The sequence below is a fragment of the Molothrus ater genome, chromosome 1 (assembly GCF_012460135.2).
Source record: "Molothrus ater isolate BHLD 08-10-18 breed brown headed cowbird chromosome 1, BPBGC_Mater_1.1, whole genome shotgun sequence".
NCBI lineage: Eukaryota > Metazoa > Chordata > Aves > Passeriformes > Icteridae > Molothrus > Molothrus ater.
The window spans coordinates 24,913,394-25,057,572 of NC_050478.2; the positions used below are offsets into that span (position 1 = coordinate 24,913,394).

The 144,179-nt window shown below is 39.0% G+C and overlaps 3 protein-coding genes and 1 non-coding gene across 9 annotated transcripts; 2 read left to right on the forward strand and 2 right to left on the reverse strand.

The window, feature by feature from the left end:
• Positions 1-939: 939 nt before the first annotated feature.
• COL1A2 (collagen type I alpha 2 chain) lies at positions 940-38,405 on the forward strand. Its single transcript, XM_036406384.2, has 52 exons — positions 940-1,112; positions 3,499-3,509; positions 4,138-4,155; positions 4,825-4,860; positions 6,485-6,568; positions 7,916-7,972; positions 10,064-10,108; positions 10,205-10,258; positions 10,552-10,605; positions 10,980-11,033; positions 11,565-11,618; positions 11,895-11,948; positions 13,829-13,873; positions 14,073-14,126; positions 14,232-14,276; positions 16,319-16,372; positions 16,774-16,872; positions 16,955-16,999; positions 17,107-17,205; positions 17,755-17,808; positions 17,908-18,015; positions 18,838-18,891; positions 18,995-19,093; positions 19,940-19,993; positions 20,372-20,470; positions 21,215-21,268; positions 21,910-21,963; positions 22,083-22,136; positions 22,236-22,289; positions 23,036-23,080; positions 24,795-24,893; positions 25,560-25,667; positions 26,119-26,172; positions 26,741-26,794; positions 27,352-27,405; positions 27,514-27,567; positions 27,669-27,776; positions 28,744-28,797; positions 28,891-28,944; positions 29,858-30,019; positions 30,716-30,823; positions 31,292-31,399; positions 32,327-32,380; positions 32,485-32,592; positions 32,795-32,848; positions 33,183-33,290; positions 33,954-34,007; positions 34,139-34,246; positions 34,643-34,889; positions 35,306-35,499; positions 37,157-37,399; positions 37,986-38,405. The coding sequence occupies exons 1-52, from the start codon at positions 1,043-1,045 to the stop codon at positions 38,130-38,132; spliced, it is 4,095 nt and encodes a 1,364-aa protein (XP_036262277.1). The 5' UTR covers positions 940-1,042; the 3' UTR covers positions 38,133-38,405.
• A 7,981-nt stretch (positions 38,406-46,386) lies between these two features.
• TRNAN-GUU (transfer RNA asparagine (anticodon GUU)) lies at positions 46,387-46,460 on the reverse strand. The gene has a single exon. It is a non-coding gene; the product is annotated as a tRNA-Asn (tRNA).
• Positions 46,461-51,772: 5,312 nt separating this feature from the next.
• Positions 51,773-80,319, forward strand: CASD1 (CAS1 domain containing 1). The gene is made up of 18 exons (XM_036406791.2): positions 51,773-52,085; positions 57,092-57,188; positions 57,860-57,980; positions 59,552-59,596; positions 61,720-61,782; positions 62,970-63,014; positions 65,580-65,703; positions 67,390-67,604; positions 68,568-68,993; positions 69,498-69,587; positions 70,132-70,251; positions 71,162-71,318; positions 72,835-72,914; positions 73,770-73,871; positions 75,130-75,270; positions 75,801-75,878; positions 76,877-76,969; positions 77,983-80,319. Exons 1-18 carry the CDS (start codon positions 51,953-51,955, stop codon positions 78,247-78,249), a joined length of 2,397 nt encoding a protein of 798 aa, XP_036262684.1. The 5' UTR covers positions 51,773-51,952; the 3' UTR covers positions 78,250-80,319.
• A 954-nt stretch (positions 80,320-81,273) lies between these two features.
• Positions 81,274-114,238, reverse strand: SGCE (sarcoglycan epsilon). Of its 6 annotated transcripts, none has more exons than XM_036406793.2 (13): positions 114,057-114,238; positions 105,785-105,889; positions 101,784-101,906; positions 99,022-99,179; positions 96,182-96,254; positions 95,161-95,359; positions 93,355-93,517; positions 89,973-90,184; positions 89,194-89,220; positions 88,295-88,483; positions 86,659-86,702; positions 85,795-85,829; positions 81,274-82,787 (listed from the first exon to the last, which is right to left on the reverse strand). In XM_036406793.2, the coding sequence occupies exons 1-13, from the start codon at positions 114,163-114,165 to the stop codon at positions 82,755-82,757; spliced, it is 1,470 nt and encodes a 489-aa protein (XP_036262686.1). In that variant the 5' UTR covers positions 114,166-114,238; the 3' UTR covers positions 81,274-82,754. The 6 variants fall into 6 exon arrangements, with proteins under 6 accessions (XP_036262686.1, XP_036262685.1, XP_036262690.1 ...); XM_036406792.2 differs by having other exon boundaries at positions 81,274-84,129; XM_036406797.2 differs by lacking the exon at positions 105,785-105,889 and having other exon boundaries at positions 81,274-84,129.
• Between the last annotated feature and the right edge of the window lie 29,941 nt (positions 114,239-144,179).

Genomic DNA, 144,179 nt, shown 5'->3' on the forward strand with positions numbered 1-144,179 from the left:
GGCCCCCTCCCCCGCGAAAGGAGAAGCGGTCTGCCGAGCAGACGTGGCAAACAAGCCCGCCAGCTTTCCCTCAGCTGGGTGGGTGGGTGGCCGTCGCGAAGGAGAGCTGTCGGGAGTGCCCATCCTCCTCCCTGCGCCCGGAGAGTCCCTCTCAGCCGGCCGGGAGGCTGCGGGCTCCCCTCGCACACACACACTGCCCGAGCGGCCGCGCAGCCGGGAGGGGAGACGGGCAGGGCTCTGCCCGCGCCCGGGACGGAGATGCTTCCCCGGGGGGAACAAACAGCCGGGACGCGAACGGGCTCCCCCGCGGCTGCGGGCGGGCTGAGGGGCTGCCGGTGTCCCCGGCACCCGCTGTCCGCGGGGAAACGCCAGGGGCGCGGGACCGGAGTGACCGTGCTAGAGGGGTCGTGCTAGAGGGTCTGGGGATGGGGACAGCGTCGCCTTTTGCCTTTGGTTGAAGTGGGACTGCGGAGAGGGGTTGGTTGAGCTGGGATCCAGCCTCCTCCCGGCTCCCCGGCCGCTTCCCTGCGGGGCGGGAGGCGCCGCAGGCCCTGGACAGCTCCCGCTTTGAACGCCGTCGGGGCGCTGCCAGCCGGCTGCCCGGCGAGGCTCCGGCCGCACTCCCAGAAAAGCGGGGCGAGAGGGGCGTGGGACGGCTGAGGGGAATTAAAAAAAAAAAAAAAAAAAAAAAAGAAAGAAAAGGGGAAAAAAAAAAAAAGAGACGACGAGTCAGATTTTCCTTCCGAAAGCCTCAGTGTCCACGTCCTCAAAGCATGGAACCAATTTAGCGTCGCCGCCCCCCCGGCGCTGCCAAGGCTGCTGTGGAGGGCTGGAGACACGGGGCACGTGATGGCCTGGGCGGCGCCGGGACCCTCCTGCGGTATAAGTAGGGCGGACCGGGGCTGGGTTAATTTAGCGTCCCTGGCAGCAGGTTTCTGCTAAGGTTGGAGTTACTCCTCGAGACTGTATGCCTGCGTCCCACAGGCGATAGCTAACCAACCGACTCGGGACCACAAGGAGTCTGCATGTCTTGCAACTAGACATGCTCAGCTTTGTGGATACACGGATTTGGTTGCTGCTCGCAGTAACTTCATACCTAGCAACAGGCCAACGTAAGTGCTTTCCGCTTGTTTGTGGCAGGGGTGGTGGCAGGGGTGGCTGTCCGGCTCTGCGCTCTGTGCTTTGTCCCGACGCCCACCCCACGCACGGCAGTCTGCGGGGAGTTGCTGCTTCCCAAACGATAGAGACCAGCTCAAAACTGCCACCTCCGTCCCAGATCAGACTCTAGATTCTTTCTTTCCCCCAGAAAAAGATGGCAAATGGCCAACGAGATCCCCCTCTACGGGGGAAAAAAAGGGAAAAAAAAAAAAAGACAATAAAAGGGACCACCTCCTCCCCAGACGGGCTTGTACCTAGAGGAGGACACAAAGCCTCACCTCCGGCGCAGATGCTGCGAGGAGATACAGATGCAGGCTGGGAGGAGAGTGCTTGCGGCGAGCGGAAGCACCCAGGCTGCACTTTAGTGAGACTTGAGGCGCGCTTTCCGAAGCGGGGAGCGGGGGAGCGGCTGCTCATACCTCCGTCCCTCCGTCCCTCCATCCATCCGTCGCTCCCCTCCCTCCGCGCGCGGGGCGCCCCCTGCGGGCCGCTCGGGGCAGCTGCCGCGGCCCCGGGGGCTCCGGGGAGGGAGCGCCGTGAGGGGCAGGGGGAGGGCGGCAGGGAAGGAACAGGGCTCCGCTCCAGAAGGGAGCGCGGCTCCCCGGGGGCGCAGGGCAGCTCTCCACCTCTGGGTGGATGAGGATGTGGTGCCCCCTCACACACACACACACACACAAACGCGCACGCACACATTCCCCGCACACTGAGATGGGAGGGAAACGCACCCCACCACTCGCGCGGGAGCGAAGCGGAGCCTTCCGGCAGGGCAGCGCCCTGTGAAGGGCCCCCCGAGCCCCTGGCCCCCTGGCTTTGACCCGGGGTTTGGCCGCATTCCAGGGCGGAGGAGGGAGAGAGCAGCCGTGCGCTGCCCGCTCCTGGCGCTGGGAGCCCCCGGGATGATGCCTCCCCGGGATGATGCCTCCCCGGGATGATGCCTCCCCGGGATGATGTGTCCCCCCGGGATGATGTGTCCCCCCGGGATGGTGTTCCCCGGGATGATGCCTCCCCGGGATGATGCCTCCCCGGGATGGTGTTTCCCGGGATGATGTGTCCCCCCGGGATGATGTGTCCCCCGGGATGGTGTCCCCCGAGATGATGCCTCCCCGGGATGATGCCTCCCCGGGATGGTGTCCCCCGGAATGGTGTGTCCCCCGGAATGGTGTCCCCGGGATGATGCCCCCCGGCTCGCCCTCGCCGGGGCAAGGGGCAGCGGCGGGGCCGTTCTGGACGGGCATTCTGAGGACATTCCCCCAACCCCGGTGACGGGAGGCAGCTGCGCCTTCGCAAAGGAGACGGAGCGCTTCTTGTGGGGGGTTCTTGTGGGGGTCCCCGAACCGATCACCCCCCGCTTCTCGCAGGGAGTTTGGGCAGGCACCGTTGTCGCCGTCACCTGCGGGCAGTACTGGCTTTAGTTCTGTGTTGAGTTAGCACAGGCTGGCTGTGTGTACTGCCGCGGAATTCCAGTGCTTTCAGCATTTCAGCACTGTTACCTTTTTCTGGAGTGCACGAATCATCCGAATTTGGTGTGGTCACGCACTGCCAAAGTGACACGTTGTGGAAAAACATCCAACAACCTGTTAGTTAGTGGTGATGTTAAATTGCAGGCATTCAAGTGTGATGTGAGACTCTTTTAGTATGGTGAGTTTAGGTCAAAATAGATTTTTAATTCCTTGAAATTAAGAAACTCAGAAAATTTGTTTCTCCAACTAATGAAAAAAGTGCATATTCACACTTAGCAGTGCATAACATACAGAGATAGTTATTTGCAATTTGGAGTTTAATAGCTTCAAACTGTTCCCTGTTACACAGTTTTACAGGAAAATGTGGAAATGGATGTTTGGCTAGAACCTTTCCCCATAAAAAGTGGGATTGAGCCATTTATCTGAAAATTTCAGATTACTCCTACAATTTAGTATCTTCACATGTTCCAGTCTGCCTGGGTTTATTAATCTCTTGCATGAACACATATGTGGAAATACACAGGTGTGGGGGGCTTCCAATGGAGGTATGTTGAAACATATTTAGAGCAGGTTTATTGTTGATAAATGCCTTTTTTCTGTATCAGCCATATTAGTTGTTTTGATTTAATTAGCAAGTCCATTTTGAATTTGGAATACATGGCAATTTCACCCTTGAGTTATTCCAGTATAAGATAATCATCTTAATAGGAAGAAATTACATTAGGAAAATGTTTATTGCATTAAGGAAATCAATAAAATTGCATTTCAAAATAAAAGCAGCAAATTTAATTTTGAATTGAAAGCAAGTTTAAAATTTAAAACTTGTAAAATATTTGAATCCCTGCTCTAATTATTTTTTTTCTTTCCCTTCTCTTTGCAGATGTGAATCAGGTCAGTATAATTTTTTTATCTAATATATAACACTCCAATTAACAGGCTAGGTGGCTAGGCTTCTCTTCTTGTGGCAGTATTATTTTCTTACATTCATTCCCAAGATGGTAATGGAAAAGTGGTGATTAAATCCTGAAGGCGCTGCCTGGAAAGGTACCCACCCCAATTTCACAAGTGGGACGGGCTTTTTAAGAGACTGCCTTCATAGGTGTGGAGACCATGAGGAGAAAGTAACGGAGCAGTGCTCTTTGGACACTGTACCTGGCAGTTTGGATTGGAGATTACTCTACTTTAAAGCCAGTTTTACAGTCTAAATTTCATTGCACAGTAGGATTATGAAAGAACTCAGGTGTGACTCTTTTTTTTAAATTCTAATAATTTAGGCTGTAATAGCTATAAGATTGTCAGTCTTCAACACAACAATTTAATATAGTTACATGCATCTTTGCTGTACATAACCTCCTAGCCTTCAAAGTAATTTTAAATTACAGGGCATAGTTAAATATACTGGATTGAGAAAAAGTATAATTATGTAAGAAAATGAGTCTAAGTTTATGCATTATTTTTGTTCAAATACTGGCAGAAATTGTAACTTCTTTTTTTAATTCTCTTCCTTATTTTTTTCCAGGCACCTGCAGGGCGCAAGGTAAGCATTTTTCTTTTTCTTGTGTGGAAATAAAGTTGATATCAGGTAGTCTTCAGCAATATTTTGTTGAATATTGGATGAAAGGAAAATTGGCTACTCTGCTTATTTGCAGTGTTCTCTGAAAATAGCAGTAGTGCTGAGATGAATAGGTAGGAAAAAAGGGGGAAATTATCAATGCAGCATTTTAACACCAGGGTAAATTCAAGTATCGAATCAAAGGTGCTTCACTTGTGAGCAGAACTAAGCCTACCATGACCTAAATGACATCAAAGTGTCAGTAGAGTTCCTTTGTAAAGATTTAGGTGGCTTGAATGGTATAGCAATATCCATATTGGTATAAAAAGCTAAATTGATTTGATATTATTTCTAAAAGTCACTACTGTTCAATTAGAACTAGTTATTCAGTAGAAACAAACCCCAATTTTGCAAGCACTTCTGCGGTCTGTGCAGTGACACTTCTAATTCACACAGCAGTGGCAGTGGCTAATCTATTTCCAGTAGATTATTGTGGACAAAAATACACTGTCTGTGGAAAATAGCTGTTGGACCTGAATTTACAGCCCTCTTTTCCTTTTTAATGTACAATAATTTTTCTTAATGTATCTGTTTCCCTTTATTGTCCTGGAAAATTTCCACAGTAACTCATTGAGTGTTATTTTCTTCCGGCAGGGCCCTAGAGGAGACAAAGGGCCACAGGGAGAAAGGGTAAGGAATTAGATTGACATTTACTTGTGATCTTTGAATGCTAGTTGTTGGAAGACCAGTAGAAAAAAGCTAAATTTAAGCATTCTGTGAGATCAAATCATTGTACCTGTAGAAGCTTGCACGTGCAATTTAATTTAAAAAAGAAACCAAGTTACATAGGTACCAAATCCAGCCTAATTATGGTCATTGTGCCTGAGCAGATATGGTTGAGATCATAGGGCAGCCTAGCTCTTCAAGTGATGATTTGAAAAATGTTTTTCCAGCTGTTCACAGTGGAAATAGCACATAGAAATGCAGAGGGAAAAGTTGACATGTAATCTTTGAATAATATGGCATATGGGTAAGCTCTCTACATAAAACCTGAATAGATTAAGCCAGTTTTGAAGATAATCCATTATCTGTGCCTCCAATGATGTTTTGGAAAAGCTCTTTTCTTGGCAGCTAAGCAGTTGTTATCTACCTTCTGCTAGTAAAAGAGGACGTTAGACCGTAAAAGTAACCATTAATAAGGACACTTGAATAATTAAATTGTAATGTTCATTCATATTGCTCATATCTGCTTTTCTGGTTTGCTTCTGCATCATTGCTGCTTTTTGTAAAGTGGTGTTCTGAACTTCACATACTTATCTGGTTTGTGTGTAGTTATATGTATTTTTTTTCTATCATCTGAAAATGAAAATGCCATAGTACTGATGAGGGAGCTCTTGAAGATTTCTGAGATCATAGTGTGTTGACAAATGTAATGGAAACTATTAGGAAGACTATATCAGTGTGATCAGCTGGATATTTGCTTTAGGCTGCCACTAACTAAATTTGTTTAATGAAAGGAGATGTTTTCTTTGTTCTGAAGGCAACAAGCCTTATTCTGCTCCTTTAGAAATCTATTTATTATTGATTTTATTAAGTACTGAACTGGGTTCAAAAAACTCAGCAAATTAAATACCTCACATCAATTGCCATGATGCCAAAACTTCACCAGCTTTGTGTACTGAGGATGAAAGAATGTAAGGACAAATGTTACTGGACTGAACACTGGTAATTTTAACCTGTTGTAAAAGAAGTTCTGACAGTGGTAGCAGATGGATGGTATAAAAAATCTGTAGAAGAGTACTGCTAAACTTTAATTTGATTTGCAATCATACCAGTAAATTGTCTATACTGATTAAAAAAATGGCTTCGGACGTACTCTGGATCCGTGTTAACTCATATCAGTAGAGCTGACCTTTCTAATCCTCAGCTGGTCAAACTTTAGGCTCTCACTGACAGTGTCTGCCAGGCTGTGTGGGTCCACATGGGTCACTTGGGGTTCTAGGTCCAAAGTTTGTCACCTAAGATGAAACTTCCCAATTTGGATGTTATGCTTTGGTAGTGTAAATCCAATATTGCCACTGTAAATCTTTCAAATACAAAGCTCTGGTACGTATCCGATACAAGGTGTAGCAAGGTAACACAAAATCAGACTATATATATTTTCTCAAGTTAAGCATTTATTTAAACTATTTATTGAAATGTATAGCACTGCTGTAGGTGTGTTGTGAGTGCCTGGTTGTTAGGGAAGTTACCACATCAGAGATTTCTTCAGCCACTTCCAATTTTCACCGTATAATTCTCTTTTTAACTCTAGGGTCCACCAGGTCCACCAGGCAGGGATGGTGAAGATGGTCTGCCAGGTCCTCCAGGGCCCCCTGGTCCTCCAGGTCTTGGCGGAGTAAGGCATCCAGACTTTCTATTACCAGAACTCCTAAGCTGTGCTTTGTAACCAAGATGGAATTTATATCTGCTGGAAAGCACTGTTGTTGAATTAAAGAGTGGAAGAAACATTCTCTTGCGAGCCATAAGAAATTGATGGCCCAGTTCCAATGAAACCCTCCTTGGAGTGTATATATTCTATGGAAAATTTGGATTCTGTATTCAACAGGGACTTAGGAAGAAGAGCAAATCAACCCTGTTATTTAGCATTAAACTTACACAGCAATAATGTCTATAGGTTAAGCATCAACTAAATGACACCAGTGCTGTTAAGTAGAGGGGGAAAAGAAGCCTTTGGGGTTGGATTCAAGAGACAGCAAAGACAACTCCTTAAGCTAAAAATCAATTAAAAGTGCTATAGAATTTTAGAGTATTTCCCTTTAGAAAGTTTTCTTTTTATCTGTATTCATACTGCAGACCTGTAAATGGGCTGTGCATACACACTTTGTGCCCTGGTGTCCATCATGTACTCTCTGCAGAATGCTGAATTTAACTCTTTGCTTGACATTAGCTACATAGGGAGCATGAAGACATAGGCAGTGTTGTACTGATCAAGTTTAGTAAGTCCTTTTGCATGGAAGAATACTCTTTTTTATTTCAATACTTTATTTTGCTAGTTGCAAATATCAAACTGCTTTCATTGTTTTGTTTTGTTTTTTTTTAATTTAATATGTTTAAGAAACAAGCAAGAAAAGGGGATTTGATTGTGTTGTGGAGAATCTTTTTCTATTTTGATAAAATACCAAAAATCCATTGCAGTGTTTCTGAGGCTTCATGCTCCTCAGATATTTCTGAAACTCAAGGGCCCACCTCATGCAATAGCTACTCAGGGGTGGTACATTAATTTTACTTATGCATATTTTTTCACTGCTTTGCTTAACTTCCCTCATTGGAAATTAGGCAAAATAATTTGAGAGTTTCAAGAAAGTTTTCAATTTTAAATGAACACTGAATTTATATTCCTAATTTGCAGTTCACACTGTTGAATGCCTCTCTATCACTGCTGCAGAGATAATTAGTTTTGAAAGGGCCTTCCCAGTAAAATTGAGTCTTTTTGGAAACAAGTGAATGAAAATGTATTTATATATATATATATTTTTTTTTAATATATATAGATATATATATATAAATATATATATATAAATAAATATATATATATTTATATATTTATAATAAGGCTATATTTACTGAGTTATATGTATGCTGCTTTAACAAACCTCATCGCAAATACAACAAATCAGATCATATTTAGATATAGAATGTTGATTATAAATAGTTTTTAAAGTAAAATTTTTATTATCTACAGAACTTCGCTGCCCAGTATGATCCATCTAAAGCAGCAGATTTTGGCCCAGGACCTATGGTAGGTATATGACATAGCACTTGATAACTCACACGAATAATGTGTTTGGGACTTCCCTTTAATTCAGCTGCATTAATGAAAAACATAGTGTTAAAATTAGTGGTTTTATCATAGATTGACTCAGACTGGAAACTGATCCTTTAATATAGGATGATGATAAGTGTTTTAAATACTCTGAGGACTTGAAATATGATCTTAGATCTGTATATTTAGCTTGAATATAGAACTTCTGGGTCTTGTGCTTTAACTCTGTTGACTACACTTTTATGAGTCAATGAATCTCATAATCTGATGTTAGATAACACATGTCCTTTGAGGTAGTACTACTTTACCCATACTGAGACAGAAGATTGTGTTTTAACTGTAAAGCTGCTCTCTAAAGCAGGCACAGGCCTAAAAAGTAACTCAGCATCTTGGCTCCAGTTGGTGATGATTTTTCCTCCATGGCTGTAAACTCTTTTGATACCCTTGGATTGCACAGGTTTTTTAGGAAATTGGTCACCATATTTGGTTCTCAACATCTGAATGTTAGTACTTTGTACTGTAAGGCTGCTCTGAGGAGGATTCTTTATAGCTCACTGTATACTATATACAAATGGAATTTAAGGGGTCTATTGCCACTCCATATGAATTTCTAACCCTTCCTTCTGTTAGCAAATATTTTCAGTATACATAGGTAGCAGAATATGGGTTAAATTCACCACACACTCAGATGTCACAGACAGTGTATCTGATGGATGAGCAGCAGGATGAAGGATGACCAGGATTATTCTGGGTCAAGTGCTTGCTTCTACTTCCAAAAACACTCTAATAATAAATGGACTTTGGAAAATATTTTGACATCCATTTAGTTAAGAAACAAAGAAAATAGGAGTACCTTTAATCAAGTTCTGCCCTCAGTGTCTGACGATTAATCAGAAAACATAGATGAGGATTTATCTGAGGTGTCACCATTTCTATATTCCAATTTTTGAGTCAGTTAGGTTCATTTGATAGAAATAGCAGTAGAGTCTACCTATCGTGAGGAAGTTCTAAGTTTCACATATTTATTTCATAAACAATATGTAAAATTCAGGAAGGAAAAGTAGTTACAGAATCTAATTTGAGAAGAAATTCACAGGGTTCATGCAGCACATATGACTCAGACTGTCTAAGAACCATTATTTTTCCTAGAATTACTGCATATTTTTGTATCCACAACATTGCTTTAACTTCCATGAGTAAATGCCTGTAATTAATGTGCATTTATTCCTCTTAATAAAAGGTTTTCAGTCTTATGGAAAAACTATATAAACCACTGAAAAGTTGGCATATAATTTTAATGTTGTAATGAGAAAATCTAAAATATTTTCCGAGAAAGATTTAAAACCAATTTAAAACATAATTATTTCTGTTGCAATGTCTCCAAAATAATTTGTTTGGACTATAGAAGTCCAAGTTAAAATTTCAATTTGCAAATTCTTTCTTGCTTAATAAATCTTAAGATAGCTGTTAAGAGAGTGCACCAATCTATGGAAATTTCCTTTTTAGAAGTGATTTGTCTCACCCTGTGTTTTCAAGATGTATGTAGATTGTAAATAATGTCAAGGAGAGTGTATTAGTGACTTCTTTTGCAAGTGATATGAAAAGAATTTAATCAACACCAGAAAACAATGAAATACTTAAATAGATAATTATTGGAAATAAATGTATACACAATATGTATAAAGGCCTTTCATGATGTGTTATGACCCTCATCTTTAAACGTTTCTGCACAGGAAGGGTAGAGGGAAGAATTCAAAAAAGAACGAACCAGTTCACTTTCTAACAAGCCAGAATAGATTAAAAAGAAGAATCATGACATTCACAGCCATAATGGTACATTTCTAATCATCCCACTGGATTCTGTGCTGGTTTGTTGCCATTAGATGTTTGCACTTGGACTGCCTGTGCGAATTCATGCAGACCTCTTAACTTCCTCTAATTTCATCTGAACATTGCACAATGGAAACTATGATGCTAACCACGTTTTAGGAATGCTGGGAATTTGTATTATAGATGAGTTTATATAATTGATGTTTTTAAGAAGATCTTGTGTTTTTCCTTCCCTAGGGTTTAATGGGACCCAGAGGCCCACCTGGAGCATCTGGACCCCCTGTGAGTACAGTCTTCTCTCTCCTACTGACATTGACATACCTGTAAAATTAAAAATTATCTTGTTTGGAAACCAATAATATCTCCCTCATTTTCTAGGGCCCTCCTGGTTTCCAAGGTCTTCCTGGTGAGCCTGGTGAACCTGGTCAAACAGTAAGTACAGATCACACACAGACACTCCTAGCATTAGGAATTGCACCCCAAAGTAGGCTTGTAATCCTTAGGCCCATTTCTCCTACCCATATGCACTTCTCTGGATGTTTGGATACTCCTACTTGATCCTGTTATAGAAACAGAGCTGAACTCAGATTCAGGTTCTCTCCACTTTAAGTCATAAAGTGCAAAGTCAATTAGGCTCCAACTATGGCCCAAAAGAAGTCAGAAAACAATGGGAAGATGTATATGAAGACTTATGCTTCAAGTAATTCTCAATCTGTTTTTGACAGGGTCCCCAGGGTCCTCGTGGTCCCCCTGGTCCTCCAGGAAAGGCTGGTGAAGACGTAAGTGGTTATTAAATGTTTCTCATCTCTTTTGTGGTGGTGATTCAACCCTAACAACCAGATAATTGTTAAGCTAAGCATTCTATTGGCCATATTTTTTACATTGTTACATAAATAAACCCCTGAAATAATTATTTTATGGTACAAGAGATGCAGTATGCTGGAAATGTACAGAAAATTGGATAACTTCCAAACCACTCCAAATACATTATTTAACTTCCTGAATACAGGGAGAAGAAAACTTAAAAGTTAATAATCTCATTGTATTTATGGAAAAAGAGAAGCCTTGCCAATGTACTTTCTTCTTCCTTAGTGGTTTGTGTTGCTGTTTTATAAGAGCTTTCCTTCTTAGTGCATCTTTATTGCATTTTTAGGGTCACCCTGGCAAACCTGGAAGACCTGGTGAGAGGGGTGTTGCTGGCCCTCAGGTGTGTAATGATCCACTGGATAAAATACAAACCAGTTTACTAATCCCTGAAACCTAACAACCTCTCTGAATTTAACCACATTAACAGTCTAGTAATATTCCTTCTATGGATTAATCCAATTTCAGCTCTTACCTGCAGGGGTATCATACAGTTATGTTTTCATTTTGTTCCCCTACTCCATTCCCACTAAAGCTAGTAATGAGTAACAGAAGTGGCATAACAGTAACAGAAGTGTGAGGAATTACACAGGAACAGGTAAACAGGCACCTTGGCATAGAAAGTTAAAAAAGCTGTGTTGCCACATGGTAATGCATGAAATTTCTGAGATTGAGAATGGGAAAAATCAGGTTGATTATTGTTAGTCTTGAAACAAGTCTGGTCCTGAGAGGTTAGGATCTGGATTCTATTCCTTACCTGAATGATAATGACCAAATCTACTTGTTAATTTTATTGGAAAACTTAGTCATCATTTTCCTTTTAACTGCACTGTATAATATGAGAGACAATCATTCATGCACTGTGTGTTTTTAGGGTGCTCGTGGATTCCCTGGAACTCCTGGTCTGCCTGGCTTTAAGGGAATTAGGGTAAGTACATATATAATTTTCCTGAATATTTAGGACTAACATCACTGCAGCATACTGAAAACCCCTGGAAATCCTCTGAAAGTGAAGAGTGCATGAACCTCTTCAAAGCTGTTATTATCACCTGATATAAAAGACTAATTATTTCTGAAAAATCAGAAGATCATATTAGGAAATAATTTTGTGTGGGAGGAAGGTTTTGTGTTATAAGACTAAGAATTTGCATAAAGCCATTTGAGAGAAAACATGTATCAATATTTATTTTTCTATTCAATATAGGGACACAATGGTCTGGATGGTCAAAAGGGACAACCTGGTACTCCTGGCACTAAGGTAAAGACAAAATCTAAAAATATAGGATGCATTTGTAGCTCTTCCTAGCATCCATCCAGTCAGTCTTCCATGTTGCTATTAAACATTGCCCAGCTGAAGTAATCTAGTAGTCAGTGGATCCATGTAGAACAAATACATGCACCTTGTCATGAGAAAACATTCCTGGGGCCTTAGCCTTGAGCCCTCAATCAAGTTCTAAGCAAGTTAGTGCTTTCAGTGAATAAAGGCTGTAGAATTGGGCTCTTAATGATTGGCTATTCAGCAGCACTTCAGACTGATTTTGCTATCTCTGCCCTTCTCTGGATTGTATTCTACATTTGGGTAGGTTTTTTTAAAGCATGCTAAAATGAACATCTAATTTTTCAAAAAAACTCTACTCTGTGAGACACGTGATCAGTGTAAGCCTTCCTGCTAAAAATTTGGATATATGCAATGCTTTTCTGAATTAAGGCTATTTGATCCTCGGTCTTTTTTCTTTTTATCATCCTCATATTAGAGCACATTTGAACACTAGCCTTAAAAAAACTTAATAATATATTCTGAAATAAAGTCTAGAAACATCTATGGTAAACTTTTTGTCTTTGAGTTTTTTCTTCTCCCATTCCACCTCAGTGCCTAATATCAGTGTTCTTGAAAAATTCTCTGTTGCATCATTGTGTTATAGGAAATTCTGACTGATTCACAGGGAATTTGTATTCACAGACTTCTAATATAACAGTGAAAAACTCAAATACTAATTCTCCATCTTGCTTGTTTCTAAGAGCTTAGCACTACTTGGTTAAAGGGTTTTTAGTTGTAACATAACAATCTTCAATATCACTGCAAGTTGTTAACCTTCAGAAAAAGTTTAGGTGACAAAGTCTGTCCAGTCATTGGAGATTTAAAGCAGATAAAGCACATAAGTAAAGGATAGAGCAGTTACTAGTAAGAGTGCTAGAAAACACCAGCATGTTAAATCAAGGTTGTTCGTTATATAACCGTGCTGAAAGCAGCAATGAAGGTAAAAACTTGCTCTCTTGGCAGCATTTAAGACTACGTGCATTAAGGTATATTCAGGATACAAGCACATGTATCCTGAATATACCTTAATGCACATAATCTTAAATGCTGAATTAAGGCTATTTGATCCTCAGTCTTTTTTCTTTTTATCATCTTCATATTAGATGATATAGCAGGATAGCTATATATATAGCTATATATATATATATATATATATATATATATATATAAAAACATATAGCAGGATACAAGCACATGTATCCTGAATATACCTCAGTGACAAATCTTGTCACTGTAGACCAGCCTGGACCTGTTGAGAAGGCTGTTGAGAATACAGTACTGAAGGGAGAGAAGCCAGGTATTAATGTCTATTACTCAAATACTCAGTATTATTGGTCTTCAGTTAAAAATACCTGAGAAAGATCCTTATTTTAAGCCATTTGTGAGGATTTTGTCAACTTACACTAAGGCAAGAGAAAGTATAATTCTGCTTCTGCTCTAGCTAAAAAACAGCTGCTGATTTATCTGGATTTGTAGTTGACTATCCAGATCCAATCTCTTAAATGTGTACTACAGAGTAAATGTCAGCATAAAAAAAGGGTCTGAAGAAAGCTGAGCAAGTGGCACAGTTTTCTCTGGCCCTTCTCTTCTAAAAGGATTCCATCTGGCTGTGTTCCAGTATATGCAGAGACAATTGCAGTCTCTGCACCCTCAGGACTTGATGTGCTATTATTGTATAGTGTGATGCAGAATGTGTTATAAAATGCTATAGAAGACACAGAAAGTGGGATCCAGTAGATGGAAGTCTCTCTGATATTGTTAGACTCTCTGTCCAAAGCATCCTTTAAGTAACTCATGTCTCCAAACTTTCTTTTTCATAGGGAGAGCCTGGTGCCCCTGGTGAAAATGGTACCCCAGGACAACCTGTAAGTATTCACTGCTTCTGTGGGAAAGTATAATCTGATATATTCAGTTCAACCAGCATTTTCTTCAATATTTGTCATTACTGACACTCCAGATACCCAGATACTCTAATGTAATAGTAATATGACTTAGCAGAGGGAAAAATCTCTATATATCTATGTTCAGTGAAAAGATATGAGTTAATTTAATTTTTCTTTCAAGGGTGCTCGTGGTCTCCCTGGTGAGAGAGGAAGAGTAGGTGCCCCTGGACCAGCTGTAAGTGGCTTCCCATCTGTCTGTCATCATGAACGAGCCACTTACTGTGGCTTCTTCTGATATTCAATTCTCTTTTTAAACTGTTTATCATGTTCTTCCTCACAGGGTGCTCGTGGAAGTGATGGCAGCGCTGGCCCCACTGGACCTGCTGTAAGTTTCAGTCTTGCTTTTTGACAGCCTGGTTCCATCAGGCTTTGTGCTTCTTTTCCTGTTTCTAGAGCATTTCTTGGGCTTTTGAGAATTTGATTGTGTTGATGCTTTTAACATAGTTCTTTGTTGCTTATCAGAACATCACAAAGAGAATTAGTGATAAACCCTTTGCAGACAAAATCATGAGAGCCTCAGGATTTATATTAAACACATCCTTACCAAAGGAACCAAATATTCTCTTGTTTGCACTGGTGATTTTATGAGAAGGTTTTCCAGCACATCTCACTGGGAAATACTCAGTGCACAGAATTGTCATTTCCAAGAGTCTAACAGAATAATTCTCATCCAAAAGCTAAAGAGACTTTCTACTTTTTAAGAGATACATACCATGCATGTGTTACAGATGGCTATAATTATATACATCTGTAACATATAAATGCACAACAGGACATAGCTTTACACCTGCAGGCGCTAACCTTTTTCGTTCACCACTAATACCTGAGTTGTGAGCTATTGTGAAAGGCCAGCAAGATCCAACTCTCCTAATCTGACTGTAACTATTCTAGTAAGAGCTAATCCAATGCAGGTTTGTCTATTTAAAAGGAGCTAGTGTTTCCATAATTTACCCCTGACTTCAGTAAACCTCATTTATCTCAGCCACATAAATATGAGTACAAGGATATAGTTTTGAAACTGTAAAATAAATCTGGAATACATCAGAACAATAGTAATAACAGTTGATAATTTTTTTCTTCCTACCTTCAAAAATTGAGTCTATGATGAAGCTGTTCTTGGTTCTGTTTTGCCAAAGTTTATTTTAATACCCTTTGTCACTTCAAACACCTGTTGTGCTTTAACAGAGTGGAATGTGAGCATGGCTGTGAATATCTCTTATGTTCTCCCATGTGGAGTATTTAAAAAATATGTTATTGGGCAGTTAAATTGCAGGCAAATAAAAATATTACAGATGAGATCTGATGTAGTAGTACCAAAACATTTCAGCTGAAGACATTTTGAATTAAGGCAGTTGAGTTGCTATAGGAAAAGTGTTCTGAAGCTGTCGATTGCATAGATTGTTATTCACAATGGGCACAGTGTTGCATTATGTCCCAGTGTCTGTCCCAGGCTGAAGTTATTTGTCACATACTTAGGTTATGATACCTTAAATATTCTGCACAGCAGTTGCTAACACTCATTTTTTAAAACTAAAACAGAAATAATGTTCTATCCTTCTGTCCACTTGAAATTTAAAAGGCAGAGAAGTCATTGCAATGTAAATTCTGGAAGTTTATGCTTTCAAACATATCCTAAAGGGAATTTGGTCTTTTTTTTTTTTTTTGCTTATGCAAAACTAGTGACAATTCCAGGTACCCCCTTTATAACAGAGTAGATTATAGAATGTCTGAAGCCAATTCCTCTTTGTCATAGCAGCTGACATGTTTTATTACCTTGGATTTGTGAGGCAGTGTTATTATAAATATTTCTAATTGAAAGATATTAGCTCGCAAAAGATAGATATCAATTCTCAATATGAGTTGGATTTTTTAATTAATAATTGAAGAGAAACTATCCCTTTTTATTTGTATGAATTTAGAAATTAAGGCTATGAATCCATCAGTGTATCTTCTCTTGTAATGTCTGGTATGTTGGAAATTTGTCCCAATGAAATTATAAATTATAAATTATTATATTATAAATCTCACAGCAGTAGGTAAACATGGTAGAATCAGTCATCTTGCCTTGCAGATGCCTGCCTCTGCTCATCTTCTGTTTGTTCTTTCTCAGGTGTTTGGCCTCAAGGCAAGGTTTTACCAATTCTTGCTTAATTTGCATTTTGAATGTTGTTTAAGCATTCACCTGGCTCTTAACTGTTTAGTGAACCAAATCTGTCAGTTTGGAACTGCAAAAGGCAACCAGTGTGCTGAGGGGGTAATGTGTGGAAAAAGTAAATGTGCATTTTTTTAATGTGGTTACTTCAACAAGCAAGGTGTTTCTGTTGTCACTGAATACCTTTACACAACTGCTTCCCTTTCACTTCCCAGGGCCCTATTGGTGCTGCTGGTCCTCCAGGCTTCCCAGGTGCTCCTGGTGCTAAGGTATGAACATCTGCTTCTACTGGTACTTTTGATAGTGAAGATGAAATGTGCTAACCAGAGTTCCTAGGCAGCAGAAAAACCCCATCCTCTATGAACTAAGAGTTCTTTCTCATTAGTTACTCTAGGGATTCATTCTCATCCTGATCTGTCTTTGGAGAACATCAGATATGAATGCTAATTTAAAGTCAGCACTTACTTCACATCTGAAGATTGAAGCTGGACAGGTTCAGGAAAACAGAACCCTTTTACTGCATCCTAATTGGTGCACTTATATACACTTTCCAAGGGAGACATGAATCATAATAAATAAGTGAGGCAGCAGTTAAATCACTTTACAGAAATAGCAGAGGACTCATAAGACTGTGTACACTCATAGAGGGTTCTGTCCTTCTCTCCAACAGGGTGAAATCGGACCTGCTGGTAATGTTGGTCCTACTGGTCCTGCTGGCCCAAGAGGAGAGATTGGACTTCCTGGTTCTAGTGGTCCTGTTGGCCCTCCAGTGAGTAACTTGCCAGGCTCTATCTGTTAGATGTGTGCACTTTTGATTCTGAATTAACCAGTATTGTTACCTTTCTTAACAGGGCAACCCCGGTGCTAATGGTCTTCCAGGGGCTAAGGGTGCAGCTGTAAGTACAACTACACTCATGCATGTTTTCTCTAAAAAACCCCAATTCAGTTAATGCAGCAGAATAGACAACGGGTTCACAATACTTTTTTCCCCTCTGTTGGACAGGGTCTTCCTGGTGTTGCTGGTGCTCCTGGTCTGCCTGGTCCCCGTGGTATTCTTGGTCCTCCTGGCCCTGCTGGTCCTAGTGGTGCTAGAGGACTTGTTGTAAGTGACCTCCTCCATGTATTTGAAAACCAGACACAGTGTCCACAGTTGTAAAAGATCTCTGGATACATTTTTGTTATAGTGCAGACATCTTTTCTTGATGCACTATAATTAACATTGTAGTTAATTTCTGTGTCTCATTACTTGCTTTAGATGCTGAGACTGAAAAGGTTCACTTTGCACTCCCTATGAGTGCAAGGAGTAGTTGGACTCAGTGATCCTTATGGGTCCCTTCCAATGCAGAATATTGTGTGAGAGAGATGTGGCAGCAATCTCCCAACTAGGCCCTCGGTGGGTATCCTCAGTAGAGGAACCAGCCCTAAATGTGTCATTGTTCAATAATGTCATTTCTAAGCACCTTTAATATGTTTGGTTTTGTGCCTTTTAAGTCAAAAATACAGTCGTGCTCATTGGCCATTTTCACAATAGAAGGAGGCATGCCATTAGGTGATAAAAGAATTTTTTGATTCATGAGTAAGCTCTCCAGGTAGAAGAGAGATTTTTGGAATGATGCTTAATTCTGTCATCTCTTTTTGTTTTGGACTCTAGGGTGAACCAGGCCCCGCTGGTGCCAAGGGAGAAAGTGGTATGAAGGGTGAGCCTGTAAGTATGGCAAAATGTGAAGGCTTTTTCAATCAAAAGCCTAATAATATCTGCAACATGGTGTCTGATATCTTCTTTTTCCCTGTTTGTTCAAAATAGGGTGCTGCTGGACCTGCTGGCCCTCCTGGCCCCAGTGGTGAGGAAGGCAAGAGAGGTAGCCCTGGTGAACCTGGCTCTGCTGGTCCCCCAGGCCCTGCTGGTCTGAGAGTAGGTTTTCTTTTCATGTTCCAGACTTAGAAGCAAAAAGGAAAGTGGAAATCAATCTAGAGTCCCACAGGCAAATTAAATAATGAGTAATTAAATTGACATTAATGTTGCTAAGCAGCAATAATTTTCAATTCTGAACCTTTTGATTAGTTGGAACCAAACCCATTTTTGCTTTGCATTAATGCTTGTTTACTCTCTTATCCCTGAAGTATTTAGAGATGGCTTTGATTTATCCACTGTGTAATATTTAGTGAATTATCTTTTGATTATTCTTAAAAGTTTGTGATAGGATTTAACTGCTTAAAACTGGTAATGGGCTCACACGTACTGGGGGGCAAAAGCTTTCAATTCAGTGTCTTCAAGGATGCCTAGTAAACTTTTCACGGGGTGAGGAAGCCACTCCACCTCAGGAAGCATGTAGCTTTGTGAAGGAAGAGAATTCACAGGAAAATAATAAGAAAAATGGCAGCTCTTGCCCCTGTTTTTTTTTTCAGAGATAAATAATTCGGAGTCAGTAACTCTCTACAGGGAATGTGGAACTTTGTGGGGCAGGTTGTGGGATCCTAGCTGCTGGCTAGAGCCACTATAAGTTACAACAAACTATAATTAGTTGAAAATTATACAGATTAGAATTTAAAGAAATCTACAGAAGCGAGAGGGATTTCTTTCACCATACCTATTTACACTGAGGTGTGTGTGCTTAAAGCTGCACTTACCTCAAATTCAGCAGACCTGCTTGGAAGGCTGAAATCTAGTAATCTGAAATCACAGGAACAGATTTATTTCTTTCCCTTTCTTGATTTATTTTGTGCTGACTTGCAGGGTGTACCTGGATCTCGTGGGCTCCCTGGAGCTGATGGCAGAGCTGGTGTCATGGTAAGACTTTTGTCTGGGTCACTATTTTTGAACCACCTTTTATATACAGATCTGCAATGCTTTTTTGCTACCTCTGCCTAATTTTATTTCTTTCTTTTGGTAGGGACCTGCTGGTAACCGTGGTGCTAGTGGTCCTGTTGGTGCTAAAGGTCCTAATGGTGATGCTGGCCGTCCTGGTGAGCCTGGTCTTATGGGTCCAAGAGTAAGTTTGAACTCTGTGGATTAAGTTTGAACTACATAGGAAGAAAATTGCTTACAATTAATGGACAAAACTATTCAGAAATCCTACTGCAAAAATTCAGCATGTGTTAACCACAGTTAGGGCACTTCCACCACTCAAAAAACCCTATTAAGAAGCATCAAAATATTTATTGAAATTAGTTAGTTTTGCTAACATAGCATTTGATGACCTTGGGATGGAGCAGTTTTCTTGTACTGGATACTGCATTGACTTGTGTAAGGGGCTTCCACTTGTGATTATTTACAGAATGTGATCATTATGATCACAATTAAGATGTGTGTTCTCTTTAATGAACTCAAAGGAAGGCAGACCTTACTAAAATAATGTGAAATGGCTGATCTCAATTATCTCTTTTTTATTTTTTAAATTATTTCACTGAAAACAGCTATTTAATTTTGGTGGTGTGGGCTACAGCCAGATTATGATCATCTCATTACATTTATACTCCTTATTCTTTCTCTTCCTACCCTACCCTGTGAAGGGAAAGTTTGCAATGTGCATATGAGTATTAGGCGTCTGCAAACATTGAAACACGCTATCCTCCAAAGCAGAGCCTAAATCAGTTCCTCTGAGTAAAACAGGTACTTCCCTGTACTGATATTCAACTGGCATGGGAGCACACACCACCAAGTTAACAGTCAGTGTGCTTCAGGTGAAAATGTGATAGCACCTACAGTCCTGTTTAAACGGTGTACATTGATATCTTGGCACCTCTGTGTGTGTGCATGCATGTGTGTAGAAAAGATGGTGGCTATGTGTTGAGTGAGTAGGTTTCCTTCTAAAATCATGAAACTTTTCCTTTCTCAGGGTCTCCCAGGTCAGCCTGGAAGCCCAGGCCCTGCTGGCAAGGAAGGTCCTGTTGTAAGTACCTTGCTTTTTATTCTGTTACACCGTTGCATGGGAAAGAATGAAGTACAATAGTATAAAGCAGACATCTCGGCGCTGAGCTCTAACACAACTGTGTAAAACCAGCAAGATTTTCTATTGTATTACTCAGAAGATCAGTGTGAGATTTCCATTCATTTCTGTGGGTCTCAGATTAGGCCTGTGTCCTGGAAGGGCAAGAAGAAATACAGAGTTCTGCAAAAAGGAGGAAAAGGGAGGGACGCATGAGCATGAGATGTATCAACAATGATGAAAAGTTAAATGACATTTGCTTCCTGTCAGTACATATTTCTCCTAAAGCTGAACTCTAATTAAATTACCTCAGCCATTTAATAGTATGATTTCTTTTTCTAGGGTTTCCCTGGAGCAGATGGTAGAGTTGGGCCAATTGGTCCGGCTGGTAATAGAGGTGAGCCTGGCAACATTGGATTCCCTGGACCAAAAGGTCCCACTGTAAGTACAGGACAGAAACTTTCTATTACTATGAAAGTATTTCCAGACTAATTTGTAGGGTCCCAACTCTATCATTAACACATCTCCCTGTATCCTCCTCATCAGATGGCATCCTCTTACATTCGAGTTCTGTTTCAAATTATTTTTAATTTATCTAAAATATTGTTAAAGAAATGAAAAATCAGTTTAATTAGCTTAGGGATATTTTGAAATTGAAGTGATTAGAAAAATATATGTCTATTTTATTATTTCATCATGTCCATTTTTAATTTCTGTATATTCACTTCTGTAAAAGTTCTGTCAAGTTTGGCCATTAAACCAGTTCCAGAGTACTGTTATTTATGGAACACTATCCAAAGCTCAATGAATTTAGACGACCAGCTACCAGTGACTTCAGTGGAATTCTTAACATGTCCCACAGAGGCCACAGATAACAATCATGTCCTGGACTGGGTGTTGCTGTACATACACACAGAGGCAAATATATAGTGTATTGCATAGGATACTACATGGACTGCCATAAATTACAATCTCAAAACACAAAGGCATCAAGTTTTGAAAAGACATATATTTTTGAGCTAATCTAAGTGATCCAAAAAGACAGATGGAGCTTGTGTGTCTTGGGGTTAAAGAAATATTACAGTAAATCTCTGGCAGTGAGAGTGTAAATGTCTGCTTAATAGTTTAAACTGAATCTAATATGAAGTGCTGGTTAACTTTTCTATCTTTTTCTTTCAACTTCAGGGTGAACCTGGCAAACCTGGTGAAAAAGGCAATGTTGGTCTTGCTGGCCCACGGGTACGTGGTTATATTTTCTTTATCACCTTCCAGAGAGAAAAAAAGTAGATTTTCCAAACCTCTGTAATAAGATAGCATTGGCTTATGCAAGTATGACTAGATGGTGAAATTAGAAAAGCCCTTAGGAATGCATTATTTTTTGCCTCATGTCAGTGGGGGCTATTACTTAATGGATAAATGAAAACTCTCCTTCTTGGGTATTAGTAGGGTAATTAATTATGGGGTATTATCCTATGAAGAAGAAAAAATAGCACTCCCTGTCCTTAAATCTTATAGCACAGTGTATGGTTTCTAATTCATCCTGTAAATTTCCAACTTCTTACTCATAGTTGAAACTTAGTAATTCTTCATTTAAGGGACCCAAAACAGTCTTGTCTGGGAAAAATGCTATCAGCAAGATTTCTATATGCCATAATTCCAAAAGAAGTTTTCTTAAGTATGAATGTGCTGCAATAACTAAAATGATGAGAATTTAAAATTTTAAGTGTCTTTAGTACCTCTGGCTGTGAAGTTCTTGCAAGTAAATGGTTAAGTTCAAAATACACAGTCAGAGATGTTTGTTTTCAGCACATATTAATTTAGAGATATTACTCATATCAAATTCAAACTTTGATGATAGCTTTCTACCTGAACATATACAGGGTGCTCCTGGTCCAGAGGGAAACAACGGTGCTCAAGGTCCTCCTGGAGTCACTGTAAGTAACAGCTTCCACACAAATCCAATTTGTGAATTACTTTTCATTAATGGGACTTCCCATTTTAAAATCCATTTCCCTGTTTTTCAAGTTAATCACTCGTTTTTCATTCCACATAGGGCAACCAAGGTGGAAAGGGTGAAACAGGTCCTGCTGGCCCTCCTGGCTTCCAGGCAAGTAACTGTGTGCTCTGTCCAATCTTATCCATGGTTCTCAAAGCATGAAGAGCTTCTGCCTTAACTGTGTTTGTATTCTTCTTTCTTTACACTCAGGGTCTGCCAGGTCCCTCGGGTCCTGCTGGAGAGGCTGGTAAACCAGGCGAGAGGGTGAGTGACAGACACAGCATTCCATGCATGGGGCAGGCATTGCATGAGGGCTGGGTTTGCAATGGCACACGTGCTGGAGCAAGAGCCTGTTGGATCTGTTTGCCAAAACAAAGCAATCAGGGTAACTTTAGTAGTCCCTTTTAGTTCCCTCATTGGAACTTGCATCATAGTTTTTAAAAGTTTTGTGTGAAACAGAGCAAAGATAGCCCTTTGCTTTTGGGGCCTTAAGTAGCAATAAACTATTTTTCTTCCCGCAGAAGAGACTGTACATGAAAAATACTTTACTTCACATTTCTTTCAAAATCTTCAAGGTTCAGTCTAACCTGCACTACTCCATTTATGTTTTGCACTTCAGCTGATTTCAGGGAATGTACAATGGCATCCAGCTGAGATGGTTCAGTTCTAATTCATGCTCTAGCTGCTGCACAGTTATGTACTCTGCAAATTGTGCATCCTTTGTGTCATAATCAGCTTTAACATTTATAGTTATATATGTGTCCCTGTAAAATAGTTTACATTGCATATACCTAAAGAAGAGCTTGGAATTTAATAACTAACTCTTCAGATGAAAAAGTGTTATCTTGAGGTACTGTGCAGCTGGAGGAAAAGGGCTTATTTCCATGCATGTAATAGATTGAAACTTTCCAATATGCTGCTGCAATTTGAGAATTTCCATTTGTTGCTAAGAAACAAAGTACAATGTAAGCAAGTAAAATAAACTTTACCTCTTATCTACTCTCTTCTAGGGTCTTCATGGTGAATTTGGTGTCCCTGGTCCTGCTGGCCCAAGAGTGAGTAACTCATTTGAAATCTGGTACAGACTGTCTTATTAATGTGATCAGTAATAATAGTAACTATGTACATTTCTGAATTCAGAAACCAGAATAGTCATTAGAAGGTATTGCCTCCCACTTCCCTTTAATTCTGAACTGTCAATTAACATCCTCAAAGAGCTTTGTATGGATGCCTTCCTGCATGGCAGAAGGATCCCATTTATATAGAGCAAGGAGTAGTTTATAAAGGGCTCAATTAAGTATTTGCTTTCCAAATCTGCCTCTAAAGAGATTGATATTTAACCTACTTCTGTTGCTTCTTCTTTTCTTCTGACTTGTAGATTAAATGTATCCAGTGACAAATATTCCCATTCACTCTTAAAAGTTACTCCAATCAGTTTAAACAGCACTTTTGCTCCCTATGTTTTAGTGCCCTGAGTCTGTATCAAAAACCTCATGTGCTCTAAACTCTAATTTTTCCATTTCATCCAAGCCAGGTTCCCTTTGTCATAGCAGTAGCAGTTATTTTCCTCTGCTCTAGCTTGCCCTAAGCATCTCATATCGAGCCCTCAGTGTATTTCATCCAGTATTCCAAATTAGGCCTTACTGATGCTTTATACACGAAACTAACACTTCCTAAAAGTACCCCACTGCTTGTTCCATATCACATTTTCCTTTTACATGTGTGTGTCATATTGCTGGCTATTACCTTTCCCTTTCAGTTATTTTCACCAATGAAACCTCCACTTACAGCAGAATTTGCAGTTTTGGTGCCTAAATAAATGGCCTGATACTTGCACTCTTGAATTTCATCTTTTTTCTGTGACAGCCATCTAGCAGGTTATTCACTTCTTCCAGTGTAGTCTGCCAATCCTTCTTCCTGTTGACAGATGCTTTCACCTATGTGTTATCTGCATATTTCTTCTTTTTCTACTTCTCTGTAATTAACAAAATGTATGAAAAAAATTAATTTAGGAACATCTCTACAATATAAATTAATCTGTTGCATCATTGGTGCTTTCTACTGGTGAGCTAACTCCCCTTAAGTCAGTTCTTTGACAACCTTATAGTTCTTATACAAATTCCAAGTTCTCCAGCATAACTAAAAACTCCATAATACCTTATCAGATTATTCACTGATGTCCAGCTTGATCACACTGAAATAATTTGAGATATCTTTAGTAAAACTAGTGTTTCTATCTGTGATAGATCTATTGTACACTTAAATTGAGTTTCTGGCTACTTCTGTGTCTCCAGATCTATGATTCAAATTTATCCTTATACCTGTTATAATGTACAGGTCACATTAGTAGGCTTTAGGCGTTACCTTTATTATTCTCCTGTCACCAGACACTTGCCACTGTAAAAATAATTGTTTGCCAATTACTATTCCTTTAATTTCACTAGAATCCATTATTTCTCCTAAAACAGAATCTCCATTTGCTAGTAGGATGTCTGTTAACACAACAAGCACAGTAGCCAAAATCCATGTTCAAGAAGTATTGATACTTTTGTTGTCAGCTGTTGTCATGATGCAAGAATTCATTGCTTCATTTTAATACTTCTGTGTCAAAAGCTAGAGCCAGTTCTTATGACCAATTTATTTAATAGCTGCACAATTCTAATTAAAGGTTTGTTCAGATAAAAATGTGCAATGCTGTCATTGCTCCCAGCCAGTGCTTTCAGCTAGAGAACAATTCAAGGAAGCCCTCAGATCAGACTGTCTCCTTAGGGTGAGCGTGGTCCTCCTGGCGAGAGCGGCGCTGTTGGTCCTGCTGGTCCCATTGGCAGCCGTGGTCCCTCTGGCCCACCAGGCCCTGATGGTAACAAGGTATGACTTTTCCAGCTACTATTGCCTTACTGTTGAATTCCTGATGAATGCAGTCCAAAACCTCTCTCCAAGTGGTGAAGTTCCATCCCAGCTAGTCCACACTAATATTAAATGGGTTTACGTTTAGTAATATGGATGATGGAGGGGGAAGTCAGTTTGAGTACAGGTTGTCAGCTGGGGATGCTATTATTATGTTATTCTGTTTTTATTATGTTATTCTGAGATTCTGACCAAAATTCATGCTGACTTCTGTTTATACCCACACCTACTTGTACACAGGAAGCTCCTGTCTCTAGTTAAAAATATTGTCCCCCCAAATATTAGGGCAATAATACGTGATCATCTAGCAAATGATGATGTTGGCTTGATGCTAAGTGAATCTGGGTCTTAGTTTTCCAGATTTCCGTGGTTAGTCTTTCTACAGAAATTAAGTTTGGAAAATGGACCTAAAACCTCAGGAGCCCACAGAATCAGAAAGTGTTCACTGCTAGCATCTTCACTAGCTGGAAAAGTAAAACATAAAACGTAAAACAATAGCTCAAGACAAAAATGTTACTACTCACACTGTTTACAGCCAAGTAGCATGGTGGGCAGAATAGTAATGATGATTTTGTTCCACATTGTGTGAGTGACTTGACCCTCTACATGATATGCTGTTGCTGCTAGGGTGAGCCTGGCAATGTTGGTGCTGCTGGTGCTCCTGGTCCTGCTGGCCCTGGTGGAATCCCAGGAGAGAGAGGTGTTGCTGGTGTTCCAGGAGGCAAGGGTGAAAAGGTAAGATGGACAACTGGCTTGTTATTGCATGGTTTGAGATGCCTAAATTTCATTAACTTGGAAAAACCTGCAGGTTACTCCAATGTGACTTTTTATTTGCTCTGAAACTGTATTACTCAACAGTCAGCAAGTAGAGGTTTTGTTGGTCTAACGGACTGACTGTCTTTTCCAAGGTGCTATCCTAAAACTTTTTAAAAAACACTTTGTATTGACATGCAGATTAATGGAGAACACTAGGCTGTATTAAGAAAAAAAAGAGAGAGAACAGACTGCTGATCTGGTTTCAGCAATAAGAACAAAATAATCATTGCTCATTTCTCCAGAAAACCTAGCATGAGGTTTTTGTATGATGTTTAAGTAATGCACAGATACTCAGCAAACAGCTCAAGACTTCTTTCATACAAACTGTTGTGTTCACTACCAATACAATTTTTGCCACTGTGTGTTCCAGGGTGCCCCAGGTCTGAGAGGTGATACGGGTGCAACAGGAAGAGATGGTGCTCGTGTAAGTGTCTTCTAGTTCTACTTGACTTTACCTTGCTACACCTCAGAAATTAAATAACAGAAGAATGCTCTGAATTTGCATTTCCCACTGTATTGCATTACTGCTTCTATCTGCTCATTTTTGATACAAACAAATGTAATTTTGTTGCCTCTTGTCCAAGTGTGATTGAATTTAGGAGCAGAGAGAGAGAAAAGTGATCACTTCTTATGCATACAAGCAGAGAAATTACATGAGCATAGTATTTCACAGACATTACACAGCTGTTCAAGTAACAGTGAACTTTAATTTCGTGGGCTCAGCCCAGGCAGCTAATTTTAAAGGCAGCCTGCAAAGTTACACAAAACGATCCTTAATCTGAGATTTCAGGTGTCTTTCTGAGGATTCATACTTTGGGAAGGAAAATAACAGAAGAGGTTTTGTTTTATAAAATCATGTATCCTTTATATTGAGAACATCTGAAAGAAAGTTAGTTACACGCCTTTCTCCAGGGGGAAGGAGAAAGTGTATTTAAAGTAGTTGGTCCTACTTACATTTTGCTTGAATCAATATCCTGTCTCTTGGCTTTTAGGGCCTGCCTGGTGCTATTGGTGCTCCTGGCCCTGCTGGTGGTGCTGGTGATCGGGTAAGTCTACTCTTTGAATGAAAACATGCCTTGTTGCTACAGTTTACTCACACATTAATATTAAAGATGAGTTCCACAAAAACCAATTCCATCTTTCTAGTTTGCACCAGTTTAAGTTTTTCAGATTCAGGAAGCAAGGGCTTTTGGGACTATTCAATAAAGCTTGCAATAGGACCCCAAACATTTTTCTAAAAGGGCAGGGAAGGGGATGCACATCTACATGGCAGTGAGTTATATCTGGAGAGGATTCTGATTCAGCCTTGGGCTGAATTTTTCCCAGCTGACATTAAACTCCACAATCCTACTCGCACTGTGAGAGGAGATTTTGATACAATGATAAATAACCACACATTAGCTCAGAATGGTACTTCATGCTCTCTGAGAATCATTAGATATTATTAATATAGGGTGGGTCAAAACCAGAAGCATTTTCAGTAACATCCTCTGTACTGGAGATCCAAGGAAACTCACTATATGTATCCATACCACAGGAGTATTCCTGTTCTGGCTGCAGTTAGGCCATTTCCCAGTGTCAAAGTGTTTTGTCTATCTTTTAGGGAGAAGGAGGTCCTGCTGGTCCTGCTGGTCCTGCTGGTGCCCGTGGTATCCCTGTAAGTTGTAATTTCTATAATTATTCCTGTGTCAAAGACATGATGTTCAGAAAACTGCTCTTTTAAAGATCATTCTAACCAGTTGTCTCTTCTTTGTCCTCTCCCTAGGGTGAACGTGGTGAGCCTGGTCCTGTAGGTCCCAGTGGATTTGCTGGACCTCCTGTAAGTTTTGGTTGCACTTTCCTCATATTTATACCATAATCTTCCTCTATTTCCTCTGCAAGGTTTTCAGTTCCTCATTTTGTCTGTTTTTCTGCCCACAGGGTGCAGCTGGTCAGCCTGGTGCTAAAGGCGAGCGTGGGCCCAAAGGACCTAAGGGTGAAACTGGACCAACTGGTGCCATTGGCCCAATCGGTGCTTCTGGACCACCAGTAAGTGAATTGTGTCTTTGTGAAATGCATCGTTCTCAACTGTGCCATGCAAGCAATACATTAGCCTGAAAGCCTTGAATTCTGAAAAGGTAATGAAAGAAAGAAACAAAACTTCAAGCTAGGCTGTGAGAAAAGTTATCCTGCTGATTTTCACACGTTATGTAAATTTTATCAATCTATTTATGTGGGCTCAGATCGTGAGTCTGGAACTGAAATGAAGAGAAAGTAATAACTAATTTTCAACTTGCTCTGAAGATCAGCAAAATCACTCTATCTTGGACCATTCAGGGGGTGATTGTGGGTAAGTTCTGAGCTGAGGACCTTGACACTTTTCTCTCAAAGATGGGATGAGCTGTCACAGTCTGATTTTCAGACTCAGTCATCCAGAAGCATGTGTGCAAATTTGTCTGTGCACCCATTTGCACACAGGCTTTTTATGTGCTGGCACCTTTATAGCCCAAAGTTGTATACTGCCTCACATGCATTTTACTGGGGAGCTGGTTGAAATGATGCAGAAAGTCAGACCCACATACTTCAAATACCACAAAGTATTGCAGGATAGTGTGGCTTGGTTACTTATTGTATGATTTTAATACCAATACCAGGGTCTTGCACTAAGTGACTGTATCACTCACACAGTGCAAACAGAGGATTTTGATGGATTTGCCCTGCTGTCACATTTTGACTTCCAGATTTGTTTAGATGCATGTAACATTTGAAAGGAAATTAATCTAAATCATAAATGCCTTATGCAACTTTTCTCAGGCCTTATGATACCAATGTAAAATGTGTGTGAGAATTTAATACCCTGTTGTCAGGATAGGCAGCATGGTTTTGGGCCCAGTCCTCCTGCTGGTGTAAAAATCACCCTTAGCTTTCACAATAGTGAGACTGAGCCCTTATTCTAAACAGGGAGCATTAATTGTCTTTGCTTGATCCATCTCTCTTTTTAATCCTTCCTACTTAGGGTCCCGCTGGTGCTGCTGGTCCTGCCGGCCCTCGTGGTGATGCTGGTCCTCCTGTAAGTCTTCAGGCTTTTAGAACTGACATTGTTGCTTTTCATGAAGTTATTGTTTCCTTTAAACCAAATCTTCATTTTCAAATTTGTTTTTAGGGCATGACTGGTTTCCCTGGTGCTGCTGGAAGAGTTGGTCCTCCTGGCCCTGCTGTAAGTAACTAATGAAGAAATGTAATGGGAGATAAGTCAGAAGCTGCTTTGCTTAGGGATAATCCTATCTTTTGTTACATTGATGTGAATCATAATTGCACTGGAATGACCTCAGATCCATATAGAACTGGATGAGAAAAATCTAATTGTTCAAACTCCCAGAGTACATTGCATGTACTATGCATTTAATTTGTGAGTTTTTATAAGACATCAAGCATCCCTATGCCTCTTGAAGTACCCAACCATTTCCAAGAATCAGTGTTTATTTTCTTTTATTCAAATCAATGGCTATGCAATTAGTCATGATGGAGTGGAATAAGAAGGTCATGTTCAATCTACAGAAGAATGTTAAGCTTATTGTATGTCAACATTTTCTAAAGTACCTACAGTTGTAGTCTCATTCTTGAGCAGAGCAAACTTACTCTGTTTTGGAATGTGAATCTTTTTTATTTTTCAGCAAGAAATTCTCATTCCAGATTGAAATTTGTAGTCTTTTCTTTTTAAAGGTGTTTCCAACCTTTACCAAAAGGCACTTCTTTTCTTAGATACTCTAGATTTAAATAAATTTTAAATCCCGTTTTCCAAAGGAAATCATCCTCTTGAATTGGGAGATACTGTTTTGTTTTTTTTTTTCTCATTGCAATTAATGTAAAAAGAGACAGATCTATATTTTCCCACCAAATTTTTGCCGCTTTCACCTGCCCAGAGTTTAAAAAAAAAACCAAAACAAAAAAACAGTCAAATAATTCTACTGCTTCCAGCTCTCCACTGTTAACCAAGCAATAGAAGTTTCTGCTTTGGAGCAGCTGATGACCTGTTTATTGCAAGAGACTATTTTTTTCACCTGGGCTTAAAATGAAATTTTATCCCCAGGTCTATATTGTAATGGTATCATATTCATACTCAATCCTAGGGCATCACTGGTCCCCCTGGTCCTCCTGGCCCAGCTGGCAAAGATGGTCCTCGAGGTCTGCGTGGTGATGTTGGACCAGTTGGCCGCACTGGTGAACAAGGTATTGCTGGCCCACCCGGTTTTGCTGGTGAGAAAGGTCCATCTGGAGAGGCTGGTGCTGCTGTAAGTTACTGAGTATCACATCTCATTAAAAATGTTTCTCTTCATGTGAATGTTATGGATTCTGAGATACTTTTGGTGCTTGTGAAGGGCTTTTCTACTTTGTCCACAAATTTAGCAAAGCCTTTAGGTAGAAGTTCCATTGAGACACAAGAAATTGTTCATAGGCATGCTTGACAAATATGCCATAAAAAGTGAGCCTGATCCCTGGGTCAGGGTTTTCTTTCTCTTTTTCTCTTGTGCTGAGTTGTATCTTTCTCTAACTACAGAAGAAATAGATATTTAGTCTGAGAAAAGGAAGTACATCTTCTGCTCTGAAATTGATCCTCATGGATAGAAAAAAAGAACCTGTGAACATCCATTTAGAATAATCTCAATTCATAGCTGCACCATAAACTCTGATTTGTGAGGATCAAAGGTTAAAGTTGTCTGCCCATGCAAATAAATTAATTACTTTTGAGTATCTTTAAGATTTCACATCCAGAATTACTGTCTTTTTTAAAAAGTCATACATTTCTGTCTTATTGAATTAATGACTTGTGTGAAATACCACAATTTACTCCACAAAACATTATAGAAATTTCTTCTGTGATCTGCAAAAATTTTAACCAAGAATGCAATTTTCAGTATCATTTTCTGATCTGTATGTTACATTTATTTTTGTCTATTAATATAAATATTATTCTCTTCATGTCATAGGGTCCTCCTGGTACCCCAGGTCCTCAGGGTATTCTTGGTGCTCCTGGTATCCTTGGTCTGCCTGGCTCTCGGGGAGAACGTGGTCTTCCAGGCATCTCTGGAGCAACAGTGAGTATATGATTAATTAACTGCTTTAAACAGATAACATGTAAAAAAAATTAAAAATCCACACACACTTGAGGTCCTGTCTTATGGGAAGTCAGGGAAATGCAGATTATGCTGTTTCCTTTGCTGTTGGAAACAGAGGATATGGACCTACCAGACCTAGATCAGTGGAAGAAATTATGGCTTGTTGCCATAATTTCTTCCACTGATCTAGGTCTGGTAGGTCAAAACAGAACTATCTGCAATGTGCAAATTTCTGAATGTTAGAAATGTTAAGAGGTTTCTAGTAATAACATTTAGAATGAAGATAACATTTTACATAGATAGGTATGTTTCTTGTGTCCTGATTCTTTTTTCCTTCCCAAACTCATTGCAGAAAAATGTTGCTCTTAGACAAAGTCTAAAAGTTCTGTAAGACTGGTTTGTGTTGTATTATAATGTCACATTTTGTTACAACTGTTCCTGTATTAGGGTGAACCTGGTCCCCTGGGTGTTTCTGGTCCTCCTGGTGCCCGTGGTCCCTCTGGTCCTGTGGGTTCTCCTGGTCCAAATGGTGCTCCTGGTGAAGCTGGACGTGATGTAAGCTGTCTTTTATCCTCTTCAGGTTTATTTTTCTTTATTCTGTTCCAAATACAAATACTCAGAAAAAGTGGATGGAACTGGAGGCTGTTCTGCTAGCAAACTTGTACAATGTCTTTAGAGAAAATTATATCAGGATCTTTATAGACATGGATTCCTATGCCCAACTAGGTGACAGAATTTTTAAAGCAAAAGTTGTGTCTGAAGTACGTCCTGAAGTCACTCAGAATATTTTCACTTTTTACTTCAATACCAAGAAAGATGGAATGGGGAACATATGTATCTTTCATGAAAGTATAAAAACTGCAGCCTTATCAGGGAAGCTTATTTGATAACCTGAAACATAGTTAATACATTATAAATAAAAATCTTGCAGAGACTTTGCAGAATTTCACAGAGAACAGAGAATAGTAATTTAAAAATCCCAAACTTTGTTTCGTTAGAATTTTCTGAATGAAAATGGGTTTTTTTGGACACAGCCTAAGTGCTGAAGTGAAATTAATATTCACAAAGGAAACCATTTAACCTTGTGAAATACCACAGCAAAGTGATTTAGTTGTGGCTATTGTTTAGGTCCTTTTCCCTCCACTGGCATTTTTCATCTAAAAAGAAAGTCTCAGTTTTAAAAGAATGCAAGCTAGTGAAGACCACTATTGTCTTAGCCTTTTCATTTAGAGAAATGTCGCAAAGCCCAGTAATTTTTTCCTTTACTGTACCTAAAATATTTGAAGATCATTTTAGTTTTCTGAGAACATTTAAGGCATTTGAGAATGACATGTAAAAGGAAGAGGTTTTTTCTCTTTAAGATTTATAGAATCCTATCTCAGTATCTTCTTAGTCTCACTGTAAGCAATTAGACTGAGAGAGAGCTCTGTGTGAGATGAAAGGTGATGGAATTTAGTAATTTTTTTCATGGTATTTTAATAGGGTAATCCTGGTAATGATGGTCCTCCAGGCCGTGATGGTGCTCCTGGCTTCAAGGTAACTTGTTTCTTCTTTTATTTCATTGTCATGGAAGAAATATTCCAATATATGTAAGTCAGTAATAACACAGTGTGTGTCCTGTTGCATTCCTTTGTTCCCAGGGTGAGCGTGGTGCTCCTGGTAATCCTGGTCCCAGTGGTGCTCTGGGTGCCCCTGGTCCTCATGGCCAAGTTGGTCCTTCTGGAAAGCCTGGAAACCGTGGTGAACCTGTAAGTCAATGAGATTATGCTATATTTTAACCTTCTATATTAAGGTCTAAGAGGACTAAGACTTGTCTATCATATATACAAAGTACAACCCACCTCTACTATGCATAGATAAATACTTCACTTTCTCCAGAGATGTGTTGACCATGGAATCTTCATTAGAACAATATACAGCAGTGACATTTATTCTCTATTCTTGTTTCAGGGTCCTGCTGGTGCTGTCGGTCCTGCTGGTGCTTTTGGTCCAAGAGGTCTTGCTGTAAGTCTGATTTTTAAATACATTACTACATTGATGCAAGAAGAGAAACATGCTTTATCAATAAGGATTCATAATTTTGATCAAGGGGCCCAAACATAATGCTTAAGGACCTGAAAATATTTAGGAACTTAGAATCTTAGTTAGCATTCTCTTTTGTGGGATCAATCCTGAAGCTTTTAGGATTTGCACTCTTCCTGGGTGTGTTAAGGGGATGTCCATTATATACCCTAGGATATGACTCAATGTAAAATATTTACACTTAATTCTCGCTTTGACAGAGGATGTTGTTTGAAGCCTTCTAATTTTTTTCTTTGACACTTATATCCCTTCCTAGGGCCCACAAGGTCCACGTGGTGAGAAAGGTCTACCTGGTGATAAGGGGCCTAGAGGTCTGCCTGGCTTGAAGGGACACAATGGATTGCAGGGTCTTCCTGGTCTTGCTGTAAGTAAATGATTTTCAGGGTTTTGAATATAATGAACAAAAAAACCCAAAAAAAGGTCACACTAGCAAGGAATTACATACGCACAATACAGTATATTAATACCACTTACTCTACTCTGCAGCAACTTTCAAATGAAGAGTCATAAATAGTCTCTTTAACATTCAATGGTTTTTGTACAAAATTGAAGATTCTGGTATTGGCATAAGACTGTGACTACCATTAGTTCCTTTGAAGCTCAATTGAATTTGGCTAACGAAGAATTAAAAAATCTTCTGCCTTCATTTTAGTATTATTTCTTATTTTGGCCAGAAATTGTAAAACTTTTCTCTCAGAAAAGCTGAGGTAATTTGTGGATTTTCTTCCCTCTAAATTAGGCTATCAACTTTAGGAATTCTGACTTTTCTTTTAAAACCCTCTCTGAATATCAGAAGAAACACTATAAAGAATTTTGTAGGTTATCCTCTTAAATATATCTTGACTGCCTCTCTCCTCTCTTCCCAAAACAAGCATTTTATACCCTAACTCCACTAATAAATGTCATAAGCCCTAGATTCCCATTCTCTGAGCCCAAATACACATTACATACATTTCCCTCTTGAATCAAGCAAACACAAACATGTTCCACTGCTCATTTTTTCATGACTGTGTATCTTTCCCAATAGGGCCAACATGGTGATCAAGGTCCTCCTGGTAACATTGGCCCTGCTGGCCCAAGGGTAAGTGAATTACAGAATATATTCAAATAGTTTTCATTCTCTTTGTGCAATATATATCTATGCTCCCATCCATATGAATCCCTATTTGTAGCATTTTTACTGTCATTTAAACTGTTCAAATTTCCTTTTAGGGTCCACCTGGTCCTTCTGGTCCTCCTGGTAAAGATGGTCGCAATGGTCTCCCTGGACCTATTGGCCCTGCTGGTGTGCGTGGCTCTCATGGTAGCCAAGGTCCTGCTGTGAGTATAAACTTTTTGTTGTTGTTGATTGAAGGCATTTATGTTACACTATAAGCCTAGTAATTACATCACTTCAGAAGCCTAGCAGTTTAATAATGCACATGGTTTTATTTCTTAAAAAAGATATTTAAAATTAGGAAAATGTTTAATAGACCTGAACTAAAAGGTTTTCTTTGCTCCTTATGGCCAGAGTGCAAATGCACAAAGGAGATGTGGTAGTCCTGCACTGTGCATCTTCCACTGCTTCAACCCATAGCAACCACCATGTGTGCTGCCTCCAGTTAGAGCTGAGAGTGCCAGGAGTTAACTAGGAGTATGCATGTGTGGAAGCATTTCACTAAAAGCACCATATCTCTAACAGAATGCTTTTTGTCTTCTGCTTTTGAAAAACTTCAGGGTCCTCCTGGCCCTCCTGGTCCCCCTGGCCCCCCTGGTCCCAATGGTGGTGGATATGAAGTTGGCTTTGATGCAGAATACTACCGGGCTGATCAGCCTTCTCTCAGACCCAAGGATTATGAAGTTGATGCCACTCTGAAAACACTGAACAACCAAATTGAGACCCTGCTGACCCCAGAAGGCTCCAAGAAGAACCCAGCTCGCACCTGCCGTGACCTCAGACTTAGCCACCCAGAATGGAGCAGCGGTATGTTAGTGCCAGATGTTTGCCCTTTCTGGCTCAGGGAGCACTTCCAGGGCATTAGCCTTCTTCAGTGAAAGGTATCCTTGGCCACATGGCAAAAATACTAAATGATCAGTGAAGAAGTTCTTTTCTGCCTCCAGTGAAAATAGATACAGTTACATCCTGAAAAGCTCTTTGTAGATATTGTTGCACATTATTGCAATAATTTTCCAAAATAACACAAAAATATTTAACTCTTGCTTTTAAATAGTTTCTTATACATTAACAATCCAAAATACCTGTATCCCACTTATCACCTTAATATTTCCCCTAGCTGTGATATTTATGGCCTGAATTCCTATATCAGACAAGTGAATATGAACTGCATGTAGAGTTTATGCTGAGTGAACCATGATTTACATTTCTTCCCTCAACGGCAGGCTTCTACTGGATTGACCCCAACCAAGGCTGCACCGCAGATGCCATTAGAGCATACTGTGATTTTTCCACTGGTGAGACTTGCATCTATGCCAATCCCGACAATATTCCTGCTAAGAACTGGTATATCAACAAGAATCCCAAGGACAAGAAGCAGCACATATGGTTTGGTGAAACTATCAATGGTGGCAGCCAGGTAAGTGATGTATGGCAGGGTGATTGTTTCCTACAGCACTATCTGAAGAGTTCTCAATTCACTGACTCCCAGAAGCAAGCAGATAAATTAAGTTCTTAGGGGAGAAATATGAAAAAGCCAGCTACCTTTTATCTGAAGGGCATAGAGCTCTGATTCTGATTTAGATCAGTTTTTTAAAAGTACTTCTCAGTATTGTTCTAACTTTTCTTGATGTCTGCAAATGATCAATTCAGCTTGACTAATGGTTATTGTTAAGGGAAGCCTGGACTGTAATATGGTGCATATAAAGACAGTCCAGAAAATGTCTGAACAATTAAGAAAAACATCAATCTTTTTAATCTATATTTTTTGTACAACACTATTCCTGGAAAGATATCTATATTACACATCACAGATTCAGAGTGCATGCCATCATAGCATTCAGAATTTTTGGTGTAAGTGAAAACAAGAGCTACTACTTGCATGTTAGACACTTTCCCAGCAAATTGCAAATACATCACTTTTGTACAGCTAAGGAGATTTAATTACCTAATTCTTAAATGAAATGGAGTTATATTGTGGTGAAGTGTCTAAGATGAGATTTAATCACATTGGATGAGAACAGTCTAGGGTCCTGTTTCTTAGAGTGGGTAAAAGTAGATGCTGTAGAAAGAATAGAAGAGTGAAAAAAACATTGGTACTATCCACAGACACTAGTGTATTAAAAAAAGTTTCAAAACTCTATCAAAAAGGTTTCACGGTTTTATTGAGACAGACATTGTTTGTGGGTAGCTGTGGGAACAGTAGATTTTCTTCCTTGAACTTACCAGATCTTGTCTCTGAATCCATATAAACTGTTAACACCATACCTTGGAACAGAACTCGACAGTTCAACTACATCCACTCGTGTCTGGTTGTCAGTCTAGCTCCTACTACTTTTATTTTGTGCTCTTTAGCTCTGGAGAGGCAACAGAAAAGTGATTGCAGACTTGTGATTAGTTTGTTTTTTTTTTTAAAGCTCCTAGCTGTCATGTTTTAAGCTCAGATAGAAATTAGGTACCATTGCCACTTGCTCAACTCCCTCTCTCTTCCCCCCAATACACCCTAGTAGAAGGGGGAGGAGAATCAAAGTAAAACTGGCATCTTTAGATAAAAACAGTTTAATATTTGGAAATAAAATATAGTAACAATGGTAAATAATAATGATAATAAAAAGGAAAACAATAGGTGATGCAAAATGTCATTGCTAACCACCTGCTGACTGGTGCCAGACTGCCCTGCTTCCTGAACCGAGACTGGCTGCCTTTTTGGGTTTCTTCATCCCAGTTTATATACTGAGCATTATTTTTTATGGTGTTGAATATCCCTTTGGTCAGCCCAGGTCACTTGTCCCAGCTATGCTCCCTGCGAGTTTCTTTTGCACACTTCCTTGCTGGCAGAGCATGAGACACAAAAAAAAAGATAAGTATCCTTGACTTAGCAAAAATCTGAAACATCAGTGAGTTTTCAATACCATTCTCATTCCAAATCCAGAACACAGCACTGTATCAGCAACTGAGAAGAAATTAACTCTACCCTAGCTAAAATCAGGACACTAGAGCAGCTATCACACATTTTCATTACGAGCATCCTCCTTTCCCCCACAATACAACTGACTGGGTTCCTCTCTGTTTTTCAGTTTGAATACAATAGTGAAGGAGTGACCTCCAAGGATATGGCCACCCAACTCGCCTTCATGCGCCTGCTGGCCAACCATGCCTCCCAGAACATCACCTACCACTGCAAGAACAGCATTGCCTACATGGATGCAGAAACTGGCAACCTTAAGAAGGCTGTTGTGCTGCAGGGATCCAACGACGTTGAGCTACGAGCTGAAGGCAACAGCAGATTCACTTTCAGTGTTCTTGAGGATGGCTGCTCTGTAAGTAACACAGAAACCATGGGCATGGTGTCTGCCCAGGCCTAAGCATGTGATTAGGGATAGTTGTGCTTTAATTCAGAATTAGATTATTGGTCAAACCAGCAAAATTTAGCCTGGTGAAGATACATAGTCTACAAACCCAACCATGGCAGATACATAACAAGTGGGAAGGAAGAGGTAGCAAAAAAAATCCTACCTTGTACTGTACATGTGGCCAAAAAAAGAGTTTTCAGAGGGACCAGATCCAAATTCTGTGTAAACAGAAGATTGATAAGAAAACAATGTACATGCTATAGAAGGGGGAGGATCTTTAAGTCCTGAAACAATCAGGCAGAGTTCTCTTAGGATCTAACACCATTTTGAATAATATGTTAGCTTGCATACAGCATCACATCGGACTACAGAAGATTCAAGTAAATATTTTCTCTGTATTGGAGATCTAAAAATAGCTGGCTGTGGGTATCTAATTTGCAAACAATACAAGCAAAATTAATATTAAATTACTTCGGGAATTATCCATTCAGGTGAAACAATTCTTAATACTGTGAATAGTGCAATAACAACTGCAATGAATCTTCTCTTACAGAGAAAGAACAACGAATGGGGCAAAACAATCATTGAATACAGAACAAATAAGCCATCCCGCTTGCCCATCCTTGACATTGCACCTTTGGATATTGGCGGCGCTGACCAAGAATTCGGTTTGGACATTGGCCCAGTCTGTTTTAAATGAATGAACTAAAATTAACTTAAAGCCTCTCCCAAATTATTCTCTTGTCATTTCTTTTATAATGAAAGCTGACTCCTTCCATTTCTTCTGTTCATCTACTTGCTTAAACTCTGGGCGAAAGAGAAGGAGAAGAATTGATTGGAGCATTGTGCAATGAAATTTAATACAGCCCCAAATGGACTTGGAAGTCTTTCAAGATTTAACACCTTGTTTTGGGAAATGTCAACCTTTGTAAAGAAAAAAAAACAAAATAAAAAGTCATGAAAGTTTGCACCATTTGTGGCCTTTGAATATCTTCCACAGAGGAAGTTTAAATCCATGACTTCCAAAGGTTTAAACTACCTCATACACTAAATCAAGAGTGATCTACATCTTTTGTAGGAACTTCTCCATATGATCTGAGGTACTTTCAATTCCACTCAAAATACAGTGGTGCTAATTGCATAATTACAGAGTATCTTTCCAATACTTGAACTTTGATGGTGCTAGTAGCATTTAAAGTATTGCTTCTCTGTTTCTTTGAAGTCTGTCTTAAAACCTAGAAGGTCCTGTCTCACCCACAGCTTAAGCATGTGGATAGTTTTTCTTCCTCTTTGTCTTCTTCCTCCAAAATCAGGTGTTCCCGCTTTCAAATTTCGTTTCAATCTTCTACTATGGGTAAAAAAAAAGTCATCATTTCTCAAAAAAAGAAAGAAAATGTATTTTGTATATGTGAGATGTTTAAATAAATTGTGAAAAAAATTAAATAAAGCATGTCCAGTGTTCCAAAAGAAACTATTTAATGAATTACTTGCTTAGATGCATTGGAGGTTCTCAGACCAAGATTTTAGCACATTGCTATAAAATATTTTGTTAAATCCTCAAAAGGTTGCCTACAGCTCTCTTAAGGGTGTGATTTTTCTACTTGACTCTTCATTTCAACACTAACTTTTGAGAAGTTCTCAAGAAACTCAGTAACTCTGTGCCTTATAGTATGAGAAGTTCAGGAGCAGAAATAATTCCATCCTTTTTTCCAACTTCTAAGTAGGATTAATGGGTGCAGAAGGATCACCATCTCATTTAAAGGTAGAAGGAAAATGAAGCTTCTCTCTTTCACTTGAGGACAGAAAGCTCCTGGCTGTTGATAGAGCTGCGCTGGCTGATGCTGGGCTGTAACCAGCAGAACCGTGCCTGTGCACATTAGAAAGGATGTGCAGACATCTTGCCAAGAATTTCAAATTGAGTTGTTTTGTCAGGACGGTCAGTGTTAGGCCCTTACAGTTTGTTCAGTTGTGTATGGGACGTAGAGCCATATGCTTTTGCTAACCTTAGTAATTTACTGTCACAAAAACCACCACGAGAAGCAAAGACTTCTTCTCTCAGACCATTTAGAAGACTGCTGAAATCCTTAAATGAACTGCAATTCCAACAGCCATGTTTTTGCATTTGGGAAGGTGCTTGAGAGAACCCACAGAGAACCATGAAGACAACAGCAAAACCATGTAAGGCAAGAGGTGAGATGGCCAGACAGAACCCCCAAAGAGTGGCATGAAGAAAATATCCAGAATAAAGTCCCTGTAACCTGCAGAAAGCAACACTCCAAAGATTAGCAGCTGAGACTCTGAAGGCAGCTCCAAATGGTGCAAGGGGGAATAAGCACTAAGACCTGTTTCTAAAGATTCTTTTTTTGTTCCTGCTTGCAATGAACTGATTAAGGAAAATAGGGCAAATAGCAAAACATGATCTTGGGTGCAGCTGCTATGTGCCTGCAGCTATGTGCTGAATTAGTAAAAATGGGAATTTCCATTATGAAATATAACCTATTTTTTCTTCACTGAGTAAAACATACTGTAGGTAAATACCTGCATTTACTCACTGGACCATGATGATTCTTAAAATATTATTATTATAAGCAATTTTTTTTACCATTTCAAAATAAGTTTGTTGTTGTAAAACCAGTAATTCAATATTTGAAAACAGTAAGGACTTTCTTTCTTTGTATAGATTAACTACAAGACAGGAAGTTCCTACAAGGACTGAAAAGCTAAAATTTCATCCCTCAGGTTATGCAATTCACTAGAAGGTATGAAAAGGTTATTGCTAGGATAGGGAGACAGGCAACAAAGGATTCTCTCCTTTGTTGCCTGGAGAGAAAAATAACCGCAAAGCACAGCTAAAGGAACACTTGAGCTTAGAAAGGAAACTACACCTAGCAAACACTGTCTCCTTTTGTTGTCTTCTGATTCTTCCTTTGCTCTCTGTGATCTATTCCATGGCATGTCCTTCTAGGAAGAGCACACCTTCTTTCTATCAGCTCACTGATTACATCCAAATTACTTGTTTTCAGATCTTTGCTCCCAAAACAGCCTCATTTGGAAATTAAACCTGAAAAAATACATAGTGTTTACCTCACAAATTCCAGCCTCATTAGCACTGGACAGATACTCAGTCTGCTTTGCAGGCTTTCAGCTTATCAGAACTTATTGCATGATCAACTATTTTGCTTATGCTACGTGCAATATTAAAGAAACTATCTTTCAAAGATCATAGCTGTAAATAAGAGATAAAGGTCAGACAGGGCAGAGAGCCTTATTATTGTCTAGTTTTGGGAATATAAGATGTTGAATAAACTTCTGGTAAAGTGATCTTAATTATTTTTCTGAATAATCTGCCTTCCTATAAGCATTATCTTTTGAGAATTTAATTATCAGCAGCAATACTTCTAGAGCATTAGCATAAATTAGCTGAAATAATAGATTAATGTTTACATTTGTAACAAGAAAGAATCTTGGAAGGAAAGGAAAACAGCTGGAGTAAGTAAGTGAAAGGCAAAGTTTGCAGCAAGCCCTGGCTGTACTGTGCCACAACAGAATTGCTGGGGAAGCTCTGTAGAGCGTGGTGGAGAAACCGCTGATCTGTGGTGCTCAGTTGTGACCCAACTGTGCAAACCAAAGTACTGCAGCATTCAGACCATTTTCCTCCCTGGAATCTGCAGGACTGATGACCCTCACCTGTGTGATCAATAAATATGTTCTGTCTATCAGCTTCTCTTACACCATCCCCCCAGGAGATGGACAGAGATTAAAAGGCTCCTGTTAGTATGTGTTTCAAATTGTATCTAAGCTGACTTCTGATGTCTCCAGTGCAAATATTCCTTTTTGTATCCATGCAGTTTCCTGTTACAGCAGGCTCAGCTGGAAGCACATTGGGGTCTCTGTAGCGTGTCCTTTGCATTAATATGGCCTAAGTAAAAACTAGAGGAAAGGGGAACACCATCAAAGGGACCAACACTGAGCAAAAAGAAACTCAAAGCCTGTAGCATGGTTCTAGAAGGGGCAGTTGTAACAGCACAGCCCCGTAGGGAGAAAGACAAGCCACTGCGAATTATCTTCAGTATCTGAGTTTATGTGAGATGCTCTAAGCAACTGAGCTAATCTCAGGGCTGTTGCTGTCAAAATCTTTTGTGCCTAGACTATCCTACAGGCTATTTCTTCAAAACATCAGCATCAGAACTCACCCTAAATATGCACTAACATATGAGAAGAACACTCATCCAAACAGTCTAAAATATGAATACTGTGCTACAGACAAATATCCTTTAATACAGGTGAGTGACAAAACAACATTAACAGACAACTTATCTACACTTCCACCACTCAGGTTTAAGTTGAAGCTTTTGATGTGACTTTTGATTCATTTTCTTGTAGTGGTTTCAGAGAGGATCTCCTAGAATCTGCCTTCCTACCACCCTCTTGATGCAATGCTTTACAGTAATCATGTATCCAATTCCAATGAGATATTAGCAAGCTTAAATAAACCTCAGGTTATGCAATTCACTAGAAGGCATGCAAAGGTTATTGCATAAAAATAGCAAAGCAAGCTTAAATAAAGCTATTAGACGTGTAAACAGAAGTAACCCCTACTTCATAGCTTTACTCGTGCCTCATTCTGAGCTCATTGGAAATCCACCATTTTACTATAGGGCTCCCCCATGAATCTCAGATGTGCAATGAATGCCATCTACAATGCATAAACAAAGAAATTACTGCATGTCTATATTCTAAGGCTGGAATACATTTGTCCTTTCCTGGAAAACGTGGTTGGATATTACATGAGCAAAATTTCCTACACACGAATCCATGCTTATGTATACACTCCAACTACTCAGGAAATGATGATTCTCATTAAGGCAAATATAACTATCAAAACAAACAGATCATTTGAATATTATTTTGAACACAAGCCTTTGAAATATGTAAAATAAATTCCAATAATTATTATCAATATCTTACTACGTTCAAGCTACAGAAATTGGACCTTCAGGTGAAATTAAACTTTTTGCAAATGCCAATTCTGAAGACACAGTCAAACAGCACAGCAGTTCTCCAGTATTTTCCCAGGCGTTGTGCACCACCTACTGCCTCACATAATATTTACCAGCCCCTGAAGACTGTTTTTCTAGGGCTTTTATTCCCAAATTCACTTTCATTCACAGGATCACAAAATATTCTGAGTTGGAAGGGATCTACAAAGATCACCTAGTCCAACTCTTACATAAATGGCCCATAGAGGTATCAAACCCACAACCATGGTGTTATTGGTGCCATGCTCTAAGTAACTGAGCTAATCTCAGGGCTGTTGCTGTCAAAATCTTCTGTGCCAAGACTATCCTACAGGCTATTTCTTCAAAACATCAGCATCAGAACTCACCCTAAATATGTACTAATATATGAGAAGAACATTCATCCAAACAGGAAAGTTCTTGGAGCAAACTGCAGGCTCACTCAGGGCACAAAAAAAGACAATAATTAAATATACTCTTTTAGTTGTTAGGTTCTGTCAATCTGAAATTATCTTCTCTATATAGCAGTATGAAGGACAGGGTTTTTTCTTCATGAAATCTTTCCTCCATAATGACTGTCAGTTTTTCTGTTTTTCAATTTTATCCAAAGGGATTTACCACTACTTTTTGGTTAAGGTATTTAACATCTCAAGGTGTAAGTCTCTGCTCCCAATATATCCCACTCTACAACAGTGTGACAAGAGGAGTTACCCAAACATAGTCTGAGTTAATTTGGAGAAAATGCTTTTCATTACTCTTTCTAGTTAATAATGAGCGACCATCTCATTTATTTTCATTTTCCAGCATTTAACAGGGAATAAGATTAATTCCTCAGTTTGAAAGAACATCCATTGCTATTATGGCTTTCTGTACCTGCCTCTATACCACATTTGCTTTACCACAGTCACCTAAAATCTCAATTCCTACAGAAGCTGCCCATAGCCAAAATTATTTGTTTGCCAGATTCTGTAATGAGATCCAAAGGACCTCTGCTTATTCTTCTCAGGAACAGCAGAGAGCAAACCACACCCATGAAGAGCACCTGCCTCACAGTAGACAAGAAGTAGAATTACAGTTTTACTGCATTTCTCTAATCTACTTTAATTCTCAAATGGATACAAGAGATGCATTAGGTACAATAGATACAGACAGATACAAGAGGTCCTCTGAACTTTTTTCAGTTCCATATGTGATTCTGGAGTACAGTTTCAAATACTTTATTTCACATAGTTCCTGTAACTCCAAGACTTAGTAGTCTCCAATTTTCTGGAGAGATTAAGAGCTAAGGTTAAGAATTAACCCTGTGCAGGACGAGCTGGTGGTTTGTGCCTACAGATGACAGTGTCCTTGTCTGGGTCCAGGTGAGAGGAACAAGCATTTCATCCCCTCCTCCAGTGCTGGGATGCCCTCAGCTGCTTTGGAGGTATGAGCACTTTGATTCTCCTGGAGATTCAGGAACTACATTCCTACCCCCGACTCACCTCCCTCATACAAGTTAACTATTAATATATATTTTGACAAGCACATCCAAGAGTAAACAATACTGATTCTAACACCTTGCTCATGTTTAAGGCAGTGTTTCTCTGGCCCTATATACAATGATATTACCATCTGCATAGCTTTTACTGTTGTCTGTACATCAGGATCTTATAGATCTCTTTGTTGTAATAAGACTTGGGTATCCATTCCAGGTGTGATACCCTGCTAATAAAATTACGGGCCAAGGACTGACCTATGGATTAACTGAGTTTCTCTCACACCTTCTTTCTTGGTCCATAGCAATGTTCTTACATTCTACTTATTCTCTGCTGCAGAAGCTTAGTCTAAAAATCCATTCTCTATGTTAACTCTACATAAATACTGTGGAAATTTCATATGCAGCAACTCAGTAGCTGTTTTCTGGGCTTTGTGTGAAAACTCCTTTACCTCTTTTTCTATCACATGAAGATGCACTGTCCAGACACACTATGGAGACTACTTGAATTGATTTCTACTGACTCCTTCATCTGTTTCTTAGCATGCTTACAAAGTTTAATAGATTTTTTTTTTGTTAAACTCACAGCCTTTTACAACCTGAAACTCTGAAATATAGGACAGCATGGCTCCTAAAAAAATATAAATTTTAAATTCAGTATTTGATATGATCTGGATCTAGTGTGTTAAAAACCAACTGGGATTTGTATTCCATTTCAAATTGCTTTGCATGTACCAGGAAAACAGGTCTGTGGAAAGAGAGCTCTGTGAGAGAAGGGTAGGCTCATAAAATAGAATAATAGAATTTTAAAGGGTGGGAGTGGACCTGAAAGTTCCTCTACTGTGGAGACCCAGGGCACCAGGAATATTTCTCTGTCTGCTCTGGGGTGCCCTGACTCCCAGGGGAGCACTGACTTTGACCCTCATTCATGGAGAAAGTTTCCTAAACTTCAAGATAGACTAGAATCCACTAAAGTGTGAAACAGATTATAGAGAGTAGTGTAGGTGTATCACTGAGGTGAGAAATTTGGGTTTTGGGATTTTTAGTATGTTGTGAATGGAAGAAAGGTGGAGGGCACAGGGTGTCATCCTGGGTATCTTCTTCATTCTTCTTCTTCCTTCTTCTTCATGGGTTTGGTGGCATTTTGTATTTGGGCATAAAAATCTGCATTGCGGGCTCTGTGGGATCAGTTATTGGGTTAAAAGGGAAATAGTCTAGGTGTCAGTTCTTAATTGGATAGTTTAGCTTTAAAAGACCTTGTAACAAGAGATTGTTGGCCATTTTTGCAGTGCTTTTCCAGTGCACTGAGCCTTGTGTGGACAGCGTGCAAAACTCTAGAGAAGATAATAATAAACAAGAACCTGAAGACCGAAAAAATCCAGAATGTCTCTCTTTCCTGACACAAGACTGCTCCAGGAGGGTCTCCCCTGACAGGGGAGCCCCCCAGGGAGGGCCCAGCCAGAGTCCCAGAAGTCAGGGAATCAGCAACAGGTACCCCGGCAATCTAGTCATGACCACACCTGGCAGGGGCACCTCCCACTACACCAGATTGCTCAAGGCCTTATCCAACTTGGCTTTGAACATGGCCAGAGATGGGATACCCACAAGCTTCCTAAGCAATGTGTTCCAGTGTCTAACTACACTCACAGTAGAAAATTTCTTCCTAATATCTAAACTAAATTATCCCTCTTTCAATTTATACCCATTATTCCTTGTCCTATCACTACAGCTCCTGAAAAGAGTCCACAAGAAAGCTGCTGAAGGAAAATGGGCTCCAGTGCAGTCACTGCATATGGATTTGTTCTGGTTTTGGGCTTTAGAGAAAACCATACACTGTTAGTTAAACCTTTCAGTTCAAATATTTTTAAAGCATAAGAAAAAACAACACAACAAAGAATTAGATCTACCCGCCAGTCATCTAGCAATTATTAAAGTGTGCTATGTACAGGAGGTTTACAGCTAGGGGAAAAAAACAATAGCTCTCCTGTAGATTCCAACTCACCAGTTACACAAAATTGCTGGAAATAGCACAACTATTCAGTTACCTGTTAATTCCTAAATGACAAATCTTTGCTAAGCCTGAGGTGCACAGTAGTCCATGTTGATATTTTGTATATGTGTGTTTATATTTCAACATCATAAAATAACACAGATCCTTTACAGCTCACAGACAACACAAGAGAGCTCCATATAGACAAACAAATTTGACAGAATAGGCAACATTGCAATGTTCGACTAAAATGAAACTATTTCTATGCAATTTCATTTTTAAATAATGATGCATGGAAATATTTTAGTCTGTTAATCCATTGCTTCATACTCAACAAACAAGGGTTTCAGTGAAGCTGAGGCTTAAGAGAGAATTCCAAATTTCCAGAGTTTCACTGAATGGCTAGGGTTGGAAGGGACCTTGAGGTCATCTGGTTCCAACCCCCTGCCATGGCAGAAGAAAAGCAGAAACACGTCCCTGGGTGGGCTCGAACCACCAGCCTTTCGGTTAACAGCCGAACGCGCTTACCGATTGCGCCACAGAGACTCCCTGGGTGGCTCAAATCTTCATAAGAAAAAATAATTTTCCTACCAAAAATAAATTTATGTTCCTAAAAACATCAATTTCAAGTAGCAGGGATTTAGTGCAGAGATGCTAAAAGAGAACATGGTCATCACATGGCATCTATATTGCTGGCAGCCTGAAGGAAAGGCTTATAATGCTGCACAAACACAGCAGAGCTTGCACTGTGCCTGTGTAGGCTTCCAAAGGCTGCCCTATAAATATAAAGAATTCTGAATTTTAAGAAGGCACAACTGGGAGTACAAGGGAGAACCATGAAAAAGGAAACAATATGAAACAAAGCCTTCATGAAAAGAGAATAACTCAATTTGAAAGCAACTAACAGTGACTGCTATTTTTCCTCAACCAGGAGTCAAGAAAAGAGAGGGGAGGAATAGAAAAAACTACACCTGCATACCAAAAAACTCATCAAAACCAAACATTCTTAACACATTGTTTTGATGGATACAAAGCTTTAAAGATAAAAATGCAAGCAGCTGAAAGAAAATTAATTTGTATTAGTGAGCTGAGCTGGGTCCCAGCCCTTTTCTCAGAACTGTGTAGCTGCACAGCAATGACACACCCCATGAGGCAGAAAGGTGTGGCCCCCTGACTGTCCTTAATTAAAGGGGACAGATGACTAAAATATTTGCTTTCTGCCTATTTCCCTTCCCTGTCTTCATCTGATCCATCGTTGTTTCAGACCCACAGAAGCCTGAAAGGAAAACACTATTAAGCCTCATGTTATAGAACAGCAGATGCATTTATCTCTTAGTGATAAAGCTAAATATGGCCTTTGTACATGTGATTTCATAATTACTTCACTTAATATCAGTCTGATTTTTGTACAGACTATTGAGAAACCATTTTTATAACTGTTACAAAATTAGAAATCTGTAAAAGCAGTAATTGCTGATAGAATTTCCAGGAACCACAGGTTTGAAGGCACACTTGTTTCAGTGTTTGGCTACAAATTCTGTACTCAGACTACACTCGTTGATTGAACAAGTTCACTGAGAAAAAGACTTCTTACACTTTGTACTCCCTCTTCATTCATGCAATCAAATATTTGCAATAGGTGGCTACCATGCATACACATGACACATGGAAACTTGATTCTTAGGGAAAAATTGATTATCATAATGAGGCTGAAAACCCAGAAATTAAAATCTCTGATGCCATCATCTGGCAGGTACCCAAAAGCTGTCCTAGCAAAAGCTGTATAACTGAAAACACTACACCGCCCAGGAATCCATTGGAAACACAGCTTTGTTTCTGGAATTACAATTTGACCAGATCAATCTGGCAATGCTGCACCATTTAAATTCAGAAGTTATATGGTTTGGGGTATGGCAGATCCTATTAATTAATTAGTCAAGACTTAACATGTAAGTTAATGTAGGGAATATTCTACTTATTAAATAACAAACAGAATGTTCCATATGAAGATGTGATCATTTCCCTTATGAAACTTGAAGATTAGAAGTAAGTGATAATTTTTTTTCTAGCTCTGGTGCTTATATTCCTTGCTACATAAACTTGTGAAAAAATTATTATGCTCCTATACACAAACTCAGAGGGAAAAATGTCGCATGAAAATGGCCTACTATTCCTCTGAGAATGCTTAAATGTCAGCTCTCTGTTACATCTGACTTTATACTACCATAGCCACTTCATCTTCTTACATGCTCCCAGTCCTTGTGATTACATTGTGCCTTTGCCTGAGGACAGTAGCTGCAACTCAAGAAGCTACACATGGCTGTAATACTGAAAACAGGAAAAAAGGACATCTCCTGCCAGCTCAGTTTATCAGCAAACACATATGTGCATGCCAGGTTTGACCCATGACACAAGTTCTCCTTCCATTTATGCTGAGCCTGCCAAGAAGGGTCAGGAAGCATTAAAAGAAGAATTACCTCATCTAAATTATATCTGTGTAAATGACATCTGTCCAATTTAAATTTGTTTTCTAAATTGAACAGAAAGTCACCATTCTTCATGGTAAGTCATTCACCTTATTCTAACTTACAAGTAAATTACCACCTTACTTGCTCTCTCAATTCTGCAGAGGGAGGGGATTAGTTTAAAATAGATTGGTTCTCTGTGAGTGAGTGGAATTAGGTGGGATGAACCCCTTCATTCCTGACTGTTATTAGATCGATTCATAGAGGAAATAGAGCAGCCAAAAACCTCAGTAATGACAGCATCAGTCATTACTGACCATAGGAAACACCACAGCCTCTTATGGAAATAATTAAAACAGTTAACCCAAGGCTATCCCTGTAGAAAAAACATATTTGAAATTCTTCCAGAGGCATTTCACGTTTAATATTTATACACATTATCCCACGTGCACAGCAGTGTCATATCTCCTCTGCCTCTCAAAGGAAACACTTTTCTCTTCTCTGGGTCCTCTCTCTGTGGCTGCTCTAAGTGTTCCCCTCCCACTGATGGCCGTTGATGCTTCCAGCAGAGCAAGCAGAAAGCCAATAGGAAGCTGTAGCATTTGCAAACCAAAAGCTGAGGTTTGACTGATCAGAAGGGCTAGCAGCTTTCTGGGTTACTTTCAGCCCACTAAGTTGATCAGCAGACAGGAAAATAAAGAAGGTACACAATTTACAAAGCTGTTTCTAACTAATAATAGTTCATGTCTGGAGTTGGGTTTATAGGGTACTTTACAATCCCTAATTAGCCTTTTCTATCAGGCCTTTTATATATAGTGGTTTTGGTGTGAATTACTTAGGTATATGTCATGAGGCCAAATTCAATTGGCTTATGAAAAACAAGGAGGAACGTGTTAGAAGAGACCACATGCATGCAAACCACTTCCTAACTCACAGCACTTCAGCCAAAAGCTTCTGAATGAATGAAGGGGATCTCAATTATCAAACTCCTAAGCAATGTCTCCAAAGAAGTAAAAGCAGATGTCTTGCTCACACCTATATAAATATTTAATATACATAGGGGGATTATCGTAATTAAGATACTCAACCTGCAACAGTATCAGCATGTATTGGTACAGTCCTAAAATAATACAGTTGAAATCCACACATGGAGTTTTCAGGAATTGCTAAAGATCAGTGTTAGGTCTTCATGGCAAGTGAGGAATGCCCAGGGACTCCCAGCAGCAGGCAGCAGATCTGAAAGAGCCCTCCAAAGGCTGCAGGACAGAATTACTATTTCTAAGGGCTGTAATTTCTGAGATGTATATAAACAGAACTATGGTTGTTTTGATAGCATTTTAGTTCCTGCTGCTCTTTTAGAGAAAGATGATTTAGTTGAAAACCCAGAAATTCTCTGGAGACAACCTTGTTGTGGAGACTTGAATTAATTTTTTGCTTCTGAGAATAAAATAATAAATTCAATTTCCCTGCTTAAGAATTGTACCCATTCTAACTGAGAAGCTGAGTCAACATCCCAGGAGCTGTGGCAGAACCCCAGATGCTTTCTGCATCTACACTGCCTATAGTAACAGCAGCAATTTGGGTAAGTTTTGAGGAGCTGCACTCTTGGTCATAAATGGACCTTGTCCCATAGCCCTCAAACTTAACATATTGACATTGCAGAATGAGACAGGCTGAAGTAAATATGTTTTGGTTGGATGAAGTCTCATTTGTTTGTGAACAAACATTATAAAAACAGATGAAGAAGAAGAGTATCTGTGGTCCTCAATGACTGCAGGAAAGATATATTTCATAAGACTGTAAAGAATCATTAATGAGCAACAATGCAAAAAGCTACAAAATGTTCTAGCTAGAGAATACGTTTAAAAGTGTTTAAGTTGTTTTCTAAAGTGTAAAATGCATATGAAATTAAGACAAAGAAACTGAAGCACTAACAGGAATATTTTAACAATTTAAACAAACAATAAAGTTTGTTCACAGTAAGAAGGCTTTGAAAATTCCTGGCTTTTTGATTGAGGTATGAGAAAAAAATAATGCATCAATGAGATTTTTTCATTTATGGAGTAAAAGAATCCCTATGACAACCAGAACTAGGGGGTTGGTTTGTCTGGATTTTTGTTGTTGTCATTGTTTTAGTTTGGTTTTGTTGGGGTTTTTCTGGAAAAACATAACCAAGTAACTACCCATCTGTATGCTTGGCACCATTTTTCTCTCTCTTTCCCTAAAAGAATAAACCTGAGAGATTTAAAAGAGTGAAGTGCTTTTATTATTTAAAAAAGGTACTGAAAAGGTGAATGACTCAACAGACGGACTTGAATAGGAAAGAAGTATAGACTATATGTTGGCAGATAGTAAAGACATTGGTTGGATAGAAATGGGACATATATTGAATATATAGTAACAGCACACATCAGAATACTACTTAGAACTCAAATTTTGTACGTACACAACATTATGTGACTACATACTGCACACATTTTCTAAGTTTTAAATTTGTTTATATGGTTTATATATGGTTACTTTGTTTTGTGGAAATATCTTTCCTGTGACAGCCTGCCCTGCTCTGGGCCTGCAGGGTTTGGTGGCAGCTCCATCACTGATGAGGGACTGGATTTGGAGCCCAGATTTCCTGCCCAACTCAGGTAGCTGCTTGTGGAGGAGCAGAATTTCCCTTTTGTAAATCTTAGCAAGGTTTGATTTCAGCAGTCATTTCATGCGTCCCCCAAACCCAGGTAAATGTGTGGGGGTCGGCCTCTTCTCCCAAGCAAATAGCCATAGGATGAGAGGACACAGTCTTAAGATCCACCACAGCAGATTTATGTTGAACATTGGGAAGAATTTCTTCAGAGAAAAGGTGATTATGGGCTGCCCGGGAGGTAGGTGGTGGAGTCACCATCCCTGGAGGTGTTTAAGGAAAAACTGCGTGTCTTTCCTTAAACTCAGTGACATGGTCCAGTTTGCAAGGTGGTGTTCGGTCACAGATTGGACTCGATGATCCCAGAGGTCTTTTCCAACTTAACTGATTCTGGGATTCTGTGTGTCAGCTTGCTTGTACAGTTACCCGCGTTCAGAGGGAGTGAGCGTCTCCCAGCCTGGAATGGCCATTTCGTTGTCAACAGAAGAGTGACAAGTGTTTAAAAAGCGCATTATTTGGAACGAAGCCCTCACTGTCCAGGGACTGTGTGGGGCACAGACCCTCGCCCAGCTCCTCGTTCACGGAGCACAGTCGCCAGGGGGTCTCCGCCTCGCCGCCGCCCCCTCAGCTGCGGGGCTCGGGCCGAGCGCGGTGCGATCCCGTGGAATCCACCGGGAGCCACCGCATCCTCACGGCGCCGCGGGGCGGGGAGGCGAACGCTGGGGCCGCCCGCTGGCGGCCGAGGGGAAGCGGCGGCGCCTCGAGCGGGGCGCCGGCTCCGCCCCGTGGGCTGGGGGGCGTGGGGCTGCTCTCGGCCGCGGCGGCGGGGACGGCGGCAGCGGCAGCGGCAGGGTCCGCGTTGGCCGCCGGCGGGGACCCAGTGCTGCCCCGCCGCGCCCGCCCGCCCCATCGCACGCTGTTGTCATGGAGGAGCCAAGATGGCGGCGCTGGCCTACACCGGGGGCAAGCGGGAGATCAACTACTACTTCAGCGTGAGGAGCGCCAAGGCGCTGGCGCTGGGCGCCGTCCTGCTCCTCACCGCCTGCCACGCCGCCTCCCGCCGCTACCGAGGTGAGGGGGCGGCCGCGGGCGCTCCGTGGGGGGCCGCGGCTGCCGGGCAGGGGAGGCGGAGCCCCGGCGGAGCTCGGGAACCGCGGCCGTGTAGGGAGGGCGGAGGGTCCCTCCGCCCGGGGCAGCCGCGGCGGGCCGGGGCGGTCGGGCAGCGTGGCGCGGCGGGTCGCTGGCTGCCGAGGGACGCGACCCTGGGGGACAGCGGGGACCAGGCCCACGGGGCCCTGCGGGCCCGGCCCGGGGGTCGCCGCAGGCCCCGCGGAGTGAGGCGGGCGAGCGGGGCTGTGGCTATGCGGTGTTTGCACTGAGAGCTCGCCGCAGCTCCGGGGGCCCGGCCTGCGGCAGGTGAAGCTGCAGGGGTAGAGGGTGACTTCTTCCCTGTCACTTGTTTCCGTACGGCATGATTAAAGAGCCAATTACTTGGCAATTAGTGGTTAAAGTCTTAATTGGTACGAGATCTGGTATATATTGTTTCACTCTTTGAAGCATCGCCTCAAACATAACGAAAGCGGCCGCTTTGGTGGATGGAGCGCAGTAAAGAGCTGTTGGCTTCACGTGTTGTCGGTGGCCGTGGCCAAGCCCTGGGCACGGAGCGAGCTTGTGTCACTGCGGCCGTGACCGGCCGCGCACCTCGGGTACGGGGCGCCGGGAGCTCGGCGCGCTCCTCCTCGCTAGGGTTGTTTCGGCCCTGAAGCAGAGAAACTTGGCGTGATCCATAAATGCAAATGCAGCCGCTGAAGGATATATTTACCTGTTTCTGTGTCACGCTGAAAAATGCGGTGTGTTTTTGTGGGTAAATGAAAAAGTTGATCTGTAAGGAGATGACCGCGGCTCTGTTGTAGCACAGCTGGTGTCGTGTTAACACTTGGCTGCCAGCATTCATGGGAGACAAGGCTGAGCAAGGCAGTTCATTGTGGAAATGGAAAAAGGGGTAGGGATCTCTGTGTTTACAATTCCCTAGATTCACCCTCTAGCTGGCATGTCGGTAAGCCTGATAAACTGACTAGTATTAAATTGGAAGCATTTACTGAATTCTAGAGTAGATCAAGCATGAGGTAATTGAACTTGCCTGTCGTGCAGTGTTCCTTAAGGCACAAAAGAGTCACAAAACTGGACAGAAGGAGGGTGGCAAATTTTTAAAAAGGGATTGCAAGACTAAGCAAATGGGGGGTGACATATCAAGCAGGTTACAAGGAAAATGAAATATGCTGTAATTTCAGTATATTCTGTGAGAGTTAACGAGGGGGGTGAGTCTTAGATTGCAAAATGGTGATACTTTTCTGGCCTTTATGTAAATTGATATAGTCAGTATGAATTGTTACAAACCTTTCAAGTTTTTTCACCTAAGGATTTCAGTTTCTTGAAGCAATTAAAGGGAAAGGGAAAGGTTTTCCCATAAGTGTTTAAAAGGTCGGAGGACATGGAGTCCTAATAGTGAAAACAGATTTACCAATTTGGGCTTCTATGAACATAAAATGTTCAAAAGAGAAGTTTAGAAAAGGAAGGTGGAAAAATTACAGCAGATGAATTTCTAGGATAGATAAAATCAGAGGTGCTTTAATCGAAGAGATCATTCTGCAAACCTGCAGTGATATCAAACAGTTGAAATTCAGCAAATGCCACAATACTTTTGACAAGTAATGAAAAAAGCAGAGGTTTTCACTGATAGTGCACAGCTAAAGCTCACTGGCACCTCACTCATTCTCAGCTGGTCACCCACTCTTAGTAGTGGTATGATAGAACTTGGAAAGTGTGTACAAAAGAGCAACATAAATGTCAGAAGAATAAAACAGCTTCTCTATGACAAATAATAAACTAAAATTCTGTAGCTTGGGCAGAAACCAAGTAACTTCTGAATGTTCTCAAATGTCAGGAATTATTGGGGGAAGGTAAATTGATTTTTATTGTGCCATAACTCACAAAGTATCAACTGACAAATGAAATTGGGTAATACATTTTAAATGATTGCAAGAAGGCACTTTCTTTTACACATAAGACATTTTACATCAAGATTTTCATATCAAAATATCCCAAAAAGGGTCATTTATGATTTCCAGAGGGTGTTTGAGGTAGGGCTGCAAAGAGGTTCAAAGTAGCAAGGCTGTGAAAGCCAGGCCGTGTCACATAAATGATTGCTGTGTTTGTTGTGCTTTTATACTTCCCCTTTTGTCTGATTGTCATTACATGGAAAGGTTTTAGCTAATTTTGACCACAGCCAGGCAAGTACGTATTATAGATAGGAGCAGCCCAGTGTACTTCCAGTCAAAGTTGCCTGTATAAAATTTACTTGTATGGACAAATGCTGACCTGGGGTTGTGGAAGGTCAGATTTATCTTCAGGAAGACTCTTGTATTTAGGAGTCACCTACATTTTTTTACAAAAGAATGTGAATAAAGAGAAGGTACAGGCTGTCTTTAATTTGTGGAGAGTTAAGTGGGTTCAATGTTTACATACTACCCAGTGAAGGTAATGCTTTGTGGTTTTCAGTTGCTATATTTCAAAGGTACAGTCCTAAACTGTTTTGGAAATAAGAATTTATTTAAAATTTCACATTCTTGGAATCAACAGTAGTACACTCTGTTTAAAACTACATTTTTTACTTTGAATAATAGAAAACAATTGAATTTCCAGGTCTTTGAGAGTATGTATTTTAGAGAAAGCTTTGTGAAACAGTCTGCTCTGGTGCTGAATGAAGACTTTGAGATTTCAGAATTTCAATTGAATTCCATGATTTTGAGGAATGATAAATTAAAATAATGAACATTAAAAAAATTCAGAAAAATTATAAACTTTATATAAATATAATGTTGTGTATCTAAGTGAGCATAAAACTTTATGTGTTGGAAGGATAATTTACACAAAGAGTTTAAAAAGAATGGTCTGTGTTTTGTGTATACAATGGCACTTGAAATTCTTTTTCTTGAGTTTTGGGTTGGTTTTTTCGTTGGGTTTTTTGTTGTTTGTTTGGTTTTTTCTTTTAAGATCTCATTGATGGTTAAGAGGAAGTTGTGGTGTATTAAAATGAGCATAGTTCTTTGGCTGCTATTTCACCTGCTAAATCCAGAGCTGAGCTTTTCTGGAGGCACTGTCTGGTTTGTAACCTCCTCTGTACTTTCTTAGCTGCTGTTTCAGTTTTGTTTTATTCCTCTGCCTCATCTTCTCCCCTTATTTTCTACTATTACGTTTAAAGGAAGATACCAAACTTCAGTAATAGCCTGAATGAGTTTCAGGAGCTTTCTAATATTGCTCAGGGCAATAGTAAGATAATCAATACCTGGAGTTGGGAAAGAATGCATAACCCCTTGACATGCAATATTGTCTCTATGTTTGAAATGTATACCAGTGTTTGGAATGTTACTTCAGTGAATGTACTGTAGGATGAAGGATTGATCTCCGTTGGACAATTATTGTGGTGGAAGACATGGAGGACAGAGGTACTGAGCTTGGGTCATGACCTCTATGTAGGGACATCTTCCAGTCTTGAAAACTTGATTGAGAAAGAAGTGACAGTGGTCTACAAATCATGGCATCCAGACTGCCTTGTTCCATTGAACAACCAGGGAGTGCCCCAAGGAAATATAGTAAAAACCATATTTCAGATAAAGGCAGATGATTCTGTGGGTGCTAAGAACTTGAAGACTGCATATCCATTTCACTAAATCCTTGGAATGAACATAGTTGGGAGAATATTAGGCAAGAATGTATTGTTTATTTGCCCTCTTCTTACTCATCTCTGAGCTTTTTGCCCCTATTGAAGATGGAACACTAGGCTAGACTGACCACTGGTCTGACAGAATAACTGTCCTGATTTTCTTACATATCTTTCTCAGCAAGTTAATGGATGTCAGAGTGAGTCTGATTAGTGGTAGATATTCTTTTACAAAGTTCACTCTTACATCACTTCCATACATATCCTAGCTGTCATCATCTGCAAAGTGGAGGGCTTCCTATCAGTAATAGCTGTAAACCACCTCATTATCAAACTCATGTTCCTTTTGATTAGATAGTTTTTTTATTATTCCTGACAGTTTCATTTTTTATGCAACTTACTTGAAATTATAGTTTTCAAGTTTGAGAATTAGGGAAATTGTGTTGCTTGAAAACCAAAGTATGAGTTGAGCTTAATGAAGTGAAGGTTTCAGAGAAAGTGTTAGGTATGGGCAGTGGTGGATTGTTCTTGCCCAAGCTAGAACAAGTCCCTACCACTTCATTCACAACCATTTCCCTGTTTGTCAGTGCTTGGAAATGCCAACTATGACAAAAATGTTGGAGAGCAACTTCTCTTGCAGTGAATGGGTTCAGTTGTGTTCAGTTATAAAGCAGCAAAATCTGACATGGAGCTGGGAAGATAACAGTCACTGATTTCATAACTGAGATATTTGAAATTTAACATGACCTAAAACATCAGCACCTGTAAAATGATTAATCTTAATTAGCATAAAGTTTATTGACTGGAAGAGGTAAGTGCAGTTCAGAATCATCAGCAAATTGATGTGTAAATGTTTTGGGTTTTTTTTTGCGTATTAACCCATATCACCTCTTATAAGATGACCACATGACCATATGTCTTGCAAACCTTGTAATGAGTTTTATGTTCTATACAAGATGCTGTGCATGATGATTCTGTGTAGAAGGTTACTTTATTCAACAGTTGTATTCTTTAATTTCATATTAGTGTATTTGGGATAGTAGATAGCAAAGGGGATTGGTGTCTCTTAAAGGAAATGCCATTCTAAGTCACAACATCTTTCTGACAGCAGAAGTGGGATCACTAACATGTTGTGGCTAGGGGTGGGATTTACAGAACAAGTGTTGCATGATGAGTGAGAAGGCAACTTGCAGAAGCTTGTGCAAGATGTATTTACAATGAATTGAATTTGTTTACTGCTGTTGATTATGTCAATTTCCGTTTTTCAGATGTTGCCAAATTTTTTTTTATAATGGCAACAGGGCTGTGTTTTATATTTAATGTGTCTGAATTCTAATCTTAATATAACATTTCAAAGGTGGTGATACATGTGAGTATCTTCTGTCCAGTGGGAGATTTCTTGGAGAAAAAGTATGGCAACCTCACAGTTGTATGATGCATAAGTATAAAAATAGGTAAGGAAACTCATGTCTTCTGTTCATCTGTAAATAAGCATCATTGTTGTTTGATTGCAGCTATAGTAATTGCTGTAATTGTAGCAATAGTGTAATCTATTGTTCACTTTATATCTGATTCTCTAGGCTTTCAAAAATGTACATTTATGAGAAAGAAGTCTTTTCCAAGTACTTTATCTGTGTCTACAGTTTTTACCATAGTTGTATTTCTGTATAAAAATACAAATAAATGTTGGTGATGGAGGTACTGGCACAAATTATGGAGAGCCACATGAGGCTGCATATGTCACTCTCAGATTGCTGACCTTACGTTTCAAATTGCAAGTAAAAATAAATATCCCAAATAAAATCACCTGTGACTTTTTTCACTTCCTAGTAAGAGAGCTCTTTTTTTTTTTTAGAGTTATGCTGTATATTACCATTTTGAAACAACTGTATTTGTAGCATACATAATAGGAAGATCTGCTTAGTTTTTTGCCTAATCACATTAGCAGGAGAGTTCATTTTCAATTCAATGCAAATTGCAATAAATTGTTTATTAATTCAGCATGTTAAAAAAAATTATCATGCCTTAGAGCTGGATATAATGTTTAGAATTATGTATATAGCTCTGTAGATTTTGAGAATACTTCTTTCTAAGTATGTTGTAATGTTGCTGTTTTGTTTTACAGTGAAGCAAAAAATTGCCTCATAGACAAACATGTTGTATTTATAGGAGATTCTAGAATTCGACAACTGTTCTATTCATTCATAAAACTGATAAATCCTCAAGTCAAAGAAGAGGGAATTAAGGTGAGATAGTTTGTTTTGGTGATTGATTTTTTTGTTTCTTTCTTCCCAATTTACCTCATAACACTTGTCTGAACTTCAAAAAATCAAATGATACTCTTTGCTGGCCTTGCCATATGAAAGGAGAAGCACAGAAAGGTCTTTTGAAGAAGAACAAGATTAGACCAAAATAACTGTTTAGGTACACATGAGATAATTGCAAATCTGAGAAGAGAACTGGAAGCTCAAGAGAAAGCTTGCAGCAGCCTGGGAATAAATTAATGAAGCTGACTTGTCCCATAGCAATTTATGCTTCGTATTTGGTTTCTTGATGAGAAAATGATTGCTCCTTTGTGTGTGTTTAAATAGTAGTAATTCATGCCTTCTAATTTGTCATTTAAAATGTCAGTTAAATTGCTGATCTAATCTGTTCATAAAGATCCTTGGGGCAATGACAGATTTCCAGGTCTAACTTGAAGCTGAAACTAAAAATATCTTCAGATCTTACCTTCTTTTTGATCACTGATGAAGAGCTGTCTGAATTTTATAACATTAAGTATGTCAACTGCAGCCAGGTGGAAGGAGGAAGAAAGGATTTAGGTGTATCACTTGTTGAACAAAAAGCTGATTTCTTTTGCTCTGTGATACTTTTTGGGCACATGTCTTCATAGATGTATGTACATACATGATGGAAAAGACACCTTTCAACAGTACATCAGATTTGTCAATTATTTAGTAATTCTGTCATTTAGAAGTGCAAGGTGGCAGCTTGTCCAGCATGCAGCATGCAATCACTTCCACCTGTCAAAACAAGATATTTGATTGATCCAAGAACTCTGTTTTTCCTAGTCAATTGGTTAGGATGCTCATGCTGCCCAAAAGTAATGGTGAGATGATAGAGTGCTGTAATGGATCTTGAGTTGAGAGTATTTTTTGTCAAGTGTTACTGAAATCAAGATCTCAGTTTGAAGAAGAGAAATGCACTTGTTCTTATGGATCAGTACCAAAATGAATTTATATTTTATAAATATTTTTATAATTTAAAGGAGTATTTTATATTTTTAAAGGAGTATTGTGAATGCATATCTGACTCCTTCCTTTCTGATTTATAGTTTTCACTCTGAAAATTTAATAATGCATTATAGATTTTATTTCTGCCTCAGACTATTTTCTTTTATTATTTAATTAAAACTGTGTTGGTTGTTTTGTGTAAAGGAGATGGTCAGATGAAAAAGAAGGCTGGAAAAAGGCAGCGTAAGAAAAAAAAGAGGAAAAGTCATAAGTTTTTCTTATGTTGGGAGGCTAAATTTAAGAAAACATTTGATACCTTTGTAACAGAGTGAGCAGGAAGCATTTCAGATTTTGTTGGCTAGTTTGCTTCCAGGAAAAATAACTGTTTATTTTAGTAGCTTGTTTTATCAAGAAAGCAACATAAATATTTTGTGTGAATACACTGACAAGTTTATACAAGAAAAATCCTCTCCACTGAAGATAAATACTGGGTGAGAGCAAGTTAACATAGGTATGTAAATATTTTGTTTTCATTCTGAAAGTTTCTCTTACTTTGTTTTTATTGTTTTGGGGTTTTTTGACAGCATGGAAATATCCCGTTTGAAGATAAATCTGCTTCAATTAAAGTGGTAAGTTTTTATCTAGTGTTAAATTGCAAACCATAATCATGTTATTATTTCATACAGTATAATTGAAAATGCCATCAGAGCTGTAAAGTTAAAAGAAGGTTAAGACCATCAACATTCTTTATAAATATTTCACAGATGTCTCACAGTGCATCTTAACATAGTATGTTTTAAGAGAATTTGGCATGGAGTGCTTGCATTGTGGCTTAGTTTTGGGCATAAGCTCTGGGACTGTGTGTAATTTTTGTCAGATCTTACAGTTTGGCCTTTCCAAGCATACCTGTTGCCAGGAAGTTTACTCTTTTCATGCTGTAAAAATATATATCTGAGTTTCCCTGGACTGGTAATTGTAATTGCCACTGAGTTTTCTATGCTATCCCAACAAGTATTCCTTCCACTGTTTTTACATGGAGAAATAAGCACAATGTTGATTACCATGTGGATATTTAAAAAAAGTAAACAAAGTACTTGAGGCTAGTTTTTCTGAAGGGCTCTGTTCTCCTCTGCCCTGGCACTGGAGATGCTGTCGTCAATAGCTTTCTTTGCTTCCCATGACAGCTGTCAGCAGTGCTGGCATTGTGCTAGTCATGTATTTATTTATGCCCTGAAGAAAGCTCATTCTCTATTCACCAAAACCAAAGAAAGCAGTGTGTTTGCTGAGTTCTCTGAATATGGGTTTTCAGTACTTGTTTGTGTACATGGTTAAGATTTAGGGTACAGAAAAACATTTTAGGGTAGTAAGCCCATGGCAATTGAAGCATGTGCTGACCTACTCTGTTGGCCTTCACAGTATGTTCCTGTGTTTGTGCTGTAGCTAGCACTGGTAAGCTGTGGACTGGGTTGTTTCAGGAGTTAATTCAGCCAAAAAGTTACTTTGTAGGATTCCTTTTCAGTCAGGTCTGATGTGGTTCATCATGTGGTTTTCTGAATGCTGGAAAAGATGGGACAGAGCACAAGGCAGGAGGAAGAGGCTGATGCAGCATGATTTACATTGGGCTAGCCTGACAGGGTCTCATCTTCAAAACTCCTTAACCACAAGATTTGAGATGGCAGGTCTGGGCTTTTGGGAGATGTCTCATAGTTAATATATTCCCAGTCTGCTGCTCCCTTGTTTTGATGCAGTGTTGCCCTTCAACATTATTGGCATGGTAGCTGAATTTCCATATTCAGACTGACTGTGACCCAAATGTGGAAAATACTTGACCATCAAAAGAGAAAATTGCTGGGAACAAGTAGAGAGTTTAATTTTGCCCTTTCTAGTCATCTCAGTAACTCTTCTGTCCTTCAGCCACTGTAGAGGACTGCATGATTGTTCACAGGTTCCACAGCCAAATAATGAATTGACAGTACTCAAGCGAACTACCAATATGTAACAATCCAGAGGAGTGGATGATAGAGCTTTCCTCTCTGCTGATAGTGTTTCAGCATTCTGTGACAAAGTTTCCTCACAATAGTTTCTGCATGTGTTGTCCCTGCTATTTCCCTTCAATGTGTATTTTTAGACTATTCAATAGTGCTGTCCTGAGGAGTAACTAAATGCTAGAAGTCATGGCTTTCCCTGGGAGACATAAAAGCACTAGTCTACACTGTCCTTCGAGGTGAAAGCTGAGCACTGCTTCTGGTATCTAAAAGAATTGTTAGGTTTTGATTTTGTTTGAAAATCATGATTTCATGCTATCAATTATTTTAAGCTTTGAAACAAAGAAAATCTGCTGGTAAAGATGTGGAAAACTGAGCAAAAAGCAAGTTCTAATAAATTATAGATGTGACCTTTTGTGGTCCCTGATTGCAGTAGAAACCCAAGGACATCTCATTTGGCAGACATAAAAAATAAACCCTCTTGGTGAAATTCTGACTCCTGAACTACAAATAAAAATTTGTTTTTTATGACGGAAAAGTTTTGTGGATTTGTTGGCTTCTTCTCTTTTTTTATTCTTTGCTTTATGTTTTCCATGCTGAAGTAAGATACCGGGATTTTCATGCTAATTATAAGGAAATCACACTCTGAGACAAATGTTTTTCCTTTAGAATTGAACTGATGGCAATTAGTTTGGTTTTTTGCATTTTTTGGTTTTAGTCTACTGATTGTCTTTTAAGCCTGCAGAGTAACTGCCTTTTTTTTACAGGATTTTCTGTGGTATCCAGAAGTTAATGGCTCTATGAGGCAACGTATCAAATCTTGGGCTGAGGTTTGTTTTAAGAGATCTATAATTTGACTTCAGAGTGGTGAAAGGGGGATGTTTACTGGTGTATATGTTTCGGGGTATCTCCTGGTTTTCCAAGGATGGTATTGCTTGGACCTTAAAAACCCCTAAGCAAACTAGAAAAACCCTAGGAACAGGTTCATAGGAGCAGGTTAATTAGTCCTTTTAAGAGCTAAAAGAATTTCAGTCTGGTTTGGCATTTGACTTCCTCTCTGGCGGCAGTGACTCCAATTTAATGTGACCAAATATTTTGAGCCTTATGAGTCCATTTCAACTTGAGATATTCTATGATTCTATGATTTTGTATATATGTTAATTTGAACATTTCAGAGTGAAGGGCAAAGGTAATTTGCAAAGTCAAGAATTCTTTGATTTGATTTGTTTTCAGTATCTCCCTCAATTAGCATGCTAATTATTTTATGTGTTTCAGTTATGATGCAGGCTGTCATGTTATTCTGTATGTAACTCTGATGACAAGTAATACATTTACAGATTGGCAGCTAATTTTTTCTTGTTTCTTCCTTTGTTGACCTTTCAATGGCCTGGAGTTATTTAGTAGTAGCTCACAGTGATTATTTTGCTATCCTGTTGATCGTTCTTGCACAACACTTTCCATCAGGATAGCTGAAGTTATCATTTGGTTTTCTTTTTCTGTGTTTCTACAAAAACTGAGAGCTGCTGGTTTTCATTGGTGCTGGGATAAAACTGCTTCTGAGGTGGTTAGGGCTGTTTGTTTCCTTGTGCTCTTTTGTTTGAGTACACTGGCCCTTGTCCTTGTCTTACACAGAACTGTCACATGCCTCTGGGATGACAATGGTCAATGCAGCAGCTCTAACAGATGTTTGACAATGCTGAGACTGAGATAAAAAGTTCAGTAGTGTGATCTACAATTTACTTGACCTTAGGAGAAGATGTTTTAAAGAGAGCTTATGCTGCTCAATTGATCAGGATTATAGGTGCTTATTGATACTTCATGCTTTTGTAGATTTTATTATGTGAATTCTATTATGTATCTTGCAAATATCAGGTGTATGTTCTCTGCAATATATCTGCAATCTACTCTTTTGTAGCCATTAGCTGATGGGCAAGTGAGTCATAGTTAATGTAGATATGAGTCTTAAAATAATTTAAGAATATTTTAAAACTCATTCCTTTTTTTGTTTGTTTCTTAGGGTTCTGTGGCAAAACCCCATATAATTGTAGTAGGAGCTGCCACGGTAAGTTATACATATATAGGGGATTTTAGTGAAGAAGGAAGTTCTTGTAGGATAACTTTTAATGTTCTCAAGTTGGTTACATGAGCAAGTGGTTAAACACAGTTTGGAGTAAAATATCTATTCTCAGTGAATTTGTTGTTACTAAAAGTAGTTTTAAAATACCAGGTATGCTTTATACCTGTGTGATGTACAGTACTTGGTTTTTGTCAGCAATACTGGTTAATAAGCATTAATTTGCTTTAACCTAGCTAATAAAGTGGATTTAGTTAAAAGCAGATTATTAATTTTAAAAGTTAAAGTATTTGCATACTAACTGAAGTGTATTTTTAATACACCTTTTTCAGTCACAAAATTCTACTTTTGAGTATGGCCCAATCTGGGGTTGGAGTTCTGGAATCTTGTTGCACTGGAAGATTCCACCACTGATATGCATTGCAGCATTACAGGAAACAGGGCTGACAAGTACCAGAAGAGGTGTCCTGACCCATCAGTTTGCCACCAGGCAGGATATTTCTACCTATGTTGCACTTGGCAAGAGTCCACCAGTTCTTTAAAACTTCCAGAGATGGAATTCAGCAGGCCCCCTTAATTAGTCTGTTCTAGTAACAAAGTCAAATCAAACAAACACTCATCCCATTATTTCCACATTTAATGTCCCTTGCTTCCAAATATTTGGGAATTGGAATTTGGAAAGAATTAGCTAATTTATTTTCATAGGAGGTGAAATGTAAAGGGGGGGAAATGTGTTGCATTTAGAACAAAATCCTTCAAAAGCAGTTTGTTTTAGAGACAATTGAGGCACTCTACCAATCTGGAAACTTGTGGGCATGCCCATCTAAGGACGAACTCCCTCACTTTTAAGAGGAGGTCATGTGTGTATGTAGCCCTCCACACACTTCCTGACGCATCAAAAATTCTCCTTTTCCTTTAGGTGAACCCCTAAGTTCCCTTCCTCTGTCGGATCTACATAAATATTTGAGCTTTAGGAATTGTAGTAAGCCTAGAATATAATTTCTCAGTCTGAGACTGTAGCATTTATTACTAGGATGAGTCATTGTCTTCCATATAGAAAATGCCAGTATATATGGATAATGGCATGGAGAAGGTCAGGTTGCAAAGCTGCAGGACCCTTAGCTAAATAATTCCCTTTACTTGTATGTATATATTAGCCCTAGCTTGTTGCCTTTTGTGGACAGCAGAAGATAGAAACTAACAATATGCAGGGGAGGCTCTGCTCTTTTTAACACTACTATATTTATACAAAACATTTAATATGCTATCTAGAGTTGAACAAAAATAAACATCCTCTATCTTAAGGGGCTTCCAAAAAAATAAAAGCTTCAAAAATCAGACATATCAGCAACCTCACCATAGCTGACAGTGGTGTGGTAACCTGCCACTAGATTAAACTGGTGTGTGCTCTTGGACTTTGTTGCATTTTGAAATTTACCTATATCTTTAACTTAGTTCTTGGGTTGGTCATGCTAGTTCAGCCTGGACATGTCTGTCTTAAGATGGCAACTGCATAACAGTTTATAAATAGAAGTCCCATAAGCTGGAGGAGCTCCAGCTCATGCAAAAGTCAGTTGCCTTCTTATTTTGGGAAAAGGAGCTTCTCTGAGAATGTCATTACCATGCTCTGCTTCTTAATTCCTCACTTCCTGTTGCATGGAACATGCTGCTTTAACTGTCTGTTAAATACTGTTGGTGTTTGAAATTAAGTATTTAGCTGCTGGGAGAAACCGCTTCTTTTTTTCCAGTGGGAGTTCTCAGAGCAGCTGTATGTTATTTGGCTTCACAAAGTATTAATTTATATTGAATAATATTTTCAGGAAGTGCACTAATCAGTGTACTTGTCTTCTGATGAAATTTTTATGTGGCTATTTAGAGATAAATAGGTTTTGCTACATTTAGGTTAATTGTTATGGTTTTGCTTTTTTTAGTTTTTACTAGGTCAGTAGAGATACAGTAACACTTTAAAAAAAAAGCTGCCTCCATTTTTCATACAATTTTCAAAAGTTAGGAGGAATTAATGGGTGGGTATAGCATTCTCCCAGGGATTTCCTAGAGCAGATTAAACCAGAAATTAAAATGGCTCTTGTTTGGGTTTTGAGGTTTTTTTCCCCTTTGTGGATATCTGCAAAACAGATGGAAATATTGGAACTTGATAACACCATCAAGTTTTGCTTGCATGCATCTCTTGCTCTAGTCAGTCTAGAGGGGAATTGATTGAACTGGCCAAGATTTTTCAACAACAAGAGTGGCTTTGCTACTTCATTGTTGGATAAAGCCAGGAGACTTTGAATTAAAATTAAATTTATGAAAAGTCAAATATACACATAAGTTGAATGTTAAATACTCTGTATTTGGATGATGTGATTGAATGTAATTACCTGTCTGGATACCTGCTTGGTCTAAAAGATTTTTTTTAGCACTTTTGAATAGAAAACTGAAGAAATCTAGCTGTATTGAAATAATGAAAAATAGCTACAAATGGAGCAAGGAATCAATTAATTAGGGGTCCTCAGACATACATGTTCTGAATTTATTTCTTTTTTTCTCCAGTGGTCTATCAAGATTCACAATGGCAGCAACGAAGCTCTTGCACAATATAAAATCAATATCACTTCAATTGCACCTCTTTTGGAAAAATTAGCAATAAGTAGTGATGTTTACTGGGTCTTACAAGGTAAAGTAATGAACAGTAGCTAACAATTTTTAACTTCACTGTCTGTTGAATTATTATGTTGTAGGCTATGGAAAACTTAATCCATACTGCTTACTTGCAGATTGAAAAAGGTGTTAGTTGAGCTTCAGTCTCTCCTTTCTTGCAATCATAACTAAGCTGATACCTAAATAGCTGCTACTACTGATAGAGATTTCAAAGCTCTAGCAGGAAAAGCTTTTGCCTTATGAACTCTTAATTCTTTGTTAGCTTACTCTCAGACTCAACATACCAGGTCTGTTCTCCCTGTGCTGTGCTCCATACATACCTGCTGGGAGTCAAGAGTACAGGTGCATGCAACAGCAGTATTCCTGTGGTTTTTGTTCAATTGAATTTTCAGGTTATATTAATAATAGAAGTTTAACAAGTGCATCCTCTGTGTGTGTCTAGAATGACTAGACACACTCTTGAGAATATAGAGAATTTAAGTCCCTAGAATGAAATGTCGTTTCTCTGCACTGGGATGAGAAATCATGGCTCACAATAAGTTAGTGAGATTTTTATTATGGCACCAAGCTTACATTGTTTTGCTTTTCTTCAATAAAACTAAAATATTTCCCTGAAAGTGAGCAATGCGCTCATAGGTAGAATGTTCTCCTGGTTTCTCTGCCACAGGACACACCATTTTAGATTGTCATCACCTTAGTTACAAACACAGGCAGATTTTGAGCCCTGTTAGCAGTATACCCAGCGGTACCCTTACAGTCACATCCAAGTTCCTATCAAAGATGGTTCTAGAGGTAAATCTGAATCAACAAATCAGTCTCCCATTCCTTTCAAAGCCATGGTTATTTATAGCAGAAGCAGTTAGCTGTCAGACTTGTCCCACCATGGTACTGCTAAGGACCTTGTCCATTTACATAATCTCTGAGCTCTTTAGTAGCCCAAGTGGGAGGAGAAGCAATCTGTACAGAGTTGTCAAGACATCGGTTATCCAAATACAGGCACGAGGTACCTAAAGTAAATCAATCTGCATCTCACAGAGTGTGTCACAGCAGGAACTTTGCACAGGAGCTTAAAGACCTCTGGCTGACCGTTTGATCTAGAACCCCATATCACTTTCTTTTAAGCTTTACATAATTTCTGAAACCTGTAGGCAATTAGGTCAACCTTTTTCTCTGTAAAACTGAGATTCTGCCATAAGTTAAACTGGAATCAAGAGGAGCAAGTGGAATATGTTTATGACTTATGAGAAGTGAGGAGCTGGGGTTTTTTCCACAGAAGAAAAGAGGGTTTGATAAGGTTTGGTTTACTTTTTTTTCATAAGTCTGTTCCACTGCCTGTCTTCTGCCCTTTTTCCTTTTGGAGTCTTTTCTTGGGTGATTCCATTTCTGAGAGAAAGCATAAGCAGCTCTGCACTTTAGCATTATCTGCTTTTCCTGGATTCTGAGACATTAAACAAGCATTCATGTCTGGCCAGAGCTTTCTAACCTACAGCTACATATGCATTAATAGGGAATGGTGATAAGAACATTCAGTGATAAACAGCTCTGGTAACTGTAGCAGTCATTTATTCCTTGCTGTACATTTTTTCTGTACAATTAAACAGTTGTGACCTCTTAAATGAAAGCAACCTGTGCAACTTGAGTTAAGGAAACTCGTTGATAAGTCTAAGATTAATGTGTTCATTCTTTGTCCTTTGAAATTCAGATCCTGTTTACGAAGATATGCTGAGTGAAAGTCGGAAAATGATCACTAATGAGAAAATAGATGCTTATAATGAAGCAGCTGTTCGTATTCTGAACAGCAGCTCCCGAAATTCCAAAGCTAAAGTGAAAGTGTTCAGTGTATCAAAATTGATAGCACAAGAAACTATCATGAAGTCTGCAGATGGCCTGCATCTCCCTGAATCAAGCAGAGATACAGTAAGTGTTTTTATCACTGGTCAACATTGAAAGTATTAATAGTAAAACAAGATATGAAGTGAATGTTCTGAAAACACAAACAGTATGGATGTAATGAGGACTGCATTTGTCAGGGAATTTTGTTCAGAAAATTCCAGTGGGTGGGAGTGCAGTCGGTTTTATAGGCATTTTAAAAAACATAATAGCAAAAACATTAGTACATAACTATTTTAAAAGAGCTGTTAATCCACTAGATCTTTAAGATCATGAGTGCAAACTTCATGCTTTCATGTGTATGAGTGAGTTAAGGTGGTAATGACTTGTAAAGCAGTGCTAAGGAGTAAGTCTTAAATTTCCCCCTGTGTCCAGAAAATTTGGTTTGTAAAGGAGCATGAAGAAGCTAACAAACACACAGTGTAGATCTCTCTGGTTGCATGGAGTGCCTCTGACTTTATTTCTTCTCTTTTACTAATCAGTATGTATATGCATGCAATGAGCCCCTCTGAGCTTTTCAGCCTGCCCTTTTTGTGAAGGAGCTCTCCCATTATGTCACTTTTGGTTCCATTCCTTTGCAGGTTTAAGTTGCTTTAAAGTACCGGATGAGCTAAATGTCATCTTACCACACGTTTCAGTCTCACTCTCGTGTTATAGAGACTTGCATTACTGTGCCTCTTTATAACACAAGTTTGTGAGCTGTTTTCATTTACAGAAATAATGCACCCAGTAGAGAGAACCCTCCTGTTCTAAGATTAGCCATTTTTGCTTACCTCTAGAAGTTAAAGTATTTTTTGTTTGGAAGAAGTGTTTTGACTGGACTGTTAGATGCAACTGGGTATATGGTGGGACTGGAAGATTTTATTTTTGTAATGATAAGGGAGAATTGCATGTCTGATGTCAGCGCATGATGCAGAAGAACATTTCTTTTGATGAAAATGTTAACTTTCTTATTAAACATCAATTAACAAAACTGCTTATTTTTTACAGAATGCAATGATTCTTATGAATGTCTACTGCAATAAAATAATGAAGCCCATTGATGGCTCCTGCTGCCAGCCTCAGCCTCCTCTCACTCTGATACAGAAGATAGCTTTCTGTTTCTTTACTTTGTCCATTTTTGGATATTTAATTATCAGCTTAATTCATCGGAATAATTATCGGAAGAACAAATCATGCACTGATTTGGAAAGCGGAGAGGAGAAGAAACCTGCCATCAGCACACCTAACGTTTCTACTTTAGAGATGCTCTTACACTGCTTTTGCAAACTTGGTCTAATCATGACCTATTTTTATCTCTGTGACAGAGCAAATCTTTTCATGAAGGAAAATAAATTTTACACACATTCATCTTTCTTCATACCAATCGTCTATATCTTGGTTTTGGGGGTATTTTATACTGAAAATACCAAAGAGGTAATGATCACTTTGGCATCCTGCTTAAAATGTTGTTTCCCAATCTGTGTGTAAAATAATCCATTTCTAAGTATTCAAGGTTTAATTTTTCAAAGTCAGTATAACTCACCTGCAAAAAATGCCATCTCAAGCAATTTTTCAAAGTCAGTATAACTCACCTGCAAAAAATGCCAATTCAAGGTTAATTTTTCAAAGTTGGTATAACTCACCTCAAAAAATGCCATAATGTCTGCATAGAGTTAGACAGAGGCTAAGGCTTTTTGAAGCCATATGGATGTCACCACTTTAGTAATTTTCACTCTTTCAAACTGAAATTGATCAGAGCTCAGCTAAAAGAGAATTTAAATCATGTTAAATCTGTGCCCACTAGACAAGACTTTTACTTGTCTAGTAGAGACCCATTTACCCATAAAGTGGTTTATTGTTTGAACTTTTTTTTCCTCATTTTATAGATGTTCCTTGTTCTTTTTGGAATAGCAACACTCTTGTTTTGTTTTGCATTAGACTAAAGTGTTAAATAGAGAACAGACTGATGAATGGAAGGGCTGGATGCAACTTGTTATTTTGATTTATCATATCTCTGGAGCAAGCACTGTAAGTGATTTGAATTTCTTTTGCTTTTAGGGGGAGTGCAATTTGCGTATGTTATTTCAAAAGAAAAAGAGTGTAAATGGACATTAGAACTGTTTTTTAGCTATTGTTTCTGTAGTTTTAAGCATGGTATTAGCAGAGTTAGTTTTTCTCTCTAAGTGTAGATTTCACTGATAAAAACATTATATATGTTACTTGACCAGTAAAAAAAGTGTTTCCTCTGTGTAGAATATTGCATTAATTTTATTTTTAATTGCAACTTGAAACTATTGAAGGTGAGCTTTCAAAGAGCCCTTCTTATGTCTCTCATAACTAGTAATAGAATATGGCAAGTGTAGGGCAATAAGAAGAAAAAATTGATTTTAACATTAGAGGTTAGGACACCAAAAGAGCTTAGTAAGAAACAGGGCAATGTACCACAGTGTTTCTTCTCTTAGTTAAATCTGATTTACTGTGATGCAGAAATAGCATAAAAGAGAGGGAGCAAAAGGAAAGCAAAAAATATTTACCTGGACATTTATAAAAGGTACTTTATTTTTCTCGACAGTTTTTGCCTGTGTACATGCACATTCGCGTTCTGGTTGCTGCGTATCTGTTTCAAACAGGTTATGGGCACTTCTCATATTTTTGGATTAAAGGGGACTTTGGTGTATACAGAGTGTGTCAGGTAAGAATATCTCCCTACTATTTTTATAAATAAATTTTTCAGATGGCAAAATATCCATAATATATCCATACTGTCTAAATAATGTGATATCAGATCACTTAACCAAGGTTTAAACAATAAAAATGGCTGTTGTGTCTATGTAATATGAGCTGTTTAATTGGTAGTGTTTATCTAATACAAACTTAAACCATATAAATGATACTTAAAATGTAAAAAATGCAATTACGTACACTCTGAAATTACAGTAGTAAATAGCAAGGGAGATTCCACTGCAGTAGCAATTTACAGTATATAGCAATATGTAAGTAATGAGCCAGGTAGGCTTCCAAAGACAGTGTATTGGAGCCTACATTCATTAATAAAGAAAAATAATTTTCACACCATAACAACACTGGACAACATAACTGGTTTTGTGGCTTTCCTCCTAGGTTTTGCAGCATATGCTGTAGTACTTTAATTTTTTTCTAATGCATATCTTTTATTGCTATTAGGTCTTAAATTCTCCTGTAACTCAGATCATTGTGCTTATTAAATGTACATTTACAGCCTGATGATGGCATTACCCTGGCTCCAAATGAACTAGCCGAGATAGCTTCTGGGGGGGAAAAAAGAGAGACATTAACAGCATCCAGCAACTAGAGTACTTGGTCCCCAGCCTGGGAAATAGTCAGATAGGGTTAACCTTATTTTCATCACAATCTCTACCCAAGCAGGTCAAGGTAGGACAGGTCCAGAACCACATAATCAGTCTCACATTGCCCTGCTGATGTTCCCTGTGCTACTTTATCCATGTTTCAATGTAAAGTACATAGATATTTTTGTACAGTGCTAAAGGAACATGTCCTCATCTTTCTCAGCTTTGCCTCCCAGTTTACATATCCTCTGTCTTCTCTCCTCTGACACCCCCCAGGTTTTATTTCGTCTCAATTTCTTGGTTGTGGTACTGTGCATAGTGATGGACCGACCTTACCAATTCTACTATTTTGTGCCATTAGTCACTGTCTGGTTTATGATCATTTATGCCACCTTAGCTGTATGGCCTCAGATTGTCCAGAAGAAAGCAAATGGTAAGATTTCTTTTTTTCTTTCTGCTATAAAACACGTATGCTATTATAATAATAATCATACAGAAATGACATTGTTAGTAGATCTCAGTCTCTTTGTTAGTCAAAATATGCTAAACAGCTGCTCACAGAAATACAGTTTGTCATAGGTGAATTAGGTCAGTTGAAAAATATAACAGCTGATGACTAAACTCTGCCTCTGGTTACAGTCAGATTAGAATACTTTTTAGTAGGTTTTGATCATCAGGAATGTGTTTTACAAGAATTGTAATTTTACTGGATGGAAATGAAAACCATAGGTTGCACTGTCTGTGCTGGCTGGGGCGGTGGCTTGTCGTGTGCTGGGTGCAGTGTGAACAGGGAGTGTTTAGACTTTCTCGTTCTGTGTTGCCAAGGTGTCTGTCCATCTTGAGCACCAGTTCTGCCTTAGCTGGCCAAATAAGAGCATAGGGGCTTGCTATCCTCGTATCTTAGATTAAATGAGCTATCAGAAGTATGTCTTGTGGTACAAATATTTTAAATAAAAATGGAAGCGAAATCCCAGTTTATGTGTTGCAATTCATTAAAAAGCTGTAAAGCATGTCATAAATGCATGTTATTTAATTTGCTTAAATTAGAACTAAAACCTTAAGAGCCTTAAATCCTCATTCCCTATTGATGGAGGAATATCCCCATTTTATAGCCTGAAGATATGACCATGAAATATACCAAATATATACCAGGAACAGATGCTGCAAAAATACACTTCAGTAGTTTTACAAGCTATCTCAAAGGCAAATATCTTCCTTTTTTTTTTTTTTCTACAATGGCACTTCTCTTCCAGAAACAGAAATTACTCTTGTGTACTTTGGAGCAATAGTGTACTGTGAAACTGGAAAATCTTTCAATGATAGCTTTCAGTTGTTTATGATCCTCTTTACAGCTGCCAATTTATATGGTTGGAGGGGGAGATGATCTCTGTTGCAATGCTGAGGTTTGGCTAGAGCTTAGTTGACAGCTTTGAGGAGTAGTTTCTCAGGCTTGTTTCAACAAGATGTTTATCCTTAATGATCTGCAGTTGAACTTTGGAGTAAAACTGATATCTCAAAGTTTAATATTCACTTGTTTCACGTGACAAAAGGAAGGCATTTTTATGTATGTGTTTATTTACACTCACCTGGAATAAGGACTGCCTGTGCAGAGTGTTTGGGAAAGCAGAGGTTTTAAAACGGTGCTTCTGTTTGAACACCTAAATTCCCTTCTTTATGTATTTTGTTACTGTCTTAGAAATGAGGCTTAGTTTAGGCTCAAAACTTTTTAGATTTTTAGTTGCTGTGAATGTTTATTTTAATGGCCTAAAGTAAAATTTAAATGTAGATAGTGATAAAATATTGCTGGCAGTATTTGAACATTTATTTATGAATAGATCTATTACAAAGCATAGCTACACTAAATAATTGGCAATTATTACTTAATGTGTCCTGGGGCTTGCTGTTGAAAAATTAATGACAGTGTAATGATTAATTTATTTCTTCCTCAGGGAGCTGCCTGTGGCACTTTGGTTTACTGCTGAAACTGATTTGCTTACTGACATGTATATATTTTCTGTCATATTCTCAGGTTTGTAAATCCTGGCTATATTTATCCTTAATGACCTAAGAGTATATTATTACCTGTCTTTACTTTTTGATGTGCTCATAACTTGTATATTTGCTCCAGTATCATAAATACAGAAGAAAAAAAAATGAACCTTTTGATTTCTTCTCATATTTGAATAGCTTTGCGTGCTGGAAAAACCCACAACTGTGTGTCTTACTCATTGGTTTGTTATGCTTGAAGTATTTTCAATGTACTACTGTGAATGCAGTAAATACAAGGGCCTATGCTTGGGTTTGGGGTGGGGTTTTTTCATGTTAGAGTTACTGGGTTTTGCCAGCATATGGGGATGCATATGGTGATACGGTGATAATGAAGTTCTGTGTTGAGAACCAAAAGATTGGTTCTCAGGCTAAATTAGCAACTCCCTGCATGCTATAAGTACAGCTGACAAAAAGAAGTCAGGGTAGAGTTTGTCTCTCCAGGATCTTACAGGGGAGTTGTGTGGTTTTAATCCCTCACTGGTTTTCAGCCTGTTTAACTGTAGTCTTGGAGTGCATATTCCTTATCACAACCTGTTAGTGGATCTCTCCCTTTGAGGGGCAGTACAAAATGGAAGGCATGCAAATACCTTAAGGGGAAGCAAAACTCAAGCTCTCTCTCATGTGAAGAAGTTTTTTCCTTTTTCCCTTTCCCTTTTCCCTTTCCCTTTCACTTTTCCTTTTGTGGGGGAAAGACTTCTAAGGAACCCTGTTGTTTTTCTAGTGCCATGTAGCTAGTGAAATAAGGGTAGAATAATATTAAATGTGTTACTGATTTAAATTTAGTAAATACAGTTGACGTCAGTGTTAATGCTTTTTCCATGTTTGTCTTTCACAGGGTGCATTTGAGAAGATATTTTCATTTTGGCCATTGTCCAAGTGTTTTGAACTGAATGGGAACGTCTATGAATGGTGGTTTAGGTGGAAGCTGGATCGCTATGTATGTAACATTTGCATAAATTTTTACTTGTCTTTTAAATGTATGTTTTGATTTGTGGGTAGAGGGAGGGTTGTTTTTCTGCCCTCCAGAGAAAACAGGAGTTTGCCCCAGTGTTTAATAAAAGACAAAGCTGTACCCACTTTAGTACTGCAAATGTCTATCTAAGCCTTGCTTAAAAGATGGAGGTTTATTTATTTGCTTCTGGATTAAAAAAAAATTAAGTATCAAGTATCCTAGATCTGTCTTTTCTCAAAAATTTTACTGTGAAAATTTAACACCTGTAGCACTTCAGGCTGTTGAAAGACAAGGAAAATTATTGTGATAGCTTTTTTAATAATACTTTTTGGAAGCTGTATCAATTAAGGATATATTTCTTTTAAGGTAACACATGAAACATTAAAAACAGGGTTTGGTGCCCAAACCAGACTACTCTTGTACCTATTTTTAAATTGTTTTCCATTGGGAAAGTGCTTTCATTCCAGTTATTGACTCTGCAATGGGGGGGAATAGAACAGGGAGATATTGGTCTTTTTTCCTTTCCTTCTTGGCAAAGGTGAGTGGAGTTTCTAAGATGGAAGCCTTTAAGTGCTGAATTTACCCTTAATGGGATTGGTCCCACCTGTGTCCCCCTGGGGCAGTCTGAGTGGCAGAGCATTGTCACACCCTGCCTGGGAGCCCGATCACTGCTGCCTTCTGTGAGCACTGTGAGCTGGGTGGTGCTGCTGAAGAGCAGAGCTCAAAATAAGTACAGAGGACAAGCACTGTGTGGGCCTGAAATGGCCTCATGTTGCCAGCTGATGAGAACTTGGCATAAGATCCTAAAACACTCAGTTGAAGAATTGTGTCTGTGAGAGAGGGAAGCACTTGTCCTGCTTCTTGAATGTTTTTACCTGACAGTTTGGGAGAAAGCCAGAGACTTGTGGATTTTCCCAGAAAAAGCCTTTTCAGTGATGACATAGATTGCAGAGGGGATAGTAGATACTTGAAAGCTTCTTGAAATTTAATTGTCTTGTCTGTAATGCTCTCTGAAGCATTAGTAAACGTTCTTTATTTGTAGGTTTTGAGTTGAGTTAAAAATTAAATTTATGACTATCTTGTGTCATAAAACCAGAAAGTCTGGTTTCATTTGCTTCACTAAATCTGGGCAAGGACCTTTTGAAACATAGCTTTAAAACTACTTCTATCTGGTAGCATTTCTAGTAAGAGTTTATACCTAAAAGTCATGAAATATAAATTGCATTCTATTTGTCTTTTACAGGTGGTTTTTCATGGGATGCTGTTTGCTTTTATATATCTGGCATTGCAGAAACATCAGATGATATCAGAAGGAAAAGGAGATCCTCTTTTCTCCAACAGAGTTTCAAATGTTTTATTATTTATTTCAATTGTGTCCTTTTTGGTAAGTATCTATTATAGTATAATCAGGTTTGTAAATATCTGAAAAATAACTTTTCTGAAGTTGTTGTTTAGTCAGTATTATCTAACAAACCTTGAAAAATCAAATCTTTATCTGGAGATATTTTAGCTGGATTTTTCTGTACAGCCCTACCTATCTACTCACTAAAATATTTTCTGTTCAGTCAGATGTAGATGAAAACATCATTACTCTTTCAAAGGTTATTTCAAAGCTTAAAAGAAAATTGGATCATAAAAATAACATGGTAGATAACACAGCTCTTCACACTTGATTGCTTGTCTATTTTTGATGAAAAAAACTTGTATTAAGAATTACTCATCAGATAAGTATTCATTAGTTGCAAAGAAGAATTTGAAAGAAACACAAAGGTTAAGTCATGTAGGTTTTTTCTGTTAGTGTCCCACGTCTTAGTGAACCTACTAATGCTAAAACAATTCAAAATATCATACTCTTGTTTCATTTTTATATGTCCATATAATTGCTACACAGACTAATTTTTTAATATCTTTTAGACCTACTCTATTTGGGCTAGTAGCTGTAAAAACAAGACAGAGTGCAATGAGCTACATCCTTCTGTTTCTGTGGTGCAGGTAATTATTAGTCCTTTTTGAGTACTGTGATAGAATCTAGTCTGTTCTTATTTGAGGTTTTTTAAAAATTGTTTTAAATATATTTGTGCATTAGCATGGAATGTCAGATATTGAGCTTCATTCCCATGTCTGAAAGTGAAAATGAGTTTAACAACATTAGTCAGTTTTTCATTGCCTTTAAGCCCTGAAATTGCACACTGTGATTGTGGTTTTGATTTATCTGGATGTCCTTAGTGTAGGTTTCATATGCACCATTTAAATCCAGACCCAACTTTTGACCATTTGCATAGCAGTGGAAAAGAATAAAGCTGTGGAAGAGAAGAAAGGTGTAGAAAAGCAGGACTGTTTGTGAGGTATTAGTGTAGGAAGCAAACTATGGGACACTGTAGTCACTTCCAGACAGAGAAGATGTGGGCCACAGAGCCATGCATGTGGTTTTCTTCAATTTAGATGTTCCTCTTGCTGTGTGTCCTGCCCCACTACACCCCAGCTGTCTCATCCTGTGCCCTGTTTCTTTTCTCATTGTTTTGTCCTGCTCTCTTGAGGAGCAGCAAGAGGGATAATATTAATTTTTAATATTATTTTGTCCATCTTGACACCCTCTCTTTAAAAATTGAGGGTTAACTCAAATTTGTGGCCACCTTTATTTTAGGCTGGCATGGTGTTACATGTTTTGTGACCATGCCTAGGAGGCATGTAGTAACACCTGTCAGCATCAAGGCCATGATTCTACTGGAGATGCAAATATGACCTGCTATGCTGTAAGCATTTGTGTATAATATTTTTAGTTTCAATACCTACTTTGTTAAGTATAAACTACATGGATTTTTGTTTGGTTTATATTTTTATTGGCTTTTAAAGAAATTTTAATGCATGATGCACTTCACTTAGTGCAGTGAAAATGGATACACCTTTTATGTGTTTGTTTGGCTTGTCATCCTCAGTCACTTTCTTCACTTTCTTTGTTGTACCTTTTCTTTTTTTTTTTGAAACCAAAGATTTTAGCTTTCATCCTCATCAGGAACATTCCCGGATATGTCCGATCTGTGTATAGCTCATTCTTCGCCTGGTTCGGCAAAATTTCTTTAGAGGTAAGTAGAATGACCAGAAGTACAGTCAATTAAAACTTAGAATTGTAAGGTGGTGTTAGGTGGTTATTATCTAGATTGGACTGTAACCTTAGAGAAAACATTTATTGGCCTACTAAATACCATGCTGTCATGATTGACCTCTTTTAGCATTATAGCTTTTGTTGCACTTAAGAATCGTGGCTTAATAGCAGTCTCACAGTAGCAAGCTTAATTCTTGTGCTGTTTTAGGGGATGGGGTGATTTAAGGTGGTGGGAGTGGGGATTAAATGCTAGAGCATGCTGTGAGGTTTGTGCAGTTGGAAGATAAAAATTTAGGCCAGTTGAAGAATTTGCATGAATTTTACTTACTAGTGTAAGAACACTTATAAGCGTGTTTGCCCTAGAAAGCTTTTTGTGACTAATAAAGAAATGTACCATTACAAATAAACCCCTTCTTAATGCAAGTGTTACTTTGTTCCATTGAGTGTATATTTTGAAACAGTAGGAATTTTCTTGCTTCCTATTTTATTTGCTATTTAGTGATATTAAATGTGACATTTTTTACTAAAATATATTTCTAGGAGAAACTCTTTGCAATACAGTGTATATGGGGTACAGGATTTTGTGGGTTTTTTAAAGGATCACATTTCACTCTTCTACTTCCTGGTGGGTTTTAGGTGCTGATCAGCTCCAGGGAGCTGTTCATTCATCAGCAGGTGAAGCATTCTCTATTATTTGCAGGCATGACAGTTCAGAGCCTCACGAGAGAGACAGTAACTGGGAGAGGCAGATTTTTCCCTGCTGTGATGGAATGTATCCAATGCTCCCCTGAGCTGAAATTGGTTTAGGGCCAAGCAAACCCCGTGTGATTTAACAAGCTCATGGTTTTGTTCTGTAGCAAAGTCATGTGGAAAACAGCTTTCAACTTAAGCAGTAGCGTGTCAGTTGACGCAATAGTAATAATTCTATGGGTTTTGGTAAGTAAAAATATTTACATATATAAGTACTGGTAAACACTTTTTTTTTTCTTTTAGCTCTTCATTTGCCAATACCATATTTGGCTGGCAGCAGACACAAAGGGGATCTTGGTGCTCATTCCTGGATATCCAATGTTTAACGTTCTTGTCAGCACTTTCATATTTGTGTGCGTGGCACATGAGATTTCTCAGATCACTAATGATCTAGCACAGATTGTGGTTCCTAAAGATAACTCAACTCTGCTGAAAAGGTTGCTATGCATAGCTGGATTTTTTTCTGGACTACACTTCTTCTCAGCAATGCAAGATCAGCCAAGGCATTAACTTGGAAACTTTCTTTGGGTTTACTTTGTGTCTGCCTGAACAAAACTTCTCAACTGGAGGTACAAGAAGACATTTAAATTAAACGTGTGGAAAATGTATATAGTGGAAATGTACATATTTTGTGTGGAAATAGCCTTCTCAAATAATCTGAGAAACAAGAGTGCACTGTACAGAATTGCATGTGAAAATGAGTCTTTTCTACTGGATGTTTGTTTCTGTTTACATATCTGTTGAAACGAGGCACGAGGCAGTGCAGTGGTTGAGCAGTATCACGGGCACGTCACGGAGTTCAGCCGGCGCTGGGTGAGCCCAGGGCCAGGGGCTGCGCTGGCGCTGCTGTTCCAGCGCCCGCCACGCGGAGCAGGCGCTGCCTCCTCGGCAAGGAGCGCGCCCAGCACGGCCGGGAGCCGCCGGAACCGCGCTGGAACCGCCGCCGAGGCAGCCCGACCAGGGCAGTGCTTGAGCAAAGTGGTAACTTGCTGGTTAGAAAATAGTGTTTGGGGTGGAAATAGTAATACATGTTATATGAAACCCTTGGTATGTGGAAGTAAAAAGTAATCATCAATTCAGTGGTTGAAGATTATATACAAGTTTACATAATACTTTATGAGGGTTTTTTTAGAAATTTGAGTTCAGCAAATATGGTGAATTCAGAGACAATTTTTTTTTTATAAAGAGAATTTGGGTTTCCTTCCTAGAATTGTTTGCTTTTTCATAAATTTTTTCGCTAATTCATTTAACTGTGTGTAGTTCTGTGTACAATCCCAGTGAACAAACAAGTGAAAATTCAGAGACTCAGTTCAAGATGGGAAATTTGTGGAAGACCCTCCAACCTTTTTCAGTCAGATGAAATCCCATCATATCCACTCGATCAGATCTTAGGGGAACGGTGATCTTTGACCCTCTCCCTGTGTTTGTAGGTGACCTTGAATTAGGTCTCACTAGGGACCTCAGCACTAGAGTGCCATATTCTATGCTGTAATATCATTTTAATTTAAGAGGATGCAAGTCAGTCGGTTGGCATCATGAGGAGCAGGGATTGAGTGGTCGACTTTGTTGCGTGAAGATGGTTGAGTCTCAGAATTACAAGTGAAATGAGATTGGAGCTCTCTGGAGAAAACTTTTTTCCCATCCTTTTTGGGAGTGCCCAATCTTTCTAATCAATTTTTTCCTTTAGCAAAAAACTTAAAATTGAAAGAAACAGTTCTTCAGTGTGGTAGTGGCAAGCTGTTGTTTACATTCTACTAATCAGTGAAGTTATGGACATTTCTTGGTTAGTTGTGGGTTTTGTTCAAGTAATAGTTTGACCTCTGGTTGCTTTTTCATTTTATTCTTCTGATTATTTGTTAGCAGTCAAAAACATGAAAGCAATATTATTTTCCAAGCATATGTGCAATTATGTATGATAATGAACAACATGAATCCTAATTTGTACCATATATACTGTCACATGCATGTTCTTGTTCTTATCCCAGGTAAAACATTGAATTCAATCTTGCAGCCATGAATGAATGCAAAACGAATTTATGAAAATAATTACTTCAATTTTTCTTTTTTTGTGTGTGGTGGAGAACAGTTTATTTTAAAGAACGAGCAGTCATTCATCACAAAAAACAAAAAAGAAATCATTCACATCCCCCAAATTCAGCAGTTTTACTAAGCCTGCCAGCTGTTTTCAAGATACTGAAAAGATATTCAGCTGTGTGCATATTACTTCCAGTTCTTGGGAATTTAACCTCATCGATCAATACATTTGAGTGACTGAAGGAAAGAGTGTACATGGACACCAAATGGGGAATAGCAAGCATAACCTTCATCTATGCCAGTATTATGAGCAACAGGGAACTGTGAGCTTGAGGGGTAATTTTTGTTTTGTTCTTCACAACATAACTATTGTAGATATAACTCTATTTATCTGTTGTACAGACTTGGTTAAAAGATTTATTTTTAATGTTTGAAATAATGCACTTGTTTACTATTACTGTATGTGGGATAAATATATTTTCTTTTCAGGTTATGTAAAAATATGAAGTAATTTAAACATTAAATAAAATTGCTGTGGATGCTTTATTTTTGTAATGGGACCAGCATCATTTAAGTAACAACTCTCTATTGCTTGTCTCTAGCTGCACTGCAGTTCACTGTATCACAAACTAAGGCAGATGCAGTGCAGGAATTGCTCTGCACTAAATGGCACTGACCCTGCTCTGATGAAATTCCAGCTCCAGCAGCCAAAGCCAGCCTGGAGCTCAGGGGCTCTCAGCAGAACTCCACAGTGGAGGCATCAGACACTTTTCCTTGCCAGGAACTCTGCAGCAGAGCTTTAAAGGAAAGCAGAGGAACTGACTCGGCTTTTCTTTGGTGGCAACATCAAGAAACCAAGCCCATCTTGAAGACTTGATTGAGTTACGGAATTTAGATTTTCCTTGAGCTACTTAAATCCCACTCTCAGTAGAAGGGGCTCCTTAAGCAAAGGAAGTACCAATCTCTTTTGTCTTGTAACCAATGACAAGACACAAGGAGATGGCCTGAAGTTGTGTCAGGAGGTTCAGGCTGGTATCAGAAACGGTTCTTCACCCAGAGGGTGGTTGAACAGTCTCCCCAGGGAAGTAGTCACAGCACCAAAGCTGCCAGAGTCCAAGAAGTGTTTGGATAATGCTCTCAGACACTTGGTGTGACCCTTGGGGATGGTCCTGTGCAGGGCTGGGAGCTGGACTCAATGATCTCGATGAGTCCCTTTCCCAACTCAGCATATTCTATGATTCTGTTCTCAAAAACTCCTGATTTTATCATCAGGGAGATACACAGTTCAGTGTCCGCTTTAGATATTAAGTGCAGCAAATCCTCTCCCTCCTATCCAGCTGGGATATCTGTTTAGGCATTGTCCCCAGTTAAACAAACCCTGAACCATTAGCTCTGCCCCAGGTCTCAGATCCAACCATGCAGTATTGTGGCTGGAACATTAAAAGCTGTAACAATGTTGTTCAGGCACCCTTTTGTAAAATAATCAGGCAACAACTTCACTACTTTGTGTTTTCCATTTTATTAGATCATACATTTCATGTATGTACAAAGAGATGTGTTGGGCTTTCTGTTTAATTTGGTTGCAACTTAATACAATATCCATTCATATTGCCATCATATAATGTTAAAAGAGGCTGTGAATTTACCGTCTTAATTATTACTAATTCTTTAGCCATTAGGTCTTTAACCAGCTTTATAAATCTATGTTTCATAGTAACTGTTTTAATAATTAAAAATAAATAATTTGTTATTAAACTTACCTCAGATAAATGAAGATTTCGATCATAAAATAGTTCAGGTATTCTTAATACCCAAGTGGCCTACATCATTAGATTCTTTCCAAAATAGGTGGAGCCTGCACTGCTACAAACGAATTCTTTATGCACATATGTAACAATTTATTTCCTTAAATATATTGACACTGTTACATTAATACAAATAAGGTGGGAGCAGCTCAACTGGTAGATCCATTGATTGTCATGTCATCCTGGAGTTATCAGAAATTACTATAATCCACACCCAGAATTATTTACAAACTTTAATCTTACGTTGCATTAAAAATCATTATTTAAAATCCATTCCATTCATTTTGGTTTCAAAACACTGACAGCTGATACATCTGAAAATACTAGTATAAACTAATAGAAGCCAAATGCTGATTGAATTTTTTTTACAGCTTGGGTAAGAGATGAAAATGTTTAATTTACTGTAAACCTCAGTGTGCAGTTTTGTGATTTGCTTTTCATTGATAACCATCCAAGCTGCTGGAAAGAAGGGGGTGTCTCTGAGGAGGTTGATTTACTGGTGAAGTTTCTTTCCTGGTATCTTTTGGATGAGGTAGGAAGGCATGATGGATGCCACTCGAAAAGTGAGTAGGAATGGCTCTTTATTCCAACTGTTTCAGGAACTGCCTTGAATTTCTCAGCTTGAATGCCTGTAGCTTGAGCTACCTCTCCTGGTCTAACAGCCACCAGCAGGATTTGCTGCCACTTGCTGTGGGCTGTGCTGAGCATGCAGAACAGCTTTGTAAACTGATACTGAAGGTTTGACAATATACAAGTAGGTACCACATACTGAGCACTGCTTATCTCTACTTTGCTGCCACAGTGATCATAGTTGCTGCTCAAAATTAGTCTAAAAAGCAGCTCAGGATTTGTTCTCTGCTGAATTCCTGCATTCAGGTCTGAGCCCACAAACACATCATTGATGCTTAAAAATTAATGTAAATTAAGGTTCTGTGTTTTGACAGAACTGGGTCATAACTGTAAAAAGAGAAAAACAAAGACAAACAAACCAAAAACCACAAAACCAAGAGCAACTACTTTGGTCTTTTTACAAAATGACCTCATTGTACAGATTCCTTTTATCCTCAGTCTTAAATTCCAAAATTACTCAAATTTCTCTTAGCAGAGACTTCAGGAACCTCAGCTAAGAAAATGTAGCCAGCACTTGGCAATTTTAAAGCAGACGCAGTTTTCTGCTTACAATGCAATGTCCTGATGAGCATACAGCTTCTGAAAGAGAAAATATTACAGAAAAAAGACAAAGCATAAGTGTCAGCTTAAAACAATGCCATGCTTTGAGGTAAAACCCCAAAAACTGTTGGAGTCAGCTGTTACAGCTGCAGACCCTGAAGTCCTCTATGATGTCCTTAAATTGAAGATTTAAAGAAGCATCAGAAATTCATTTAAAAGCTGGTGAAAAGTGTCAGTAGATGAATTATAGTTGTCTATTGAAAAACATGAAAACCCCAGTTCAAATCCTTTAGCAAAGTCCATATATTATTAAGCTTCAGCTGCATAGACACATGCCTCTCAAAGAAACCACTTCCCAGCAAAGTATGCCTTTAATTAAGTCCTTTTTAAGATGTGAAAATGTTATCCCTGGTTTACTGGATAAGTAATTCTTCCACAACAGTTTGCGCTCCAAAAAGAAAAAAAATGTGGAGGATATAAAAAACAAACAGCACTGGGGCTCTTTATTGTGAATACCACAAAAAATTTAAAGAGTGTTTTTAAAGAGTTAGTCCAGGTTTACTGTACCAAATTAAACCCTTGCTTATTTGCAGACATTAATTTTTGCCTACAATAGCTTGTAACAGTTTCTTCTAATATAACCAGGTGAATGAATGGACAGATTTTAAATGCTTTATTGCTTACAAGTTTTGAAATAGCATAAATATCTGTTAAAAGAACAGAAACCCAATTTTTATCATGAAAAGTTTTAGTTACTTTCTCTGGGGGGCTATTTCTTTATTTACTTTCCAAAAATAACTTTGCTCATTATATTTGGTAATCTCTAAAAAATTAATACCTAATATATGTGCAATACTATTTCAGAGCCTTATCATGTTGCACAAGTTTTCATGCTTGTACACTACTTCTTTTCCTGTGCAAATGTTAGGCAATTATATCATCCCAATAACAGTCTGAAATCCTTTGAAGTTTTGATTTCCCTGTTAAAACTTTCAGGAGAGATCACAAGACAGAATAAAGCTTGATATTTATTAATACATATATATATATATATATATACATACATACATATATATATATATGTATGTATGTATGTATATATATACATTAAAGATTACTTCCTGAATGTAACAAATATAAAAAGTTATCAGTGTTTACAAATTGTCAAAAATGTCCAAAGTACAAAAGGATACAGTACATCAGTTATATGGAAGTGATTGTACTCCTGGCACTGAAAGCATCATAATACTGTGGGCATGCACAATATACACCAGAAAAACTCATGCATCAACCAGAACAAATAAGAAAGACAATTTGCTGCCTTCTTTGATTACAAATTCATTGCTTCTGTTAGTTTTCTTTCCTCAGGAATACCATTTACCTGCAAAGAGATGAGAATTTATATTATCCATCAGTGGCACATGATGCTTCAACAGTACTGAACTGTCAACTATGAGCACAGCACATAAATAGTATTTATTATTCCTTTATCAACAACCACATTGGAGAAACACTGCAAGTACAACCTGGATCAAAAGACAACATATACATGACAAAGAATTCTTCTGGGAAGGGAGAGGGCTGGGAAAAGATTGTTAAACTGAAACTTATCTTTCTACTTGGGATCTAACAGACTTCATAGGGAAGCTGAGGCACAAAACAGAAAAGGTGGTACATTATGTACATGCAATATTTAGTCTTTTATACTGTAGGAACACCCTATAAGCTTTTTCATCCAAGCACCTTAAACAGTCCTTGTGAATTCTGCCTATTGACAGAGAGACAATTATAAAACCTAATGCATCTGTTCATCCTGGAGACCAGCAGCAATTTTCATCACTGTAATAAACATTAGATGTGAGTGGTCACATCTCACACAATTCTTTCTCAATTAACGTTTAACTTTGTGAAATAGTCAAGTATTATGTCAGCTATTAAAGTCTGCCTTTTTATATAAGACTAAAATAAAACTATTCCTTACTGGGGATTCAGATAGTTCCTGAAGTGGACAACAGTTATTATCCATGGTCTGCTCTTCGAATTACTAAATATGGTCTACTGAAGATTTAAAATAGAAATTTCTTATTCACAACTGTGACTGTCAGTATGTTAAATTCCCCGAGTACATTACTGTGAGTTTTCTATAGGAAAAGAACAAAATTTAACTATTAATGTCTCATTCTATAGGTTTTTTGGTCTTAGGTGTTCTATTTCTCTAAATGTCTTGCTTGAGCAGATCAATAAAATCAGTTGCTGAGTTTGTACTCATGCTACTAAAAAACTCTTGGTAGTGGCTGAATTTTGTTTTAAATCATAACTTTCTAAAATTCTAACATTGTGGCAACAGGAATTATGGATATCCTTTCAGAAAAGCTGCAAAAGGCACATGCTAGCATGTCATGGAAGTGCTTGCAGGATCACCTGCACATCTGAGCTACAAAGCAAGGTGTCAATAAACCAAGGGAAGAGGAGGAAACGCCCTCTGTCCCAAATTCATTCCACCATCCGCCCCCCCTGGATTTCTGAGAGCTTGTCACAGGCAGCATCTGTGATGAATATGAAAGAACAGTTGTATTCTACAGAAATAATGTACTGCAGAAAATACAGACATAGGAGAATTTTTAAGATCTAATTTTAGGGCAGTTTTTCAGTGCTACTCAAAAGTGACAGACCTGGGCTAGCTTGTATTTCATACCTTTGCAAAAATGCCTCACTGCTGTCACTGTACAGTATTATACAGCTTGCAAGACAGACTGGAATTCTTGAAATGAAACAGTCATAGCAGAAGAGCAGCACTTGTGTAACACTTTGATTCTGCCTTATAAACTGTGAGTGAGAAGAGCTGTACTAAATGTCAACCCCAACCAGTACTGGAGGCTCTGGATCAAGGGTTTGACTGCCGGGGTTATTCACCATTTCCAGCATATGTACAATGAAGAACACAAATGGCAAAGCTACCAGAACTGCTATCAGACTTTTTATACCTGTGTTTTTAATTTCCACATAACAAAACTCACATGGAGAGAAACATCTATTATATACTTGCCTCAAATCTTTGAAATGTTGTCATACGAAATTCTCCTTTAATCCCCGAAAGCAGTAATGAAGAAGAAGGATTTTCAATGAAAAGAAAGAGTAGCTTATGGAACTCCTAAGTTAAAACAAATCTTCTGCTTGGAGCTGTAATTCCCATATTATGTTCAAAACATATGAATCTCTCTAGAGTTTTGATTTTGATGCCTCTTTGAATATTTAAAAATTACACTTGGCTTCTAATTTTTCCCTGTGTGGTCTTTACCCCCTCTCACATGGCTATCTATGGCTGTAGGTTTTTCTCAAACCTGAGATGCTAAGTAGAGAGGACAGTCAGCCTCAGTCTGATGGGTCATTCCTGACCTCAGTCAGTACACCAGCATTTGTGAGAATGATACAAAAGTGATGACTACAACACAGGAAACCTGAAGCATGGATGTGCCTCACCCCAGACTCCCCAGTATCAACACTTTGTCTAGTAACTGCAGAAAAGAGCTCCTTCTTCAAAGCTTAACTAATATTGGTGGGAATTAGAAAATTACATTTACTATCAAGTGTCAAAATCTGAACCATGTAACTGCATTTGGGAATCTAGCTGCAGCTTCATGTAACAAAAAATTATTTCTATGAGGTTTCTAAGTTAGCTGAACCAAATTCCAGCCTCACATGCAGAATCCTAACATAGCATTTCTTCCTTGTTTAATCAATCCCATGCCAAAATTTTCACTGATGTATCAAAGAAATTCTGGAATGACAATTTCTGTAATACTTTACTCTATTTGAAAATGATTTCCACTGTCCACAGACTGTATACATTTTGACTAGTGTTTTCTCCACACTGGTCACTTAATAATTACAGTATTTTATGAGTACTGACCTGCACTCTGCTGCTGTGGAATCTGAGTCTGATGTGGCAGGTTCCTATAAAAAACCATTTAATATCTTTAATGCTTCCATACAAAGTCTGAAGTGTATTATGATGAACACTCAGTATTTACACTTCATTTTTTTTTGCTTATGAAGCAATAATCTATTTTCACTATGCAAATACAGATGTCCAAAGGTTAGCCACGACCATGAAAGAAAGACAATTAGTGCTAAAGTCGTTATTATTTCACTTGTCAGCCACGTTCAAAGGCTCAGACTTGGTGAAATGCCAGAGGCAGCAAGAGTCACCATGGGTTTCTGAAGTTCTGCAAAGTTTGGTTTCTATAAGTGAATATTCCATATGCCATGAATACAGCAAAGGTGACAGCATTTGCAACGTAGTTATTGGCTGTGGAATGAATGGTCAGCCACTTCTATGTGTCAGACCAGTTCACTTATCAAGGCAAAGTTGCATTTCTGTGCCTTGCTTAAGTGTCTATTTTAACAGCTATCAGATAGAGGTGTTTTTACAGAAAGGAATTAAGGGGTACAATCTAGGTGAAACAGATAAATACCCTATGTACAACTCAAGAAAGCTTTTGGTACAGGATTTGGCACCCCAGTCATAAAAACTGCCATTCTGAATAGAGAAGAAGCTGTAAAAGATGGGGCAGAGCACTTTGCAGCACTTGTACAAGGAATAATTTATACAGCTGTCCTTTCTGGAGAATTTAGCTTCTGGGACAGGGAGAAGAAAACACTCCTGCAGCATGGATCTATTGTGAAGGGAATTTAGGACAAGCATGTGTAAATTACAGGCTGAGTTAGAGCTGGCACAGGACCGGTGCCACTGGGGCCATGCAGGCCTGCCAGCAGAGGAGGCACCAGCTGGAGCTGGTGTTACAGCACAGCACTGGAAAACACCAGCCACTCCTGACCACTGCCTCAGATCTGCTAAGCCACAGGCACCTCAACCCAACCTTTCCAGAAATGCCTCTTTGCTACAGCTCTGTGGAGTTATCTGAATTAGAACATGTGCAAGCATCTGTCTGGTCACTAGTTTCACTAAGTTACTGATAAATGAACCCTAAGGAACAGGAATTAATTATTTTTCTGGTTTCTGTCGTGCAAAGGGAATGACAACAATGGAAACAGGAGAGAGCTATGAGCATTTTTCTTGGCAAGCCTGAATTATCTGTGTAATGCAGTATGTTCTTCTGTTCAATGTCAACGTTTCAAACACAAACCATGTGTGACAGGTACATGACTAACCACTTACAAAGTCTGGATTTTCTGGTTAAAACTACCACAGATTTGGTGGTTAGTTTTACACCAGAACCCCGAAGGGTGTCTAAAATAGAACAGTTTTAATTGAATCCTCTGTCAAAAGTAGTTTTTCTCGAAAACATGCAGAAATATAACTGTTCCATGCCAAGCCTCTTGCAAGCCTGCAGCCTCTTGCCAGCCATTTAATCTTATAACAGAAGGCCTTTCTTCCTGCTGGAAATGCAAACGTCAGAGCAATCTTGAACTGGAGAGTCATTACTGAATCCTCCCACAATGAACACATTTCGGAGGACAAGCACAGGGATCTACAGTGAGGTCATGCAGCACACTAAGAGCCAGAGCTGGGCATGCACACTTACTGCTGTGTCTGCATCAGGGGCATGCTGGTGTTGTCGTAGCTGTCCGTGTGCAGGGGCGGGACGATCTCGCCCGTCACGGGGTGGAACACGGGCAGCGTGGAGAGCGGCCACGCGATCTCCCTGTTCTTGGACATGTCACGGAGCTCTTTGGTGGATTTCTGTATAGCACTGTGGTGCACCAACTGGATGCTGTGTCACAAGGAAATAAAATAGTGAATACATACTTTAAGTGCTTTATCAAAACAGAGAATTTTGCAATTATTATTTTTTTTTTTTAAGTACAAGGACTTTGATGCATGCTACAGACTACAGTGCAACAATTACAACCTTCACATAGTTAAATTAATAAATATTTGATTTATTTAATTTTTTAAGGCAGTAATTATTCCATTAGATTTTTCTGTCTGAATAGATGTTTTTCATAGGATTCAAGACTGCGCAGTTTGTGGCTGATGTTCCATTTATTTGCTGCAATTTGGTTTCATTTTAATTTTGGTTAACTCCTGATTCTTGTGGTAGATTCATAAAAGCTTGTAAATTAATTTTAAAACACTCCATATTATAGGCACTGGATACCTTCCAGGATATTTCTTCTCCTGCTCACTGCCTTTAAGAGACAGGCTGGGAAATCCAATAACCAGGAGTACTAATTGCATATTAACATATTTATTCTAACAGCACTATTTTATTTTGGATTACAGTCTTTAATTTCAAACCCTTTTTATTGTGGTCTTCTATCCTTGCCAAGACTGATTTAAAAGCAGCTTTCACATTTATGAATTAAACCATGAATTAGAGAGAATGAGAGAAGATTATGACACATATGTATGAAGCATGACAAGCTATTGAGAATGAAAATTAAATGGTAAAAGAAAAATAACAGGAAAGAAGACACTTACTCTGGTGTTTGCATGTTTCTCTTTTCCCTAAAAACAAAACAAAATTTATGAATTAAATAATAGCATTGATAGTTGGAACATTAATCTATCTGATGATGAAAACAGTACATGATGTAGAAATGCTGACAAGGTTATTGCTAAACGCAACTTGGCAGCATTTGCAACGGGGTTTATGATGAGGCCTTGATGGACGCACGTAGAGAGATGTGATAGTGGTGACAGACACACACAGACACACACACAGGGAAATGAAAAATGCAGGTTAAAGAACAAGCTTCTGGCTAAAAGAAATTCTGTGACAAAATGAAGTTGTAGTTTGTGTAAGAAATGGCAGAAATCACGTTACTTGCTGCTTTCCTTTTATGTGTTTTTCTTTGATAATATGTCTAAATTCAGTTAATCCCCTTAACCAGGTTTATATTATGAAAGTTAGCATTTTAGAGATTACTTAATATTCTCCTGAACCAATGATCCTTCATTACTATTTTATTTGCTGGAGGCATTTTGGAGAGCTATGCACATATGGAGATTTTGGGGAGGTTTGTGCATATGTTGAGTATTTTAACCCTTTCTAGAACAACTGAAGGCCCTACATCCACTTGCTTGGAAATCAGTGCATGTGCTTAAGTGTCAAATAGTTCAGTATTACAAGCAGATACCTTTAGGCCTGTATTAAATGTTTATAATGAACTGAGTGGAGATATTCTAACAAATAACCTTCTATGCATTATAATCTTAGAAAAATCAAGAGTTACTTATTAGCATGTTCAAGTACTCACACTCCTTCCCGTCGGCAGCACATGATGTAGGCAAGTATTAGAAAAAGCACCAGTGCTATTGCCGAGGGCACTGCCAGTGTAATAAGGAAATCCGAGTAATAGTCTCTGCTTTTCAGTGTATCCGAAGGTGGCTTGTATTCTCCACCATCAGGCAATATTCCCTCTCCACGAACCACTTCCTGAAAGGTGGAAACTTGTTTTGTATTGTCAACCTAATACCCAGGAAAAAAAGAAGAAAAAAAGACTATTAAATAACAAAGTAACCTAATGTAAAAAAAACAGGCAGGTATTTAACAAACCGTAACCTAAAAAGATCCATATTACTTATTTTACAAATTCTAGACAATTTAATCCAAACACTTTTCTTTTCAGTAACAGAAGCTTACATTTAAGGAAGCTTCTGATCAGTGTGATAAGTAATGTTATAATATTACTTCTCTCTTTTGTGCCTAGGAGAGATACCATGTCTTATACAGATTAATTTTAGGCATATCTCACACAAACAGTATTTGAGTACAGATTTGGTAAACATCTTTAGTGCAAACTAATTAACTGATTCTGATTTCTTTTTTATTAATTAATCCATTTAATCCATTTCTTACTAAATGTCTTGTTCTAAATGATAATATTGTCCTCTCTTGTATAAAGGTGGCAAAAATGAAGAGTCACATAGCTACAGTGTTCTTCCTCCTCCTTCTCCTTCATATCACACTACATTCAGTGCTCAAAAAAAACAAGAGCCATCAACTGAGTTGCCAAGGACAGCTCATTTTCTCTCTCACACAAATTCAATTAGCCTCCAAAAGCTGCATTCCTGGTCACAATTTTTGTGTGTGTTTGTCTGTACCCAATGATCCTAGAAATACAAACCTGTCTTGCTGCTAAATTTCCTATTGCTTTTGATTGCCATTTCCAGATGACTTAATTTTCTGCATCCATTTTTTTGTTATCTTCAATTACATGTTACTGTCAAATTTTATCAGTGCTAGCTTTAAGATCCAGATCATTAATACAAATAAAATATATTTGCTTACATGCTTGACCTTTTGTCTGACTTTTCATTGAGAAATCTTGCAAATGATGGTCACTTCTTTATCATTTACACTTCAAGTCATAAAATGCTGTATTACAGCTTAGGCAATGGGTGAAGAGATTTTTATGAAATTCCAGAAATCCTGCTGAGCCTCAAATATGTGCATAAACACACACACAAACATATGTAAGTGTTTGTTTAACAAAAATTGATGCATTCGCTGCTCATTAATTCCAGAGTATCTTCTATGTTAGGTGCACTGAGTTCCACCTGGCTGCTTAGCTGAATCTCAAACCCTAACAATGCACAAAAAATATGTATTTATTGATGTGACTGACAGAGGTCCATACAGTGTCAGAACAAGCTTTCAGAGAGCAGCTTCAAGTGGAGCATTTATTACATTACATTGCCCATCCTTGCAGAATGTGGGACCCCCAAACTTACATCCACTCTTTGACTGGGTGCTAACTGCCAACACCACCTCATAAACAGTGGGATGATGGCTCTGTTTTCTATCACTTGTTTACATTGTGGATATGGGAAACAGAGCTCAACTTCCTCCCAGCCCATACATCTGGGGAGAATTCCTGTCTCTCAGCTTGCCTTGTGAAAAGCCGACTGTGATTCGACAGAGGGAAGCTTGGCTCCCTTTTCCCTCTGATGCAGCAGGTTACAGCAGAAATGCTGCTGGCAACAGTAAACACCCCTAAGACAGTTTAAATTCAGTTACTGTGGCACACAGCCAAAACAAGTGCTGAATTCCAGAAGGTTGTGTTAGAGCTGCTGCAGAAAATAACACTTCTCTGAAAGCCTGTTCCTGTTACACATCCCAGGGTGATCTCTGCTTTTCTCAAACCAGCGTGACAATGCTGCTTCATGATTAGTTTATGAACCACTGCCACTATCAGGCATTTTTTTTCTGAAGAAGTATTCCTAACAAGCTTCTTTTCCTTCTCCACGGGCACAGCTGACTGTTCTTGCATTAGTGCATTATCCCTCTGCTGCTTATTTTAAAATTCATCCTTTTTTCCAAGACTGTTTCTCCAATTTCTCAAGACCTTTCTGTCCTTCAATGCACCTGCAGATCCTTTCACTTTCATGGGGAGCTACAAATTTAACTTAATAAGCACATTCCATCATCCAGTTATTAATGAGGAATAGGCAGGAATTATTATTAATTCTGCTATGATTATGGCTACCGACCAGCTCTTCCTAGCTTCTCCTAGGCCATGTTCCTCAGCTTGCTTGTGAGACAGTATCAAAAAACCTTACCAAGAAAGAATGACATCAGCTGCTCTGCCTTGGCTCTACTTCTTCCTTGTAGAAGGAAATGGAAGACTTGACATAGTTTGTTCTTGCCAAAGACCAGCTGCCTTCTGCTATTTTTCAGGCGCTGGTATTACTGTGTACACATGGGCCTTATAAAATTTCTCAACACAAAGCCAATAAAAAGCAAATAATCTGGGTATTCTTTTGAAACAAGTATTTTCCAACCTTAACCTTTCCTAATTTACAGTGTACAGGTAGAAAAGACTGGAGGCTATCCAATCAGTTTTGTGTATGAATGCCTTTCATTATACTCAGTAAGTTTTTTCCATCCAGTGTTTAATATCTCCCTTTCAGCTTCCTCCTGGGTAATGTCTGAAGCAGCTCAACAACCATCTAAGTTTATTTTATATACCTTCACCATCATTGTTCAGATTTATCTGAAACATTCTCTTCCAATACTGTATTATTTCTTGATTTTCCTTACAGGAAATAAAAAAAAAAACCAAAACAACCTTAAAAAGCTTCTCTGGGAATTATTCTCCTTTCATGGCGAATAGTCTAGTGCTTGGTTATCTTTTCTCTTGCATTTGACTGAGAAGAATGTTCCTATTTATTATTTAAGGAGTCAGCATTACTTTCATTCCTTTTTCTATTTCATTTTTAGCATAAAATATGTTTTAGACATTTTTCAGAAACAGCATAGTATTAATTGGTCAGTGTAGAATCAGAACCTGAGAAAACATGTATGTATGCACACACTTTTTAGAAAAGTGTAACTAGCAGCATTCTGAATTAATGAACTACACCTCTCATTACTTTTACTTTTTTAAGCCCTGGAGCTCTCTGGCAATTTATAGAATTCACTGCTAGTGAAAACAAATACAGTGGTTTCACTGGGGCTCAGCTCTAACCGAGTTTAGCCTACATATCAAAATCCTTTCACAATCTTAAGAGTGTCTGCTAGGTGGAAAAAATATCAGTCACAATGAAGTGAATTGGCAACGTTGTCTGACTAGACTGGCAAAACTCTTACCTGTACTTCTACAAACATCACTTTTATGCAATAATAAAATAACTCACCAGAGAGATTTTACACCAGTCAATATGGAATTGAGTACGAAATTTTTTATCACAGGTTATTACAGGCTCCATTTCTTGACTGCACCTCAGCTGATTTTGTGGGTTTTCCACTTCTCGTAAACACGAAGAGAAAGGAACATCTGCCCCAACCATCACGTACACACTGCAGAAAGAGATGAGTGACAGACCAGCAGGATGTCTCACAAATCCCCAAAGCACAATGATGTACTCTTCCAAATATTATTGCTGTACATAGTAACATTCAGCTATTATTTAAAGATTGAAATTACTTTTTAAAATCATTTTCCTTTATAGTACACTTTTATCTCTTTAAGCATACAAGTAACAGACTGAAATCAAAACAACTTTCCAACATATTCTGGTTTGCTTGTTAATGTAAGTGTTTCAATACCATCAGTTGTGCCAACTTCTATGAAGTAAAAGAGCTCCAAATGTGGCTTCCTCATGTAAGTAAATCAGTACTATTTTTGAAAATTGTATTAAAATAGCATCATTTTGTTTTAAAGAAATGTTTAATCATACTCATCATTGACTCTTTTAGAGCTTCTTCCCATGCTTTCAAAATAAACTCACAATGACTAGTTATTGCTAAACCTAATACAGATATGAACATGCTAACCCCCAGCTGCTTCTGAAACATTCCATACTGTATCTATGCGTGGCCAAGAAAATTTGCTTCAGAATACTGAAAGCTGAAGGCAAACCTAATACTTGATTTAGCATCGCCATACATAAAATAAGAGCTTCTGCACCGATTGTATTATTCATTGTCATATTTAGGTATATGGAACGCTGCTGTAAAATACAGTCTGCTGCACCAGGTTATAACATGCCAATGGATGCTGAAACAGAAATTAGGTCCCAGTTGCCACTTGTTACAGTAGGCATTATCTAACTAAATATTTGAAGTGTAGCCATTTGTATTAAGTGACTCTGCTATTACTCTGGCTAGTACAGAAGTCACTTTACTTCTTTAAATATGCTCGAAAACTTCAGAGACACAAAAGGGCTCTGAAAAAGCCAGTATTTTCTGCACACATCTTGTATTTTGAACCTTCGTCCCTTTCTTAGATACTATTTGACTCCAAAATATCAAAAATTATCTAAAAATAACTAGGCCTCTTCACTTTCACCAGGGAAAAGCACTGTCAGAATAATATTTGAAAAAACTGAATCCTTACTAGTTTCCTGTTAAATACTGTTCAGAACAGTATTTATGGTTACAAATCACAACTGGAACCAGCCCATTCCAGCAGTTTGCACTCAGCAACCTGAGCTCCCCAGACACCTTACGACTCTCAGAAGAAAGTCAACAGTGCTCTTGAATCACTAACTCAGTTAGTGAGAACAGCTGAAAATTACACTATTACATGCAAACTGCTCTCAGAAATTGAAGTGTCTCTGCTCTATCATAACTTGCTTCAAAATTTTGAGTTTAATGAATTGGGAAAGGTTAAAAGCTTGAAAAGCATACCAAGTGACTTTTCAGAAGTAAAACTGGGATTTCAAAAAAAACATATTTACTACCAACTCGTTTATAATTAATGGAATTTATTAGTATTCCTTGGATTATAACATCCATATATAGGAACTCTGCCCTGTTGTAGTGGTATCTAACACAATAAATACATAACTGGGGCTCAGAACATGAGTAAACTTTTCATATCTAATTCCAAAACATAAAAAGCAATTGCAAAGTATCTAGAAAACTTGAAAAAATGTTAGGCTTCTGAGTAACAAAAGAAGAAAAAGTGAAGGAAAACCATCACACTGACACATGCTTACCCCTCTTTCATGTCATTAATGGGAAGTGGAACTCTCCCTCCCCTGTCAAGGGCTGAAGTAATGTTTATGGCATTCAAGCGTTCTGGCTGCCATACATTTTTCACTGCTCCAAGGAAGTCCCCCAGAACTTCACTTGCCAGCATTTCTTCTACATTCATATTCCTTATGAAGAATTCCGCTTGATATGGTAAAGGAAAATCTACTCGTGATGAAAAAGAGTGTTGCATTAAACAAAGGCTCTATAAATCCAAAAATAAATCTTCAAAATATCTGGAGTAATGATTATTGTAATACTACTTAAGACTGATTCACCTTTCCAAAAATCTTGTGTTTGAATTAGCCAATTTTGAACCTACTGTGATTATGTTAAATTTTCAATAGAAAGTACCATTAGCTGCTACTTGAGCTGAAAAACTTTCGTTATTTATAAAACAACAGGGAAGAAGCAGACTAGAGGAAAAGAGTCTCAGATGCTAAAACATCATTAAACAGCTATAATTACATTCCTGCTAATTTGGGGGTCAAAACCAATCTGCAGCAACAATGGATTCCAGCTCATGACACTCCAGAGTGGAAATGTGATAAAGAGAACTAATTTTAAGGTCCAAATGTCCATATATGCCATAACCTGCTGTTTTCTGACTCTGCCTACACAAGTGTTCATTGCATAAGGTAGACATAGAACTAAGAAAACTAAACAACATGCAGAAAGAGAGTGAAATCTTTCATGTAAGGTCCCTTTGAAAAGACAACGGAAATTTCGAATTTGAAGTTTAATGAAAAACAAAGATGCAAACATTTTACTGTGAGTGAAAAAAAACAGTCCTGAATGACAGAAATAATCTGGATTAAAAAATCAAAATGAATTAAATCAGGAAAAATTCTCTTACTTGTCTCCTGTGCCTCTGTTTAGTGTGAACACCACACAACTATTTTACGGTATTTATCTTCAAAAGCAGGAGCCCATAAGAGGGTTTTGCTGATTCAGTTAAAAATACAACCAGCTATATTCTGTACATACCTTCTGCTGACATTATATTAATGATCAAATTGTGTCTTGCTGTTTCGAAGGTACGCCTGTTATACGCAGTGATCTAGAGTGAAAAAGATTACAAAACAACGCAAAAATGAAAAGTATATAAATGAAACATCAGTGAAAGTTAAAGTGATAACTTAGAAATACTTATCAGTTTTTAGGTACTTTGCCTCCTTATTTTGAATTATATGAATATTCATTCACTAATATAAAATTTGAAAGGTAAGATCAATTTATTTAATGCAGCACTACCTTCAAGTCAGGATATTGGAATTTTCTTGGCCAGTCTATAGCCAAATAAAATTAATGAATATGTGAAATAATATATATTGGTCCTGATAGAAGTGTTCTGCCATATATCTGTAATCTTTCTCTTCTGTTATCTTTAAGAACCACCATAAGGACAGATTGGTTTCTCCATTTCCCCACACAGCCTCCAATCCTCACCTCCATCAATACTGTAAGATCTAAATTCATCAATAGCTCCTACATGGAGATGTTTTTTGAAGGAAAAGGTGTTGTGATGGAATTCCCATATTTGGGACTGCTATTTAGTTTTAGCTCTGGTCCCAGTGAAGTCTCACTCCATGAATGGATTCAAAATAATGCTCCAATACAAGTAGTTTGAAAAAAAATCCTGCAATCTGTAAATGTAGGGGAAGTGAAAACTAGAAGGTAGATGCAACATTTGTGACTCTAATCTTTTGAAACATACACCTTCATGAATAAAATAAGCAAGGATACCAACCTAAAAGTTAAAATGTACCAATCTAAAAGTTAAAATGTTTAGGATACCTGAAATGCATGCAAGTGGTTACTTCTCAGTGGTGACTCTACTCCAAGGTTGCACTACGATTAAGTGATTATTCATAAGAAATACATAACAAGGCGGGCTATCAGTATGATTATGTATTATCTTCTCTACCTTTTTTATCCCTGCAAGGTGATAAATTTTTCATGAAATAAACTGAAAAAACCTAATTTTCTTTCTAATTTTAGACTTCAGTTCACTCATTTCAAGAGCAAAGGAGAGGCAGAAGAGTGACAATAGTAACAGAACTCTGTTGCTTCTCAGCAAACAGAACCACAAGCCACTGTGACACAGGCTAATAAATAAAAAAAAAGTAACAGATGTTGCACTTCTTTTAAAGGATTTGAATGAAAAGGGAAAATGCTGTGGAGTATCTACTGCAGGTTGTTAAGTGGAGAGGGAAAAGCCTACCCAACACAATCAGATCTCATTTAATGTTACAATTTCATTATAAAATTAACAGAAAATAAATATGAGATTTCTCTAGCCCTAATTCCGCTAATTTTTCAAAGGGTTCCTTCAACACCAGTTGAACCAATAGTACCCAGAAAATCAACCCCCTGGTCATCCAAGCTCTGTACAGGAGCAGGGCAGTACCCACTGTGAGCCTGCACTCCAGCAGTGGGAGCTGCCAGCATAGCCCACACACCCCAGGCAGGCGTGGCAGAGGTTGCCTCTGTCCTGAATATTCATTCAGACACAAACTGTCCTTGCACAGCTTTCAAAGGAGCTTGAGCACAGAATGTTACCTGCTCTACTGCAGTGCTGTGCATAATGCTAGGCTCTCCTCATCATGAGGTCTCCTCCAGTTAAGTGAGCTCCCCATGACATCCCCTCAGGAATTATAACATGATGGAAGTTCTATTCAGGCCAGGAATATGCAATCACTCTTCTCAGAGGGCACTAGGAAGAGGATCAAATGCCATCTGCCCTCCTCACACACCACAAAATTAATTCAAAAGCCACATCTAAGACTGAACTGCAAGGACTTAATTTGTATGCTAGGCAAGATTTACTTCAAATATAGCTTGAGGTCATGCTTAGAATGGAGGTCTTGATAAGGATCCTAGAATCTAAAAGCACATGCCATTTAAAAACTGGCAATTTCAAATAATAGTTTCCTCTAAATAAAACTAAGTAAAGCCTGCAAGAACTTCTGCGCGTGATCAATTCTCAGATGGTATTAGTCCTACTGAAATCAAAACAGAATCATGGGTGCAAAATTAAACATGGGTGAAACTATCTGAAGTATAATTTAACATTCAGAGCTATCATTCTTGAGGAAGAAAAACTATATCAAATGCAATTTAGAAAAAAAAATACTCATCAAGCGTTTAAGACAAATATACTGCTAAAGCAGCAAAATTGCTGGAGCAAGTTATTGTGCAGATTTCTTAACACTGTGAACCATACAGTGCCTGATTCAGTCTGCTGTCTATGAAATACATGGTAGAAAATATTGTCCCCTTTCACTTTTGAATTGCTGCTCAATGAATAATTAGTGCTTTAAAATATTTGAATAGCTAACTCTCAAATGTTAGAGAGTTAGCTATTCAAATAGCTAAATATTTGAATACAGTTTTGTCATTGTTATAAGAATGAAATTCATAAAAGTACTAAATAAAATAAAATAAATATCAATAAATATGAATAATGAACAGGGGGACAATTGATGAATAATAGTTGAAAGAACCCCAAACCAATCAAACCAAAAACCCCAATCAAGCAAACAAAAACTAACAAGCAAAAAACCCCCACAACTGCTTATTGACTGAACACTTTCATCTAGTGGGGAAAAGTCAGACCCATATTTAGGCTGAATGTTACAAAGTTATGATTAAGTTATTTTTTAAGTACAGTTGCTTATAAAGTGTTGGTTTTGATCTGTATTTTGAATAAAACTTGAATATGAAATAGCAATTAACTCTTAAAAAACAAGGGGGAACTTGTAGACAGTTCTGAACCTTACACTCTAAATCAAAATATGTATTTTTGAACTTCTGAAAGCAAATACCTCAATGATGGTTGGCTTGCCCACATTTTCCACAGTTGGTGAGCCATACAGCACTCCATCACTGTATGGTGTCCTTTGGATATAGCGCAGCCATCCAGGTCTGTCAGGGTAACCCATTAAATTGGTATTGAACGTTATAGGATCATTACTTATTTCACCTAGATAAGAGAAATTATATTAGAATATCTACAAGAAAAAGTTAAATGCTTTAATTTTTCAACTAGGAAGTCACATTCTGCTTTCACTTGTTTTCTGAACCTTTCTAAGAGGAAAAAAAAAATAATTGCTAACCTTTACCATATCAGAAATAAGTAAACTATTACTTAGCACTTCTAGGTACTAACAAATTCATACCTGGAAAGCATAACTAACTGTAGACATAATGTGCAGGTACTTCCTAGAGTTTGGGCTAAATGAATGCTGATGTTCAGTAATTAGTGGGTCTGGTTTTTAGAGCACAGTTCCACCTCAAATTGAAGCATCTAACCTCCTTACAGACAAGAGGACAAAAGTTTCAGTCCTTTAATTTCCTCTCCCAACTTACTTTATTGATGTTTTCATGATGGATCCAGGTACTCAATGTACTGTAAAGAGTGGCTCCATAATCAATAATGCCTGAAAGCTTCTGTTAGCATTAGGATACGCATACAGGTCTTTGGCACCAGCAGCCTGGCAATCATTTTAATTTAGAGAACAAATTAATTAAAAAAAGGATCAGACATTCCTGTGAACTGGAGCCACTGATGGCTACTAAATACAGTGGTCCAGCTGTAAAAGCCCCTCAAGTCAAACCAGTACCTTGGTTCTTATTGATACTCTTATAAATGTCTGGATTTTACTTCAGCTTATTTTAGCTTTTGTAAATGAGATCAGGCCTGAATACTACCAAATCCTCACCACCAAGACAGTGTCCAGCTGAGGCACAGAACTCAAATCAAATCCGTTCTGAGCCTGCACAGACACCTCTGCCCTGCACTCCAACTCACCTCTGAGAGGGCAACAGCATTATAGGACAGATGATGAAAGGAGATACCAGCCAGGCTGGCCCAGAAAGCAGAAACTGAGCCCAGTCAAGAATGAACAGCTCTCATCTCCCCCAGAGAGGGACACAGAGACTGAGATGTGTTGCCCAAGGGTCACTAGTCTTTAGGTATACATTTCCACATCTGGTTGAGCAAAATGAACCAGAACAGACTAAACCAGTATTGGGTGTAACACAACTACCCTCACAATCCTCTCAGGACATCCCAGTAATCTAATCTATTGCAGTCAGAATCACAGAATTCAGAATTACAGAATATTCTGAGTTGGAAGGGACCCACAAGGATCATGGAGTCCAACTCTTAAGTGAATGGCACGTACAGCTTGAACCCACAACCTGGCTTACTAGCACCCTGCTCTAAACAAATTCCCAGCACCAAAAATGATTTGAGGAAAATTCTGAAAGCGACCTGTGACACATTCCGGTTTGCCCTTCCTTTATCAAAGTAGGCCATGACAATGATCCAGCTCAGCAGACAAAAATAAGAGTACCATGACAACACCTGACCTCACAGTGAATTTCTGACATAATCACAATTGTCTGTCGGAACAGCAATTTCAAAGGATCTGAAACCAGATTCCTATTGCCTTGGAATCACATGAATGTCAAGAGGCTGCAGCTGTAAGACAATCCATCATTAGTAAAATTTCCAAGCTCCTTCCACCTATGTGCCAAAACTGAGAGAAAACTGGAACAGAGGCAAACTTCACTCTGCCAGTCACCATGGCATAAATGAAGACTCAGGTATCCATGTCAGGAAAAACACCCAATTTACAAAGAGATGAAATCTTAAGAACATTTGCGTTTATTCAAGTTTACTCAAAATTTAACTAATGCTAACAGAAGCTTATTTTTCTTTAAAGTGAGTCATAGTAACAGCACTCTCAAATCAACTCAAAAGTTTATTAGTGAAACAGGCTTTGATTATGTATGCATAGGTTTTTCCTATTTTCCTGTTATGGGAAAATAGTCATATTTACATAAACTGGATACATTTATTCCTTTTCACTGTTGATAAGCATGTGTGGCTGAATGCTCTCTCTCTTCCCACCCCTATCAGACTGCTTACACATATTCTAACCTGTGGCGATCAGCCTTTTAGCTTTAGTGTATGGCAAAACCATACTTAAAAATCACAGCTCCTTCTCTAAAACCAATCTGCTTATTAACATTAAACTGTTCCTAAACATAGGAAGAAGGCTGAAGTCAAAAGACTATTTTTAAAAATGAAAGAAAACAGTATTATGAAGTCTCATATTTGATTTAATCCTCTATTTTGTCTTACATTTACTATATGCCTTCAAATTTCTCCTTCATATAGGAGATATGTATAATAGATACATACTGTCTCAAACAGTAACCAGATAAATAGCATTTTTAACAGACATAAATTTCCACAATTTCATATTTAATGCAAAAGTGATGAAACATTTCTTAGTATCAGATATATATAATGGGTTACTACACCTTCCCAAATTAAGTACATTTTTTCACAATATACAATTATATACATTTTTTCCCAAACAATCACAAACTAGAATATTTTAGAAGTGTAGGACTACACATTTTATTTCATTTGAAGATATTTCAATAGAAACTAAAACCTGTCTTGTTTGTCTTATATGTTGAACCACAAGGTTGGCTAAATAAGACTTCAACTTTTTATAACAATATTTTTTCTGTATCTGCATATAATATGGAAGATCTTAGCATCTCATACCAGGCTTTGGGTAAGGAGGAAATTCCCCCTTAAAGTACTCTCTCTCCAAAACATGAACAAACAGAACTCCAGCAGAAGGGTATACATTCCGATCAGAGTGCACCTTAGACAGAATTGTGTACACTGAAAAGCAGAAGGAGAGATAAGAGACAGAAAAAAGGCAAAAATGAGACATGCTCTAGGTAACTTCATGCATTTCAACAGCAATGCAGGCATCTGGGAGAAGGACAGCAACAAATATTAGCCACCTGTTAATAAGATTTTTAAAAGGTTACATAGATTTAAGGGTAGAACACAGAGCAAACCCTCTCTTTGCCCAACAGGATCCTTTCCAAGACTGCAAGAAACAAAACTGCCTATGTCAAGATTTCAAAATTTGTATAAACTCTTTATTTTTATAGTAATTAAAAAAATGAGGAAGGCTATTGTAATTTTATAGTTGGTTTATTTTTAATATTACATTAATAAAAGTACATTAAATGAATTACACAATCATGTTTTCCTGATATTTTACATAGAGAAAGCAACAGAGGAACACACAGGAACCTTACCAATCGCCAGTCGTCATTCCCCAATGAACAGAAATGGCAGATTTTTCACTTCTTGTGCAGAAAAGGACATAGCAATTCACTTCAACTGATTTCTATGACTTCTTATGGCAAGAAAGTACTTTCTCAGACCACCAGGGTAAAATACAACTCAAACTTTTGGTTAGAGAGCTCTTTACTGAAGATGTTGGGCTTGTATTGAAGGATAAAATGAAAGGACAAGGTGATTTATAGGCCAGTCAGGTGAAACTGATTCCAAACAAAAAAGTGAAGCCATGTTTTACAGGACTGAGGATCAAAAACTTAAAGAAAATTTAGAACAATCAGCATATGTAGAAGCAATAAGGTGGTTTTTATTTAGTACAAAATTTGCTGACAAGGGCATACCTTTTTAGGTATAACACAGTTGATGCAGAACTACATACGCATTTTAATGAATTAGAAGAATGAAGAAATCATTACAATAAATTAGGTGGATAAGAAGCCACTTTATCAACAAGTTTCAAAATTTAAGTATAAACAGAGAATACTGATTTAATAGGCGTTTCTCAAGGTGTCTTAATAAGATTGATTGTAGCTCGTATTACTAATTTTATTACTACTGAATTTTAATTTAATGCCCTAAAAGAATTGATCACTGCTAATAGATTTTGTCAGTGAGATGAAGATCACAAAAGTAGTAGATAAAGATGGTAAGCCACAGACAACCACACACAGCTACCAGCCTTGTTTCTTCCTTGCCAAGCTGGAAGAAACTTCATGAGGAATCACATCTCCAAAAGCAAATTATAGGCCATACAGCCTGGAGGTGCTGTCACTGGCAAGACAGACTCCAAAAGACACTTCAGAGACATTGTAACAAACTGATAGGAACAAACTTGTAGCCCCCAGAGGTGCTAATTTCAACCTTGGATCAATAAGCATTTGAAATGTGGATAAAGCTCATGTAATTCTTCAATGCTGGTGTCATTTTTTAATCCTGGTATAATTTCTCCAGCCTTATAATTATACCAACTTTCTTACTTGAGATCTGCTTAAAAAAGCGCCATTAATTAGGCATTAATCACAGGCATTCCAGCCCTTGCACCACGTACTCTGAGTGGAATCTCTCTCACCTAATTTTAGATGCCTACAGAAACAACATCCACCACTAAGTTAGTTAGGCTCCTTTTATAGTCAGTGGAGAAGAAACAGATGCTTCTAGGGGTTGATTTATTTGATTTCTCCTGTAAAGCGAGATGAATCATGTCCTAGATTCCACACTACACCGACTAGTTCTCCATGGACTGCAGAGGGATCTTTGAGGAGATGCAGACATCTGTAATGTAGACCTCCACATTTACATACTCCCCCCTCTTCAAGCTTAATGTTGCAGAATGTATAACTCTGGATATACTACTGATCACATTCCACAGCATCTGCTTTTCTGAAAACCACTTTTAACACAATACTGAACAGAGCTAATAATAAACCTTTAAATAAAGCTAAAACTTTCTAATAATTTTACCTTAGTGAAAAAAATAAAATAATCCTGAAATTTGAATTGTTACAATTCTGTGTAGTTAATAAAACAGTGTCATTTTCATCATGTAGACTTACATACAGTAAGATCATTGATTTACCTACTTAAAATTAGTAAATTATTATCCAAAAAACTTCTGCACTCAATTCTGTGAATGAGCCATAAACAGCACAAGGAAGTTAACTAATTTCCTTTAAAATATTTCCAAGAAAAGCTGAAAAAGTAACATTAATAGAACAGAAGAGCTGACAAAAATATGGTGGCTTGCTGAAGGTGCGTCAAATACCTAGAAAAGATCATTTTTCCATTTCTGATGCTTTTCCTCTACAATGAAAATCCATTTCCTTTTTACTGTTCTTCCTGTTTGAAATGTGCATTTCTTTCTCAGTAAGCAATTCTTTCAGGAAAAAACAAGCATAATAGAATCAGCAGTTACTGAAAAAAAACATATAACACTTATTTTGTCTGCTATAAGAAACCTATTACCACCACTAAATGCCTGCCCATTCCTAGCAATGAGACATTCCCTGCTGCTGAAATAAGTATACCAGCAAGTATTTGATGTAGCTATAAAACACTGATCTTGGTGGAAGTCTAGAAACATCTCTCAGAAGAAAAAAATCTAGAAACCTGTTCTATCTTGTAATGACAAACACAACATAATGACACAAGTATGGTGATCAAAAACTCAGAAGTTCTTGCCCTCATTGTCAGAGATGCCCTCCTTGTTTTCCCCACAAGAAGTTTCTTCAAAACCTTCAAAAAGAAGGAAAATGATGAGCCTTCAGTCTGCTACAGCTCTCACTAGCTTTACAACAATGAAACAAGTGAAAGGCTACTTTCTTCACGAGCTTTTAAAATCCATCATTATTTTCAGGAGATAGACTGGAGATGAATGTGTAATCATCATCTTGGGTGATCTAGGGACGAAACTGAATATACTCAACAAATAGATACTAATCTAATACAGCAGACTGCCAGATGTGAATTGTCTGGGCAAATTCCCTGTGGTAGATAAAAGTCTCAGGGACTGTGAAAAGCTTCGGTAAAACTAATCATGGGAAATTAAAAATCTTCATTAGGATCACATCAGATCCCTGCTAGAATTGGCTACCATGACAGCACTGCTTTCCTCTTTCTTGTTTCTAGATCGCTTGGAGGACTTTCTGTAGATCCCTAGATCTCCTTAGAGATCTAAAACACAGGAACAGCCAGCAATCCAGACAGGACTTTATCAGCCTGCAGCCCAGGGCCTGTTACCAGAAGCAGAAAACCTCCATCTCCAGAAATTTCAGCAGTTTCACCATGTTGGTTGCAGCCTGTATGTTGATGATCCTTAGGAAATAATTCGCCTGGAAGTTTTTTGTGTTTTTTTCCTAGAAATTTCAATTGGTTCTCTCCCCACTGGTATTTAGCAGATGAAGAACAATCCCAGAAATAACTTGATCTGGAGGCCAATCCAGATTGCCTGCCTAGATGAGCAATCAGTGCAAAGCTTCTTCTCAGCCAGTGTGCACAAGCTACAGTATTTGATGTGTACTTGCATAAAGGACATAAAATAGTCTTTTTACATCTTTCTACATTCATGTATGAGAAGACTTTCTAAATTGTTACAGAGAAGTTATTGTATTAAGCAAACTGCAGAGGTATCTTCAAGCAACCAGCCATGATAAGAAAATGTGCAGTATTAGGTATAAACACAGCCATTATTTCAAGCAAAGCTACAGGAACACGAAAAGTCAGGGAAGACTAACAGGAACACACAGGTCTGTCAATATTTGAAGATTGAAGAAATGTAAAGTTTTCCAAATAACTTACCTTAAAATAGTACCCTACTCCTAAAACAAGGACATGACTGGAAAAGCAAGAGTAATATTAAAAGCAGGTTTGCTTGAACCAACAGGGTATTTAAATATACAACCTAAACTCACCATTCTTCTGAACAGCCTTTATTCTGCTGATAACATAACTGTGGGCTCGCTTAGTCGTCCAGTTAACAGTTCCATTATTGCCATCAGCAGAGCTTAGCAAAATAGCTTTTCACAATAAAACAAATGCAAAAAAAAAAAATTAGTCAGATCAACAGACTGCCACAAACAATTTGATCAGATGGGATCAGACACCTTCTACACCATGTTTTGGTTTTAGTCAAAGCTTAGGAACCACAGGTCAAAAAAGAGGTGTTTGGTTTGAGTATATAAATATGTAATAATCTTTCTGACCATAATCTTTTTGACACCCATTTTTCCAAATAAGCTAAGTCTACACTAAATACTTAAACCTCTGCAGACACTTCTGCTGACATAATTGTACTGATAACAAAGATGAAGAAGAGCATTGTCTAATAAATCTATTCGCACAGACAAAACCTCGCATACAGACAAAAATATATAAAGTAGCTTTCACTGGAGTGGTATATTTTGGTCAAAGTAGGAAAATTAAAGTAAGCAAGCTTTGCTTTTATAATGATGCTTATATAAAGACACGTGGGGCTGATTGCCTTGCAGGCATAACCAATAATCAATTTTGAAAAGAGAACCCATTAAAAATGGCTGCCTACATCCCACACAACTAGAACACAGCCTGAAATCAGCCAGATACATGAAGCTGAAGGTGGAAGTTTTAAATGCAGTGAGGAGCAAATGATTACTGGAGACAGAAAGCAGCTGTAGAGCTGACAGAAAGATTCCATCTCACCAGCAGCAGAGGTGCCTGAGAAAGCTCCCTCCTCACTTCCCACTTTTTGTTCCTGCTCTTCTGGGATGAATAATAGGTATACCAGCTGTACAGTTACATGCCAGCTGAAAGTGCAGAGGGAAGGAACTGCAGTCAGATGCTAGGAAAGTGGCCACAATGAGTAGGTATTTTTGTTTTGAAATACTTTGGGAGTAAGAACTCATGGCAAACCCTGGATTAAAGATGTTTATGGACTAGTATCTTAATATACTTGTAAAAAAACAATACCAGAAACATCAAGGAGCAGTACCTGTGTACAGATACACCAGTCTGCAGGAAGAAATGAACACTTATTGGAAAACATGCACAGTACATGAAAGAAGCCTAAACATCTGTGGAAACTTCTGACCTGCTACACCAGGCAGGTACAGGCAGGTATTAAATTAGTGATAAGACATTCTTCAAACAGAATTCAGGAGGCCAAACAGATCTGGCTTAAGCAGTAAAAAGATACACCACACTCAATCTACACATGTAAGACAGATATCTATTATTGATCATTCACACAAAACATCTAAAATTGAATTGAGGATGGAGTGGAATTAAAAATTGAATTTTAATGCACTTTTAATTTTACTTATTTATTAAATTTAATAATTTGATTAATGCAATAATTGCCATACCAACACAATAACGTTTCTAACAACTTTTGCCCTGCTGAACTGATCTGCATATATTGCAAGTCAATATAATAACACCCTAGGGACTATGAAATTTAGTACTGCATAGGACTTTGCATAAATTTTAGTAATTCTTGAAAAACTCAAGAAATTGCTAAAAAGATCAAATAAAGTTGCTCCATTATTCCAACAGGATGAGCTGGGCAATCAGAGGCTTGTCAGCTACAAACCAGCACCAGTACCAGACAATACAATTAATACAAGATTAGATAACTGAATTATTAAATGGAGAATAGTATTAGAGTTGTCAAAATTATTATACTCATCACAGTCCTTATTTAATCCTCATTAAGGATTTCATGTATCTTTTTTGACACTTTTGGTGAGCCCACAAGTTTTTCCTGATAAAGACAGCACTAATAACATTACCCTTAGCTATACAGCTTGTCAGTTAACACTTCAATTGAAAAGTAAATACTAAATCATTTTAGCACATTTAAATGCAATTTAAAAAATAGAAAAAATAAAGAGAAGTTCCACAATGTGTTTTTCAATATAAATGGTCAGTAAGTGTCTTTCATTTGGGTTCCAAGTTGTGCTAGGTTTGGCTGTGTGGATTGAAGAAGTCACCTGTCTACCTCTCCATGCTATGCTGCATTTCACAGGGGAACTGAAAAAGCAACCAATATGCCTGTTTTCAGATCCTAGAGTTTATAGTGTGATGTTTTCATATATATCACCACTGAATTGATTTCAAATGACAGATGTGAAAAGCTAGAGAATAGGGCTGCTAAAAAGCTAATCTGTTATATAAGTTTTCTGGCAGGTCTCACAAAGTTTTGGCATTAGCCTTATGTAACTGGGGTGGAAGAAAGAGAGGCAGGAGAGAGATGGAGATGGGGAGACAAAGAATGACTTGTATGTATCAAATATACTGATAGAATTTGCAGGTAAAAACAAAGGCCAGGAGACTGACAAATAATAGAGATGACAGAACAGTCTGCATTGTCTGTGAAAAAGTGATCAGTGATGTGCAGTTCAGTAGACTAGAATGTAACTGCACAGTAGGAACAAAGGCATCAGCATGCCAAACACATACTGTGAGCACACAATTCAGGGATGCTCAGCTTGGGTAACAACCTAGAGATGTAAGTCAGGTTGAACAGAGCTTTCACCAGAACACTGGCAGAACAGCTGACATGTAAACAGCAACATCAAGGAGGAACAGGCAGACTTTATTTTTGTACTTGACACAGATATGATCACTGTTCAAATGCCCTGTCTAGCAGAGCCTTCAAGAAGCAACTGACAACACCAGGAAGGCTCTGGGAAGATCTGAATACGATTAAAAGATGACAAAAGAGACCTTATACTACAGAATGCAGGGATTCAAACTATGCATTTTATCAAAGAGACAGTTTAGAATTAATTTAATCAGCCTTGTACTCCCGATGAAAAGAATGTTAATAGTGTCAGGCTCTTCAGTCTGTTACACATGTTGCCACAGTTGCTGGAGAAGCCACCACTGCCTTCAACAGCAGGAGTATTTCATAGCCCTGTGCCTGGGACTTGAATATGCCCAGGTGAAGCATATCACAGCTGTTTCTTCTTTCTCCAATTATGTTTTCTTTAAATTATACCTTAATTATAATTGTGTTGGTTATAAATAAAAATCGCTTTTTTATTAATTTATGCTCTTTTTTTCCCCTTTTAAAGTATATTTGCATAATATTTAACAACCGAATATTTAACAGAGTGGATACCCACAACAATTTCTGACCACACAACAATCAGAAAAGGACATGAGTATGGTGGACCAATTTCACCTTCCCCATTCCTTTACTGCACTCTGACCTCCAAGCAGTATCCTGCACCTCTACCTATCCTCTTATTCCTTCTTTGAAGTAGGATCTCAAGCCCATCTCTCCTACTATTAAAGCAGCACACAGCTCAAACTATCAAACCCGGCCTCTTCCCCGTCTCTCCTACACCTCCACCTTGCCCTGGGACCTGACATAAACACATGCTTGCTGCTTTGATGCCACAGACCAGGGCCTCTGGCCATGCTTACACTGCCCCTTACTCTCTTACAGCACAACCCCACTGCAAAAAGCTACCCTTGCACTCCTCTACTGCATATCCCATGTGGCTCAGTCCTCCTTTCTCTGAATTCTGAGCTGGAAGTGCAGATTCATACACAGCACATTTTTCTGAAGGACTGCTGAGAACCACACAGCAGAACAATTAGAAAATGACACCATAAGTTGAAGTGAAACATCTGTGAAGAGAGAACCACCTGCAAGGTGCATAGCCCACAGCTGAAATCAGAGGTTGTAGCCAGGCAGTTACTGAGGATCCACTGGTGTCTGCACTGGATACTTGCCCAGCTGGTCACATCATCCACTAAAGGAGGCAGAAGTTGCAGCACCCACCTACTCTCCCTTCTCTTCCAACTTCCACACAATGTCCTCTTGCCTACTAGCTAGTACGTGGCAGAAATTTACTATTAATTAGAAGGGATTCTCTCAGTGGAAATTCACATTGAAACTGGATATGTTCTAACCCTTTTCAACAACAGCTACTACGTAAGAAACAGGAATTAATTTGTATTAGTTCTCCATTGCAGATTGCTCAGGTCCCTCTACATTCAAGCTGTTTAAAAGTCCAAATCAACCCCAGGAATGTTTCTCGGCTCCATTCTTATTAATCTTTGTTCAGTAGGTTTTCCATCTGTTTCTGTGCTATCCACTGATTACTGTAACATCTGAACATTTCTCCTAAATCATTTAAGTAATGTAACCAAATAAAGCATTTATCAGTCCCACTGTTAAACTTCAGCATTAGCATTCATGGGAATGCTACAAATTAACTACTTGGAGAACAAAACCCTCATGATTTATTAACGGTAGTATCTACCTACCACCATTCTCCCTCCTACTGCAGGCCTAACAAGAGAAAACTTTCCACGAAGGTGAGGAAAACATTGTCAGTTCCTGTGGTTCCAGCCCAAGTGTAACCAAGGGGGTATGAGCAGGCCACCCTGGTGGCCTGCTATTCCAGGATGTCTCACACATTTCTATCATCTTTTGATATGAACTATCAGGGTATCCCTGCAATTGCATTCCAAATTTCAGAGGTGGCAATTGCTCTGAAAGACTAAGGAATTCAGAAAAGTCATTGGTTTCAATACACTAAGATTTCTGTTTGCTCAGTAGGTTGTTCTTTCTAACTTCTCATTTTCATAGCTTGGACTGTCACTAAAATAACCTACATTTAAAAGACATTTTGGCTGTTTGTGTTGCAATTGTAACAACATTTAGATACAGGTTCAAATTCCTATGGAAGTAATCAAAACCAGCAACTCTCTTCTTTCATCTAGAAGTCTGCCAAGTGAGATACTCTACACTCAGTGACTACTGTAAATTTATCACCCTCTATCCAGGAAGAATTCAAAAGCTCTTCAGATACTGAAAAAAAAAGATACTCTTGTCTAAGCTTTAAATAACTTTTTTCTTTGATTGGAAATAATGTTTCTTCTAAAGAAAGGGTTTTACTTCAGTGACTGCAATTCCTGAAGTACTTTAATGAACTTCCAACCAAATCTAAAAACATTAAGGAGCAAAAATAAGCCTCTTTACACACTGAACAGTTACATATTCTGCCATAAAGCTGACTTCTTATTGTCTGGCTTTAGGACCTCCAAGATGTCTCCATGTACTGCCTATAAATAATATGTTTCTGTAATGAAAAGCATATTAATGGAACAGCTACCTTTCCCCTCCTGTAATTACTTATTCAAGTAAGTACCTATTGACAGTAGATTGTATTGACCTGGCTCAGATTAGTAGTACAGGCAGCATCTTCACAGGCAGGCAGGCAGACATCCAGAGACTCTCTGAAGGAAACCTGCTTCTCTGCCCTTATGCTTGCACCCACAACAGGAACAAGGGCAGGTGTGCTGTGGTGTTAGCTTGAAAACACCAGACCATCTGTGAAATGTTCCGCCTCCTTGCACAGGGCGCGGCTCAGCAGAGGAGTGCTGCCAACAGCACTTCTGCTGTCAACAGCAGGGCAAGGGCAGGGATCTGGTTCAGCCTCCTGTATCCCGCCCCAGGCAGTGATTTCACAGCTGTTCTAAATGGGCATGTCTGCAGCCCTGCTCAAAAGGGGCATTCCCGGCACATTCTTCATCGCCCGGCACACACCAGTGGAAACAATCCCAAACCAGTCCTGGGCAGCCCTTACACTTCAGTGAACTATTTTTGTGGGTTGACTAGTTTTGAGCAAGGTGACCCAATCCACAGTATCACTGTACTAGTTTATTTGTCACCAGGGAAAGCAGCAAATAATCCCTAGCTGTGCAAGGGATGGAGAATGCTTTCTGGCAGCAGTGCAGCCTTATGACAAATTAATGTGACCACATAACCACAGCTTGCAAAGTGAGAACTAATGAGCTTCTTCCGTACTTTGACCCTTTTATAGGAAAAGAAGAATGCAATTCCATTTCTCTACAACAAATGAAACAGGGGTTCCAGGGACAACATGGGCACTGACAACTAATTCTAAGTGCAGAAATACAGGGCAAAACCACTGGCCACAGTCACTCAAAAGAAGTGTTGATACCCACTCTCTCTGCAGATACACAATATGGGGGCAACTCATTGCTCTGCCAAACTAATATGACAGAGAGCTCTACTAGTGTAACTGAGCAAACTTCTAGGAAGTCTGTTACTACAAAGCTAGAATCAAAGAACACCTAACTAGTTTCTAGTAGAAATGCTTAATCCTATATATCACTTCTCACAATGAAGTCCCATGTTTTCCTAGCAGTGGAGCATCATCAGCTTGCATTTGGGAGTCAATACCTTCAATTTTAGTACTATACCAGACCCCTAGGAGCAACTGAAATCACTCTTACAACCTTTAAATTCGTAATTCTTGTGAAATTCCCAGATGATGAAATAATGTTTTGCCTCAAGGAGGATAGGGAGAAGTGAGAGGCAGACAACCCTTCTGACTTCTGACAGCAGTTATCCTCCTCCAGAAAGCCTTTTGTCATGCATTTTTAAGAAATGCAAAAATCATAAGTCAACTTTCTTTGGTAGATCAAGCACTACAACACAAATGGGAAAAACTAATCCATATTAGTTGAGGAAAACTGAAAGAAATCTATTTACAAGTCCTGTGCTACTTCTCACATGCCATTTTGTCTGTCAGATATCTCTTGCTTTGTTAAGTAATGCTGCAGTACTGTAAAGTTTACAGGACTCAAAAGAATGGATTTTCATGCTAGGCAATGCATCTTGGAGCAGCAGACGAGGTTGGAACTTCTTTACTTAAGGAGAATGGAGGGGAGCTCAGGTGAGCTCCTGGGACAGCTTCATTCAGATCAGGAGCATACTACAAATCTCCACAAATTTTATCTAGATATCTCTTAAAAGAATGTAACTGAACTAAAAGAAACATGAACTAAAGTTCATGCCTCCTTTTTTACATCAGTTTCAGACCACATATTCTTCTGGTTTAACTAATGGCATCTCATTGAACCAACCTTAGAAAGGTCTAAGTGGAAAAGTTATCATCATGAAAAAACCTTAAGACCTCTTCCCTTACCATGTAGCCTGGGAAGGACTTGTGGATTAAGCTCACAACTCAGTTTCTTGTAGGTCATTTAGTTGACCTTTGTAAAATACATTATTTCAGTTGATACTGAAACCTTATTCTCAATTGTCCTAGTTCTTCCTTAGTTGCTATCCCACAATCAGTCATGGAGGGGAAGGCGGAAGAGGTAGGAAAAATTTCCGCATAAGGGAAAAGCAGTCTTGTCTTGCATCTAACAAATGAAGTTTTATCCTCACATTGAACAACTTTACACTTAAGTTCTCACCACATCTTTAATATATCCAGTGCCTCATGTCAATTCTGTGGCTAATAACCTATGACAAGTATAGTCATAAGTAAAAGAAGTACTAGGAGATTCAAGAGGATTCAGAGCAGACTGCTTGCCGATAACACATCACTGACCTCTCTGAACTCAAAATAACTCAAAATAACAGATTTCTTGCTGTTAACTTACTCTTAGTGTAACAAGTTTCACAAAGGCAGTCCTGTGGCTGGGCTGCTATTAAGTGTTGGCTGTTTGGTGTATTTCACTGTGAAGAACCTGCAGGGGAAAAACCTGCATGAAAGCTATTATTTAGCTTTTAGGGACCAGGATCAAGACTTTTTCTGAATTTCTAATTCTGGCTCGGCTGGACTAAGTGGTCAAGATGGGAAATAACGGAGAAGAAGGGCAAACAAAAGACACCCCCGTACACACAACAGCCCGTCTCTCGCGTCAGGCACCAGGTCGAGGGACCGGAGGAGCGCAGCGGGCCCGGCCCAGTCCCCGAGAACGGAGGCTCCCGCGCCATCCAGCGGCTCTGAGCCAGGCCTGGCTCCCGCGCCCTCCGGCACTCCCGCTCCGGCCTCACTCACCGCCCCCGGGCTCCCTCAGCCCGGGCCCCCGCCGCGCCCGCCGTGCCGGGAGGGGCTGTGGCGGTCCCGGGGCGGGGGCGCGCAGGCCGCCATCCCCGCGCCGCCTGTGGAGCGTCCCCCGGGAGCCGCCGGAGCCGCGGCACGGGGAGATGCTGGGACAGCCCGGCCCCCGCACTGACAGGGGGCACGGAGCAGCGGGAGTGGGGCGCGCAGCCAGCCGCAGCCGGAGGGCGAGGCGGGGAGGCGGTTCCGCGGGGAGGGGACGCGAAGCCCAAGCAGAGGCAGAGGCAGAGGCAGAGCCGCGGCGCAGGCCGGCCGCTGCCGGCGGGGCCCGCCACCGCTCGCCACGGGGAGACGCGCCGTGACCGACCTGTCAGCAGGAGCGTGGTGAGGGCGCTGTGCGGCCACGGTCCCGCCGCGCAGCACCGCATCGCTCCCCGCTCCTCCGCCTGCTGCTGCCGACACCACCGCCGCCGCATCCTCTACGCCGCCAAGTACCGCTACTCCTGCCGCCGCCGCTGCCGCCGCCTCGCCCCGCGGCGGCCGCAGCATCCTCCCCTTCCCACCCCGCTCCTCCCCGCCCCGCCCCGGCCGCCGTCTCCAGGCAGCGCGGCCGGGAAATGCCGGGCATGCCGGGAGGAGCCGCTCGCCGCCATGGCGGGGTGGGCACGGGGAGCGGAGCTGCTCGGTGCTGGCTCCGCAGGGAGCTGGCTCCGCGGGACAAGGTTCCCCTCAGGGCGGGGGCAGAGCGGCTGTGGCCCCGGCGGAGGCTGGGGCTGCCCCGCCTGCCCCGCGGTGCACATGTGGCGGGACGAAGCCGTGGTGCCCCGGGTGGAGGGGCGAGGCGTAGGCTGAGGTGTCCTGCCCAGCCCAGCCCAGCCTTGTCCCGCGCCCTCCCTTGGAGAGCCGGCAGGGGAGGGCGGCATCCCACACCCACCGGCTTGCCTGGTGCACACAGAGTGTGCTGTGCTCTTGGAAAACATCGTGGCGAAACCTCCCAACAGCAGCTTTTTGAACACCTTACCCTATCGCACTGGAGGGGGTCCACCAGAGGGTCAAAAAGATGATTACGGGTCTGGAGCATCTCTTATAAGGACAGACTGCAGGAGCTGGGCCTCTTCAGTCTGGAGAAGACTGAGGGGAATCTCATCAATGCATATAAATATCTCAAAGGTGGGTGCCAAGAGGATGGTGCTAGGCTATTTCCAGTGGTGCCCAGTGACAGGATGAGGAGCAATGGCCATAAATTAAAACACAAGAAGTTCTACCTCAACACGAGGAAGAACTTACACTGAGGGCAGCAGAGCATTGGAACAGGCTGCACGGGGAAGTTATGGACTCTCCCTCTCTGGAGAGGTTCAGAACCCACCTAGACCTAGATCACCTGTGTGATCTGCCCTAGGTGACTTTGCCTTGGGAGGAGGTTGGACTGGACAATCTCCAGAGGTCTCTTCCAATATTAACAATTCTGTGATTTTGTGACACCAGCAGTAGGGCACCTGGCAGGCTTCCCTAGTGCACACAGATATGGCATGCTCTTGGAGGACATCACGGCAAAAGCCCTTGCAACTGTAGTTTTCTGACAACTTATCCTATTTTAAGCCTATATCCTTACTCCACACGAAGCTGGTTTGTTTTTTCCAGTGTTCAGCAGCTGTTCCTGCAGCTGGTGGAGTTGTGAGTGCCGTGTCTAGAGGGGTTGGTCGGGGTCCCAGCTCCAGGCTGACCTGTGTGTGGAGGCTTGCATCCAATTTCCTCTGTCAGGTCTGACCATTCCATGCTGTTTCATTTCCACTGTCTGCGTTATGCTTTCTGGACTCATTACTGATTTTTGACTGTCATTTAATATCTCTGGGGTAGCTCAAAAGCTATGGCAGTCTTTGCTGAGCTGTGCAAGCAAATCTCCCTGTGGAGGATGGAAGAATATTGTCAAATGTAGTTCTTGGCAATGGTGATGTATTTTGAGAGTAGGTGTATGTATATGTCATATATAACTGCTTAAGACAAAGTGCTATGTAAATACTGCATTTTCTTTTGGGGAGCTACTCTCTCTCAGCTTTCTGAATGATTCATGTAAGAGTAGTCCCTGTACTAGAACTACATACTCCACAATGAAAGCCCCATCTCAACAAATAGACCCGTTTTTACTTTTATTTTCTCATTCTAGTGGACTGTCGTGTTTGCTATTTAAAATTGCAGTAAGTCTTCCATTATCCATGAAAATAACCTTCCTTCATTTTGCATAGAGAATTATGATTTCTCATGAAATTTCATAAGCATTTCCCCTCTAGCAAGCCAAATGTATTGGCAAAAAATTAATAATAATTGTATGCTTTTGAGATTTGGAAGAAAGAAATATAATCTGTCTTACTTAAATTGTATTGACCTTATTGAACTCTTTATAAGCCGGGGAAAAAAGACAACTGTAGAAGACTAACCTATCCATCTTTAGTCTTGTTACAGCTCTAAATTTCTATTAATCCATCTCATGAAGGAGAACTTTACATAGCAAGTGGCTCTTCAGTATAAATATTCTGCCTGATATTAAGATGCAAAATAGTCTGGTGTTTTAGTCAGCCAGCTCATTATCCTAGATAAAGGACTTTTTTTCTTCTCATTCCACAGAGACTTTCAGAATATATTTAAATTTTAATTTGACTACAAAGATATTTAAGAGCAGAAATCACACTCCTTCGCTTACCTGTGCCTAGAAGTACTGTTCTGTTTCGTGACACTTTTTGATTTTGAGTAGGCTTATTTCCTCTCTGAAATTAATGTGATTTTTTTGCTCATTCCCTTATGTATGTATAGAAAGCCATACAGATGCAGCTGTTCCATAAGAATGTCAGATAGCCAGCTCATGCTATGATGGTACTGTTTAGATTAACAAGTCTATATAATATACTGGTAGCTTTCTAACAATAATTTTTATGCTAGTGAAGTGTCTGATTTTTGTAAACATCTGTACTGTTATCAGCTTATTAATTACCATTTTCTTTCCAAGTATTGCATGTTGAAATGTTATCCTCTATAAAACAGTCAACATCATTTTAATGTAGTAGCAGCACTGTAATAGCGTTCAGTGCTTTCCCACCTTTGCAGAGAAAAAAGTGTCCATTTATCTAAAACATGTTTGTGAGATGTCCTGCCTGAGAAGAAAAGGTCATGGACATGGAAAGAAGTGCCAGAAAAGCCTGCCTTGTCCCACTGCTTCCTTCCTGGCAGCACTTGTGTGTGGGTGGGTATCTCTGTCTTTTTTTTGAGTGTATCTTGAGGCTGAAATTCCAAAGTACACATCACTGACCCAGCCCTGCAAAACAGACTGACTCACCTGGGAAACTTTGGCTAATGCAGTGCACTTAAGAATCCTACCCTTTCATTCCTAAAATGAAGTGATATGAACACAACAGCTTGTTTAAATCAGCCACCAGTGATTTGATATTGATTAGAAACACTCCCTCTGTAAGTATTTCTTTCTCCTGTAGTTTAACAGACTGCCTGTATTGATACTAATTGAAAGGGAACAGTGATGAGACATTTTCACAGCAATTGTTCTGTATTCCATATTTACTGCATTTACTTTGGCAAGGAGAAGAGCTGGCTTCTAGCACTACAGTAGTTTTAGCTAAAGCTTTTTAATTCCAGAGTATATACCCCTCATTTTGCAGGGATGCAAAAGTAACAATTACTGCTTCCCCATGCATTTTGCAGACTTCAAAGGTTTATTTTGTTGTTCAGACACATTAGGAGGCTGATTTCATGCAGAAGGAATACAACCTAATCCATTTGCCTCTTTCTTTTAGAGCACAGGCCCTTGGAGCTTGATCTTTATAGGTACTGAATGCTTGCAAGTGTTTGGTGTTTCTGGAGATCAGCCCACCTAAACAAAAGGAGAAAGGGCAGTCTTTTTTTTTTTTCTTCATGTTTTTTTGTGCTTTCTTATGAGAAAAATATTTTTATATTGTTTGTATTTTTGCATTGAAAAATATTGTTGTATGGCTTTCAGTAAGGCTAACAACTAGTATACCAAGTCTTTATGTAAGACATAAACAGAGCAACTGCAATTCTTGTTCTGGTTTGCAAGTCCTGAGGAGTTTATAATACCACCTTTCATTACATTCCAAGGATTCTTATTTCCATTTGTACTTCTGTCTTTCTAATGTTTACTGGAAGCCTTTTGGCATGTTAATGTAGTAATTTGTGACTACAGTACACTATTTGTTTTCATGCAGTGTTTAACTAAATATTTTATATGCAGCACTGCTACAGGATACTATATACAACAAAAATTCTTTAAAAATTAGGGGGTTAAGAATTTTGGTATTATGTCAACTGCACCCAACAGATGCTTATTGAAAGCACATTATTCAAAACTTCCAGAGTTGAACAGAAATAGATTTATGACTTGTGTTTCTTGCTGATTTAGCCCATGTGTTTTATCTTCTACTAGAATTTTAAAGTGTAAAGAGGAGCTCAGAAGATCAAATTATATAATATAGTAGTTATCTCTAGAATCTGGTGTGTATTTTGGAAAATACCATGTGTTTGGAGAAAGAAAGTTATGTCCAAATATAGGAGTGATAAACAGGAACAAATTTTAAAAAATACGAAATAGGAAGAAACAAGAAGTGCCCTGTAGGTTAAAACAGCCCACAAGTGTCTTCTGAAGCAACACTTGTATAGCCAGCAGCCCTATGTGACAGTAATCTTGGTCTTATTTTAGAGGTTTCACATGTTAATGTAGTTCTTCTGGCTTTTAAGACATGCTCTACTGCATCTAAAATACTGGTTCTTGTCAACATTATAGCAAGCTTTACACCTTTATATGTACAAACAGCCCATATTTGCCCCTCTCTCCCTCTTCAGGGCACTGTCAGGTAGCAATGAATAAAATAATATTGAGGTGTGCTTTTCTTTTATGAAAAGCTTCCATTTCAAACATACTTGCTGCTGGGTGCTCACTGATGGCTCATACTATAGATGAAAAAAAAGTACTGACTGTGGTTTTCATCACAATTTTTCCTGTGGTCAAAGCTTTTAGGGAACATATTGGTATAAAGCATTACTATTGGTTTCTGGGATTCAAATTGCTATTCTAGAAAAATACAAAAATAGCTAGACAGCGGTAAGTTTGATTTTTCTTTTCTTGCTCTGTATTGGGAAAAGCTGCATCCTGTAAAATGGCACAGGAGTAAATACTGTACATATAATGCTTTATCATAGGGAGAAAAATTGTACCAGAAGCATCATCTGAATCTCTTTAAATATCTGTCTGTAGTACTCAGATTAATAGGCTTCTTAGTCCATTATAAGTAGGTTAAAATTAATATTTTCCTCATCTTTTCTGTGAGCTCTGCCATTCCTCAACTGCTAGATTTGGCTTAATTTCTTGTAAATTCTCCATAGAGAAGTTAGTTTGATGAATAAATTAGTTAAAAATTCTATTATCGTGTCTTCATTGTTCAACAATTCTTACAAAAATTCCTTGTTTCAGCCTTTTTAGTAATCCTCAGCAAGACAAATCTCCCCCACCTGGGAAGGTAAATGTGAGTGTCTGTTCAAAAGCATTTGTGAAATACAATTATCAGAGTTAATGGCTGAAAAAATGAGAGCTTCTAAATTCTGCTAACATGTGTCTTACCAAAGCTATGCACCTTTTGTGGATAATGTACCTAAGATACTCTGTACTTCAGAGGTCTTCTGTGTGGAAACAGGAGAATATTTATAGCTTGAATTAACTTGTTGTTTTCTTTTTAACAGAGCATAGGGCCTGGAGTGCAGCTGCATGATGATGCACTCCTTGGATACACAGAAATAGCTCAAAAAGAATTATTAGAGAAAACAATGGGCTAGATGAGCACACTGGCAAATGCAGAGTGAGTAAATCCTAATCTCTGGCAAAGATGTCCGTCTCTTCTCCCTTGACCAAATAATTAATGACAAAGTTTACTGGAAAGGGCTGGCATTATCCTAGAACCAGTATTTGTAGTGAGAGCAACTTACTGTCTGTGAAATGTAAGTAGACTGAAGGTTGCATGTTCTTGTTGGGGGTTTCTTGTGCATCCTCATAGGTGAGACTGTATATGTCTGTGAACTTAAGTCTTATGTTTGGTGCAATAAATCAAAGTGGTGCTTGGGAGAAATAGTTCCCATGTCAAGATGGTATCTGTGAATAATTAGGGGAATGGAGCACACCTAGCAGGAACTCCTGCAAATGCCAAACTTTGGATGTCAGTTGGCCAGGTTACATAACACATAGATCCAACTTCATTAGGGATTCTCAGCCCAAAGAAGTGGAAACATGGGCCAAAACTGAACAAGGTGTAGTTCCTTCTATGGGAGTAGTCAACATCCAGAGCTTAAGGCAACATCTTTGAAAAAAACAAGTTAATCATCCATCCTAGATGATGAATAAAGGAGGGTGTTGGATTTTTACCTAGAGTAAGCTCTTGCCAAGAGTGTGGGAGTTGCAGAATCATCTCAAAGGAGCAGAGCAAAGTTTGTGACAGGTGTGTTATATGCAGATTTAAGAAAACAGTTTGATGAAAAATAGGATATTTTCAGCCTGAAGGCATGAAATTTGAAAGTGATGTTAGGAGGAAGGGTCAAGGTTCACACAGAACAAAGAACAAGTTTTTTCTCTGTTCCAGAACAAGCTTTGCTTGGAGGAAAGGTGAAATAGTTGTATGTTTTCTTTTAAATAAGTCTCATGTGCTCTCCAATGTGTTTATGTGAGATATTACCTTATATGGAGAAATCCAGGCTGAAAGTGGCTCTTTGAGGGTAGCAATTAAGACTAAAAAAATAAAAAAGCATGCCACAGAGTACAATAATCAGATTTACATCCAGAAGAACTGGAGGCTGGAAGGGTGGAATGCAGCTGTAGTTTCAGGATTGTTGAATGTGGTTCTGTCTAAACTGGGATCTGAAGGCGTGCCTTATCTAAACATATCAGAACTAGTCTTGAGTATTGTGGAGTTCATGCAGACAATCTTAGCCTAGTTTTTTGTCTTGTATGGATGTGATTTTGTGAGATGTGTATTGACTGAGAGCAGGAAACATTATCACTTTTTCCCCAGATAGTAAGTATCAAAGGAGACAGATGTTTTCAGTTTTCAGAAAAAATGCCACATATAAACAAGGTTTTGCTCAGGTGGCTGTTGTTTAACTGCCATGTCCTCACACATGGAGTGCTTACGTCTTTTGGCAAGCAAGACATGTTTTGTTTAGGAGAAGCTAATCCTGTATCACTGTGTTTTGGCTTTCAAATCAACTATCTAGCAGCTGCCAGATGTCTGAGTTTATGAAATATTACAAATTCTGAGGGGGGAAATGTAACGGAGAATTACTGAATTGCAGTGTTTCATCTGGAGAGGACCAGCCAGCTAAAGGCAGGGATCAGAGAAACTAGAAATTAATCTTGGAAGGAACCAGAGAGGGTCTTGCCCTTTGTGACTCTCATTAACTTTAGACGGAATTGAGAATTTGGCACCCTGGAAAATTGATAATTTTAAATTTGGGTGCCCAAAGAGTTAATGCATTAGTCTTTTGCTGAGCATTCACGATTCAAGATTTTTACTTACCAGTGTTGGACAGGTTTTTAATTTTCTCTCGGTAAGGTATCTGATGATAGTAAATCATGTGAATGTTAAAATATCCAAGGTAGATGAAGAGTGTAGTTATTGCAGTAGACTGTAAATAGTGCTTTTATCTCATGTATGAAGATGGGCCGTACCACTGTGAACTGGTAATGCTGTTAAATGTATCCCTGTGATCATAGGAGGTGGAGAAGGAAGGGGTGATGTGGAAGTCAGAAGTCCTGTGAGCCTCACCTTTAGAAGGTGTTTGTGCAGTACTGAAAATTTGGCAGAGCTTTCCCTAATTGTCAGATTTCTGGGTCTAGTCCCATCCATACATGCTGCTGGCATGTTCTGCTTCAGATCAGTAGAATTCAAAATTCTTCTTTTCAGCTTCTTCTGCAGTAGGAGAAGGAAGGTGTTTTCTGACTCTTCTAGGTTTGTTCCTCCGTTTGTCATGCGGAAATAAACGACAGCTTTCTGGCACCCCACTGTTTTTGCCTTCATGCAAAGTGTTTGGATTATGTGAACCTATATGTATATTATTATACACCATTTTTCTGGATTTTTTTAATGCAAAAAGCTGAGTATTGTAAGTTCTTACAAACACATCAGATCAATAAATCTGACCAGGAAACATCATTAGTACCTGACAGTTCTGGTTTCACAAGTCTTGCAAAAAATAAGCCCCATAATGTTTCCTCGTGTTTTTATAATAATGTTTTTAAGCATTCACATAATATTTTTCAGTAAATCCTAGCTGTCTTGATTTAAAGTAGCTGGAAAGAGATGGAATTTTAATGCAGCATTATTACAGATTTTTAAGTCAAATTGTGGTTGTGATCTGTTATTTCCAAAGTTTTTCTTCGGTACATAAATAATTGTTGGCAAATCTGCATTTTAAATATAATTGAGTTTCATTTCTCTGATGTGTTTTTCTGCAAAATGAAGATCTTCATCTGTGCCATTTTCTCCTGCAAAGAAAAGTCTATGTCAAATACAGACCATAGATATAAAACTCCTTGATTTAATATTATAGATTGTATCTGCTGGCATTCTGCAAGTTTTCATGTTTTAACCAGTCAGACCTCCATTTCTCCCAGCAACTCTGAATTATTTTGAAGATTTGTTTCAAGTCTTCATTTACCATGTGTGTATTTTCCATCTGATTAGAACTTTTATCTTTACACTTCTCAGTTTCTTTTTTTCAAATGTTTAAAATGCAACCTTAATCTATGCATACAGTTTTACTACAGACAATTTTACAGGTTAAAAATAATTTTCCATTTTTGAATTGGTCATTTGTCAGTCTCTTCCTTCTTTAACTCTGCAAGATTGTGTATGCATTGTATTTCCTTACACGTATTAAATGTACCCAGCTCTCTCCAAAACGCTCCTGCAGAAATGGAAAGGTTCCTTGCTCCTTTGAGAGCAGTGTTGAGACCTCTCTGCTTGTCTGTGTGCAGTCTCTCATGCTCTCTGTGTCCACATGATGTAGTTTGGCTGCTGGGAGGAGTGAGTTGTATGCCCAGAACAATGGCAGGAGGGATTAGTGCACACGTTTGGGGGGTTTGCCTGACTTGTTTGTCATTTTCATCCTTTCTATGATATATTCCCTTTCTGTATCTTCTTGTGAGTACATATTGTCACTCTGGCTAGTTAGGCCTAAAGGGGGAACTCAATGAAGAAAAATCTCGGGCATCTTGTATATGCCAAGACAAAAGTGTTTACTTACCTTACTGAAGGTGACAGTTCTGTTTATCTTTAGGAGAAAAGATTTTAACCAGCAGACTTGTAATAACCTTGCTAATGAAATAATGAAAGTGGAATATTCTGGAACTCAAGGAAAGCACATTTTGAATACATAATTTTATAAAGGTTAAACCACTCCAAATTATCTATGTGGAGAACAAATTTGAGTATTTTCCCCGAAAAAGTAACATTCCATTTTCAGCATGTGCCATCCCTTGAGTTGTAAAATTGTTACCACCAGACAAGCTAATGATACAAGTCCTTTTGTTTAATTAGAGGTTTGTTGATTGGCTTTTATTTGAGGAAGAGAGAAGGAGGGTAGTTTGTATTTTTGGCAGGAAGGGAATGGCAGGGAGTTATTTTGCTTTTACAAGGAATAGATGTCCTATATTATATGAACTGAAGACATGTGTGTTCTCAGCAAAGTGTCAGAACAAAGACAAAATCTCTGCATGAGAGAACTTACTGTGTAGGAGGATCTGCATGTAGCAGATCAGCTGCATTAAGGTAGAAATTACAGTATTTAATTCCTGTGAAGCTGTAATGTGAGCCTGTCGCACAGGCAGTGTAGAAAGCTGTGTGCAAAAGTTCTTGTTTGACTCAGGAATACTCAAACCAAACTTTCCTTGGGGGGAAAAAATACCCAAAGGATGTATGTAGAATAATGATTTATATGGTAGTGATATAGTCTGGAAGGAGACAATGGAAATTGGTTTCAGGGGGTAGGATTTGATTTTGCATTAATGGAGTCAGTTTGGAAATGCCAATACAATTGAATGTAAGATTGAAAGAAAAACACTAAAGATCAGAAAGAACAGGATAAGCACAACTGGAAATATTTGCTTGCTAGGATGGGGGAAACTAGTAAGGTTATTCATGGTTTGTAAGAGGGGATGCTTTCGTGAAAGGGTTTGTAGCAATTGTGGGAGTACCAAGCAGGAATTAGAAAAGGCAACAGAGGAGGTAGCAGTAGTTTAGGAACTTCAGAAGATAGTCATAACACAGGCAAGAGTTTCCACAGGATGTGAGAGAAAGAACTTGCTTGTTTTTCAAGGACATATTATAAAGGGGGGAATCAACAGGGCTTGGCAAAATACCCAGAGAGGTGGGAGAGAAGAATAACTACAAAATGATAGATGTGTTGTTCTGACAAACAGGAGGATGCTGGAGCTGTGAAAGCACAGAAGAGTGGTTTTGAACAGGGCAGCTGCTGTGAGATTATAATACAGTCAAGTACTAAGTGTAGTTGAACAGATCTGAATATTCCCACTGAAATTTCCAGACTGAAGATCCCGATATTTACGTAGGTGTAACTTCAAATTGCGGCTTTTAATTGGCATTTCTGTGCCTTTCCTGTTTATGCTTTTGCAACAGGTACAAACAACCTTTGACAATCATGTAACAAAAGTTGGCTTGTAGGGAACAATCACATATATTTTCATGTGTGCAGGAAGTATAGCAGATATGTTTAAGTATAACAAGACAGGCCCTGGCTTGCAATAAGAGCTCACATGATCAAATTCCTGTTTGACTGACTTCAAGTGTCATGCAATTGTTGCAGTATAGCTGAGTTTTGGCTTAAAGCTTTAAATATTGGGACAGGAACATTCATGGAACAGCAGATTCTCTCTCCATAAGATCTCACTGATTCACAGACTCCTGTAATTGCTAAAGAGAGAAAAACAAGGAAGTCATGTTTAGTTTTACTTCAGCTGCCTACTTTGAGTTCAACTAGCCATTATTAATGAGAATATTTGGTATTATACAGAACACAAGTCCTACAAGGAGCAGCTGAGGGAGCTGGGGGTGTTTAGCCTGGAGAAACCCCAGGGGGGAATTTACTGCTCTCTGCAACTCCCTGGAAGGTTCTTTAGCCATCTGAGGGCTGACCTTCTATCCCAGTATCAAGGGATAGGATAAGAGGGAATGGCCTCAGGTTGTGCCAGGAGACGTTTTGATTGGATATTGGGAAAAATTTCTTCACTGAAAGAGTTGCCAAGCATTGGAACAGGCTGCCCGGGAAAGTGGCTGAGTCACCATCCTTGCGGGTATTTAAAAGATGTGTAAATGTAGGCTTGAGGACATAGCTTAGTGCTGGGTTAAGGGTTAGACTTGATGAAGTTAAAGGTCTCTTCAAGCCTAAGCAATCCTATGATTCTTCAATTTTTGCCAGAGAAGAAAGATTTTATATCACCTCCTTTTTAATGTCTGTAACTTGAACTCTGTCTTAAACATTTTAGTAAAGCTTTGGCTTTATGAGTTCACAGCTAGAAAAGCAACATAAATGATATTCAAAATTAGATTCTGTAGAATAATTCTGAGAATTATGCTGCCAGCTAAGTTGTCCTTTGATTTTAAAATGCCATTAAATCTTGAATTGATATCTAGGTTCAAAAGCCTGTTTGATCTGGTTTTTTTTTCCCTTCTACATTTTTATGAGAAATTAGACTCTCCTGTAACTACTTAAATGTAAAGATAACTAAAACTATTTAGTGAGTAAAATCATGCTTAGATATGAGTTAAAGCTGCTGAAACCAAGCCTAAGTCTTGCCTGCCTCTTTTTGCCTCCTGCACCCTTCAAAAACAGATAAGATCTAATGCTTGCCAATCCTGTTGTTGCATTACTATAAAATTAAAAAGCACAGCAAGGTCCAAAACTAATACTGTCTCCTTTATTAGCCCTGTAGATGACTGCTATATATGCACAAAGTAGTTTTTGCACTGTTCCTTCTGAAATTCAAATGCAATTTAAAATATTTCCAGCCCATTGCCAAGATTTTGCACATTATTAAATTAACGAGTTCTTGTTGGCAATCATCACAGGTACTTCTTTTTTCTGAAAGAATAGTAAACACTTGTTCTTTCTCTGCATGACTGAATTTCACAACAAAGGAAAAAAATTCTCTCAATCTCTCTTACTCAAAATTAACTTCAGATTGTGTAGAAGACTGTACAGCCTTGGTCAGCTTGTTGGGGAATAAAACTTATTTTTCTCACTGGCATTTTGTAAGTTAAGTTGTATTGCAAAGGCAGGAATTAATTGCTTGGCTGTTAATCACAGACTGCTGGAGTTCAGCATTTCTGTATCACAGCAGTCATCCGTTGTTACTTTTAACAAGTCTTTTCCTCACCCAAGCAGATATGTCAGAATACTGAATGCCATTTACAGGAGCACTTAATTACCAGAACTGTTGCAGTTAGTCTAGCACTACTTTCAGAGTCCTCAACACAACTTTAGGTTACTGGTGCTACTTCAATTTTATCTAAGTTGCAAAGCATTGAAGGATATTTTAGAAATGCCTAATCCAGATTTTAAGCAAGTTTAACTGAAACTGGAACAACTCAGTTGAGTGGCTTTTTGTGTTTGTAGCAGCTTTACAGACTGTGATGACAAAAACAGTTGTTTTCTCAAAAAGCAGTGTCAGTGCACAAAGAAGTAGATGCACACTGGAATCTCCTCTCAGCTTCTGCAAAGAAAGGTAGCAACTGGTAAAGCATAATCCTGTAACTAAATCATATGAATGATGTGTTATAAGAGATCTTGTATTACTCTCTGACATTTTGGGGCAGAAACAAAAGCTGAGATTTTGTTCAGGCTATCTAAGTAAACATTTTCAAAGCTACATTTTTACTGATGAGTGTGTAGATTTAGTCTAGTCAAAAGAATGCCTTTTTGCATAAACTCAGCTGCTGAATTTTATGTCTCTATGCTCACTTTCTAATAAATAAAGAGAGAGGCAGGATCACACCAGGCTGAGACAAGTCTCCTAAGGTGAGATTAATGCCTTTCTGATGGTGCTTATCTGTTTTTCCATGAGGTTTCTGACAGTTAAATGGCTAAACTTAAGTGAAATTAATGTCTTCCACAATGAAAGCCTTCTTGACCAAGTATCTAAACATGAAAGTGATAGATAATGTACTCTCTTAAACTTACATCAACAGATCAATTTTTTACTGCTTGCTTTTATGATGGTATCTAGGAACACTAGATATGCATAAGGTGCTTGAGGCTGCATATTTGCAGAACAAAAAGCCAGTCCTAACTCTCAGAACTTACACACTAAATATAAAACAACATGACAGAAGAATGCAGAAAACAGAAGGAGCAAAAAGGGTAGTGAGAGTGCCTGGGTCAGTAGTAATCACCATCCATCAACAACCCAATAACTGAGAGTTTTGCAGACTTTGTAACAAGAGCATTACCATGTGACTTGGAGGTTGGTGGGATTGTAACTGTGAGGATGTTTCAGAGGAGAGCCTTTGAGGGAAAAGGATCATGGAGACATATTTATGGGAAGTAAATACATGGTCATTGTGAACTAATGGAAAGTTTAGACCCTAATTTAGAGCAGGCTTCCAGAGTCTGGCCACCCTCACTGTCAAAAAGTGTTTTCTTATGTGTAGGTGTAATTTCTTATATTTTAATATGTGTCCATTGCTTTTATCCTCTTACTGGGAACTACTGAAGAGAGCCTGGCTCCATCTTCTTTACACACTCCCATCCAATATTTGTACACACAAGATGCCCCTGAGCTTTCTGTTCTCCAGTCTGTTCTCCAAGAACAGCCCCAGCTCTCCCAGCCTCTTTTCTGTGTCTCAGTCACTCAGTCATCTTCATGGCACTGCACTGGAATTCTTCCAGTTTATTGTTTATGTCAGACTGTGGGGGCCAGACCTTGACTCAGTACTCTGGGAGTGTTTTATCAGTGCTGAGTGGAGGGAGAGGGGGCCTGTCAACCTGCTGGCAACATTTTTCTTAATATAGCCCAGAAGTATGCTGGCCATCTTTGCCAACACCCTACAAAGTTTGGCTTGACAGAAGCCAGAGAGTTGAAGTAAGAATATAGTGAACTTTTGATGGTATAGTCCCCATGTCATTCATAATCCAGTTTTCTCAGTCACCAGCTGTACAAGGTATATCCACCACGAGGTATTGGTAAGAAAAGTTGCTTTATACAGACGCTATTTCCATCACTAGAGTGATGGGTATGATTTTTGTTAATGAAAATTTCATTAGGCTCTATAGCAGCTCCTGTTGAAGCTGAGGATACAAACTGAATCTCATGATTCTGGAAAACAGCCTAATCTGCTGACATTTTCTGGATCCTTGAGCTGGAAAGGAGGCATCTTGGCCAAGAGAGGAATACAGAGTGCCTCTTGTCCTGCCTCCTGCACACTGGATGAAGGAGAACAAAGATGGCATCTAGGAGAGCAGCACAAATTGCATGATATGGGGAGGCTGGAGTGCAGAGTGGGACACGGAAGGGAAGGAGTAAGTAACTCCATACCAGAATGGAGATGGGAAAGCTTCTGTGTGAACCCTGGGCCAGCTCTCATCCAGGATGAGGAGGAGGACACTTTAAATGAGCATAGGGACAAGGCAGGGGAACTGAGTGGAGGTTAAAATAGAAAGCCATATGTTCCCTTCAAATGTGGATTCAGTGTCATTTCCATGGAAGGTGGAGGTGGATTTGGGGGTCTTTCACACTTAGCTGTGTCGAATCATTATTAAACTTACCTAGGTGATGTGAGAACTGATGGCAAGCATGGAAATTTCTTCTGAAGTTGGATGCTACTAGTGATTAAAACACTTTGATGTGAAGACTTTTTAGCAGTATAGACAATTTGTCTGATCCACTAAGCCACTGCTGTTTCCTGACCTCATGAAATGGCACTGCATGGGAGCTACACAATTCACATGTAATTCCAAAAGATGGCAACCTTAGGCTTCCAAACTGGGGCCTCTGCTAAACAGCTCTACAGCTCCTAACAGTTCATAGTGGTGAATGTTTGAAAATTCTGTTGTCCCAGACTGAGGTTATTTTTATCCATCTACTCTATTTTTCATATATTTCTACATATAAGACAAAATATATGTAATTCAGTTGAAAAATGGGCAACTTCTGAAATGAATTTCTGTGCCTGAAGGAAGGGAAGGTTAAGAAACCTTAGATCTACAATCTCTGTTTCAGACTGTGACTTTGATTATATACAGGAGTGAGGCTCTGCTATCAATCTGTGCAGAAGCTCCTGTGGCACAATGACAAAGCAGAGACAAATTGGCAAAAAATGAGAAAGGAACTATTTAATCAAATGAATTTTAGTATACTTGCTCTTGTTTTACAGAATTATTAAGGCTTTATTTGCACAGTCCACTAGTCTTGCCCATATCAGTGTACTTTTAATGGCAATCAGAGAGCAGTACCATTGTGAAACTCTGCATAACTCTAGGTAGATACACTCTTGAGACAAGATAAGGTAAATTGCCTTCATACTACATTCATTCTCATACCTTTAAAGACTCACCCTTTCTCTTGGTTAGTACTTATTTTCTGACTTGATCTTTGTGTCCAGTTCCTGCCTTTTTTGTGGTTCTGTGTTCACCATGAATCTTATTTATGAATAGCTAATGACAGAAACTTCACAGAGAAATTCATCAAGAAAGTCAGTTATTTTAGAAAATTTTATTAAATCATGTAGTTACAACTGAAGCTGTATTGACAAAACCAAAAAATTCTGATGCAGAAGTCTAAATTCTGTGGTTTTATGACAAATGCTGCTTTTTCATTACAGGATCATTGCAGGATGGAAAATCAAGCATCTTGCTTATTTTCCAAAAGTCATGTTTGGAAACCATCAGCTTGGAAAAATCTATCTTGGTTTGGCTTAAAGCCAGATTTTGAAATATCAGCTTTCATGAAGCAGAAATGTCTTTCTTCAAGCAGCCCTAGCAGCAGGGTCAAAATCTGAGCCCCACTCCATTTTATGCAAAGCTTTTCACTTTTGCAGTTGTTCATCCCTCCCCAGTCCAGGGATAAAAAATTTATCTTTTTTTTAGTTGTTCCACTTCCTTATGATTTTGCCCTCTTTACTTATCCTGTGCTGCTGTGAAGGGATAAGAACTGGCCTAAACTCTTACTGTCATTCCTTCACATATGAAGCAGAACTGGGAGAGGATTTTGAAGGCAATTTTGCTGTTTTTATGCAGAAAGCTTGTGATTTTAGCATTGCCCACAAGGCTATTTTCCTCCCACAATGTTGGTTGATCATTCTATTTTAACCAACTCAGTATTCCAATAGTTTTGTATCACATTCATATTACTCTTCTTGGTTATGTTTATTGCTTGCATAGGTAAGATTTCAGACAGGGATCTTATTTCTACAAGATTTATTCTGTGTTACAGCTCTCATTACTGAATGCCTAAGCACCTCAACGTTCACTACATTTATCCTTGCCAACCCAGTGGAATATAAAGCTTATTTTTTATCTATTTTAACAAAGGGAAAACAGTGATTTGTAGAGGCTAGAATTTCATCTAGCCTTCAAAGGGAAGAAATAGCAGGCTCCTGTGCATAATTTCCAGGTGTTTGGCCCCCTAATTACCTCTGTTAAACAGCTGGGGTGATGGATGTTGCATATGGGGAAGAGTGATCATAAAGCCTCGGCATTCTCAGCAGGAAGCTGCTCTGAGCCAATTAGCAGGAACAGGGATGTTTCAGGACCTCCGCCTCCTTCTGCAGCTTTGGCATTTCGCTCTCTGTGGCACCTCTTCCCTTTGGCATACTGCCTTTCCTGCCAGTGCATGCAAGCTCTGAGCTTTGGTACATTTACTTTATCCTTCTATGTCTTTTATTTAAAAGAAAAAACCAAACCAACACACAAACCCCTACCAAACCCATGGTGGTTTCCCTCTTCCTCACATCCCTTATTCAGGAATCGGTAGCATAAGCATTGACTGAGAAGGCTTACTGCTCACTTGGGCATGTTGAAATTGCATCTCCCAGATCCTGGGGGAATGCCCAAGCTAGCAGGCTGCCTGGGAGGCTGGAGCTAGGGAGGGAGCTGTCCTGCAAGGCTATGTGAGTAAGCTGGGAGTCCTGGGGCCTGGAGGAGGATGACTAGTGACTTGGCTCTCCTGGCAGGGAGAGGAGCAGAGTCCCTCCTTCCAGACTTGTTTTTGCATTTTAAACACAACTCCAAAACAAGTCCAAGGGGTCCAGTCTGTATTTTTTGTTATTCAGGTGACAGCCCAAACTACTCAGTGGTGAACATGTAGTCTTTCATGAGATCTGCTCCCCTCCCTCTCTGCTGTGTCTACCCTCCATTCAAACATGTTTTTAAGGCAGAAGAAAGAGAAGAGGTGAGAGGAACCTCCTCATGATGCAGAGGCCTTTAGCCTAGGTGTCTCATGTTTTCTTCCAGTGAGTGCTCTAACCAGCAGGACACTGTATGAAAAAAAAAACCACTTGCAACATTTTTGTCCTCTCTGGCTATGTTTTAAAAGAAAATGTTTACCTGTTCATTTTGCGAAGTACTCTGAGCTCCAGCTGTAGGCTAGGTGTGTTGGGAGTACAGGTATTGGCTCCTTAGGGGCCAGTGTCACCTGGGATTTTTGGGTCATCAGTTAGAATAGGCAAGTGATGTCTTGCCACACAACTGCCAAGATGTTTCATTTTCAGCTTGTACAGAAGCAAATTTTTTAGAAAACTTCCAGGTTTAAGTGAGAGGTGCCCTTTGGAGTAGGCACTGTAGATGCCTGGTTTATGGTTTTGGAATTGCTATGCAATTATCTAGGTGTTTCCATTATCTGTTGAATGTAGTCCTAACTGAGTAGGGCCCCATGTTAGTGTCCTTCCTCCTTTTCCCGTCTCTTTGCCTATTCTATTTCCATAGCTTAAAAAAATATATAGAATAGTTACTCATCATAATTTCTGTAATACTTTCCTGATAGTCATATCTCTGTAATATTGCTCACCATTACAACTTCTTTCTAACATCCATCTTGTTTCAAATCTGTGTAACTTCTTTCTACAGAACATAATTAGATTCAATTATAAGTATACTTTTTTTAGGAAATATTGTCATTATTGAATCTGCTGCTTTCATTAATCTTATAAAATTTTGTGTTTAAGTCAAACATTTTTTCCTCCCTTTTTTTTTTACTGTAACCTTTTACCTGTGTATTTTTCTATTGAAGATGCAGGGCCAGTTTACTTCTTGCTCCATCGAATTAATTTATAGTAGAGGTACAGTGAAACAGCATCACTGCTTCAAGGGAGATTATAGGTATAACTCTCACAACAGAAATTTATCCATAAATTTAGCTAGAGCTTCTCTCAGAAAACATTTTGGACTAATTTCAGCCCAACAGTATACTCTTTATTTTATGCTGATCACATTGGTCTCTGTTCAGAAAAAATATACTTCTTTATTCTAGTATGTTTTTTCCTTAAGAAACCTCATGAACTAAAAATCAACATGGCAAAATATTCATTAATACTTTATTATTTGGCAAAAGTGAAGCTAGTGGATGATTTTCTGTCTAAGGTCTGGACAAAAATTGAAAATTACTTAAGATTTTCCCCTTCAGAAACCTAATTCTCTCCATAATTATTGTTATTTCTGCTGCATACAAAGCCCCTCTCAAACTTCACTGGGGATAGTTTCCATGGGAACCAGAGAGTGAGAACTGATGAGTCTTGAAACAGTCAAATAATAATCTTCCTTTTTACCAGTGGGCAAAGATTTACTTCTCCACTATTTAATGGAAGGCACTAGAGCTTATGTTTTGAATGAGGGGGGAAAAAAGAGATGTGAAAGGAGACCAAGTCTGCTTTGAATACCTGAAGGGCTCATTCTTGCTGTGTTAAAAGGGAGAATCACTATGTTTTCCTTGCAGGATTGTATTCCTTGTATTCTTCTTGCAGACTCCTGAATGATAGAAAGGGAAACTCTCTGTAGTGGTCATGAGAAGGTGAGTTAATTATATATGTGGCAGAGATACAGTCACATCATGAATGCAGAATTTTAGAGGCTGTTGAATGATGCTGCAGAAAGCATCCCTGGGGAAGGCTTTCCAGGAGCTGACATTGATCTGTCTCCAGAACTGAACTGTGCTGGTTTTTGCACAGTGTTGAGTGCCCTCTTACCATGCTTGAGTATTAGCTACAAAGGGGGCTGTTTATTGAAATTTCACGGGAGGGAGAAGAGTCCCTCAAGAGTGATGTGAGGTAATGAATAAAGTCACTCTGGAGACTAGTGAGGTGCTCTGCTAAACTGGCCATTATTTGGTTGCCACAGTTATAGTAATTGAAATTATTTTCCTGAAATACTGAGAAGGGAACGCTCCATTTCATTCTTGTGAGGAAAAAATATGGAAAAAATAGAGAAATGTCTGCCCTCTTTTAGATCTGTGATATTGTTATGAAAGATGACCTCCAAAAGGAGAAGAAAGCAGGTTCCACAAATCTTGCAGCCAAGTTGCAGTTCTCTAAAATTGCTGATGCACAGAAAAGACCAGAAGTGTTTTCTTACAGAGAATTAAGTTTGGCCAATAAGCAGAGTTTTAATATAGCACAATTTAAACTTGAATTATAGGAGAGTAAATGTCAAGGTATGTTTTTTAAAAATGTACTTTATCTTAAACTAATTTTTATATTCTTTATAAAGAAGAATTTGCTTTTCCAGTGGTTTTGGGTTTGAGTATTTAATATAGGCCTTTGTATAATTATTTTGATCTCCATTTCACAAACATAAAGAGAGAAAAAGGAAAAGTGCACATAGATTATCATCACAGTGCCTGGAATTTTTTTTTCTCTTTTGCAATTATTTGAAATAATAGAACCTGAGGGAGAAAATTGTTATTTTTGTATTGTGTAATATATCAGATATAGATGTGATTAATGATCTAATCCAGCAATTAAATCAAGAAATTCCATTTCTGTCTCTTACCAGTAATTACTGTGTTGGAAACACTGATGGCAGTTACTGCATTGAAAAATGAGGACTCGAATTCTAAAATATTTTTTCTTAGCTTGTGCATGAAGCTAAGATAAAACAAAACGTTTGCATTAATAAAAAAACATGAAAATTATTTTTTACAATAAAGATGTATTTTGGTGAGCTTCTGAGATAAAAACCCAGGTATACTACTGGCAATATTGAAGAATACAGGAGGAGGATGGGGTGGCAGATGAAGCACAGTTATGCTCTGTCTTTGGGTCACTTTATTTTGGCCCCCTTAGCCATCCACAGAGAGACCCTGCAAGCAAGAGCTGTGCAGTTTAAATGTGCAAAGTAGTGTTCAATTTGTCCTTGAATTCTAATGTCAGATTTCCTACTGCATGTTTTATAATGTTTTCATGTTAAATACTGCCCTGTACAGCACTGGTGATCAAAGGTAAACACAAATAGAGACCATTTCATGCTTTTAATGCCTAGAAGAGTTCATTCACTTCTTACTGCTTGTGTTCACCCAGTTCTATGCCTCAACTTTGAGGAGAGAAGAACATCACAAAAATTTTTTATTCCTGTGACCAGGTGACCTAATTGAAGTTAGGCAGGGAAATAGACCGATTCTTCTCTTTCCTACAGTCTGTAAAACAGGGGTTTCGTGGATGAGGTGTGTAACAGGCCAACAAAGATAGTATGGGTAGGCTGCTTAACACTGTTCCCTACTGTTCTCTGAGCTGGATCCCCAGCTGCTGGCCACAGACAGTAGGCAAGATGCTTATTAGAGGAGAAACTGAAGACTATTACCACTGATGAATCATAAATTTCAATCACTTGTTCTTCTGGAGAAAAAGGCTCAGGGCTGCTGCTTATTCTGAAGGTCTGGGTGGTGTGGTGAGGAAGAATGGGATGATATTCATCTGGGAACAGCAGAAATGGTGGCAGTTCCCAAATATCTGATAGGAGACAGTGGAACAAAGGACAGGGCTGACGCAAGTGCCATTTCATCACAGCATGCCCCAATCCAACAGCATTGTTTCCTGGGAGATGGAACAACACTGTGTGCCTATTAATCATGAGAGCAGCTCTCTGCTGTTCTCACAAGTCCTCCAAAACCTGTCTAACTCAAGTGGGCGAGGATCAGCCATGACAAACTACTGTGGCTTTATCCTACATATGGTATATTATCAAAAATGTTATGTCTGCTCTGAACAAAATGTCCAAGTGTGATAAATGTGGGCAATGTTCCAAGAAAGTGGGCTTGTCTTCGTGAGAAAATTGTACTTAGAATCAAACTTTAAGTTAATTTATTGTAATCAGCCTAATCTACAGACCTGTGTGAGACACTCATTTTTTTGTAAATTTTGCTGTCACACTCGCTGAAATGAATGCTTTGTGCAGATTAGTGTGCTGCTAACTAAATTGCTTTGAAACCTCATCAAATTTACTGTGACTTTCTCCTGTAGCTATGGTTATATGCTGTGGTCTTCTTTATATTGAACCCATTCAGTTCCCTCTGTTATTATAAAAATGTAGGTGCTTTAGGAAAGCTTTCAGTGAAGCAACAGGGATCTTCTCCCCTCCCAGGAGAGCCCACATTTCTAGAGGTTACAGAAGGACTTGTGTAGTCCTCACTGTGAAAAGTACAGCCATACTCTCCTCAAACTGCATAAGGTAGGCCTCACTGCTGGAATGAATCTAAGTTTGATATGGTAAAAACCAGAGTTCATGATATAGCTCTTTTCATTGTTGAGAATCTTGGCAGAACAACGCTAAGGGATAATTCACTCTTTTGTAAAGTGTAGAATTCCAGCAGAAGGCAAAACTGTCAGATCTACATTGTTTTTCTTACACATCCAAGGAAAAAAATGAAGTTTTCTTGGTAAGTAAGCTTTTATTGAAGAAATACAAGCATCAAATACTTTAGAATCACTAAAAATCTGTCCACTGTGTGCTTATTCTCTGATATTATGCTTGATCATCAGTGATCTACATTTTATTGTGTTTTACTATTTGAACTGCATTATGAGATGAAAAGCTTGAAGGCACTTTTAAAATGTACGTTAGGTTGGAAAAAGCACAGTTCAGAATGTCACAAGAGTCATTTAAAAGAAGCTTGTTACTGCAACATTCATGTCTAACATCAGTGTGCTGTGGTAAGTTTTTATCTGCAAGGATAACGGTAGTAATTTTAAATTAAAAAAGAAAGAAAAATCTGATTCCCAGGGAAGGGCAGAACCATGAAAGCAGAATTATTTTAGTGACCCAGTGAGAAAATTCTGCCAGCAAAGTCTTTGTTACTTTTTTATGTAGTCTTGTGTAAACCAAAAATATTTTGTTTATTTAAAAGATGCAATGTCTGTTTTATGTTGTCTCTTCCAATTATGTATGTTGAATGTATTTTACTTTACAGAAACCTTTGAGGCAATTATTCGATAATTTGGCAAGAAGTAACTTAATGACCATTAAGTAGTCCTCCAAACAAGATGTGTCTTTTTCTGCAAGTTGTTAAATTTATAAAAGGAAAATCTAAAAGTGTAAGTAAGTAAGGTTAAGTAAGAGACAAAAAGAGTATGCTACATGTCAAAATAGCTTCTTCTCTACTTTCACAATTGTAAAAAATCTTCTACTTTTACAATCTCTTCTACTTTTACAATTGTAAAAGTAGAAGAGAGAATCAAGAATTACAGCTCAAGAATTGCAATCCATTTATCATTATATCCATCTACTGCTTGAACTGCTGCATTTCTTTTTCATTTTTTAGGCAGATATTACAATGTGTATGACATAGCCTAGGATTATTTTTACTACATAAGCATCATACTGTTTGTGTCTGAAATAATATCAAGTATTCCCTTTACCATACCACTTATTGAGTTAAACTTACCGAAGTTGCTTTTTTTAAACAAAAGAAAGGGCTGCTAGATCAGAAGATCCTAGAGCAACTGGCAAGGAATTTGTTCAGGACCAAGTAAAAGCAGCACCCAAAAAACAGCTATAATTCAGTATGTTGGAAACATAACCTTCCCCAGGACTGATCTGTTCCTGATTTCACTGAAAGCTGTCTTCTGCTCAGTTTTTGTAGCAGAGGAGTTAGGCTCACAAGAACCTGGTGATACACGAGTTAGGCTGTTGCAGCGTGACTCAAGCAATGCTGACTTAGGCTAAAAGAGGATCTATTCTAATAAGCAGGGTTATGTTTTTGTCCTTAGTAACACGACTGTGACTTACAACAGCAATCTGACAGAGATTTACACTGTGCTCTTTTCAAGAGGCAAAACTTTCCCACAATGTATTTGGTTTGCATGGCAAGGTTTTGGTAGCAGAGGGCTACAATTGTGACATCAATGTGAAGCTGATAGAAGCTTCTCCTGTACTGGACAGAGCCAACGCCAGCTGGATCCAGGATGGACTCACCACTGGCCAAGGCTGAGCCCATCACTTGTGGTGGTAGAGCCTCCAGGATAACACAGTTAAGAAGGGGGTAAAAATTATTGGTGGAAGCAATTGCAGCCAGATAAGACAGGAGTGAGAATGTGTGAGAGAAAAATCCCTGCTGACAGCAAGGCCAGGGAAGAAGGAGGGGGAGGAGGTGTGTCAGGCACTGCAGCAGAGATTCATTCCCCTGCAGCCCACGGTGCAGCCCATGGTGAGGCAGCTGTTCCCCTGCAGCCCATGGAGATCCACAGTGGAGCAGAGATCCCCTGCAGACTGTGGGGCACCCCATGCCAGAGCAGCTGCATGGCCAAAGGAGGCTGTGACCTTGTGGGAAGCCCATGCTGGTGCAGGTTCCTGGCAGGACCTGTGGCCCCAAGGAGAGAGGAACCCACACTGGAGCAGTTTTGCTAGCAGGGAAATCCCATGGGAGATCCACACTGGAGCAGGCTGTTCCTGAGTGACTGCACCCTGTGGAAGGGGTGCACTCTGGAGCTGGGAAAGGGTGTCAAGAGTCCTTTCCCAGGGGAGGAAGAAGTGTCAGAGACAATGTATGATTAACTGACCACAAACCCCATCACCTGTCCCACTGTGCTGAGGGGGAAGGATATAGATAATTCAGGAGTCAAGTTGAACCCAGGAAGAAGGGAGAGGTGAGGGAAGGTCTTCTAAGATTTCTTTTTTTATTTTTCATTATCCTACTTTGATTAGATTGGTAATAAATTAAACTTATTTCCCTGAGTTGAATCTGTTTTGCCCATGACTGTGACTGCTGAGTGATCTCTCCCTGCCCTTATTTCAACCCACAAGCCTTTTGTTATTTTGTCTCTCCTCTGTCCAGCTGAGCAGGGGAGGGATAGAGCGGCTTTGGGGAGGAGCTGGTATCCAGCCAGGGTCAATCACCAGCACTCCCATGCCAGCTCTCAAAAGACTGAATTTGGGGCAGTATTTTGGGAGACTTGCACCACTGTGTTTCAGGCCTTCCTGACTTCTCAAAACTGGCTCCAGAGAACAATGCTCTGCTTGCTTACCCTCCCTCAGTGGCCCTATGTACCTATGTACTTAACCCTTGCCTGTGTGCACGGGTAAAGAGAACAATACTGGGAGCTCTGCTCTGCCTTGTTCGGGCAAGCAAAGCTACAGACTCTGTAGTCAAGGGGGATGGAGTTGGCCTTCTCCTTGTTTTCTGTATCTAAACATGGCATTCTAATGTGGGAGGTGCTGAAACCTTTTGCATGCTGCTCTCCGCTCTGTAACCATGTAGAGAACAGACCACAGCTTGTGTTGTGGGATAGGATTATGCCACAGGAAGGGCTTAGTAGTTGTCTTTCCCCTATGTTTATTATGGACTGCGATTGACTCAGCTAAGAAACAGGGGAAAAGGAGAGTGTCTACAGCTACCCACTGTGAAGAAGGTTATGTAGTCTGTTTTGTTATTGATGGTGGGGGCTCAGTGTACTGCAGCCATCTACATGGCCAGAACCCCCCAGCAGAACTCCTGATTTTGGTCTATAACCTTTTCATTCAGCAAGTTTGAAAAGAGTTTAGAAAGTATGTAGAATTTTGATCTGGACTTCATTAAATTTGTTTGTACAGGCTTGGTTAAACAAGGAAAGAAGAACATAAAAATAAGCATCATCACAACAATTTCCTACTGTGTGGTATTGGTTAAATATACACAATCAGCTTTCAAAGTGTACATAGAAATAATTATGGCATAGCTCAATATTTAAGACTTCTGCTTTTTGCTTTTTTAGGAAATACTACCTCACATTACCTTATTCATGTAATTCTGCACATATTTGAAATTACAGAATCAATTACACCTACATAAAGTACATAAAATAAACAGAACAACTCCCTTCTCAAAAAGCAACACAGAACAAGTGCTACTTCATGAGACATGAATAACTTTCTAATTAACATGAATTGCTGCTATTAGAACATTTTAAGGCAGAATAGCCTGCAACAATTACTCTTTAAAAACAGTCTGGTTTGTGATGAGTTATGCTCAGCCCTCAAAAGGCAAAAATTTAAGTAAACATTGTCATAATCATGCCCAAGATTAGCTGCTAATTAAAAAAAATAAAGTTCTCTTCTGGAGCATCTATTTTTCTTCTCCAATTTTGAGCCTTCCATGAAAAACACAGACTGCTCTGTATGCCTCCTCTTTAAAATTTCTTGTGTTACAGATGAATCAGTTAGTGAAAAATTTATGATTCATTCGTGGAAAAAAATTTCTTGAACTTCCCCACCTATGTGGCCCGAGGGTCATACCCCTACTGACTTATGTTCTAGCAAGCTTTCTCATTTCACCAGCAAGAAGTTCTTAATTTTCTTTTTGATATTGCATCCACGAGGATCTTGTTATTGAGTTATTGCTGAAATGGAAGGCATGATCAGACTCAAGATTTCTGGCCTTGCAGTCTGACTACAAGCACAGCTGGTAAGTATCATGGTTAATCACATATTCTGTGGTACAAAGTATTACAGGGAGTTTTAGTCTGAGAAATACTGTGTATCTTAGTAATGGTATTAATCGCAGATGGTTGGATATTTAATTTCAAATTTATGCTTTTCAAGCTCACTACACATGAAAGGAAAAAGGCAAAATACAAGGCTACATGGTCAGTGATTTCCATCAGAGCTGAATCAGATGGTTTACATCTACCAAGACAGTCTGACAAGGAAGGAGAAAGAATAAAAGTGGGCAGGAGGCTGATTTTCTCAAAGAGCAGTGTAGCAGAAGTCATTGCTTGCAATTAGATATTTTGATAGAGCAAAGCCTTCAGTGAAAGGCAGAAAAAAATAAAGGCCTCAACTCTGAGATTCTGAATCCTTGAACTTCCTGCTGGTATTGCTTGCTAGGCTTCAGACCACAAGAGCAGAAAGAGTGAGTGCCACGTATAAATGGAGAAAATAGTACAGACAATTTTTCTAAAACTTACCTGAATGATCAGGCCCATAAAAATTAAGGGGGTGAGGGAAGCTGATTAGTTGCACTGAGATCCTAAAGTGACTTGGCCAGCCTATCTTTTGATCATAATAGAGTTTTTTCTTTTTTCTTTAGTAACTTGAGATTAGTGTCCTTGGAAGGATGCTTTACTTACCCTTTCGTATCACTACTGCATCCCAGTTTTACTCAGCATACTAAAAGAAAGGTCTAAGTGACAATATATACATTTCTATTTCCCTAAAATATCTTTTCCTTCTTTTGCCTTGCCCCCCACACTGTTCAATATATTTCCCAATTTTTGTTCTACTGCCAACATGCAGTTCTGCTGACTATTTAGTGAGCTCACTACTATAGCAGTACTGAATGCAAGCTACAGTAAATCTGTTAAAAATGTAAAAAAGAAGTGTTTGGGGCATTTAAGAGTAGTAGGACATGCTCTGGACAACAATCAGAAGGCCTGCCTAAAAATAAGTATTTCAACTTGTGCATGTATTGTCCATATTTCTACGTTTACAATACAGGTTCAAAGTCCTAAACTTAACTATCAAACAATCCAGTGCTTTCTGCAGTTTGGGAGGTTTGCAGACATTTCATTTTCTAGTAATCAGGATACTTCAGTATAGTCAGAAGGACATTTGCCATTCTCTTTAGTGATTCACAGTGTTACTGAGTGGCCCCTAATTTTTAAACATAATGAATTCAAGAAAGCTGTAACATAATTTGATGATTTAAGAATCTTCACCCTGATTAAACAAAACAGGATTTGGTGTCTTGATACAATATAAACTTGTAGTAGTTAAGGCAGCAGAATTTCATTAGTGTTTGCTCTTTGCAGGGGTAAAGAATTTTTTCCACTTTTTTTTTTCTGGTAAGTTGTTTCAGTTGTCCTTTTAAACTTAAAGCAGGTAATACATTAGTGTGTCCTGTGTTCTGATACTTAGATGATTTTTATATTGAGAAGTCATAAGAAGTTTCCTCTTAACAAATGATCCATTCATGATAATGCCACCATCTGCTGTCCAGAGAGGATGAAGAGCAATGAAAACAAAATATAGCAAAATCTCAAATTCACTTACTAGGTACAGACTCCCTCCAGCAATCCACAAATCTTCAGGCATCTGGCACGGACTTGGCAGCTTTTTCATTGTGGGAAGTGAAAAATGATTGTACTTAAACTTATGCCTAGCATTCTCTTATTTTTTAGAAAGATAGTGAAATACTAATGTGGGACCCATTTGCAGGCATGCATTTATGTATAGCTTCAGATGGCCTCCCCAAAGCACTTAAACTGCTGAGAACACCATGCATGGGCGAACTGTAGTGTTAGTGAATTCGGGATTTATTAAACTCCCACTCTCTCAGCTGTTTTGGAAAATTTGGTGCACTGTGTTCTTTTTCCTGCTCTGAATGGCACTGAGTATAACCAGTAGTAGCACCATGAGTTACTACTACCTCATACTATATTAGATATCCACTTTCTTTCTTTCCTTGCACTGAAATAATGAAAGAATTGCTTTTTCTAATGACATCAGTCTCTTCATTGCCTGTATATGCTCTTGTAGAGCAGTTGTGCCAAGCTAATTGAGTAAGTTGTCAAGTACAGGGCACAAGGAAAATATTCTCTTGTCCTCCCCCTCTCCCAGCCCAGTTGCTTGCCTGTTGTTTCTGGGTTCCTAGTGAGTCCTCTGCACAGTCTGGGAGGAGCACTGCCATGCAAGCTAGTCATTCCCTTGTTCCTCTGCCTGAGCTGCTTCCTTCCTTTTTATTTTTAAAAAATTCTTTTCCTGTTCCAATTACAGGACAAGCTGGAATCACAGAAATGTAATGCAAAACTGTTCACCTACAGCTGGAGTTATTTGGGACTGATTAGATACAACTTACATGAACCAAAGCCAGTGATTTCATGCCTGATAGGCATCACAGTCGAGGTACTGGTGGAACCCTCAAAGTTGCCTAAATAGAGGTGTGGGCACATGCAGCTAACTTCTCGTTTGTTTCTGTCCTTTTATTCCCTAACTGAAAATTCCACTACATCCAAAATAAATAAATAATAAGGGTCAAGTACTTTTGCTCTTTTGCTCCTCATGCACTCTTTATGACTTCCCTCTCAGATCAGACAGGTTGTTGGCAGTTTTGTACTCACCTGTATTTCCCTTCTGCCTCTCCCTCCTTACCATCTATTCCTAAATGTGATTTTTCTTTCACACTGCATGATGTGAAACTAATGCAGACTGCTGGGTAGTAGGTCTTAACTAGTTTAGACCTCTGTTATCTCACTTCCTGTCATTCACCCTTCATTCCAGTCCTCCCTCCCACCCCTTCTTTACAGCCATTTTTCTTAGATGACAAGATAGTGCTTAGAAGAGAGGTTGGGCATTTGTACAAGGTCTATTATGTAGAGTGATGCCACATAACACAGAGGAAAAACTAGTAACATGACCTCACTACACAGAATTTTCTCATAAATTGTATTTATGTAAAGTCCTTGGTAAAACAGTTGAAATTCTGCATCCTATTTCTTCTTGATTCTGCATCCCCTCCCATTCACTTGTTGTAGACTCTTGATTTTGGGATGTTTGCTTCTACTGAGCTATGAGGCATCCCGCTTGCAGTATTTGCTTTTGCTGTCCAGACATCAGCACATAAAAATATTTATGTGCAAGCCCTACTATCAGCTTATTTACTAAGTGATCTTGTTATTCTGCTAAAGTGTGCATGATTCTATACCTGAATAAAGAAAACACCCACCCTTAAAAGGAGGCACTGGAATAATCCCTCAGGCCCAAGTGCCATTCAACAGATGCACCCCTGAGCTCTTAGGTCTCTTTGTCATTTCACAGTTAAGATACAAATGACCAAATCAGACATTATTTGTTAAGGGAAAATGGATGGGCAGGTTGTATGTAAATATACCCTGCCTTGGTAGCAAGAGTTCTGTTTGCCTCTAGTTTCAACAGAACCTTCTTCTCCTGGTGACCAGGATCCATTACTGAAACCCACCGTGCAGGTCTAGGCAAACACTTGCCAATACAGGTTACAGCTTCTCCGGGGCTGCTTCCCTTCTGAGAGAGCGTGCATCTACTTTGTTCTTGCCAGCAATATGTGTTGCATCAGAGCATTCCTAACCTAACACAGCTTTCCAGAATGCAGCCCTTTTCTCCAAGGACAGCAAGTGGAACGGCCAAAAAGTGGAAGCTTTCATTTTTCCAGCTATCTTATGTGGATTTAGCCATTAACTTGGCAGTGAAATGACAAGAGGTTTCCCTTGTCTAAAGATGCATAATGTACTTGCAGAGCAGCTAACGGAACATAACCCTGCAGAGCAATAGAGAAACCCAGTACTTTTCCCACCTTTTTTCCCCGCATTTTTCCCCCTTGGCGTCTCCAGGACAAGCTCGGACCGCGCTGTGCCGGGGGTGGCACCGCCCCTTTCAGCCGACGGGAGGCGCCAAAGAGCCGCTGGTCAGCGCCGCCTTTGGGCTCGGCTGTGGAAAGCTCGGGATTTTGTAAAACATCCCCCAAAGTTCGGTGTCTGACCCGCTGTCAGCACCTGGGCTTGCTTTTCTGTTACCTTCGCGGCCTGATGGCTCTGCCTGTGCAAAACTGGCTCCCTTATAGCAGCTATTGCTGGGAGGTTTTGTCCTGGGCAATGGCCCAGACCCTTCAAAAGCTTTTCTCTTCTCTATCGTACAATTGCTTGCTCTGTTTCATGCAAATGTTTATGTAATCCTTTCTCTCTATAATCCTATACTGATTAATGGGAGTTTCCCTTCCTTTCTCAAACATGGTGTAGTCAAATTTGTGGACTTTTATTCATTAATTCCTATGTTTTGTGTTTCAACCTGATGCAGTGTTCTCATTTTTCATTTCAATAGCGTGATCCCTTCTTGATGTCTCTTTCTCTTACTCCAGGGCTTTAGTGTTAGCACAGAACTAATGTAACCTCTACTTCTACAGTGACTGCAGCACTGTGATATTGTTTCTATGCTTTGGCAAAGAACACAGCTTTTCCGAAATAATGGAGTATTTTTGGCTGGCCTA

Bases quoted from the DNA above. Each gene is read 5' to 3' on its own strand.
- COL1A2 (XM_036406384.2), top strand. From the start codon at position 1,043: ATGCTCAGCTTTGTGGATACACGGATTTGGTTGCTGCTCGCAGTAACT. The intron at 10,259-10,551 runs GTAAGTACAGAT...TGTTTTTGACAG, and splicing joins CTGGTGAACCTGGTCAAACA to GGTCCCCAGGGTCCTCGTGG. The intron at 30,020-30,715 runs GTAAGTTACTGA...TTCATGTCATAG, and splicing joins CTGGAGAGGCTGGTGCTGCT to GGTCCTCCTGGTACCCCAGG.
- SGCE (XM_036406792.2), bottom strand. From the start codon at position 114,165: ATGCGGCGGCGGTGGTGTCGGCAGCAGCAGGCGGAGGAGCGGGGAGCG. The intron at 101,907-105,784 runs GTGAGTTTAGGT...TCTGCTTTTCAG, and splicing joins AAAGGCTGTTCAGAAGAATG to TGTACACAATTCTGTCTAAG. The intron at 85,830-86,658 runs GTCAGTACTCAT...CGGGGATTAAAG, and splicing joins TCCACAGCAGCAGAGTGCAG to GAGAATTTCGTATGACAACA.
- CASD1 (XM_036406791.2), top strand. From the start codon at position 51,953: ATGGCGGCGCTGGCCTACACCGGGGGCAAGCGGGAGATCAACTACTAC. The intron at 52,086-57,091 runs GTGAGGGGGCGG...AACATTTCAAAG, and splicing joins CGCCTCCCGCCGCTACCGAG to GTGGTGATACATGTGAGTAT. The intron at 75,271-75,800 runs GTAAGTATCTAT...AATATCTTTTAG, and splicing joins TTTCAATTGTGTCCTTTTTG to ACCTACTCTATTTGGGCTAG.